General features: G+C 43.2%; 1 protein-coding gene and 1 pseudogene across 4 annotated transcripts; both read left to right on the top strand.

The window, feature by feature from the left end:
• Positions 1 to 22019: 22019 nt before the first annotated feature.
• spsb1 (splA/ryanodine receptor domain and SOCS box containing 1) lies at positions 22020 to 96889 on the top strand. Of its 4 annotated transcripts, none has more exons than XM_059952285.1 (4): positions 22020 to 22153; positions 78279 to 78326; positions 79472 to 80288; positions 96608 to 96889. In XM_059952285.1, the coding sequence occupies exons 3-4, from the start codon at positions 79598 to 79600 to the stop codon at positions 96733 to 96735; spliced, it is 819 nt and encodes a 272-aa protein (XP_059808268.1). In that variant the 5' UTR covers positions 22020 to 22153; positions 78279 to 78326; positions 79472 to 79597; the 3' UTR covers positions 96736 to 96889. The 4 variants fall into 4 exon arrangements, with proteins under 4 accessions (XP_059808268.1, XP_059808270.1, XP_059808269.1 ...); XM_059952287.1 differs by lacking the exon at positions 22020 to 22153 and adding an exon at positions 44840 to 45176; XM_059952286.1 differs by lacking the exon at positions 22020 to 22153 and adding an exon at positions 45408 to 45489.
• A 23646-nt stretch (positions 96890 to 120535) lies between these two features.
• Positions 120536 to 139548, top strand: part of LOC132381913 (uncharacterized) — a 90186-nt pseudogene continuing 71173 nt past the window's right edge.

Below are 139548 nucleotides of genomic sequence, written 5' to 3'. Positions count from 1 at the left end.
TCCCGCCACTGTTTGCAAGGAGTTTATACATTCTCCCCGTGACCCTGTGTGTTTTCTCCAGATGCCCAGGTTTCCTCCCACATTTCAAAGACGTACAGGTGAGGATTAGTAAGCTGTGGGCATGCTATGTTGGCAGAAGAAGCATGGTGACACTTGCCAACATCAGTAAGACAAAGGAGGTGGTGACGGACTTTAGGAAGACTGAGCCCACATTACTCCCTGATGGTGAGGACGTGGATGTGGTGAGGACCTCCAAGAACCTGGGGGTGCACCTGGATGACATACTTGAGTAGAGCACCAACACAGAGGCTGTGTACAAGAAGGGCCAGAGTCACCTCTACTTCCTGAGGAGGCTGAGGTCCTTTGGAGTATGCAGGCCTCTCCTTCACATGATCTACCAGCCTGTTGTCACCAGTCCAACCTTCTACTGAGGTAATGGCATCAACACGGGTGATGCCAGCAGGCTCAATAAACTGATTAGAAAGGCTGGCTCTGTTGTAGGAGTCAAACTGGACACACTGGAGGCTGTGGTAGAACAAAGAACCCTCTGGAAAATCCTGACAATTCTGGACAATGTTTCTCACCTTCTGCATGTCACCTTGGCTGAACAGAGGAGAACTTTTAGTAATAGACTGAGACGACTGTGCTGCTCCAAAGAGCACCATATGAGGTCATCTTACCCTCAGCCATTAGGCTGAATGATGAGTCAACCTATAGCCGGGGAAGTGATAACCCCTTCCTGCTAGACTGTTTGAGGTAACTTTTTTTTTAATTCTTTCTTACTTATAATGTTTGTATATTTTTGTACTTGTAATGTTATTGTGGCACTGTAATTTCCTTTGGGATCAATGAATTATCTATTTAAATCGACTCTCCCTGAAGGTGAAGGGAAACTTTGGTGTCTTTATTTCTGTTTAAATGTCTGCCAGCAGGTGGCAGTATCACTCCAGGAATTGACTGGCCGGCGTTGGCAGGGAGCCCAGGAGACGCTTTTCGGCACCAAGGAGATTAAATGTTTATCCCTATATTTCTGGTTGTCACTGAAACATGAATAATGTAAGCACTCATTTTAGACTTTCCCAGGAGTAAGAATGCTGAGCTCCCCAATTACTTATTCAAATACTGCAGCACCAAAAATAACTGTTAACAAAAGGGGAAGAGTATAAACATATCACTGCCCATGGCTTAACAAATTTCTTTAACAAACAAAATCCACTGGTGGTACTCAGTGGGTTGGGCAGCATCTGTGAGGAGGGAGCGATAGTCAATATTTCAGATGAAGGCCCAGCTTCAGGACTAGTGTGGAAGGCAGGAAGCCTCCGTGATTCAGATTTTTTTTATCACGTGTATATGGAGTGAAATGTATTACAACCAACACAACCTAACAACCTGTTTGTTTCACCACAGATTCTGGTGCCAACATAGAATACCCTCAAAGCTTTACAGAACACCGTAAACAACAAAAGAGACCCTGTTGCCCCCTCCCACTCACCAGCCACCCTGGCACATACACAGTCCTGCGGCACAGGGCAGGGCACCTTCGACCTCCGGAGTCGCAGATGTTGGCCTTTCGATTTTGCCAGTGGACTCGCAGAGATGATCAGACTCAGGGCTCTGGTTGACAGGCCCTCGACCTTCAGACTTCCGTTCGATCTTTGGTATCGACCTCAGGACTCGCCGGTGCGGATGAACGATGAGCCTGAATGACAGACGCGTGCCTGCTCGGCTCGTCTGCTAGACCCTCGCCCCTGCCTTTGTTGTCTTCAGTTGGCAATGCCATTTCTGGCTCGCTCCCCTCCCTCTGCCTCCTCAGTAAGCTCGAGGCCATGCTAATTCTGATGACCGTGTTTCAGCTCTTTCACTGGCCACTGGACAGGCATCCAGGATGGTCACCAGCGAGTCCTGGGGTCGATTGGAAGTCCGTGGAAGGCTGAGTTTGCATGTCCACTGGGGAAGGCAAAGGCCCAAAGTCTGTGAATCCACGGGTCCTCTGGAGGCTGAAGGCCAAATTCGGCCTGCCTCGGGGGTTGGAGGAGTGTGAGTGTGTGTGCGGAAGGGGCTTGTTTTGTTGTTGTTGTTTTGTTGCTTGTTGTGTTGTGCTCTGCCAAGCGCTGTGGGCACAGTACGTTGGCACCAGAATGTGTGGTAACACTTGTGGGCTTCCCCTGAAGCAGGGGTTCCCAACCTTTTTAATGCTATGAACCCTGACCTTTAACCGCAGGGTCCGTGGACCCCAGGTTGGTAGCCCCTGCTCTAGTGCATGGTTAGCTTGTGTTGGTTGTTAACATATTTCACTGCATGTTTGGACGTACTCATGATGAACAAATGAACCTGAACCCCACTGACCTGTGGGTGCCACGGTACCTTAACGCTATTACAGCTCGTGGTGTCGGACTTCTGAGTTCCAATCTGACGTCATCTGTAAAGAGTCTCTGCGTCCTCCTCGTGGCCTGGCCTTGGTTCAAATCCAGCCAGCCTCGTTTAAAAAAAAACAGACAGAATGCTAAAGAAACCGCAAGGATGCTGCCTGATTTGCCACAACGGAGAGGAATAATAATAACAGGACATGGCTTCAAATAAATTAAAACAAAAAACTTTTACCTTTTAGTAGGTGAAGCCTTGAAGTTGTTGGGTTTGGATTTTTCCTGTGGCCCTCCATTCGCAGTCACCAGGAATTCTTCCTCTGGTATCCAGCTTATTCCCGTTCTAGTGTCCGCTGTACCTTTATTCTTAATCTCAGCTGCGTCTCAGAATCAGGTTTACTGTCACTGTCATCACCATATTCAGCATTATGTACCGTGTCGTGTGACCGTGGATTCTCTCACCTGCCCGTGGGGAAGACCCTCTTCACTCGGTTGTTCTTTTTCCTTTCTCTACGACTGTTCCTGGCAAGTTTTTCTACAGAAGTCGTTTGCCACTACCTTCTCTTGGGCAGTGTCTTTACAAATCGGGTGACCACATGGTGGTCACATACCCAGGTCTTGTGATCTGCACCGGCTGCTCATCCCACCGTCCACCACCTGCTCCCGTGGCTTCACGTGACCCTGACTGGGGAGGGCTTGGCAGGTGGTGCACTTGCCCAAGGGTGACCTGCAGGATAGCGGAGGGAAGGAGGGAGAGACGCATCTCCACCCACCATCCACCCCAGCACCCCCACCCCCAAGACTACCATTTAATTTGATTCTGATTCTGATAAATTGTAAAACCTGTTGCTTCCTGACATTGGGATGTTGCAATTCATAAAATATCAATCACGTTTCACAATACTCTAATTGATCAACCATTTATCCCCCATGCCCCCCTCTATCTATTACCTCTGTCACTGCACAGTAAACACTTCAAATGACTTTTTATAAAGCTATTTACGTTGTAAATGCATGCTGGCATTTATATATTTATGCACATTTTATTCCATATCCACACCTTAACTTCTAACTTAATTATTTATATTTTTAAAATTCTTTGCAAGTGTTAAATGTTTTTTTGTTACACGTCGCACCGACCAATACGCCACAGCAAATTCCTAATATTGTACATGTAAAAGGTCAAAAAAGTGGATCGCCGATGTGGAGGACGCCTCAAGGAGGAAGAGAAAAAGGAGGAAGATGAACAGGGAAGGAGAAGTGAGACCCACATTGCTGTCAGGAAGGAAGTTCCAGGCCTTCGAACCAGAGATGATGAGGGAAGAATGATGTACTTGCATGATGTTTGTGACTTAGAGGGGAAGCTGTGGGTGATGGTGTTTCTCTGTGACCCTTGTTCTTAAATAGGGTCATAGAGAAATACGGCACAGAAACAGAGGCCCTTCAGCCCATCTGGTCCATGCTAGCAAATGTCATTCCCCCCCCCCCCGATAATCCCCGTTACTTGCATTCAGCCCATAACCCTCCAATCCCATCTCCCCCATGTACCTATGAAAATGCCTCTCAAGCATTATAATTGTACCCACCTCGGCCATTTCCACCCGCAGCTCATTCCAGGTACTTAGTAACTTCTCTGTGTAAAGAAGTTAACTCTCAAGTCCCTTTTTTAAATCTCTCTCCTCTTGTCTTCTGTCAGTACTCTCTAGATTTGGACTCCCCAACCCTCAGGAAAAGACATAGATATAGCAGCAGAATTAGACCATTCAGCCCATTGTCTGCTCTGCTATTCCATCATGGCTGATTAATTATTCCCCTCAACCCTATTCTCCTGCCTGCCCTCCTTTGATGCCCTGACTAATCAAGAATCTATTGACATCTGCTTTAAATGTACCCAATGAATTAGCCTCCACAGCTGCCGGTGGCAATGAATTCCACAGATTCACCACCCTCTAGCTAAAGAAATTCCTCCTCGTCTCTGTTCAAAATGGATGGCCCATTGTAGCCTCTGGTCTTAGATTCCCCCCACCACAGGAGACATCTTCTCCACATCCACTCTATCAAAGTCTTTCAGCATTCTGTAGGTTTCTAGGAAATGATTATGGTTGACCACCTTATCCAATCCCCTTGTGATTTAATAAATTTCTTTGAGGCCACCCCTCATTCTTTTGTGCTCCAGGGAATAAAGATGCGAGGTGGCCGAACTTTCCTGAAACTCAGGCCCTCTAGTCCAACACAGCATCCTTGTAAATTCCTTCTGCATACACCCCAGGTCCAAGGGAACAATTTAAACACAACCTGCTCTAAGGCGTGAGAATGTCCAACAGCTGGAGATATACACAGTGGCCACTTTATTAGACACTCTACCTCCTGTACCTAATAAAATGGCCACTGAGTGTATGTTCATGGTCTTGTGCTGCTGTAGCCCGTCCACTTCAAAGTTGAACATTGTACATTCAGAGATGTTCTTCTGCACACCACTGTTGTAACGTGTGGTTATTTGAGTCACTGTCACCTTCCTGTCAGCTTGAACCAGTCTGGTCATTCTCCTCTGACCTCTCTCATTAACGGGGCATTTTCATACACAGAACTGTCGCTCAATGGATGTTTTTTGTTATTTGCACTGTTCCCTATAAACTCTAGAGACTGTTGTGTGTGTAAATCCCAGGAGATCAGCAGTTTCTGAGATACTCAAACCACCCCATCTGGCACCAACAATCATTCCATAGTCAAAGTCACCTAGGTCACATTTCTTCCTCGTTCTGATGTTAGTTCTGAACAACAGCTGAACCTCTTGACCATGTCTGCATGCTTTTATGCATTGAGTTGCTGCCACACTACTGGCTGATTAGGTATTTGTGAGAATGTACAGGGGTATGTCATAAAGAGGCCACTGAGGTTAAAGTCTATGTGGAAGGGAAGGGTTAGATTTTTCTCAAAGTAGGGGTAAAAGTGGAAAGAACATTGTTGGCCAAAGGGCCTATTCTGTGCTGTAATGTTCTATGTTCACATATAATGAGGCCATTCAGGCCATCAAGAATATGCAGGCTTGTGGTACATTCCTATCAATCCACTTACTCACCTACAACCTATTCTGTTTCAGGTGCCCTCAACTCCCCTGATGCTCCCTCCACCCACCTGTGTTAGGGGTCTTTTAGAGGAACAAATTAGCCTACTAGCCCAAATGTGGGAGAACCAGACGTAAAATGCGGAGGTCACAGAGAGAACGTGGGGATCTACACAGCGAGCACCAGGGATTGGGATCGAACGTGGAACTCTGGAGCTGTGATGCATCAGCACGAACTGCTGCACTGGCATCTTCAAAGGTCTCCAAATGAATGGAGAAGACTAACTTTCCCCTGACTTAAACTACTAACTGTGGGGTGATTCCTGCAATTATTCATGTAAAAGACGTCAAAGAAAATACTTCAATTTTTTTCAGCTTAAACTCAAAACCTTATGAACAATGAAGAAGTTTGCCCATTGCTTCACAGAAAGTCATCAACAATCCCACCAACGTTGAATGGATCACAAGTGGTGAAAAGTCAACGTTTTCATCTTGGTAACCTCCAGCCTGAGGACATGAATATCGATTTCCCTAACGTACGGTAATTTCTTACCCCCTTTTCCTTCTCTCTTTTTCCATTCCACATTTTGGTTCCCCTCTTACCTCTCTCCTCACTTGCCCATCATCTTCTGGTGCCTCTCTGCCTTCCCTTTCTTCCACGGTCCACTCTCCTCTCCCGTCAGATTCCTCCTTCAGACCATCACCTCCCAGTTTCACATTTCGCCCCCCTTCCCCACCATCTGGACTCACACAGCACCCGCCAGCTTGTCCTTCTCCCCTTCCCCTCACCTTCCTATTTTAGTTCTGCCCCCATTCTTTCCAGTCCTGATGAAGAGTTTTGGCCTGTTTGTCCCTCTTCATGGACGCTGCCTGACCTGCTGAGTTCCTCCAGCATTTTGTACGTTGCTCTGGATTTCCAGCATCTGCAGAATCTCTTGTGTTTAGTGAAATAGGTCACCTGGATGAGTGATAGGGCGACAACAACTTCTCAGTTAAACTTGAGAGCTGATTGTTGTCTCTAGAAAGGGAAAGCAGGGTGAACACATGCCAGCTTACTCTAGTGAATTGATGGACGATTATTATGATGGAGTATGCCCAGAGGAAAATGAGTCTCAATGTTGTATATGGTGAGATATGTGTACTTTGGTTATAAGATTTACTTTGAACTTTGAGAACATCAGCAGCTTTAAGTTCCTGGGGGTTAATATATTGGACATATCTCTCAAAGTCCAACCCTACATCCCCATTGTGAGAGGTGGAAACGGGTAAGGTGGGGCTCTGGTGAAGCTGAAGAGGCAAATCCCCTGTATAGTGGATACAATGGATTACAGAAACATCAATGAACTCCGACCATACCATAGACTTTGCGGATGATAGAGATGGGAGGTCAGCGATGGGAGCTATGGGCCGAAGAAGAAGAGGGACATATTGGAAAACCTGTCCTGGGCCCGGCACTTGGATGCAACCACAAGGAAGGTACATTAGCATCCTTACTTTCTGAGAAGATCAAGGAGGCTCAGCTGGTCACCTGACACTCCAACAAACTTCTACAGATCTACTGTTGAAAGTATCCTGACTGGTTGTATCGGCAACTTGAATGCACAGGAAGTTAAGAAGCTGCAGAGAGCAGTAGACTCGACCCAATACGTCATGGGTATGTCTCTCCCCGCCAATGGTGGTATCACCAGGAGGCGCTGCCCCAAGAAGACAACATCTATTATGAAAGATCCCCACCATCGAGGCTACACCATCTTCTCGCAACTACCATCAGGCAGGAGGTGCAGAAGCCCGGTGTCTATCCTACTATGTTGAAGATCAGCTACTTCCCTTCAGCCATTTGGTTTTTTTTGAACCAACCGGCATAACTGTAGGTTGTTGTGTAGGTGGGGGGGGAGGAGTTTGTTTCTTTTTTATTACTTGTTGCATTCTGTTTCATTCTGCAGAGCATTGCGGATATGCTGTGTTGACAAGGGAATGAGCATTAACACTTGCAGGCGTGTTGGTTGTTAACGCAAGCGACTCATTTCACTGTACGTTTCAACGAACATGTGACAAATAAATGGCTGGGTTGAGTTGTACTCCAATTTTGGCAATCCACCTCATACGAGGAGTTAATCTGTAAACCACAAATTAACAGCGTACTAGTACAAATTAACATGTCTCCTTGCATGGTGTCGAAACGCTTGCAAGTGACTTGCCAAGATCAGACCCAACCATCACTCACCTGAGCTACTCAACTCCCCGTTTATTTCCAAAGAATAAATTAATCTGAACCATCCTATTCACTAACTCGGTGAGATAGCACTATGACCCTTCGATCATTTTCCACTGCAATAGATTTTCTTTTCCTTTGTTCCAATTGTGCTTTCTTGTGAATAACTTGCAATCCATTGATATTTTCCTTGTGAGAGTTATAGACAATAGACAATAGGTGCAGAAGTAGACCATTTGGCCCCTCGAGTCTGCACCGCCATTCTGAGATCATGGCTGATCATTCACTATCAATATCCAGTCCCTGCTTTGTCCCCATATCCCTTGATTCCCCTATCCATCAGATATCTATCCAGCTCCTTCTTGAAAGCATCCAGAGAATTGACCTCCACCGTCTTCCGAGGCAGTGCATTCCACACCTCCACAACTCTCTGGGAGAAGAAGCTCTTCCTCAACTCTGTTTTAAATATCTGACCTCTTATTCTCAATCCATGCCCTCTGGTACTGGACTCTCCCAACATCTGGAACATATTTCCTGCCTCAATCCTGCCTCAATCTTATGTGCCTGTAATGTTGCTGCAGGCAAGATTTCTCTAATTGAAGTTGTGCTTCCATGTTTGCATGCGTCTGACAATAAACTCAGCTTTGACTTTGATGATATTTGCCTGCTGAGAATAGCAGAAGGTCGGTTTTGTTTTGAGCAGGGCGCTGGGGAAATGAAGATCCACTTGGGGAAGTCCCTCTCTAACTTCACCTCCTTCTCCTTTGGTGGGGAAAGTGTGGCTTGCCGTCGTGTAGAACCGACGATTCCTCTCCTGTGCAGCCAAAACTGGGTTCTGCTGGAGGACTATTACACCACCGGAGACTCATAATAATCACTGCCTCGGGACTGAGTCAGAGCAAGACTCGTACTTCAGAAAACCGTCGGGCAGCCTCTGGGGAGCGAATTGGAAGTAAAAGCAAGTCAGAACAGTGAAATCAAGAGCAACGGAGACCCGGCTGATCCAGACAGCATTGTTTCCCACCCTATCTCGTCAGTTTTGTGTTCTCCACAGAACCTAATGGGGCAAACAGCATTCGGTGGGGAACTGGCTCTGTCTTTCTTGATGTAGTGTGGAGTGGTCATATTGGTTGTACACTCACTTTATTAGTGTATGTTAATGGTGTTTTTCCAGCTGCACCCCATCCACTTCAAGGTTTGATGTGTTGTGTGTTCAGAGATACCCTTCTGCACACCACTGTTCTTAACGTGTGGTTATTTGAGTTACTGTCACCTTCCTGTCAGCTTGAACCAGTCTGTCCATTCTCCTCTAACCTCTCTCATTAATGAGGCATTTCACCCACAGAACTGCCGCTCACTGGATGTTTTTATGTTATTTACACCGTTCTCTGTAAGCTGTAGATCAGGGGTTCTCAACCTTTTCCGTGCCATGCACTAATACCATTAAGCAAGAGGTCCGTGGACTCCAGATTGGGAGCTCCTGTTCTAGAGAACATTGTGTGAGAAAATCCCAGGAGATCAGCAGTTGCTGCCACACTCAAACCACCCTGTCTGGCACCAACAATCATTCCACAGTCAAAGTCACGTAGGTCCCATTTCTTCCCCATTCTGATGTTTGGTCTGAACAACAACTGAACCTCTTGACCATGTCTGCATGCTTTTATGCGTTGAGTTGCTGCCACATGATTGGCCGATCAGACGTTTGCATTAACGAGCAGGGGTACAGGTGCACCTGATAAAGTGCCACTGAGGGTAGTATTGCTACAAGGAGGAAGTGGCTCGGGTTGTGCAGCACGCACAGGTGCAAAGAAAAACTTACCTGCAGCAGTGTCAACGGGCACATGGCGTCACAAAAATAACTTATGCACAATATTTAAAACAACACAATTGGATTAAACAAAGAGCAAAGTGATTAAGGTGGTGTCGGTTGGTTCAAGGACCAAACGGTTGAAGGGAAGTACAGTAGCCATTCTTGATTTCAAGATGGTGGTGTGGGATTTCAGGCTCCTGTACCCCCTGCCCTCTGGGAGCTGTGAGAAGATGGCATGGCCCTGATGATGGGGATCTTTGATAACATGTTGTTTTCTTGAGGCAGTTACTCATGAAGATTCTACCGATGGTGGGGAGGGATGCGTTTATGAGCTATCGGGCAGAATCCACTACTCTCTGCAGCTTACCTTCCTGTACATTCTAATTGCTGCATCAGGTAGTGATGTCATTCAGGATGGTTTCAGCAGCATATTTTTGATGACAGATATTGGCCTTCTTGAGGCTTCTACTCATGAAGATATTACTGACAGTGGGGAGGGACAGGCCGGTGTTGTATTGGGCAGAAGCCACTACTTTCTGCGGCTTCGAACACAAGGAACTCTGCAGATGCTGGAAATTCAAGCAACACACACAAAATGCCGGTGGAACACAGCAGGCCAGGCAGCATCTATAGGGAGAAGCACTGTCGACGAACAACAACACACACAAAATGCCGGTGGAACACAGCAGGCCAGGCAGCATCTATAGGGAGAAGCACTGTCGACGAACAACAACACACACAAAATGCTGGTGGAACACAGCAGGCCAGACAGCATCTATAGGGAGAAGCACTGTCGACGAACAACAACACACACAAAATGCTGGTGGAACACAGCAGGCCAGGCAGCATCTATAGGGAGAAGCACTGTCGACGAACAACAACACACACAAAATGCTGGTGGAACACAGCAGGCCAGACAGCATCTATAGGGAGAAGCACTGTCGACGAACAACAACACACACAAAATGCTGGTGGAACACAGCAGAACAGGCAGCATCTATAGGGAGAAGCGCTGTCAACGAACAATAACACACACAAAACGCTGGTGGAACACAGCAGGCCAGGCAGCTTCGATAGGAAGAAGTTGAGTCGTTAGTCCTGATGAAAGGTCTCGGCCCGAAACATCGACTGTACTCCTTCCTAAAGGTACTTTCTGCAGCTCTCTCTGCATTTCTCTCCTCTCTGAATGGATGGAGAATTCATTCAAGTCAGGGGTGGGTAAGACTTCTCAAAATGTTTCTGGCAAATGACACCAAAACAAACTCCAAAGGAAATAGAAAGACTTTAATTTCTTCTTCTTAAATACACATCCTTCCAGAGTGCTTTGCAACCAATGCAGTTTTTGAAGTGTAGTTGTAGGAAAATTGTAACCAAGGTCCCACAAACAGCCATCTGAAGGACTAGTGTTGTCGGGGCACTGGGGACCCCTTCACGGCAAACTTGGCTGAGTGGTGACTGCTCTGGGTCACGTTTCCACCACAGGCTCCCTGCCATTGACCACACCTGCAAAGAGCGCTGCCACAAGAAAGCAGCGTCCTCCCTCGAAGACCTCCACCGTCCAAGCCATGCCCTCTTACCGCTCCTACCGTCGGGCAGGAGGTACAGGAGCCTGAGGTCCCACGCCACCTGATGTACTCAGTGGTGGGGAGGCCTTGCTTGTGATGAAATGTTTGGGAGCTCTGCACGATTCGAGATCGTTTTATGTCATTTCCTGCAAGTAAGTGTAAGGAGACCGGAATAATTGTTACTCTGGATCCCATGCAGCACAAAAAAAACCCCACAAAAGGTAAAGATAACAGTAATAATAATAAACACAATAAATATAAATGCATAAGAAAGCTCATTCATTGATTGTATGTTCAATGATGCTCTAAACAACTTGAAGCATGCAAAGCAATGCAGGTCACGAGCGTCCAAACAAGCTGCATCACTACGTGGTATGAAACCTGCGCTACGGCGACAGGAAGGCCTTGTTTTATAGGCCTTCAGGTGCGCATAGAAGTTCTTTAGAACATAAGAGGGGGAGGTATCACTGGTCCAGTTGATGGTGTTTCTCCTTGCGTACTCAGTAATGTCTTTGATCCCCAGCCCCATTCGCCAGGGTTCCCTACCAGACAGGTGTTCCTGAAACTTTTGGCCTTTGCTCTCCTGACGCCTGAGACGAGGTTTCTTCCAGCTGCTCTGTAACCAGACTTGAAGGCAGGGTCTGGGTCTTTGCTTCTCTCCACCGATGTGGATACACCTTCCGGTTTCAATTTGCCCTTTTTTCCCCTGTTTTCATTTGCTAACATCGAAGATAGTTGTTACCTTAGGTTCCACACCATCAGGTTCAGGGACAGCCATTACACTACCACCATCAGGCTCCTGAACCAGTGTGGATAACTTCACTCACCTCAACACCAAACTGATCCCACAATCTACAGACTCCACAACTTGTGCTCAGTATTGTTTTGATCTGGACAGTTTGTCTTCTTTTGCACATTGGTTGTTTGTCAATCTTTGTTGAGGTATCGTTTTGCAGATTTCTAACAGACGCACCATTCTAACTGGCTGTATCACCATCTGGTACGGGGCGTGGTGGTTTACCATACAGGATCGAAATAAACTGCTGGGAGTTGTGAACTCAGTCAGATCCATCACGGCCACCAGCCTCCGGAGGAACCAGGACGACGCCTCGGAAAGGCAGCCTGCATCCTCGAGGACCCACACCACCCAGGACGTGCCCTCCTCTCACTGTTACCGTCAGGAAAGAGGTGCAGAAATGTGAAGATGCAAACTCAACAATTCAGGAACAGCTTCTTCCTCTCTGCCATCGATTTCTGAAAGAATGTTAAACACATGGACACTACCTCGCTACTTTTTAAATTTCCTATTTTTGGACATTTAATTTAACTATTTAATATCTAGATACTTACTGTAATTCAGTTTTCATTTTTCTCTCTGATATCATGTATTGCATTGTTTTGGTGCTGCTAAGTTAACAATTTTCACGACCTATGCTGATGATGGTAAACCTAATTCTGATTTTTGTAGGTTCCATTGTATTTCTTTATTTTCCTGTAACGACCCGCAAGACAATGAACCTCATGGTGACACCAGGTGATGCACCATCAATAACTCTCTGAGACGTGAGGCGAGATATCGGCTTTTATTGACTGGAAGAAAGAACGAGCAGTAGTTGACCACCGTGCTACATTGTGGAAACTGAGGGCCGGGCTCAGGCCTCGATCGCCTTTATACAGGGGTCTGTGGGAGGAGCCACAGGAGCAGTCAGCGGGGGGGCGTGTCCAGACAGGTCTATGTAGTTCACCACACTAGCCTCCGGAGGAACCAGGACATCTTCAAGGAACAACGCCTCGGAAAGGCAGCCTGCATCCTCGAGGACCCTCCACCCAAGATGTGCCCTCCTCTCACTGTTACCGTCAGGAAAGAGGTGCACAAGGGAAAACAAAAGAGAATGCAGAATAAAGTGTTACACTTACAGAGAGGGTTCCATACAGGTAGACATAGAATGCAAGACAATGAACCTCATGGTGACATACAGTATACGCACTTCGGCAATGAACTTAGATTGACTTTGAGACAGACGATGAAGGGTGGTTCCCTGAGCTTACACTATGTTTTGTTGGAATGATGTAGGAGCCAAAGAGGGTGGGGATTGGAGGTGGGGGAGGTTCACTTTGAGTTTAACTCCTACATTGCTCCAGTGTTGCCCAAAGATCAGCATCTTATCTTCTGTCTGAGCTCATTGCGATGCCAGGAATGTGATGTACAGTAGTTCGACCTCTCTCCCTTACCTCTTCATTCTCAGACCCTAGATGTGGCAGAAACTTCCAGTTGTAATGTTTCTTTCTCCTTTTCAGTCCTCAGCTTCAAATGCTTAGATTATTTCCTTGGGGGGGGGGCAGAAGAAATTTGTCAATTTCCCATTGAACCCCACTCATTTTTTTAATTGAATCTCATAGGAAATATCCCATCTGAAGCTTGTGTTCTGTTGAACACGCTGTGCTAGCGCTAACGCACCCTTATGTGTGTTGGCTGTAGGTAACGCATTTCACTGGATGATCGATAAATCTGAATCCTATCGGGATGCTCAGAGGCTTGGTTTGGCCATTGCTCTGACAGCGTCTGCGAGAAACTGCAGAAGGTTGTGGACACAGCTCAAAACATCATGGAAACCAGCCTCCCGTCCGTGTACACTTCTCTCTGCCTCATAAAGCAGCCAGCATAATCAAAGACCCACCCATCCCTGACATTCTCTCTTCTCCCCCTTTCCCATCGAGCAGAACATACAAAAGCCTGCAAGTACGTTCTACCAGGCTTAAGGTCAGCTTCTACCCCCCCCCCCCCCATTATCAGACTCTCAAATGATTCCCCAGTACAATAAGGCGGACTATTGACCTCAGCCTACCTCGTCATGGCCTTGCACCTTATATCTCTACCTGTGAGGCACTTCCACTGTAAGTGTAACACTTCATCCTGCATTCTCGTTTGTTTTCATGTGTAATAAATCCATCTGTATGTTTGGTGTCGTGGCCAAACTGATCCAAAGCCAAACAATTCACCTGCCTGAAACCCCACAAAGTTATTAAACTCGTGTGACATGAACACAGCTCCAGTGATTGCTCCGAAGAGTCAAATTCCTTATTTCCATCTTGATTGGCAATTAGCAGATTTACAATTAAACACTACTGAATGCTCCCACAGCGGTCAGCAAAGATATGACCTCCGTGGCCCCAAGCTCCAAACTGCCACAAAATAAGCAGGAATACAAATACGTAACTTAATCCCTTCGCTTTTACCTCGCTCCCACTGATGTGACTCGTTGCCATAATAATAAACGCTTAACACAGAGTACAAAGCGGATGCAGAACAAATACATGGCTCCTACAGATGGTGTGCAAGACAAGCTTTCAGTGCACCAAGAAAGATGTGACAATGACAAACCAAGTTGTCAAGTTCAAGTTTATTGTCACTTGACGGTAGATGTACGCATCCAAACAAAACAATATTCTTCCAGACCGTGGCGCATTCATCAAAATCTCATTTTATTCTCTATGCATTCCAGAATCAGAATCACACTTTACATGTCTGCACTGTGGAAGACACCAGCAGTGTGCCAGATGTTGACGAGTGTGAGGGAAGAGGAATGAGTGCAGAAACTAATGGCGTTACAATCACCAGAGCCAAAGTGCTCCCCTACACAAACCTCTTTCACCTTCTCTATCTCATTCCCTAATAAGAGATCTTGTACCACATTTTCTTTAGTTGGGACTTCTATGTAATGATTAAGGAAACTTTCCTGAATACATTTGACAAACCCTATTCCATCCAGTCCTTTGACAGTATGGGAGTTCCAGTCAATAAGTGGAAAGTTAAAATCACTTACTATCACAACCATAAGCTTCTTGCAACAGTTTGCGATCTCTCTACAAATCTCCGCCAAATCCCGCGGACTGTTGGTGGTCTATTATATAATCCCATTAACGTGGCCATACCTTTCTTGGTCCCCCGTTCCACCCATAAAGCCTCACTAGACAAACTCTCCAGTTTGTCCTGACTGAGCGCTGCTGTGACGTTTTTCCTGACGAGTAATGCCACCTCTCCCTCTTTAATCCCTCCTGCTCTGTCAGGTCTAAAGTAACAGAACTCTGGAGCACTGTACTGACAGTCCTGCCCTTCCTGCAGCCACGCTTTCTAATGTCCACAATGTCATAATTCCACGTGCGGATCCACGCCCGAGGCTCATCCACCTTTCCTGCGTTGAAATATGCACATCTGAGAACATTGATCCCATTGTGTCTAACCTTTGGATCCCTGATTTTGTAGGTTTAACAACTTTCTCCACAGCCACTCCACTCTGGCAGTTCAGGCAGTCTGGTTCTCACACCCCACAACTCTAGTTCAAACCCTGCTCCTCCCCCCATTCCCAGTGCAGCACTAGCAAACCTTCCTGCTTAGGGTATTAGACCCCCTCCAGTTCAGGTGCAACCCACCCCTTCTGGTCAGGTCCAAGATTCCCAGGACCTGCCCAGTGATCCAAAAATTCTGAAGCCCTCCCTCTTGCCCCACTCCTTAGCCTCATGTTAAACTGGACGGTCCTCCTATTTCTGGCCTCACCAGCAGGTGGCGTGCAGAGCAATCCTGTCTTTTAAACTTCGCACCTAACTCCCTCAACTCATCCCTTCCTCCCTCCCCGCACCAACGTAGACCACGGCCACTGGTTGCTCACCCTCCCACTTCAGAATGCTGTGGACTCAATCTGAGATATTCCTGACACTTGCACCCAGAAAACAACAACCCATCCGGGAATCTCGTTCTCTTCTACAGAACCTCTTCTCTGTCCCTCTTAGCAATGAGTCCCCTGTCAAGGCAGCTCACCTCTTCTCCCCACTTCCCTTCTGAGCCACAGGGCTAGACTCTGTGTCAGAGACTGTACTTGCTCTGGCTTTCCTCTACTACGCTATTCCATCCAGCTGTGTCTAAAGTGGTATACCTGCTGTTGAGGGGAACAGCCACAGGGGTACTCTGTTGCCTATCCCCTCTCTCTCTTCTGATGGTCCCCAGTTACCCTTGTCCTGCACCTTGGGTGTAACTACCTCCCTGTTCAGTCTGTCCTGTCTGTCAATCCCTCAGTCTCTCAAAAGGTCCGGAGTTCATCCAGTTCCAGCTCCAACTCCTCAACACGGTCTGTTGGTAGCTGCAGCTGGATGCACTTCCTGCAGGTGTAGTCATCAGGGACCCTGGAGATCTCCCTGCCTTCCCGCATCCCACTATCCTGCCTGGCATCCCCACTGCTCTAAATGTGCAATAAGAAATAAAGAAAAAATAAATTTTGGAAAAATAATCTCCTTGCTGAAGCCTCAATGAAGCGAAGTACCAAGTTCACACCCCAACCCTGGTCCCCTCACACAATGCTGTTCCTCGCAGATCGAACCTCGTTCATCAGTGCCGAATTATGCAATGTCTTCCCGGGACTGAGGCACACAATGTGCTGAGGGTTGCTTTGAAACACTCTCCACCTCCCAGCAAACTTAATTATATGTTGTTATTATTTTGTTCTTTTAGCCTTTGCACAATTTGTTGTCTTTTACATGTTACTTGTTAGTCTGTCTTAGCACGCATGTAGTTTTTCATTGATTCTGTTGTGTTCATTTGTATTTATTGTGAATGCCCACAAGAAAATACATCTCGGGGTAGTATATGGTGACATATATGTGTTTTGATAATAAATTTGTGTTGAACTTTGAACTCTCAGGGCGAGTTTACAGTGGTTCTGGATGAAGTGAACACTTTGATCTGGGTTGGAGGGATTCCTTTACTATGAAACCCAGGGGAGCAGGTGCCACAGTTGCTGGTAAAAAAGCTTTGGAATTGAATGCGCACTTTCACATTGTGTAGAACTGAGTGATACAGCAGTGCACCTTTCCTGCAGGTGATCTGGCCGCGGCTTTGGGGTGTGCTTTCACTGGAGGAGGTATGGTCCTGGGAGTGGGGTCCATCTTCACTGGAGGTAATATGCCTTCAATGGGAGTGGTACGGGCATAGATTTGGATTGTGCATTGACTGTGGGCAATACGGCGTTACATTTGGAGTACGCATTGACTGCGGATAGAACAGTGTAAGATTTGGAGTGCGCATTAACTGTGGGTAATACGGTGTTAAAATTGGAGTGCGCATTGACTGTGGGTAATACAGTGTTAGTTTTGGGATGCGCATTCACTGCGGGTAATACGGTGTTAGATTTGGAGTGCACATTGACTGCGGGTGATACGGTGTTAGATTTGGACTGCGCATTGACTGTGGGTAACACGCTGTTAGGTTTGGATTGTGCATTGACTGTGGGTAATACGGCTGAGGATTTGGAGTATGCATTGACTGTAGGCATTATGATGTTAGATTTGGAGTGCACATTGACTGTGGGCAATACGGCGTTACATTTGGAGTGCGCATCGATTGTGGGGAATACGGTGGTAGATTTGGATTGTGCATTGATTGTGGGTAATACAGCCATGGATATTGACTGCGCATTGACTGTGGGTAATACAGTGTTAGATTTGGAGTGCTCATTGACTGTGGGTAATACGGTGTTAGATTTGGAGTGCGCATTAACTGTGGGTAATACGGTGTAAGATTTGGAGTGCCCATTAACTGTGGGTAATCAGGTGTTAGAATTGGAGTGCGCATTGACTGTGGGTAATACAGTGTTAGATTTGGGATGCGCATTGACTGCGGGTGATACGGTGTGAGATTTGGAGTGCGCATTGACTGTGGGTATCACGCTGTTAGGTTTGGATTGTGCATTGACTGTGGGTAATACGGCCGAGGATTTGGAGTATGCATTGACTGTGGGCATTATGATGTTAGATTTGGATTGTGCATTGACTGTGGGCAATACGGCGTTACATTTGGAGTATGCATTGACTGCGGAGAAAACAGTGTTAGATTTGGAGTGCGCATTGACTGTGGGTAATACGGTGTTAGATTTGGAGTGCGCATTGACTGTGGGTGATACGGTGTTAGATTTGGAGTGCGCATTGACTGTGGGTGATACGGTGTGAGATTTGGAGTGCGCATTGACTGTGGGTAATACGGTGTTAGATTTGGAGTGCGCATTGACTGTGGGTAATACGGTGTTAGATTTGGAGTGCGCATTGACTGTGGGTAATACGGTGTTAGATTTGGAGTGCGCATTGACTGTGGGTAATACGGTGTTAGATTTGGAGTGCGCATTGACTGTGGGTAATACGGTGTTAGATTTGGAGTGTGCATTGACTGTGGGTAATACGGTGTAAGATTTGGAGTGTGCATTGACTGTGGGTAATACGGTGTTAGATTTGGAGTGCGCATTGACTGTGGGTAATACGGTGTGAGATTTGGAGTGTGCATTGACTGTGGGTAATACGGTGTAAGATTTGGAGTGTGCATTGACTGTGGGTAATACGGTGTAAGATTTGGAGTGTGCATTGACTGTGGGTAATACGGTGTTAGATTTGGAGTGCGCATTGACTGTGGGTAATACGGTGTAAGATTTGGAGTGCGCATTGACTGTGGGTAATACGGTGTTAGATTTGGAGTGCGCATTGACTGTGGGTAATACGGCGTGAGATTTCGAGTGCGCATTGACTTTGGGTAATACGGTGTGAGATTTGGAGTGCGCATTGACTGTGGGTAATACGGTGTGAGATTTGGAGTGCGCATTGACTGTGGGTAATACGGTGTTAGATTTGGAGTGCGCATTGACTGTGGGTGATACGGTGTGAGATTTGGAGTGCGCATTGACTGTGGGTAATACGGTGTGAGATTTGGAGTGCGCATTGACTGTGGGTAATACGGTGTGAGATTTGGAGTGCGCATTGACTGTGGGTGATACGGTGTCAGATTTGGAGTGCGCATTGACTGTGGGTAATACGGTGTGAGATTTGGAGTGCGCATTGACTGTGGGTGATACGGTGTTAGATTTGGAGTGCGCATTGACTGTGGGTAATACGGTGTGAGATTTGGAGTGCGCATTGACTGTGGATAACACGGTGTTAGATTTGGAGTGCGCATTGACTGTGGGTAATACGGTGTGAGATTTGGATTGTGCATTGACTGTGGGTAATACGGTGTGAGATTTGGAGTGCGCATTGACTGTGGGTAATACGGTGTGAGATTTGGAGTGCGCATTGACTGTGGGTAATACGGTGTGAAATTTGGAGTGCGCAATGACTGTGGGTGATACGGTGTGAGATTTGGAGTGCGCATTGACTGTGGGTAATACGGTGTTAGATTTGGAGTGCGCATTGACTGTGGGTAATACGGTGTGAGATTTGGAGTGCGCATTGACTGTGGGTAATACGGTGTGAGATTTGGAGTGCGCATTGACTGTGGGCAATACGGTGTGAGATTTGGAGTGCGCATTGACTGTGGGTAATACGGTGTTAGATTTGGAGTGCGCATTGACTGTGGGTAATACGGTGTGAGATTTGGAGTGCGCATTGACTGTGGGCAATACGGTGTTAGATTTGGAGTGCGCATTGACTGTGGGTAATACGGTGTTAGATTTGGAGTGCGCATTGACTGTGGGTAATACGGTGTGAGATTTGGAGTGCGCATTGACTGTGGGTGATACGGTGTGAGATTTGGAGTACGCATTGACTGTGGGTGATACGGTGTGAGATTTGGAGTACGCATTGACTGTGGGTAATACGGTGTGAGATTTGGAGTGCGCATTGACTGTGGGTAATACGGTGTAAGATTTGTAGTGCGCATTGACTGTGGGTAATACGGTGTGAGATTTGGAGTGCGCATTGACTGTGGGTGATACGGTGTGAGATTTGGAGTGCGCATTGACTGTGGGTGATACGGTGTGAGATTTGGAGTGCGCATTGACTGTGGGTGATACGGTGTTAGATTTGGAGTGCGCATTGACTGTGGGTGATACGGTGTGAGATTTGGAGTGCGCATTGACTGTGGGTGATACGGTGTGAGATTTGGAGTACGCATTGACTGTGGGTGATACGGTGTGAGATTTGGAGTACGCATTGACTGTGGGTGATACGGTGTGAGATTTGGAGTGCGCATTGACTGTGGGTAATACGGTGTAAGATTTGTAGTGCGCATTGACTGTGGGTAATACGGTGTGAGATTTGGAGTGCGCATTGACTGTGGGTGATACGGTGTGAGATTTGGAGTGCGCATTGACTGTGGGTGATACGGTGTGAGATTTGGAGTGCGCATTGACTGTGGGTGATACGGTGTTAGATTTGGAGTGCGCATTGACTGTGGGTAATACGGTGTTAGATTTGGAGTGCGCATTGACTGTGGGTAATACGGTGTGAGATTTGGAGTGCGCATTGACTGTGGGTAATACGGTGTGAGATTTGGAGTGCGCATTGACTGTGGGTAATACGGTGTGAGATTTGGAGTGCGCATTGACTGTGGGTGATACGGTGTGAGATTTGGAGTGCGCATTGACTGTGGGTGATACGGTGTGAGATTTGGAGTGCGCATTGACTGTGGGTGATACGGTGTGAGATTTGGAGTGCGCATTGACTGTGGGTGATACGGTGTGAGATTTGGAGTGCGCATTGACTGTGGGTGATACGGTGTGAGATTTGGAGTGCGCATTGACTGTGGGTGATACGGTGTGAGATTTGGAGTGCGCATTGACTGTGGGTGATACGGTGTGAGATTTGGAGTGCGCATTGACTGTGGGTGATACGGTGTTAGATTTGGAGTGCGCATTGACTGTGGGTGATACGGTGTGAGATTTGGAGTGCGCATTGACTGTGGGTGATACGGTGTTAGATTTGGAGTGCGCATTGACTGTGGGTAATACGGTGTTAGATTTGGAGTGCGCATTGACTGTGGGTAATACGGTGTTAGATTTGGAGTGCGCATTGACTGTGGGTAATACGGTGTGAGATTTGGAGTGCGCATTGACTGTGGGTAATACGGTGTGAGATTTGGAGTGCGCATTGACTGTGGGTAATACGGTGTTAGATTTGGAGTGCGCATTGACTGTGGGTAATACGGTGTTAGATTTGGAGTGCGCATTGACTGTGGGTAATACGGTGTTAGATTTGGAGTGCGCATTGACTGTGGGTAATACGGTGTAAGATTTGGAGTGCACATTGACTGTGGGTATTACGGTGTGAGATTTCGAGTGCGCATTGACTGTGGGTAATATGGTGTGAGATTTGGAGTGCACATTAACTGTGGGTAATACGGTGTGAGATTTGGAGTGAGCATTGACTGTGGGTGATACGGTGTTAGATTTGGAGTGCGCATTGACTGTGGGTGATACGGTGTGAGATTTGGAGTGCGCATTGACTGTGGGTGATACGGTGTTAGATTTGGAGTGCGCATTGACTGTGGGTGATACGGTGTGAGATTTGGAGTGTGCATTGACTGTGGGTGATACGGTGTGAGATTTGGAGTGCGCATTGACTGTGGGTAATACGGTGTTAGATTTGGAGTGTGCATTGACTGTGGGTAATACGGTGTTAGATTTGGAGTGCGCATTGACTGTGGGTAATACGGTGTGAGATTTGGTGTGCGCATTGACTGTGGGTAATACGGTGTGAGATTTGGAGTGCGCATTGACTGTGGGTAATACGGTGTGAGATTTGGAGTGCGCATTGACTGTGGGTAATACGGTGTGAGATTTGGAGTGCGCATTGACTGTGGGTAATACGGTGTGAGATTTGGAGTGCGCATTGACTGTGGGTAATACGGTGTGAGATTTGGTGTGCGCATTGACTGTGGGTAATACGGTGTGAGATTTGGAGTGCGCATTGACTGTGGGTAATACGGTGTGAGATTTGGAGTGCGCATTGACTGTGGGTAATACGGTGTTAGATTTGGAGTGCGCATTGACTGTGGGTAATACGGTGTGAGATTTGGAGTGCGCATTGACTGTGGGTAATACGGTGTGAGATTTGGAGTGCGCATTGACTGTGGGTAATACGGTGTTAGATTTGGAGTGCGCATTGACTGTGGGTAATACGGTGTGAGATTTGGAGTGCGCATTGACTGTGGGTAATACGGTGTCAGATTTGGAGTGCGCATTGACTGTGGGTAATACGGCGTCGGGCAGAGCTTGGCGGCGGATAAAAGACGGCCAGAGGGGGTGGGAACGAGTTGCCGCCATAAACGATCGTTGTGCATCGATCGAGTTCTCGGCTGTGCGTTGAGGAGCGGCGGTGGGAGCCGGGCAGGTAACGGGGGCGAGGGAGAGCCCCGGGGTTCGGGGACGGGAGGATGGGTTTCGGCCGCACAAAGGGACCGCTCGGATCCTCCCCCCGGGACCGGGCCGTGTGGCGGTGCGGTGCCGCTGTCGGCGGCCCCCCCCCGGGTCTCGGCTGGACCCTCTCCCCGCTCTTGATGCCGCCGCTCGGCCGAGACCCTCCCACCCGGAGCTCGGGGCCGTGACAGCTGCGTGACCCGCAGGCGCCGCTCTGCATTTCTGTGGCGGCCTCCGGGACGCTGCGACCGCCGTTTAGCGGACGAATTTGGGGGGCGGGGGGGGGGGAATGCTGATAATAATTCGGCCTGTCGGGTCTGTACTGACCCTTGTCAGTGATCCAGATGCTTACCATTAACTCAAAACAAAAACTTTGCACCCCCAGGTAACTTTGTAAAGTCCCCCTGTCAGTTCTTTACGGTCCTGCCGTCTCTGTCCACTGATCCTGGATCACTGATACAGAGGACCCTCGATTTACAACCTTCTTTATGCCAAGAACTCCATCCTCCCTGTTTTGTTTTCTATAATTGAAGTGCCTTTTCTATATTATTTTTGCAGATATGTCACACGCTCTCTCCTAACGCCTTGACATGTCCAGAAATGTGACACACGGTGTTGTGCGCGCAACCTTCGTTTCCAAACCAATGTTTTAAAGTCCGTAGTGTTTAAACCTGTTAAGTGATGTTGGCGGAGAGGAAAAACTTTCCCCGGATGATGGGGATTTGAATTTGCCAGCTCTTCGGGATGTTGTGGTAGGGTTTCTTCTGTCCACTTGAGGGCAGCTGCTACTGCGGTTTAATGTGTAGACTGGAAGCTGGTACATGTATTGTACATGTGCAGTATTAAGTTTCATTGGCAATCAACATCCTATCCAGTACCCTCGCCCTAGAATTAACTTTTCAGGTGTCTTGCTCCTACCTGAACACTGCTGGTCCCCACAAGATATTTCCAGCCTATATATTTTTAGTAAGAGAGTGCATTCTCTAAATGGTTCCAAAGCTATCTGTTGGATGGGTTCAGAAGATCAGGCAGCATCTGTGGATGGGGAAAGGGCAGTTGCCATTCAGGTTGAGATCCTTCATCTGAGGAGTGCTTGATCGTATTGGCCTGTATTCACTGGAGTTTAGAAGAACTGGGCTGGAGGAGAGGATCTCATTGAAACCTATTTAATGTTGAAAGGTCTGGATAGAGTGGATGTGCTGAGGATGTTCCCATTGTTGGGGAATCTAAAGCTTGAGTGCACAGCCTCAGGTTAGAAGGATGGCCCTTTTGAACAGATGTTGTCATTGTTTCTTTTTGTGCCTCATGGCGCATCAGGTGGCATTTTTGCCATTTCCGTAGCATTTGACAGCTTTTTTTAAAAACGAGACTGAGTTACTAGTTTGACGCTCAACCCAGCATGGATGGAAACTGTTCCGGAGCCGGCTGGATTCGAACCCGGGACCATTTGCCTCTGAGTCTGGTGCTTATGCCACTGCACCTCTGGCCGGCTTTAAGAGCAGGTATGAGGTGGAATTTCTTTAGCCAGAGGATGGTCAGTCTGGAGTTCATTGCTACAAATGTTCAGGCCACAAATGTGGCTGCATGTTCCAAAGTGGAAGTTGATGGGTTTTTGATTAGTAAAGGCATCAAAGGTTACAGGGAGAAAGCAGGAGGAGGGGGTTGAGAGGGATAATAGATGAGTCATGATTGAATGATGGAGCAGACTTGATGGGCTGAATGGCCTAATTCTGTTCCCATGTGTTATGATCTTATCCAGGCTACTACTAACACTACACTGTTTTTCCTTATTTTTGCGCTGATGACTTTTATAATATATGATCACTTTTTCTTTTGATGCTGCCACATACAAACTTCAGGCCAGTGATAACAAGTTTGATTCTGGAACAATGAGTTCCATATTCCTCTTCAGATGCTGCCTGGTCTGTTGAGTTTCTCCAGTAGTGTTTTTTTCTCCCCCAGCATCAGCCGTTTCTTGTCTGTGATTCAGTCTTGTGTCATGTAACATAGAACAGCACAGCACATGAACAGGCCCTTCGACTCAGTGTTGTGCCATTCAAACCAGACAATTAGTAATCAAATGGCCAACCAATTTCTTCTGCCTACACAATATCTATATCCATCCATTTCCTCCCATACATGTGCCTGTCTAAACGTGTCTTAAACGCCCCTGATGTAATTGCCTTTACTACCCCAGACAGCACATTCCAGGCACTCTGTTGTGTATTTAAAACAAAACACTTGCTGCTCACATCTCCTTTGAAATAACCTCTCTAAAATTAAATGCATGCTCTCGATGTTTTAGATATTTCTACCAAGAGGGGGGAAGATACTGGCTGTTTACTCTGCCTCTCACAATTGTATATACTCTATCAGATCTCCCCTCAGTCTCTGCCACTCCAGAGAAAGCACCCCAAGTTTGTCCTATTGTGCTCATTTGCTGTATTCAATCCTATGTGCAGTACTTTTCCCACACTTCTGCTCGCTTGAGTGTAGCAACACTGCAAATGTGGATCCTTTTAAGACAAACCTCCTCAGATCCATGTTCCCTGCAGTTGTGTTCAGTAGTTTTCACAGCTGGGGAATGTGTACATGCATCTGTAGCTTGGTCGGAGTTTCTTTGTGTATTTTTTCTAAACTGTGCAACTGATGTGTATTTTTGGCTTGGATCTTCCAGTGTTGCTAAAAATAGTAACTGCAGAAGGGTGAGGAAGGGAAAAAATCTTGGAAAGGAATTATAAATTTGTCTCTGGGTTCATTGTGTGAGTGTAAGTTGCAGTAATATTCAAGTAATCTTGAATTATTCAGATTTCTGAATGGACAGTGAACCCATATACCATTTTTTCTCTTTTTGCATTAATTTAGTTTCATATTCTATTTATATATTGCAATAAGTTTTTATTATGTGTTGCTTTGTGCTGCTGGTGTAAGCATATTTCAATGCATATGTCAGTGATATTAAACCTGATTCAGATTCTCCCTTCAATTCTTCATCTGTTCTATGATGAAATTCAAGTGAAGCTCTAATCTTAGAGCTCTGCTAAATTGGCAGATTTTTCAAGATATTGGATATAATTCTTGTAATACTCTAACATGCTTAACTTGCATTTTTTTGATGGTTTTTCCAGTCAAGGGAGTTTAGAAATCTCGCAGTTTCTGCATCTGGCTCATCATTCACCGCTTCCCAAACAATGGGGTATCGTCAGTTAGAATATAGCACAGTTCGGGTCTTTCAGCCATAATTTAATGCTGACCCTTTGACACCAAGGTCAATCTAACCCTTCCCTCCACTTTTCATCCATGTACCAATCCAAGAATCTCAGATGTCTATAATGTATCTGCCTTTACTACCACTCCTGGCAGTGTTCCATGCACGCACCACCCTGTGAAGAACTTGCCTCTTTGTACTTCCCTCCAGGCTCCTTAAATTATGCCCCCCATTATCGCCTCAGGTAGAAAAAGTTACCCGATCTATGCCTTTTAGGGAGTAGGCCAATTTCTAAATGGGATGAGGGGGGGAAGCAAATTCAGAAATGCAAAGTTTATTAGCAAAGTAAGTGCATGTCTCCAAATACTACACCAAGATTCATTTTCTTGCAGGTTTTCGCAGAAAACTAAAGATGTACAATAGATCTGAATAGGCTGCCAATCACTGTTATAAGACTTAACAGATAAATGAGACGTGCTTGTAGCAGTTCAGAGAACAGGGAACATTACAGCACAGTTACAGACCCTTCAGCCTGTGATATTGTGCTGAACTTTTAACTGACTCTTAAGATCAATCTAATCCTGCCCTTCTACATGGCCCTTCATTTTTCTATCCTCTATATCCCTATCCGAGAATTTCAGATCTCTCGAATGCCTTTACTGCCACCTCTGGCAGTGTGGTCCATGTACTATAACTGTTATTTAAAAAAATCTACCTCTGCACCCCCCCCATACCTTCCACCAATCTCCTTAAAATTGTGCCCGTCATCATTTCTGCTTGGGGTGGGTGGGGGGGATGGGGGTAAAGGCGCTGGTTTATGCTTGTCACTTTCTGTCATAGTTTTACAGTATTTCTCTATGGGAATCCAACTGTAGGTTGTGTGTGGTTTAGGGGTGGGTATGCAAATTTTACTAAAGGAGAAGTAGTGGATGATGCTACAAATGTGTTCCGTTTTGAGTACAAGGAATTTGAAATTGGGCATAAGTTTTCTCTGGTAATGGGTAATTTGCAGAATTGGCTGTCCAAGACTAAATGAAGTCTTATTATCATGGACATATATCATAAAGTTTGTAACTCTGTGGCAGCAGTACAGTGTGATTTGTAAAATATGCTATGAATTGCAATAAGAAATGTATATAAAATAGTGAGGTAGTGTTCACAGGTTCACTTGTCTGCTCAGAAATCTGAGGGAAGAGAAGCTGCTTTTAAAATGTGTGTGTATCTGTACCTGTACCTCTCTGACGTTAGTCATGAGAAGAGCCCATATTCTGTGTAGTGGGGATCTTTTATGATGGATGCCACTTCTTTGGGGCAGAAAAGATTCTTGGTGTCATGGGAACCGCTACAGGTTGGACTGCAGATAAGCTTTGAAAGGTTCCTGGAAATTAAGTTGCACCAGGTTTTTTTTGTAATTTATTTTTTATTGAAGTTCGTCATCAAACATTTCCATAAGATGTATTTCAGACATTGTACATATATATCATATAATCATATATGTCACAAATCTCCACAAAGTATTTATCTGAGGTATACACTTATAGAAAAGAGCGGAAAGAAAAAAACAAGCAAAAGGAAAAAAACTATGTACAAACACCAGATTTTTGATAATGCCCCCAAAAAACTGCTTAATGCAACTTCAAGGGGGATGTTTAAATGTAAAGTGTGGGTGGTTTTGTCAACATAATGTTGCTGCTCTGTGGTATTGAGAACGCTAATGTGTTAAGAGTGCTCTGTGATCAGTTGTACTTCAATCATCAGACTTGTCCTGTTTGAGTGGTTTGCACCAGATTTTGTTCATCAGTTCCCAAACCCATCCATCGTAGTCCATAAGCCATAAACATTCTTTGAGGCATGCACAATTCATTATATTAGAAGGAACTTGTCCTAGTGCTTTGTGTTTGCGCATTTTCACAGTAGCGTGACTCTGCATTTCTGGCAACCCATTGTCACCAGTATTCACGTCATTCTCTTTGTTGCTGTTGGTTTAGTTTGTGTTAAGTTAAACCTGTTACTCTGCCTTTCTTAGTGTTGCATTTATAAGGAGCCCAAAGTTTTTTTCCTTCAAACATCTCGGCCATTGCTCTCAATATTAACCCTATTCAGTTGGATTTTTTTTAAAAGTCGATGATCATAAATACCAGACTAGGCAGCATAGTGGCTAGTGCAACACTTTACAGAGTCAGCTGTAAGAATGGGGCTTGATTTTGTAAGGAGCTTGTACACCGTGTCTCCTTGGGTGGTCCAGTCTTTAACCCTAACCATATGTCTTTGCAATGTGGGAAGAAATCCACATTCTGAAGACATATGGTTGGGGTTAAGCTTTGCGGGTATGCTATGTTGGCAGCAGAAGTGTGGTGACACTTGTGGGTTGCACACACCATCCTTACTGCAAAGTGATACGTTTCACTTTCTTTGGTGTACACGTGATAAATAATGCTAATCTTCATAAAGCTAATGTAAAATGCCCCTCTGAGACTATTAACTTGTCTCGGGTGGGATCCTGTACGCTACCACAGTTGCAGCTAGCCTAAATGTTCAGGGTGCCAGGTTTACATCAGGTGGCCTCTTCAGCTTTGCTCAGTCCTTCCTGTTTACCGTTGTGCTCTGCCAAGCTGAACTTGGGCTGGATTTTGAGTCTTGGGAGCTTTGACTGTATTGAATCATTTCTTCTGGAGACTTTTAAAACTGGTTTCTGTATTAGCCCCATTCTACTGGTATGGACCAGTTTCAGAGATGACACACATTTTCGCTGTTCCTCAGTCTGTGATCTACTAATACCTATATTGGTATTAGCTTCTGTAGGTCGGTGAGCCTCTTGGTGCTGTGACTAGAAAGACTCAGCACTGTCTTCAAGTTCAAGTGTATTGCCATTTAAACATGCATCTAAGCAAAACAATGTTCCTCTGGGGCTAAGATGCAAAACGCAGTACGCAGTCATACACAGCGCATGTAGTTACGATCCAGCACATACAGACTCAATATAATTTCCACACAAGTCCCCGAGTATCACGGCCTGAAAATTGATGGCTTGATAGTCTGAAGAGCATGTAAGACCGTACAGTGTGACTGACACTATTATAATAAAACAAGCAGTTGTATAAATGTAAAACAGCAGCCGTAAGATGAAAAGTGGCTTGGGCAGGATGAGTATCTGAGTTGGGGAGTAGTGTGGGGGGGGGGGGGGGAAGAAGATGGCAGGGCATTTCGGCTGTGAGTTAAGAAGTCTAACAGCTTCGGAGAAGAAGCCGTTACCCAGCCTGATAGTTCTAGGTTCTTGTGCTGTGGTACCTTCTGCTAGATGGCAGGAGGTCAAAGATTGTGAGAAGGATGGGAGGGGGTTTTTTGAGTATGCTAGGGGCACTGTGTATGCAGCATTTCTCATGCATTCTGGTGTACTTGGATATCGACTTCTGATTCTTTTTCAGAGGGTGGGTCTACCTCCAGGGACACTTAAGTTGTAAGTGCCACAGGCTTTGAACAATTTATAGTTCATGGCAAGCCTCCAGGGATGTCAATCATAAAAGTTGGCTGCAGTGCAGCAAAGCACTTTTAAAGAAAGAATACCTGAAGTTCAAGATGCAACATTGTGGTCTGTTGGTCACAGTTATACATTCATCTTTTGGTCGGTGATGCAAATAGGACCAGACATTGCTATTACTTCTGCGGTTAAGAATGCAAGAGATGGGTCTTTTGAACCCATTCCACCATTTAGTATGATCATGTCCTGAGCTTGGCCTCAATTCCACTTGCTTTTCTGTCCATTGTAACACAATAGTTCAGTTCTGTTTCTAGCTTGAATATATTTAAAGACTTGGCCCTGTACATCTTCTAAAGGTACAAGACTGGATGAGAAGGAATTCCTGATCTTCTTCCCCCTGCCCCCCCCCCAAATGCCCTTGCATTATTAAAAGTCACCTTTTGGTAGCTATCTGCTAAATCTTCCATGTGAAATCTTGTCGTAGAGAATGTTTCTCTACAGACATTAATGTGCTTTCAGCAATTAACTGCTTAAAGATATTTTCTACTTCTAGTTGGTCCTCTCGAATTTAAGTAGTTCTGAATTGATATTGAAATACCTTTTGCTGGCCAATTAATCTTTTCTGATAAACTTCAATTGCCTTTTAATGGAGCTTGAGTCCTCAACATTTGGCTCCTCATTGGAGGAAACTCATGATTTTCAGCGCTGTTAAGTTATTTAACAAATTAGTGATGCTCTCTACAATGTCTCCACCACTCTCAATGTCCTCTTGTGCAGATTGGTGCACTGTGTGGAGACAATAATAAGCCTCAGCTGTTTTGTAATAATGCTGGAAATGAAACTAATGTTTTGGTTGTAAATTTTAAAGTGTAATTGATGGCAGATCAGCTGGTTTCCTCTTGATCATGGGGCCAGATTATCCAAAGTGAAGTCCAAAAAATCCTGTTTTATAAACACTAGAAAGTCTGCAGATGCTGGAAATCCAAAACAACACACACAAAGTGCTGGAGGAACTCAGCAGATCAGGCAGCATCTATAAAAGTTAACAGATAGTCAATGTTTTGGGCTGAGACACTTCTACAGGACTGAGAAGGAAGGGGGAATATGCCTGAATAAAAAGGTGGGAGGAGGGGGAAGAGGGGAAGGAGGCTAGCTGGAAGGTAATGGGTGAAGCCATGTAGGTAGGAAAGGTCAAGGACTGGAGAGGAAAGAATCTGATAGGAAAGGAGAGTGAACCATAGGAAAAGGGGAAGGAGCGGGGGGACCCAGGGGTAAGTAATAGGCAGGTGAAAAGAGGTAAAGGGTCAGAGTGTGAAATAGAAGAGGGGGGTGGAATTTGTTCACAGGAAGGAGAAATTGATATTCGTGCCATCACGTTAGAGGCTACTCAGGTGGGAAAAGGTGTTGCTCCTCCGCCCTGAGGCTGGGTTCATCTTGACACAATATCCTGTTTTTATTTAGAGATGTAGCATGGAACAGGCCCTTCTGGCACAGGTATATTGGGTTTGTTGACTTAAGTTCTTATCAGATACAAATAGCCACAAGTATTCACTAAAGGGAGATTATACTGTAACTATCCAATCTTCAAAGACTAGTTTACTTCCTTGTTTATTCTCCACGCCAAATTTAGCTGCCGATGCCCAGCGTTTGTTCCCCTGTCCCTACCAAGGAGCAGATGCCTCCAGCTAACAAAATAGTTTAAAATAAAGTTCATTTATTTAGTGATAACATTTAAATGCAAACAGCATTCTTAAAACATGTTTTAAAACTCAGGATTTCCATCATAAACGTTTCCAGATTACAAACCATTTCCAAGACACAAAAACATAAAGGACAAAGCATTTCTAAGGTGCAAAGGGTAAAAGATTTCCAAAACATGGGTACAATTCCTATAACTGAAAAGACATGCCATGATGCAGACGAATACATTGTCCATTGCAGATACTGAAGCTGGAGAAATGGATTCTAGTTTACTGTTTGTTTTCCATGTTTCTTCTTGATGTTCAATTCCCCATTCCAAACAAACAAAGCTGCTGTAAGACTATAAGATATTTGTACTCTTTTTCTACCACTTGGGTGACTTCACACACACACACGATATTTCCTCAGATATCCTTCTAGTGCAAACAGTCTAATTTTTTTTGGGAGCCATACTACTTCAGCTACCTCCATTAATACTGTAAATGTGGGGAAACTAACTTCCTACAGAAACCTTCCAAATATAAATATCAGTTATTGTTATATTAAATGGTATTATCCATCTGTTCTGCAACTTTCCTTGAACTATGCAACTTGAGAGTCAGTTTGTATTTTTGAAACAACTCCAATTAACAGTCCGTTGTTTTATTCTGACCTCTTGAGCAGCGATAAAGCAGGTGTAGTGACTAACATCTGCTTCCACAGACAGTGCTTGTTTGCAAATCTGTGTTTTAACTTCAAGCTGATTACTGCTTTCTGTTTGCATTACGACAGGAAAACTGATTTCCTTTTCTAAATTTAGTTGAAAGTTTACTTACAGCTGCTTGTGATCTTACAAGTGGCAGACGCAGTAATTTAGAAAGCCAGGATTAGTAACCAGTCAAGAACCCACTTTTCAAAGAGTGACTACCCATCATACAACAAGCTGTACTTCCCAACAACCCACCTTTTCACCTAATCACAGGACAATTTACAATGACCAATTTATCTGCTATCTGTGCATCTTTGGACTGAGAGGAAAGTGGAGCACCTGTTTGTCCGTGTTAGGGTGAAATTGGCAAATGTCATTGAATGCAACCTCTGGTTTTCCAGCTCTGTATCGTGTAGTGTCCTGTGACCAGGTGGAAGGGGTGCCATGGTAGTGTAGAGGTCAGCATAACTCTAAACAGTTTGGGGCATTGGAGTTAATTTCCAGTGTTATCTGTAAGGAGTTTGTATGCTCTCCTTTGACTCTGTGGATTTTCTCCTCTGTGTGCTTTGGGCCTGAAACCTATTGAAGTGGCAGAGGTGGGCCAGATTAAAAAGGTCAAGATGTCGGGGCCAGAGGAGAGAGACGAGCTGGAGTTCAGCTTGCTGCTCCACGAGGTTTACTCATCTTTGCACTGAACTGAAGCTGGGAGCTGCAACTAAGGGGCTCCTGAATTGGCTGTGACTGGTGTCATGACTGTGAACTCACTTTCGTGAACTTCAATTCTGACTATTATTTGTTTACTTTCATTGTTTGCGCAATTTGTTTCTTTTCTGTATGTTTGGTGTATAATCTTCTTAACGGGTTCTATTGGGTTTCTTTGTTTTGTGGTTGCCCATAAGGAGATGAATCTCAAGGGTTGTATGTAGTATGCTTTGATAGTAACTGTACTGAACTTTGACACAGAACAATGCATTTCATCATGTTTCAATGTACATGTGACAAAGAAAAGTTATCTCTATCTTTTAAAGTATTGACTTTTCAAACATTATTGTATCAGTCATCTAAAGGCCTTCTATAGATGTACTGTAGAGAATATTCTGACAGTTCTGCATCACTGTCGGGTATGGGGGTGGGGAGGCTACTGCACAGCACTGAAAGAAGCTGCAGAAGGTTGTAAATTTAGTCAGCTCCATCTTGGGTACTAGCCTACAAAGTACCCAGGACATCTTCAAGGAGCGGTGTCTCAGAAAGGGAGCGTCCATTATTAAGGACCCCCATCACCCAGGGCATGCCCCTTTTCTCACTGTTACCATCAGGTAGGAGGTACAGAAGCCTGAAGGCGCACACTCAGCGATTCAGGAACAGCTTCTTCCCCTCTGCCATCTGATTCCTGAATGGACATTGAACTCTTGGATGCTACCTCCACTTTTTTTAGTATTTAGTATTTCTGTTTTTTGCATGATTTTGAATCTATTCAATATATGTATACTGTATTAAGTATCCTGAATAAGATTTAGTTATTTATTATTATTTTCTATATTATGTATTGCATTGAACTGCTGCAACTAAGTTAACAAATTTCGCATCACGTGGCGGTGATAATAAACCAGATTCGGATAGTGCACTGTAGGAAATGTGCTTCTGTCATTGTATGGCCATTGAAAGAAAGCTCTGGAGATTGTGATACATGTTCAATCTTCTCATGGACCTTGTTGGTGTATCTTGTTGAAGAATGTTTAATGACTTTCTGGTAATCTTGCCTTCTACAAACACTGCACAATTGTGATACATTAGCAACTTCAGGGACTTTTGATTATTTTAGAGGTTTAATGGGAAACATACAGCCTCAAATGCTTGTAATTTTTGAAACATGAAACTATTGAACATCAATTTTGCTTTACTGAAAGCTGATTTGATGATGGATGGTGCATTGTTGACACATGGCAGCCTTGGAATTGTTTTGGAATAATGCCTCTTGCTTTACTAGGATTTAAAGTCTGAATCTTTCTCTTAAATCAGTAGGAACGGGAGCCATGTCGTGCTTAAAATTGTAATCTTGCAAAGAATACCTCGTGCTTTGTGTAGCTTGCACTGTCATGGGCAGTACCCTTAACATAACGACAGCAACAAGGAAGCAAGTGTATTAATCTGAATAGAGTAATGTCTTTGTCTTGACCAGTGTGTCTGGGATCCTTCCACCCAATCTGATTTAAACTGCCTGCTGTAGTTTTACCTTGTTTGTGGTAGCCTAAAATTCTCATGTAATCCAGCAACTGATGTCTACAATTGGTGAAGTTCATTCTATAGTTTTATAGAATTTTATAAGCTGCTATAAGAGAAATACTGAAATTGAAGATTGGAAAGCAAAGTGAGAACTGGTGAGCTCAGGCAGCTTCTGTAACAAAATGAGTAACATGATAAATTCGGATTTCTGTCTTGCACTGATCAGCTTCGAAGCTTTGAGCAAATGTGTGTAACCAGTCATCCGAATAAGCTAATGCCAGCAGATCATAAACGAGGGATTCTACAGATGCTGGACATCCCAAGTAACACCCACAATGCTGGAGGAACTCGGCAAGTAAAGCAATGTCTGTGGAGAGAAATAAAGAGCTGACATCTTGGGCCATGACCCTCATCAGACTTAAAATACTTAACGATGAATACAGGTGACCATTTTAAGTCATGGAAACTTAATCTTGTGGAATTTGCAAATTGCTACTTTAAAAAAAATGCTCTATTAAGTTTGTGGGAGAGAATTTTTAAAATGATTTAAAACTCATTTTTTTTGACATGATGATCTAGCTTGTCATTACAGTAAATCAAGATAAGGACAATTTCCTAGGAAAACAACTCTGCTACAACGCAGAGATTGCCTGCCAGCATCTGAAAATTGGCAGCTTTGGTGAAGTATTGGAGCCCAATTCTTGTACAACAATATCCCATTGGGATTAAAATTGTCATGTAAAAAAATGTAGAACATTCATTCTGAAGAGTGGTTGAAATGTCAGATGTCACCAGGACTGATGAAGGGGTCTCAGCCCGAAACATCGACTGTTCTTTTTCCCCTCCGTGGATGTTGTCTAACTGGTTGAGTTAGTTCTTCCAGCATTTGAGCAGCACCCACAAGATGCTGGAGGAATTCAGTATTGGTCAGTTTTATTTATTTAGCAATGCAGTGTGGAGAAGCCCTTTCTGGCCCTTTGAGCCATGCTGCCCCAGCAACCCCACAAATCAGTTGCAATCACGTTCTTTTTCCAGTTGTCTCTCAATATGCTGTAGTTTGTGTTAACATTGATTTCAAAGCTTAACAGGAAAAAGGCATAAAAATTTATTCGTGCTGCTATTAAAACTTTGGATTTGATAGATTTTATCAAAGTATACTAATTTAATTTTTGAAAGGAAGCATAGTCATCTGGACTCAATCTGAAACATTTTTAGAATGGCCTGAGGTGGGATTATGCTTTGTTCTCATTTGAAAGTGCTTTTTTTTATTTGTTCACCATTCCAAAAACACTAAATGTCAGATTGCTTTCTTTGACAACATACTAGTTTCCCTGTACAGAATCCAGTGGTTTAACTTTGTTCAGGATATCACTGGCGCAGCTTTCATTACTCTTGATGCCTATTTATCACCCTGTTAACTCTTCACGGGAGTCTTGCCCAGCAGACACTTTGATACTGAGCTGCAAGGCAAGGGAGCGCTGCCACAAGAAAGCAGCATCCAGGTCATGCTCTCTTCTCATTGCTGCCATCAGGAAGTAGGTACGGAGCTTTGGGTCCCATGCAGATTCATTGCCCAACAGCCACTGCAACAGCAACAGCCATTGCCCAACATGGTTAGCTTTACTCACCTCAGTGCAGGTTTGTTTCCACATCTTACAGACTCTCTTTCGGGGTCTGTACAGCTCGTGGTCTCAGTATTATTCATTTAGTTATTATTTTTTTATTTGCACAGTTTGTCTTTTGCACTTTGTGTGGTCTTGCATTAACTCTGTTATATTTCTTTGATCGACTGTGGATGCCTGCACTGCATCACAATGTGGTATGGAAACACGAAGGCCCTTGAATGGAAAATCCTCCAGAAAATGTCCCAGTTCTCACCATTGAGCACATTTACATGAAATTCCTGCAAGAAAATTAATCTGAGTATTGTATGTGGTATATTTACTTTGATAGAAAATTTAACCATATAACAATTACAGCTCGGAAACAGGCCATCTCGGCCCTTCTAGTCCGTGCTGAACGCTTACTCTCACCTAGTCCCACCGACCTGCACTCGGCCCATAACCCTCCATTCCTTTCCTGTCCATATACTTATCCAATTTTTTTAAAATGACAAAATTGAACCTGCCTCTACCACTTCTACTGGAAGCTCATTCCACATGAAGAAGCTCGTTACTTTGAACTTGGAAAATGAATCTCAAGGTAGTATATGGTGACATAAGTACTTTGATAACGTACTTTGACTTTAAGCAGTTAACAAAAGTTTGACCCAAGAGATGCCATAAAGAAACAGGTGTTATTGGTGGGCATTGTTTGAAGTTGCAGTTTTGATAGTGAGGACATGCTCCCCAGTCGTGGACTATTTAAAATCAGATGAGAAACAAGCCAGAGTTGGAATAGTAAACCTTGAAGGGTTGCATAGCTGGAAGAGATTAGTGGATTATGACTGGAGCAGCAATTTTGACGAATGGGGATTTGAAGGTATAATAAACACTTGCATACCAAAAGTAAAATGGCCCTGAAATAGAGACCAGTCAGGAGAGGCAAGATCTATGGAAAGAGGGGCAATTTGTTTAGGGACAATAATATTGCTGCACGGTTGGAATAAAACCCTTTTTAAGGTCCAGGGAAATGGAAAGGGGCAGCACAGTAGTGTAGCACTGCACAAAGTCACTTTGCAGTTCTCGCCAGTGATTGATGTTCGATTCCTGCAGCTGCCTGTATTCTCCCCTTGATCATGTGGGTTTCCTCCCACATTGCAAAGGCCTACCGTTTTAAGGTCAGTGAGTCGTGGGTACACTACGTTGGTGCCAGAAGCATTGACTGCTCTGTATTTCCTGATTTGATGCAAAAGGATGTACGGTATTGCACTTCTTGATACACATGAGAAATCTGATATTTCTGCAAAGATGTAGACCAGGAGATGAATGATACTGGCTGTAGAAAAGTGTACAACAGTACTGCATGGGGAAAGGAAGGTGAAGAACTAGAGGCTAGGCATCAAGACAATGAAAACTGCTTATCTGGAACTACACATGATATTATCAACAGGCATCTGAATATTTAAGAACTGGCAAGGAATAAATCGGTCTGCAAATCAATTCAAATAGCAATTGCTGAAGTTGAATGCAGCAGAACAGCAATGATTTTAAAGCCACTTTCGGCCTTGTATTTGCATTAAATGTAGGGATGGTGAAGAAGAACATAGAACATAAAACACTGTGGCACAATACAGGACTGCAGGTGTCTTCCCCCCGCCCCCACCACCTCTTTACAAAGGTAGAGTGTTCCTATGAAACCTTTCTTAAGCCGAAATGGCATAAAGTGAAGAACCATTCATTTAAATGGGAAAAAATTACGTAAAAAACAAAAATCCTCTTTGTAATGTGAAAACAGGTTACTAATGTAGGTCTTTTGTAAAAGTGAAGTGGCGTACAGCGGGGGACACCTGTATTTGGCCCACAAGTTATCCTGAACTTTTAACCTATTCAGAGATTCCTTCTCACATTACCCTCCATTTTTCCATTGTCAGTGTGCCTATCTGAGTATTTTAAATGTCTCTAATTTATCTGTCTCTACCACTGCCGCTGGCAGGGCATTTCACACACCCACCGATCTGTTTAAAGCAAAAATTACTTGCTTCTGAAATTTCCCCCTCCCCATGTGCTTTCCTCCAAACCCCTCATATTAGCTATTTCTGCCCAGGGTGGGAGGGGAAGGGGAAAAGTGTCTGACTCTCCATCCATCTGCATCTCTGGCCATCTTTTACACCTCTGTCATCCTCAAATCAGAAATGAGTTCATTGTCCTACAAGTAGGTGATTCATTTGAGCATTGCATATGAGGAAAGGAGTCATTTCCTTGAGAGAATACATCTAGAAACTGAAACCAAGTGTAGTTAATCAAATTTGCAATGCAGTTCAGATTTCCTGCCAGAAATTCGGTTTAAATGCTATTAAATAATCAGTCTTATTTTGTGGTGTGTTATCATGTTGCACAGTCAGATATGGAATATTACTATTACTAGTTCTTAAAACTCAACATGGAAATTTATTAGCAGTTGCTCTCTACACTTCACAATATTTTGGCAGAAAAGTATTTGAGACACCACAACTTGTTCTTAAAATGTATTACTTTTTTGTTCTTGTGTAATTGCACAGTTTGCCGTCTTGTGCACACGGGTTGTTTGTCTGTCTTTCTGTAGTTTTTCATCGATTCTATTGTTTTTCTGTGTTGCTGTGAATACCTGCAAGAAAATGAATCTCGGGGTAGTATATGGTGGCATGTATGTACTTTAACAAATTTCCTTTGAATGTTGATATCCTGTGGGGCATGAAAGGCCTCTGAGCACAAAGACATTTTTGTCTTGCTGCGGCATCTCAAGCTGTGATACTTTAATGTTTTCTGTAAAGGTGCTAAGAGTTGCTCTTGAATAGTATGCAAATTGATGTGCAGGCATGTGTTGTCATGTACACTTGATAATTGTATGATCCAATAAACATTCCCTGAATAGTTTGCAGTGCATTTTGACATGTGCCTTGTTCTAAATGAACTTGTACTCCAGCATGCTGGCAAAAGAGTTTTTAAAGTAACTTTATATTTTAAAGAGCGCTACATCTTGATTTCAGCTGCAGTTGCAAGCTTGAATTACAAATTGCTTCATACCTTTTTGTCTACCTGTGACTAGTCAGCTTCATTTGTAACCCTTCGCCAGACCAGAAAAATCTCATCTTCCTTTTATGGGCTCCATGCAGCAGTACCATGGGTCCCAGTGTTTTGCAGTGGCTGTTCTATTTTAATACTTGCTACCTTCCAGAGGGAATCTGTTCCATGTGCTATAGAAGTCAATATTCCTCATGTGAAATTCCTCAGTGCTTTGTGCAGGGAATGATGGCAGAAGGCCAAAGTAATTTTGCCTCCTTCTGCTGGAATTCAGACTTGGGCATAATCCAGTAAGTGCTGTTTTGTGTCAGACATGGGCTTCACTGTCTCCGTAATTCAAATTGGTCATTAGATTTTTTTTGGATGTATTTTTGAAGTCAGCCAAGTCTTTGGTATAATAACATTGTCTGCATCACTGGAGACTCTTGTCTTAAATTCGCACTATTCAGTTTATCCTTGATAATAGGATTTAGTTGCATGATTTGATCGATGTGGGATGGTTTTGTGACAATGCAAAATTTGGCCTGTGATTACAGTGCTTTTCTTAAGTTTTACTCTTAAAGTCATTTTGTAATGTCTTATCGTTGATCTTTTGGAAGAAGCTCTTCATTTCACAATTCCATCTACTATCCTAGAGGTTTTTTTTATGACCATGGGAGGAACTTTGAGTTGCATCTTTCTGGTTTACCCAAGTCTGCAGTGTCTGTTAACCTTGCTCTGTATACAGTTGGTTTATTTAGCAACACGCCACCCCAGCAACCTCACAACCCCAACCTAATCATGGGACAATTTCCAATGTCTAGTAAGCCTTTGGACTGAGATTAATTGCGTGCTCCCAGGGGAAAACTCGTGTATTCCACGAGGAGGATACACAGTCTCCTTTACAGAATGGCGCTAAAATTGAACTCCCTTCCAGGATACACCCAAGCTGTAATAAAGTCGTGCTAACTACTACATGCCCTCTGCTGAGCTAACCCTTGATGCCTGATGCGTAAGTACAAAATTGGACCATTGGGCTCATTGAGTCTGCTGCATCATTCCATCATGGCCGACTTTTATTATCCCTCTCAGTCCCATTCTCCTGCCTCTCCCCGTACATGTCTGATGCCCTTGCTAATCAAGAACTTATTAACGACTTTAAGTATGTAAGCAAAAACGTATTTGATATATGCACCTGAAGGTGGGTCTTTGCAATTGATAACTGCTCTATAAGATTTTCTGGCCTTTGAATGTATATTGTTATTAAATTATTTTGGAATGGTTTAATGTTTATTTCAAATGCCAGTTCACAAGTTAGACATTTAAATTATAAAACTAATCCTTTCCACAGTACTTATGTACAGTTCAAATAAAAGGTCCTGGTCTCTATCAGCAAAGTGGCCATTTTAAGATTAGGCCATTGAAATGCTGGCATCCAGTTTCTGATTGCCTGCACATGCATGAAGTCCAAGATGAGTTGACTTATTGGTTGTGGAGAGGAGGGTGATCTGGACCATTGTATTTGCATCTTAATAAAGAATCTTGCCAATCTGTTGCTCTCCCATCTGAATCTGTTCATGACATAATTTATTACCTTTCTCCAATGTCATGGGAAAACCCTAGTTTGTAACGGGATCCAGAATAGACCCTATGAACTATGCTGCTATGAAGAGAGAGAGGGTTTTCCCATGACACCAAATAACAGTGAAGTTTTAAGTTCTTCAGCCTAACTGGAGGTCACCATGGGTTGGTCAACATTTTATTAAACAAAATTTCTGAAATATTAATGACAGAAACCTTTTAAGCTATAAATGTTTTTTGTAAAAGCATGAGTTTTAAATGTTGCTTTTAATTTGCATTCACTACCTTGGTCATTTTGTGAATTTTGTGCAAATTATTTATTGATGGCATAAAACAGGCCCTTCCAACCTAACAAATTGCTCTATCCAGCAATCCACCTATTTAACCCTAGCCTAATCACAGGACAATTTTAGTCTTTGCATTGTTGGGGGGGGGGGGGGATCACTGGAGCATACAAATTTTTATGGACATTGTTGGTTTTTAAAATTTTTCAGTCCATTTCAGAATGTGAATAATTGAGTCATTATTGTATGTGTTATTGAGGTGAATTGGATTGTTGAATATCCAGCTCCCCAATGCTGTAGAATTATGGAGACATACAGGATGCATACTAATGTCCTGTGGACTTTGCGCATAGGATTTGGGAAATGTGAGAGGAATATGGGGGTTGATTTTTGAGCAGTTAATATGTCAAGAGTTCACACTGCTCTGGAATCCTTGTGGATTTGCATTTACATCAGAGCAGAGTTGTTTAAAGCAAGGCAAGCCCCATGGTCAGTCTCGACATTCGATGCTATATTTTAAATACCAGCCGGATCTTAATGTGACCTGTTGGCAGGGTTAAGTCCATTGTTCTCCATTGTGTAGTAGGGTCTTTGAATCACCAAGTCTACAGTAACCATCTATTCCTATTTATACAAATCCTTAGCTTTATTCTCCCCCTGCATTGCTGTCAACTCCTTTGACTATATACAAGCTTTTCCTCTTTGGGATATGTATGCACTCTGCAACTGGCTTGAATTACTTTGATTCAATATTTTGCTTTAATAGGGACCCATTAAAAGGGATCATGGTCTCTTCTGTTTTTGCCAACAAACTCACTAACACTAATTGTCATTTCATTTGTCTAGATATTTATATGTTGTACTTCCCTATTTATGGGCATTCATTTTTTTCACTCTATTTAACTAAGAATTAGCGTCAAAGGGAACTTTGCAGATCTCAAAATGCAAATTTACCCAAACTTCATGTCCTTACGAATTTTACAGTTGCAAGAGTGTCAATACTTTACCTGTTAACTAAACTTCCATTTCTAAACCAAGATTTTGCAGATGCTGGAAATCTTGAGTGACATAGCAAGTCAGGCAGTATCTATGGAGGGGAATACATAGTTGACACTCTAAGCTGAGAAGTATTGATTGCCCTTGCGTCTCAGCTCAAGATGTTGACTGTTTATTCATCTCAAAATGCTGCCTGACTGGATTCCTTCAGTATTTGTTTGTTGCTTTCCTTCTACATTTTTTTAATTAGAAGTCAATGTTCAAGCCTTCAGACATGAGTGCAAAATCTGGATAGACATGAGGTTTTAACTTTCAGTTCCTCCCTTTTTGGCCTTGCAAAAGGTGCCCCAGCACTTTGAAAAGCAGATAAATTCTCCTAAATACTACTAAATATTTATTCTTGGCAAACTCAGTCAAATGAGTTTGGGATCATAAGACTTGGGAACAGAATTAGGCCATTTGGTCAGTGCTTCACCATTCCATCATGGCTGATTTCATTATCCCTCTCAGCCTCATTCTCCTGCCTTTTTTCCCTGTATCCTTTGACATCCTGACTAATCAAGGACCTATAAACCTCTGCTTTAAATATGCCCAATCACTTGTACTCCACTGCTATTTGTGGCAATGAATTCCATAGATTCAACGCCCTCTGGCTAAAGAAATTTCTCCCCCTCACTATAGGAAACATCCTTTCCATGTCCACTCTATCTAGCCCTTTCAATATTCAGTAGGTTTTAATGAGATTCCCACACCGCAATTCTTGTAAACTCCAGTGGGTACAGACCCAGCTCCATCAAACACTTGTAAATTAATCCTTTCATTCACAGGATAATTCTCTTGGACCTTGTCCGGACTGTCTCTAACGCTGGCACATAATTTTTTAATTATGGAGCTCCTGGTACCTTCTACAACTCTATAAATGCAAATGACCACAAACCTGTGGATTGCTGCTACACAATGCTGCATTTTATCGGGGGTTCCTGTAACATTTTGTCTAAAGGCCCAAGTGCTTAGCTTTTTTTTCCTGAAATGTAGTGAATGCAGCAGCAATTTCAACAGACCAAATGCTAAAATCGTTGAATGTTCATTAATCCTGACCAGGAAATGCTAATTAGGCACAAGGGATAACTTCCTTGTACTACTTGTCTGCCTGAGGTAGCAGATAAGACTGTCTGAAAGACTGGCTCCACCAATGTTTTTTTCCCCTTCTCTGGGGAAAGCATGATGTATATTGAAACTTCAACAGAAGGCTAAACATTTTTTCCAGTCTCTTAGATGTGCTGTGTCACATGTTTATCTCTTCAGCTATTTTGTAATCAGTGGAAGTGGAGGATCATATTCACGTGTAGCTGAATAGTACAGGAACAGAGTAAACGGATGACTCATTTTCAAACTATTGCTCAATTTGAAGACCTTAAGACACTTAGCAGAATTAGGCCATTCAGACCTTTGAGCATGCTCAGCCAATCTGTCATGGTTAATTTATTATCAGTCTTCAACCCCATTCTTCTGTCTTCTCCCAGAAATCTTTGACACCCTATCAACCTTTGGGTATATTTAAAGCAATGACTTGGCCTTGGGTATTTTGGCCTTGTCTGACTCCAAAGTGAGCTGCTGTGAGAAGTTTTATTTCTGATTTAGATTTGTCATGTGTCCGTCGCAACATACAATTAAATGTGTCAATTGAATTGATTTTGTTTTTTACATCCTTCACATACATGAGTAAAAATTCTTTGTTACGTCTCCATCTAAATGTGCAATCATAGTAATTTATAATAAATAGAACAGTCAATGTAATATAGAGTACACTCAGATCAGTGTGGGTTCATCAGTCTGATGGCCTGGTGGCAGAAGCTGATGGTCCTGATGGTCCTGGCTTTTATTCTGCGGTACCGTTTCCTGGATGGTAGCAGCTGGAATAGATTGCAGTTGGGATGACTTGGGTCCCCAATGATCCTACGGGCCCTTTTTACACACCTGTCCTTGTAAATGTTCTGAATCATGGGAAGTTCACAACTACAGATGTGCTGGGCTGTCCGCATCACTCTGCAGAGTCCTGCAATTGAGGGAGGTACAGTTCCCACACCAGGCAGCAATGCAGCCAGTCAGGATGCTCTCAATTGTGCCCCTGTAGAAAGTTCTTTTGCATTAACAACCAACACAAACTAAGGATGTGCTGGGGGCAGCTCACAAATTTTGCTGCATATTCCAGCATCAACATCGCATGCCTACAACGCTCAGCAGAGCAACAACAGCAAAATGTTCTTCTGCACATTCATTGTTTTCTATCTCTATATCTTTTCCACCCATCTGGGTTCATCTATCACCTAGTTTGTTCTTCTTCCCCTCCCCATCTCTTTATTCTGGTGTCTTCCCCTTCCTTTCCAGTCCTGAGGAAAGAGGTTTTGGACCAAAATGTCAACGTTTTATTAATTCCCATAGATGTTGCCTGACCTGCTGTTTCTCCAGCACCTTCACTTTCAGATTAATTCTTCAGCCCTTTACTATTTCCACCCATCACCTCCCAGCTCCCCTCTCACCTGGTCCCACCTGCCAGCTTCTACTCATACCCCCTCATCCCCCTTCTGGTCTCTACCCCATTCCTTTCCAGTCCTGAAGCATTGACAGACAGACATACTTTATTGATCCTGAGGGAAATTGGGTTTCGTTACAGCCGCACCAACCAAGAATAGTGTAGAAATATAGCAATATAAAACCATAAATAATTAAATAATAATAAGGTAATCATGCCAAGTGGAAATAAGTCCAGTTTATTCCTGTCCATAGATGCTGCCTATCTGCTGAGGTTCTCCAGCATTTTTGTGTGTTACTCAGATTTCCTGCATCTGCAGAATCTCTCCCTCCCATCCATCCACCCACTCACAGTCCCCCCAACACCAGGACAGGCTGTGAATCTAAGCCCTTGATCATCTCTGTTGATGCATAAGTAATCAAGTTTAGTTATCAGCAATCATACACATGTATCCAGCTAAGTGAAACAATGTTCCTCTTGGAAATACAGAATCTACAGCACGTAGCAGAGTTACAATAGCAGATGGTCACAAAAAATATTAGCACAGACCCTGAGAGGCTTGACTTGAATATTGATGGTTCAAAGTAAATTTATTATCCAGGTGGGGGGGGGGGGGTGTGAGTGTGTAAAATATATCACCATGTATAACACTGAGATTCATTTTCTTGTGGGCAGTCACAGTAAGTACAAGAAACACAAGGCCATAACTAATGTGCCAAACAAAACTGTGCAAATAAAAAAAGAAAGGGGGGGGGGAATAAAAGAAATAATTATTGAACATGAGATGGAGTCCTTGAAAGTGAGTCCAGTTCAGTAGGAACAGTTTAATGTTGAGACAAGTGAAGTTAATCCCCTTCGATTCAACAGCCTGATGATTGAGGGATAATAACTGTTCCTGTTGGTAATAACTGGTGCATGGAATATTGTCCTAGAGCCACGTTCCTGCAAGAACAAGCAAACAAGATCCTTTGAACACAGGTCAAAAAGTTGGGTCAACTTAACTTTTCTTTTGTTTAACTGGCACATTGAACCTGAAATTGAATTGCACTTCATTACACTTTATGGAAGAAATTGCTCGAGTTAAGTAATAAACTTCAGAACTCAGATCCAGAATTATGGAGCACCCCACCCTGCACTAAACTCTTTACTGAAGTAAATGATTTCTGGTTCAGTGATGTCACCTCTAATTCACAGTGCCTGTCCAGCCTTCCCTATGCAAGACAACCTGCTTGTTACACATTAGAATGGTAAACTCTGAATTGCTTCCAATGCATTAACTCCCTTAGAGATCAGGACTGCAGACAACGTGGCAGATGTAGTCTAACAATGTCTCAAAACTGAAGCATATATTCTCCTTTTGTACTCAACCAACACCCCTTGAGTCAATAAACATTTTGTTTCGTGGAACAATATCTCAAACTTGTGTGAATCACAGACATGGAGGCTGAAATCTCTATCTTAGCCTAAAAATCTCTTGTTTGGACAATATGCTGAATGTATATTTATTGCTTGGATGATGTATTTTCCCATATTTAGTCGATCTCTGCCTGATCCCTTATCCTGTTTGTCTCTTTGTCGCTGGAGTTTACTGTATTGCTACCGGAATGGCTGGATTGTATTGAAGATGGGTTGGACAGGACAGGCTTGGACCTGCTGCAATTTAGGGTGAGAACTGTCAAACTACACTGACTGAAACAAAGTCTGTGAGGTTGTTCGGAGGGTTGTGGGGGTGGTGGGAATTGGTAGCAGGCGACTGATCTGAGTCACTGGTCTCTAAAGCTGCTTAATATCAAAGTTCAAAGTAAGTTTACTATCAAAGTGTTTGTACATGGCCATGTATTTCTCTGATTTATTTTCTTGCAGTCATTCTCAGTAGAACAAAGAAATACAATCGAATCAATGGAAAAACTACACAATGAAAAACAACCAGTGTGCAAAAGAAGATGACCAATGCAAATAATAAACTAATTTTGGGAACGTAAGTTGTAGGGTCCTTGAAAATGACGGCTTGTAGAGTTTTTTTTCTGAGATAGACTAGGCTGTACTCAACACTGTTGTAGGCTTTTCTGTTCTTGAGCATTGCTGTTTCCATACTAGGCCGATATGAAGATCTTTATTCATCACATCGAACAGCAGTTCTTTTGGAGACCCTCTTAAGACTAGCTGAGCTCAAAGCTGCATTGTTTTGATACTCAACAACAAAGAGCAGCAAGATCATTATTACAATTTGAAAACATTTACTTAAGTACAAAATTAGATTCCATTGAACTGCATGTTTGAAAGCACGTTGTAACTGCCGCAGCAATGTTGGATGTCATGTCAGAGTAATTCACACGGATGGTCTAAAACAGGACATCCCATACTCCCAAGATTAGAGCTAATGATAGACATATCTCAATTACTGGTAAAGCAAATGTTTGATGTGCTAGGTTGATGGTTGTTTCTTTGATCTCCATCACAATGAATCAAAATAACTGACAGTGTCTGGCACAGCATCTGATACAGGTCAATCAATATTGCTTTTGATTGCTGCATAGAGAATACCTCATGGTCATGTCAATTTACAAACCATATCTTTTAAGCAGTCAACTTCCTGCTGTGGATAGTACTGCTTATGAGGTTGTGTTTTTAATTTTAAAATTGATATAGCTTGTAACTATATTTGAAGGCTGGTTCTCTTTTTCTTTTAATGTCTGTTGCCATCTAATCCCTGACAGTATGATGTGAGGATGTGGGAGAACCTACAAGTTGATATCATGGTTTTGGACAGGTTTGCATTTTAGGTGACTTGGGCAATTTTTTTTCTCCCAGGAGTCATTTTAAGCAGCAAAGTAAGTCCTCCAGAGACTTTATCTTCAGTGCAAATGTTAATATTTTTTAAAAGTTGGGTGGGGGAGAAGAGGTAAGAGGTTGTTGTGGGAAACAAATTTGTGGCCTGGTCAGCCATTGATAACAGCACAGAGGGTTTGAATGGTTTGTGTGTAATTAATTGTTAAATGAACAATTGGTTTAAATTCCTTTGGAAGTAATATCTGCTGTGAAACTATAGATTAATTGTTAAGGCTGGCCCTAAAGCAGGTTATCCTTTGTCTACCTGTAATTCCATTAAACTTGGGTTGACTCTCTGTAGTCTCAGGCAGGTATTGGGAAGCAGAAATGGGTATAAAGGTTTGAGGCATGTGCTGCTTTCTGGCTCTCCTCATGCCCTTTCTTCTCATCTGCACATCAGCTTCCTCTGGTGTCCCTCCTCCTTCCCTTCCTCCCATGGTCCACTGTCCTCTACTCAGATTCCTTCAATCCTTTACTATTTCCACCAATCGCTTTACAACTTTTCAATTCATTCACCACCTCCTCCCCCCCCCCCCCCACTACACATAGTCCTTCCACCTCACCTGGTTTCACCTATCACTTACCTCCAGGCTTGTATTCCTTCCCTTCCTCCTCCCCCTCCCCCAAGCCTTAGTCTGGCTTCTTCCCCCTTCTCCTTCAGTCCAAATGAAGGGTCTTGGCCTAAAATATTAACTATTCATTCATTAGATCCTGCCTGACCTGCTGAGTTCCTCCAGCATTTTGTGTGCTGCCTACAGTGAGTGCTCAGAGTTTGTACAATGCTCCCAATTGTGGTCTGTGGTAGTTATAAAGAACACGAGACAACAGATGCTGGAAACTGCAAGAACACAAACTGCTGGAGGAACTCAAGAGGGTCAATCAGCATTGATGGAAGTGGGAAAGAGATTGATGTATTTTGGGCTGAAAGCATACAACAGGACAGTTATAAGGGGCAGCCAGTTTGTGCAGCAAACCTTCAAAACTGTAAGGAGATATTCATGCTTGGATTGCTATGATTAAACATTGGGGAAACTAGCACTAGCCTTCATTTTATGCCATTTAAAATGCCTTCCATCACGTGACATAGCAGACAAGGCCTTGCAAGTGATGTGGATTTTGATGTGTGCACTATTTTCTTGATAGTGCTTTCTGTAAGGAAAGCTTATTTATTGGGATACAATGCAGAATAGGGCCTTCTGGCCCTTTAAGGCATGCTGCCCATCAATCCCCTGATTTCATCTCTGGACTGGGGGGAAACTTAGAACACCTGGAAGAAATGGGTCATGGGAAGAATTTATAAACTCCTTGCAGGCAGCAGTGGGAAATGAACCCAGGTCACCTGAACTGTTAACCACTTCGCTATCACGCTGCCCATTTACTGGAGTGAGAGTAAGTGGGTTCTGTTTTGTTCTGAAAACTGTTGCACAACGCTAGCGTAATGAGTACAGATGGTTGTTCACGAGGGGGATCTCAGTGACACCTATCAAAGCCTGGATAAAATGGACATGGAAAGGATCTTTCCTGTACTGGAGGAGTCTAGGATCAGGGGGCACAGCCTCAGAATAGAAGGATGTCCCTTTATAACAGAGGAGGAGGAATTTCTTTAACCAGAGTGTGGTTAATCTGTGGAATTCACGGCCACAGATGGCTAGGGAAACCAAGTCTTCGGATATATTTAAAGTGGAGGTTGATAGTTTGATTAGTGAGGGTGTCAAAGGTTATGGGGCGAAGGGGTGAGAATGAGGTTGGGTAAGAAAGTTAAGTCAGCTATGATGGAATAGTGGAAGACTTGACAGGCCGAATGGCCTAACTCTGCTCTTGTGTCTTGTGGTCTTACGATGCACCCAAGTTGACGTGCAAGGAACCAAAGAGCAACCAAGAAACATGCAAATAGGAATGTAGTAAATTACACACTAAACATTGTACTTGGTAAACTGCTGAAGGAGCAAGGGTTAAATTCTTGAGGTTTAACAGCTAGTAATTTCTAAAGAGCGTAGTGTTCCACAGGCTCAATTCTAAGAACAGACAGGCAGAAACTGTAAGAAGTGTGGTTTGTATGCACAGGCATAAAGGTGCCACAAGTAGCTAGCTGGAAAGATGAAGGGAAATGAAATCTAGAGGATGTGGTCACAATGATAGACAAGGTCTGAGGAAGTTTCTCAGACTTAAATGTGGTGAGTGGTGTTCCACCGATAGGGGTTAAATCTGCTTGTCAATTGGTTCTAAATACACAAACGCATTCTGCATTGCATTTATTCGAGCATCAAGGCATGTTGATGCATTTAAAGTCTCCATGATTATTTTTGCAACAGAAGCATAATTAAATTTGCACAGGCAAATGGTGCTTTGCTTAACTAAGGATGCATAGCTGTAACTCATCAAATGGCATCTCAGGTGTAAATAGGGTCATAAAAGAGCTTTTAGCATGTTGGTCTTCATAAATCAATGTAATCAATACAGGGGTTGGGATGCTGTGTTGAAGCTGTGCAAGATGTTAAATTGAAGTATTGCATACAATTCTGGTCTTATCCTTCCTATGAGTAGATCAGAAAGATTGAAAGAGTACAGAGTAAATTTACAAGGATGTTGCTGGGACTTGAGGACTGGAGTTCTAGGGAGAAGTTGAATTGGTTAGGACTTTATTCCCTAAAATGTAGAATGAGAGGAAATTTGAGTGAGATAGGTTAAATGCAGGCTTTTTCCACTGGTTGGGCAAGACTAGAACTAGAGGTCATGGGTTAAGGATGAAAGGTGAAATGTTTGTAACCCCCTGGGTCGCCTCAGGCTCGCTCAGCTCATTCTCGTCTAGGGGGAGCAGCCTTCGGCCCCACCAAACTGGGTAATCAGCTGGTGTGGATGCTGTGTGATGTCCCCGCCTCGCCCAGAAACAGACAGTACACCATATGTGATTAAATGAGTACAATTTATAAAGGTTACTATAACTAAGTGATTAATAATGATACAGTATATATGAAGAAAAAAATAAAGAAAAGGTCCAAACCACTTCGTGCACAACCGTTGGAGCTCAATTACTGAAGTCTTCTGGCCACCATTCAATCTCCTCCGAACTCCTCGACTCGCAGCTCAGGACCCTCCGAGTGGTCAACCAAGCACGTCTAGCTTCATCCCCCCCTCCTCGGAGTACCTCCTGGCCTCGGACCCCCGCTTGGGGTCCGTTCCTTGCCCAGTTTACAGCATTGCGTCCTCTCTCTACCCCCCTCGCGCCGATCTGCCCAAAAGCCCGTCAACAAAAGCTTACAGACTCAGAAGAAAGAACATTAATCTCCATTTGGTTTACAAAGGAATACCATTCTCGTTATCAGTAAATTAGCATTCCTGCTTTTAACAAAACAAAGAAGTCCTTTTGATTACATACACAGTAACAAAAAAAGAAGAAACCCCCTTTACATGTTTAAGGGGACCATGATGGAGAATGTCACTCAGAGGGTGCCGAGAGTGTGGAACAAGATGCCAGTGGAAGTGGTTGATGTGGGTTTGATTTCAATATTTAAGACATTTGAGTGGGTACATGGATGGGAGGGTATGGTCCACATGCTGGTCGATGGGACTAGTTAAAATAACAATTTGCCAAGGAATAGATAGGCTAAAAGGCCTGCTTCTGTGCTATTATGATCTGACTCTATTTTGTTCAGCCTCTAATAGGGGTTTGAAGTGCAGTGGGAATTCTCCAAATAATATTGGACTCCTTTATTGGAAGCTAAATTGATTGTCTCAGCAAGTTTTTTCTGGGAGGTAGACAAGTGAGGTGTTTGAGCCTCTACAAGCTTTGTTGCTGATGTTTTTGTGCACATGGGTTTTTTAAAATGTTCTCTGTGCTCTTGAAGTGCCTTTCCTGCCATTTGTTAAATGTTTAACCATTGGTTGACTGGAGATAGCTGAAGGAAACATGACCTTTGGCCCACACTGTTGTGCTGAGCTAATTAATTGTTACTTAAATGTCTGACTACATTAATCCCTTCTGCCTACACAATATCCATATCACTGCATTCCCTGCATATAGTATTCTTGTATTTATCTAAGCCTCTATCATATTTGCCTCTGCCACAGCCCCAGCAGTGTATTCTGGGCACCCACCAACTTTTTAAAAACATTGACCTCCACATTTCCTTTGAGGTTGCACCATTTTGCCTTGAGTGCAAGCCCTCTAGTATTAGATGTTTGACACTGGGGGAAATGGATGCAGACTGTTTATCTTGTATCTTGTATTCTTAAAAACATTTGTCAGCTCTCCCCTTGGCCTCTGCCTCTTTAGAGAACTCATGCAGCCCAAGTGTGTCCAATCTCTCTTTTATAGCTCATTTCATTCATTCCTTGTATGCCTTTTTGAATGACGTGGGCAGTCATGGTCTTTCCAAGACTGCGGTTGTTCATGGCATATTTTTTATACACAAGTTTGCCGTTTCTGCCTTTTGGGGAGTACTTTTACAAGATCAGTGACCCTGTGGCGACCCATTTCCTGGCACATCCGAACCGGCTCACAATTAGCCAGCTTTCCGGCTAAGGGAGATAGCCTATGGGGGTTTGCGAGCACAGAGCTTTGGAGACTCTGCGCCATGGGGGGCAGGTTGAGGGAGGCTTAAAAGTGAGGCTGAGGATTTCAAATACAGTTTTTCCTTCGACTGCAGTTACTGACTCCGTGCCGTAATTTTAGCGCTGCATGTAGCACACTGCTACAATTGGTGACCCCGATGGTCCAAACTATTTTTGGACCAGAAATGACCGACGCCGCCTCTGTTCATGCGGTTTCGTTGAAACTGCCGGGTTTCTGGACACAGCGACCGAACCTATGGTTCCAGCAAGCCGAAGCCCAATTCCACGTTCGCCAGATCACCTCAGAAGACACCCGCTACTACTACGTGGTGAGCTCCCTCGACTAGGACACAGTGGCCCAGGTCGCGGAGTTCGTACAGTCGCCCCCGGCAGACGGCAAGTACACAGAATTCAAAGCCCTGCTCCTCAGGACTTTCGGACTCTCATGGTGCGAGCGGGCTGCCCGTTTACTGCACCTGGATGGCTTGGGCGACAGACCTCCTTCAGCTTTAATGAATGAGATGTTGTCTCTGGCCGACGGACACACACCCTGCCTCATGTTTGAGCAGGCATTCCTGGAGCAGCTGCCCGAGGACATACACCTGCTGCTGTCCGACGCGGATTTCAGTGACCCCCGGAAGGTGGCAGCCCGGGCGGACTTGCTGTGGAACGCCAAGAAGGTGACCGGGGCGTCCATCGCACAGATCTCCCAGCCACGCTCCCAGCAGCAAACCAGTCCAGGCCGGCCGCAGAGCCCGCCAACCCCCGGCCCAATGAACACTGGTGCTTCTACCACCAGCAGTGGGGCGCAGAAGCCCGCCGTTGTCGCCTGCCCTGCAAGTTCCCGGGAAACGCCAGAGCCAGCCGCCACTGATGGCTACGGTGGCTGGCCATCGGGATAGCCTCCTGTATGTGTGGGACAGAAGGTCGGGACGCCGGTTTTTGGTCGACACTGGTGCCGAGATCAGCGTTTTACCTCCGACGAGTTACGACACCTGCAGCAGGGCACCGGGGCCCCCCCTGAGGGCCGTGAACGGCAGCACAGTAAGGACCTATGGCACCCGTCAGGTGCAGCTACAGTTCGGCTCCAGCCAGTTCACGTGGGACTTTACACTGGCCGCCGTAGCCCAACCGCTTCTGGGTGCGGATTTTTTGCGGGCTCACAACCTACTGGTCAACCTGCCCAGGAAGAGACTGGTACACGCCGAGACCTTTCAGACGTTCTCCCTGGGTGCAGCCCAGTTGCCAGCCCCTCACCTCGGCTCCATCACGCTGTCCGACAACGACTTCACCAGGGTCCTGGCGGATTTCCCATCGGTTTTGGCACCGCATGCCCCGACACGGCGTACAGCACCACATCCCCGACCCAGGGACCACCCCTCCACGCCCGCGCTCGGTGGCTTCCCCCGGACAAGCTCCGACTGGCGAAGGAGGAGTTCCAGAGGATGGAGGAATTGGGGATCATCCGGCGGTCCGACAGCCCATGGGCCTCCCCACTGCACATGGTGCCCAAAGCGACGGGAGTCTGGAGACTCCCACAGGTTGAATGAGGCTACCACACCGGACCGCTACCCTGTGCCGCACATTCAGGACTTTGCAGCAAACCTGCACGGCGCACGGATCTTCTCCAAGATAGACCTCATCCGAGGGTACCCTCAAATCCCGATGCATCCTGACGACGTCCGCAAAACGGCTCTCATCACCCCGTTTGGCCTTTTCGAGTTCCTCCGCATGCCATTCGGCCTGAAGAAAGTCGCACAGACGATTCAGTAGTTAATGGACGCAGTGGGACGGGACCTGGACTTCGCGTTCATCTATTTGGACGACATCCTCCTAGCCAGCAGCAGTCGTCAGGAGCATCTATCCCACCTCCGTCAACTCTGCGCCCGACTGAGTGAGTACGGTCTTACAATCAACCCCGCCAAATGCCAGTTCGGACTCGATACCATTGACTTCCTGGGCCACAGGATTACTAAAGACGGGGCAACCCTTCTGCCCGCTAAGGTAGATGCGGTCCGCCACTTCCCCCGACCCACCACGGTCAAAGGCCTTCAGGAATTCGTAGGTATGGTCAAGTTCTACCGCCGCCGCTTTCGTTCAAACGAAGGAAGCTTTGGCGAACACCGTAAGGCTAGTACATCCCAGAATGGACGCCCCTACCGCCCTCACAGTGGACGCATCTAACACAGCAGTCGGTGGGGTGCTGGAGCAACTCATCGCAGGTCGCTGGCAACCCCTGGCATTTTTCAGCAAACACTGCTGCCACCCGAGCTCAAGTACAGTGCTTTCGACCGGGAACTGTTGGCGCTCTACCTGGCAATCCGGCATTTCAGGTACTTCCTAGAAGGTCAGCCCTTCACCGCGTTCACGGACCACAAACCGCTTACCTTTGCGTTTACGAAAGCGTCCGACCCCTGGTCGTCCCGCCAGCAACGCCACCTGTCCTACATCTCTGAATACATGACAGATGTCTGGCACGTCTCGGGTAAGGACAATGTCGTGGCGGATGCGCTCTCTCGCCCTACCGTTCATGCCCTTTCCCAAGGGGTAGACTTTGAGGCACTGGCAGAGGCACAGCAGGCAGATGAGGAGATTCCGAGTAACAGAACCGCAGTCTCCGGTTTGCAGCTCCAGGACCTCCCCATAGGCCCGGGTGAGAGGACCCTACTCTGTGACGTCGCCACCGGCCAGCCCCATCCCGTCGTCCCGACAGCGTGGCGGCGCCGTGTTTTCGACTCCATTCATAACTTGGCGCATCCCTCCATCCGGACGACTGTCCGGATGGTTTCCAGCAGGTTCGTTTGGCACGGACTCCGCAAACAGGTCAGTGAATGGGCCAAAACGTGCATGCACTGCCAGACGGCCACCAAAGCCCCACCGCAGCAGTTCCATCCCGCCCACCGGCGTTTCGACCACATTCATGTGGATATCGTGGGCCCCCTGCCAGTGTCGCACGGAGCGCAGCACCTCCTGACTATCGTGGACCGGTTCACAAGATGGCCAGAGGCGGTCCCGCCCACCGACACCACCTCCGAATCTTGCGCCCGAGCCCTGATCACCACCTGGATATCTCGCTTTGGTGTACCAGCCCACATTACCTCCGACAGAGGCGCCCAGTTCACCTCCAGCCTGTGGTCAGCTATGGCCAGCCTTTTGGGGACTCAGCTGCACCACACAACTGCCTACCACCCACAGTCGAACGGGCTAGTGGAGCGTTTTCACCGTCACCTGATGGCCCGCCTGCGAGGAGCCAACTGGGCGGACGGGCTTCCCTGGGTCCTACTCGGCATCCGCACAGCACCCAAGGACGACCTGCACGCCTCGTCGGCCGAGTTGGTATACGGCGCGCCCCTGGTCATCCCCGGGGAGTTCCTACCAGCCCCACGGGGGCAAGAGGAAGATCTCGCAGCGGTCCTGGGCAGACTACGCGAGAAGCTCGGTAACCTGGCCCCCATACCCACTTCACAGCACGGGCAGAACCCGACCTGCGTACCCAAAGACCTGCAGAACTGTAAGTTTGTGTTTGTACGAAGGGGCGGGCATCGGCCACCGCTGCAGCGGCCATACGAGGGGCCGTTTATGGTGCTCCGGAACAACGGGTCCACGTTCGTGCTGGACGTTGGGGGGAAAGAGGAGGTTTTCACGGTGGACCGACTCAAACCGGCCCATGTGGACCTGGCGCAACCGGTCGAGTTTCCGGCACCTCGGCGCAGAGGCCGACCTCCCAAGCAGGTTCCGGCCCAGACTGTGGACATTGGGGGGTGTATCGCCGGTTCTGGGGGGGGGGGGGGGTTATGTGGCGACCCGTTCCCTGGCACATCCGAACCGGCTCACAATTAGCCAGCTTTCCGGCTAAGGGAGATAGCCTATGGGGGTTTGCGAGCACAGAGCTTTGGAGCCTCTGCGCCACGGGGGGCAGGTTGAGGGAGGCTTAAAAGTGAGGCTGAGGATTTCAAATAAAGTTTTTCCTTCGACTGCAGTTACCGAGTCCCTGCCGTAATTTTAGCGCTGCATGTAGCACACCGCTACAACCCCAGCAATTATGAATAGTCTTCAGAGATTGATGTCAATGATCTCATGAGCAGGACTTGTGATGTACACCAGCTGCTCATATGACCATCCACCACCTGCTCCCAAGGTTTCGTGTGACCTTGATCCTGAGGCTAAGCACCTTGCCCAAGGATGATTTGCAGGCTAGCAAAGGGAAGGAGTGTCTTGCACCTCCTTTGACAGACATCTCCACCTCATAGTTCATATAGGCCCTCTAATCCAGACAGCATCCTAGTAAACCTCTTCTACACCCTCACTAAAGCCTGTTCATCCTCCCTTCAGTAACCAAAACTGAATGCATTCTCCACAGTTCCACAAGCAGTCCACAAGTGCCGGAACTGAGTTCATTAGCTTTAAAACTAGTGACCTTGCAAGGAAACAAAACATCAAGTTGCATCTGGAATTGAAGTTCAGCACCATTCACAAACCAGCACCTTGTTCGATGCTGCCTAATTGCTCCTTCATTCCACACTAACTACAGAATGCATCTACAGTGTGCACTTGAGCAACATGACAAGGCTTCCTTGTTCAAGGTACATTAATTATCAAATTTATTATGGGGATTAGAACTCTGAGATTCATCTTCTTCAGGCAGCCGTGAAACAAGTAAAGCTGTGGAAAAGGTTCAAAAAAACATCAAAACACCCATGTGCCAAAAAAACCAAACAAATCATGCAAGGGGCAACATAAAATTAAAATAGTCCAAATGAACTACAATCAAGTCTATAAATCTCAGACCCAGAATTTCAATACTGCCCTCTGACAGCATCAAGGGAGAGAGATCTCGAACACAGGGGACTTCCCTTGGGAGCAGCAAGCATCATACTAAATATATTATTTATAATATGCTACCATATACTGCCCTGAGCTTCATTTTCTTGCCAACATATACAATGTCAATAAAGAAAGCAATAAAATTTCTGTAAATAAAACTATATATAAACAAAGATTGACAAACAACAATGTGCAAATAAAGATGAGCTTTAAAACTCTGAATCAGAACCCAATGCCCTGCCTTGTAATTGTCTTCCTGAACCTCTACTTGCACAAGGTGTCTCAGGGTTCAGTCTCTTGCCACAGGCTGACAGTGTTCTTGTGCCATGCTCACCCTGACAGTTAAGGTGGGCAGTACAACTAACACTTGTAACAGAATTTTATCACCCTGTGCCAGAATCTAAACTGTTATCCCACTTTACACTCCAAACAGATGGACATGCTTTTTATGCTGTAGTTGCATGCGATCTAAATCTTCAGTCAATATTAATCAACACCAAAACCTGGGGATTCCATAAATGAGATGTTAACTTTGTTGGTCCGATGCTAAATTTGTTTAGTTTGGCAATCTGCCTCATTGGTTTCAGTCAGTAGGAGGGGGAACCCCAAAGCTGGTGATATCTATTTTAATATGTAGTTGGAGAAAGCACTTGCAAGTCTTATCACTCTTTATATTATGTTGCAAAACACTCATACTAAAACATTAGTGTGGTTCCTGTTGCAACATATGAAAAGTTGGCCCTACGATCAAAGTTTGGAGGACAAATATTGATTATGAAGATGGAATACTTTCTGTGCTGGACAGAAATTAGCAGATTTGTATTGACCTTATACAGCAGATTAGAGACAAACACGAGAAAGTCTGCAGATGCTGGAAGTCCAAAGCAACACACGTACACAATGCTGGAGGAGCTCAGCAGATCAGACTGTATCTATGGACCCTGAGGCCCTTCTCAGGACTAAAAAGGAAGGGGAAGATGCCAGAATAAAATGGTGGGGGTGGGAAGAAGGCTAGCTAGAAGGTGATGGGTGAAGTTAGGTGGGTGGGAAAGGTAAAGGGCTGGAGAAGAAATCTGATAGGAGAGGAGAGTAGACCATAGGAGAAAGAGGAGGAGGGGACCCAGGGGAAGGTGATAACAGGTGAAAAGAGGTAAGGGACCACACAGCGGCCTCTTCTCTGTGATATACTAAAATGCAAAAGTAATTTTAGTTGGACTTTGATCTGCATCATGTAATTGTTCTCAAATCTTTTGGAGGTAAAGTTTTTTTTTCTAATCAAATTCCAGAAGTCTGGTATCCTTCCAGCTGATCCTCAAATTTCTGTCGCTGATTAAACAGTTAGTCCTGAGCTAATGAAATTTGATCTTCAGTCTTCTGCAGTCCTTTTTGCCAATTAGGGATTTGTGAAATGACAGGGCACCCTACAGTGGTTGCCTTGATTTAAAAAAAATCCAACTCTTCAAAGCCTCGGATGGCAAGCTGCAAGTGACTGGAGGTACTGTGCTTTGTTTTTTAGTTTTTGGATGCATTTCCTGCCAGCTCCAGCAGCTCTGCAGTTTGTTATTTCAGGATGGCCATGCTGTAAACCACTGCCATGGTGCCGACTCAGCCGTGACTTACTGTCCTCGACTTGAGGTGCTGGTGGATCTGACCTAACAGAAGTTGCAGCCTGGCTGTCTGCGAGTGGAGAACTGCTTTGGTTTTCATTTTGTCTGAGTCTACCTATTTTTGCATCAGCCATTGCCATGTCAACAGCACCCAGCCATTTTTAAAATGCTTTGTGCTATGTTGAAAACATTGTCAGTGCCGTAAGATTCACGAAGAAATCTTGAGTACAGTAAGCACAGGCAAAGCTCTGAAATATGAGTATCTAACACAAGTCAAACTTGGGCCATCTTTGCCTACAAGTATTTGATCATATTGGTTTCCAGTTTTAAACTCATTGTGAAGTTCAGTGTATTTGCTATCAATATTCTTTTTTATTTAGTATAATGGTACAAGGCCAAGAGGCAAAATATACAGTGATTTTTTTTTAAAGTATACCAAATTTTATTCTGTGGTTTAGTATTTTCTAATGCAAGGGTGGTGAACCTGAGGCACATGTCTGAGATGACAATTGCAAAAAAATTCATTAGCACATGGCATTCAGTGCTGTCCCTAGATTCTTTGAACCCCACCCAAAAAAAGATGATGGAAATCTTTTCTGCCAAATGAAGCAGAGAATGATGTGTTTTTTTTCACAACCTGAGAGCAATGAGATGTTTTCACAAGAAATGTATCACCCTGGTTTGGTGCCAGCTAGACAGTTGCACTGACATGTGACAATGCATGCTATGTCTTGAAATCTCGCGAACCTAGTGACCATATCTGTATTTGGACAATAATAGGCCAGTTGGTAATGGCTTTGCTTATATTTTTCTGTCATGAGTGAAGACTGATTATTCAGCAATAATAGTAAATACTGCATGTTGTTTAGCACCTCCGTGAATATAATTGTGAGTCATTATTTTCAGTGAACATGTTCAAGTCTGTGTATAGGAGTAGACTTAATGATGAAACTAGTGCTATGTGCAAAGTTCTCAAAACAAGTAAATACAATTCTGATATAAAATAGTTGTCATCGTTAGTGCCGCAATGAAACTCTTACTGGGAGTAAAATGTTTACTTTTCTTATACGCCTTGTGAATATCCCCAAAGCTTATAATTTCATGTTCACATTTGTTGTGAGGAACAGTAACTATTCAGAAATGATTTTTCAATTGTCTTTTTAAAAGATTAATCATTTTTGAGCAGGTTTTCTAAGTGCTTTATTTGTTTGTCATGCTTTTGTTAATAATAAAAAAATTACACAAGCTACACAGAACTCATCCTTAAAATCTATAATTATTGTTTCAAATGCAATAATCAATGTCAATAAGGCTTGCTACCTCTGTTCTAAAGTGTCTGAAACCCAGAGAAGACACAGTTACATGTACAAAGTACCTGATGGTGGATTTTATGTCTGGTTGATAGTGTTGAATTTAGCTGTTCATCTGTTGATCAAAAGATGTATTGGCACGCTGAAGGTGATTTGTGAATTTGCTCAGTGTCTGTCTTTGTCAGGCTGTGGTCGGAGATGTGGCAGGTAATCCACGATCCTACTGTGAACCATTTGGAGAAGAGTGTACAGCAGGAACAAATGGAAGAGAGGAATTTTGTTTTGCGGCCTTTCATTCAACAATTTAAATATTTGGCTCTCCCTTGTGCATGCAGGTGTGCATTGTATTGTCTGTACTGAAACTCTGAGAACCAAAGTCTATCAAAACATTGATTAAAGGTTGGATAGTTTCCCATTAAGATTGGGTCTGTTGCCATTCAAAATTTGGAAGATCAAAAGTTGGTGTGTTGACAGCTTTGTTGGATGCTGATCTTGGCGTGCACACTAGCATGAGTAACTTGAAGGTAATTGAATCCCTGATAGATGTTCCACTGCCCTGATGTTTAGAGTTGTGGCTTTAAGGAGTTTGGGAGAGTGGCTGTATCTTGCATTAGATGTTGTCATGGTTGGATTGATGATGCGATTGACAAGCAGCTGTAGCTGGACAGGGTTGATGATCTTAGTCAAGACTTCCTTGTGGCAATAAGTAAAGAGACCTCTGTAGTTTGTGGTTGATCCCGTTCAGCTAGAACCTCGTGGAACAATACAGCACAGGAACAGGCCCTTTGGCCCGCAATGTTGTGCTGAACCAATTAAATTAGTAATTAAAGGGCCAACTGAACAAATCTCTTCTGCCTTCATAGTGTCCATGTTCTTTCATTTTCTTCACATTGATGTTCTGATCCAAATGTCTCAAGTCCTAATATAGCTACCTCTACCACCATCCCAAGCAGCACATTCCAGACACCCAGTATTTTGATTTTTTTTTAAATCTTACCCTTTATATCACCTTTGAATACCGTAAATACAAACATTCTTGAAAATGGTCATGATTAGAACACCATTAGCACCAGTAAATCCTTGGGATCTCGTTTGCTCCTGACTTTTGTAGTTGGAATGTGGCCACTGATTTGTCACAAGTGTGACAAGGCTAGACTCAGTAGGTTGCTTGGAGAAGTTGTATTGTTAGCTTTTTGGCTCAGATCTGGGCTATTACCACTTATAGAGTTTATGCAAAAGGTTCTGCAAAGTGCAAGGGGATAAATGTCACACTTGTGAGGTGTTGAAATGTTGGTAAACCTGTAATATCAAACTGCAAGGAAATTTGAATCGGTGGACTAGTTGAGCAAGACAAGTGCAGTAGCCAGTTGAGTTTGTCATATGCATGCTCGGGTGCAATGGGGAATTTGCTGCAACATCACAGTTACATAGCATCAGAGACACAACATTCACAATGAAAATGTAAACATAATTATACAAGGAAGAACATAATTGGAATGAAAGTCTATTGTAGTACAGGTCCTGCCCTGACTACAATAGGATTCCATTCCCACTGACGTGAACTGTTTGCAAGTAAGAAATATGGCTGCCTATCAATACAAAGGCCCACCAAGACAACATATTTAAGATGCAACACATGTAAAAGGCTGGAGGCAGAAGCCCAAATAATGTTCTGTCCCCTTTCCAGTATTGATAAAAGTGTCTTCACCTGAAATGTTGGCTTTTTATTCCCCTCCATGGTTGCTGCCTGACCTGCTGATTTCCTCCAGCTGTGTTAAAGATTTCTAGCATCTGTGGAATCTCTTATCAGTGGGTATCAGAGGGTACAATTTGAGAAAAGAATCCTCAACATACAAGTTTTGTGGGTTAATCAATCACTTGGGTGTAATTGCATAGCACCGCACTGTTTGACCAGAAGATCCTGTTATTGTGGGGGGGGAGGGGGGTGTGTGTGTTGGTGTGTGTGCGTGCGTGTTCATGTTATATTGGAAATGTTACATGCACTGTTTAGTTCTGATGCAAAAATCTGTATACTAGGAATACTGGCTTTCATCCACAGCTGATATAGTTGGAGGATTGAAGCACAGGGAGTTTCCAATAGTAAAGATGGGGGCATTCCAGATCAAACTTCTGTTTTTTTTGGCATTTTCTTTAATTAAGTCTAATGACAGCCTCAGCTCAGCCAAGTTTTATTACTACCAACAGAAATCCAATGAAGTGGGAGTGGTGGGAGGAAGCTTCATAAATCCCCTGTATTCCATGAGTGTAATTGGATGGCACAGGTTTGTTCAAAGTGCATTTATTATCAAGTATATACGCAATATACAACCTTGATATCCGTCTTCCACTGGACAGCCATGAAACAAAGAAGCATGGAACCTGCTCAAAGAAAACAACAAACACCCAACACACAAGAACAAATCATGCAGATGACAAAAAAGAATGATAAAACACATAATATAAACCATCAAACTAGAGTCTTTGAAACAGTCTAGGAATGTTCAGTTCATTTCAATTTGGCATTGTTATTCGTTGATTGTAGGCCACAGAGCCAGTCTGCTCCTATCAAAATAGCCAAAAGGGCTTTTTACTGTGCTGTATCTTTTTTTAAAAAAACTAAGAACATTTTGAAAGTTCATTTATGGATCTCAAAATACTTTGAATTCAGATTAATTCATTTATCACGTGTATATTGAAATATTAAGTCAAATGCCTTGTTTGCAAAAATAGCCACCACACCCAAGGATGTGCTGGGCGCAGCCCACATGTCACCACACATCCCAGCATCAAAATAGCGTACCCGTAATTCTCAACAGAACAATGCACAACAAAACAGCAACAGTGAAACAAGACCAATTTGCTTGCACCTCCAATTCCAGGACAGGCCAGCTTCTGCAGCCAGTCAACTTGCATACTATAGGCCTCTGGCTTTATGTTTTTTTAAGTTTTATGATAAAGTTTGTTGATCAGTTCTTTCAAGTTTTTTTTTTAGTTTTCATACTTTAATAGACTGTTTTTCTGTGCTTTCTATCTTTGAAATGCCTTCCTGAGTGTTAAAAGGTGGGTTGGCGGTATTAAAAATTAAGCAGGAGTCATAACATGAGTAACATGAGTCCTCAACATTCATCAGACATTAGAAGAACAGACAATGGTGTGTTAGCCTTCTATACATGAGTATTTAGGTAGCTGGGAGCCTGGTCAGATTATACCTGGAATGATGTTACTGTATCTGTTCTCCATACCTGATGGATATGCTTGAACAGGAAGAATAAGAGGTTTACTTAGTTGCTTCCGGAGTGGGAAGAATTGGCCTTAAGACACTGAAGAAAAACTGAGCAACAAAGCATTGTCATAAAAGGTGCTACAGAAAGGTCAGTCCACAAATTCTGAAAGGATGTTTCAAGTCAAGTAATATTTTGAAACATTTTTCTGAAACATTAATTTTGGGTTGAATGATTTAATTAAATGTCTCTGGTGAAAACCCCTTCAGCAGAACCAGAAAACACTCCTTAGAAGCTGTAAGCATTCAGCAGGTCAGATGGCTTATTTTTTTTTTGTTGTATAATTTTGGGTTTCTAACTTCTGTAGGTTTTGTCAATTTGAGCTTGTGGTTACAGTCAAGGTGACTCATGCAAACTCTTGAAAAACCTTTGACTGGTAATATCACAGCTGAGCAACTGGAGATGACGAGGTGTGTGGGGGTGTTTTCTTCAAGTTCGTCAATGTGTTTTGGCCTATATAATTAGAAGATAAATGAGCGATGTGAAAAGGAATTATGAGAATTTGGCAAATATGTGAAGTGACTAAGAATTGAGAGACTTGAAGCTCTACACTGGTGTTGGATGAAAGATTAATGTCATGCAGTTGTGGGGCTTGACAGGAAGGCTGTATAAACCAGCCAAAACGGGAGTTGTCATATACTTGATGGGGGTTGAGATAAAATTTACTTCAAATTTTATTATCAAAAGTACATGTATGACACCATATACAACCCTGAGATTAATTTTCCTGTTGGCAGACTCAGCAACTTTATACAGGGTCAATGAAAGATCAACCAGAGTGCAGAAGGCAACAAACTGAGCAAATGCAAATATAAATAAATACCAATAAATTACAAGAACATGAAATAGCAAGATAGGGTCCTTTAAAGTGAGATCATTGGTCATAGAAACATCTTCAGTGGATGGGCAAGTGAGTGTAGTTAACCCTTTTGTTCAAGAGCCTGATGGTTGAGGTGTCGTAACTATTCTTGAACCTGCTGGTGCGATTCCTGAGGCTCTTGTGCCTTCGACTTGATGGCAGCAGCGAGAAGAGAGCATGACCTGGTGGTGAGGATCTCTGATGGATGCTGCTTTCCTGCAACAGTGTTTCATGTAGATGTGCTTAATGGTTGGGAGGGCTATCCGTGATGTATTGGGCCAAGTCCACTACCTTTTGTAGGATTTTCCATTCAAAGGCATCGGTGGTTTCATACCAGGCCATGATGCAGCGAGTCAAATACATTGATAGAAGCTAGGCCTCGAATTGGCAAGGTTTATTGCCTAAACAGGATACTAGAATTGGAAGGTGATGTATTAGTACATGAGTGAATGAACGTGATTACATCTGATAGGGCAAAGTAGTGTTGTCCTAATTATGCAGGCTAACTATGATCTTTCCTGCAGGAGTGAAGCCAGTGCCTGAGGAATGCTGGTAATTCCATTAAGTCAAGGGTAAATGGAATGTTCAAATGTGGAATTCAGGTGACTGAAATGAGGCAGTAGATCCTGGATTGATGGAACAGGGGTGTTGCTCAGGGTGGATTCTACTCACTTGACCCTAGCTCTCAGAATACAACCATCGTGCCTCTTAAATATGTAGTACCTTCTGTATTAATTTTTTTAAATTTAGAGATGGAGTGCAGAACAGGCCGTTCCAGCCCATTAAGCTGCGTAACCCAGCAACCCATGATTTAATCCTAGCCTAATCACGGAACAATTTACAATGACCAATTAGGTTGCTAACTGGTATGTTTTTGAACTGTGGGAGGAAACTGGAGCACCTAGAAGAAACCCATATGCACATGGAAAGGACATTTAAAACTTTGTTACAGTGGACTCTGCTCTGAGCTGTGATAATGTCACATTAACTGCTACATCACTGTGGCTGTAGAAATAAAGATGCTCTCTAATATGAAGTATAAAATTGCTCAAATTGTTTGTGCAGTCACGTTGCAAATTAAGGTTTAAAGTGTGAGCTGTTGCCAATACTAAATTAAATTGACCCGTTGTTCTTTCCTTTGCATTTCCTTAATATTTGAGTTTGTACTTACCAGTAGGTTGGTATCTTAAGAAATTAAACTATAGCCTGACCACTCTTGAATGATTTTTCAGTGTATTTTGTTGTAGAGATGTGTAATTCATACACTCCCTAGGTCTTGCTGAAAGATTTTTAATGTGTCCACTAATTGAATTGGATTATTTAATAACAAACTTGCTACTGTAAGTCTGTGGTGAGGGGAGAAGGAGAAATAGGTAAAGGGAATGAATGTTCTGGCTTCCAATAGAATAGCTCACTCATGGAGTTGCTTGTAGCATCTCGGAATTTTTGGTGGTATCACAGTTACTTTGATACAGCTATCTGTGTTTAATTGGGCAAGCTGTGGCTGAGTCCACTGTCTAGACATTGCAATTCAGTTGTAATAGTTGGCTAAGTGTTGCGTCATTTAGACTACTTGTATGTTAGCACAACATGTAGTCCCAGTGGAGGGTCTTGGCCTGGAACATCAACTATTTATTCTTCTCCATAGGTGCTGCCTGACTTGCTGAGTTCCTCCAACATTTTGTGTGTATTACTTAAGATTAATTGTTTTTCCCCCCCAAAAAAAGCTAATTTCTGCAATGTTCAGATCTGATTCTAGTTTATTTATGATGAAGTGTAAGTAATTACAATGTAAAATTTCAATATCACATGTATATAGGTATGGACAATGTACAGAATATAAATTTGGGTACTGTGGGGGGGGGGGGGATCAAAAAAGCAATGCCTTAGTGCAAAAAAAAATCAAGTCCATGGTGGTGCAAGAGGTGATTTGTGGTGGTGTTTGATTGGTCAGGTAGGGTTAGGGTTGTGCAGGTTGGTTGAAGAACCTGTTGGTTGGAGCAACAGTGGCACTGCAGTGTAGCGGTGTGCATAGTACTTTATAGCACCAGTTCCATTCCTGTTCATAAGGAGTTTGTGTTCACTCCCATGACTGCATGGATTTCTTCCAAGTGCTATTTCAAATTCATTCAGGTTAGGTTTAGTGAGCTCTGAGCATTCTGTTGGTGCTGGAAGCACAGTGACACTCGTGACTTGCCCTCAGCACATCCTTGGACTGTGGTCATTGATGTAAATGACGCATTTCATGCTTTGATTTATTTGTCACAAAGGACAGCTAATCTTAAAGTAGAACTGCTGATAAGCTGCCTTGATTGCTTTGATATCAACGTGCAGAAGGAAAATTCTGTTTCCAAACTCATTCTGAAGTCAACAATTAGCTCCTTGGTTTTGCGTGTGGTTACTGAGGCAGCAGTCAGCCTGATGCACTATCTTTATACTGGCTTGTCACTCCCTGTGATCCAGTGAACTACTTTGTCTAATTACAGGCAGTATTAGAGCTGTGCTTAGCCACAAAGTCATGAGAGTAGAGAGGAGGCTAAGCATGCAGCTTTACTGATGTCATGTGCTTACCCTTTGGAAATGCCAGGGAAATATTCTTGTATCTGAGGATGAGTGTGGGTTTGATTTCAGTATTTAAGAGAAGTGGATGGGAGGGAAATAGAGGGCTGTGGTACAGGTACAGGTCAATGGGACTAGGCAGAATAACAGTTCAGCACCACCTAGATGAGCCGAATGATTGGTGTCTGTGCTCTGACTCTATCTGTCACCTTCTATCATTCATCTAACTGATTATTGTCAGTCTTCTCCCACCATTCAAATTTTGTACCCATCTGCAGAAACTATTAGCTAATTGTTATTAGTGCCATTTATTTATTTTGGAGATACAGTGGGAATAGGCATATCTAGCTCTTTGAGCTGTGCAGCCCAGCAACCACCCCCCTCCCCCAATTTCACTCTAACTTAACCATGGGACAATTTACAATGACCAATTAACCCTCTAATGGACTGAGAGGAAATCAGAGCAGTCAGAGAAAACCCATATATTCCATGGGGAGAATGTATAGACCCCCTCAGAGGACCATAAGACAATAAGATATAGGAGCCTATTGAGTCTGCTGTGCCATTTCATTGTTGGCTGATCCAGTTTCCCTCACCACACCAATCTCTGCCTTTTTCCCCATATCCCTCATTCCTTGACTAATCAAGAATCCACCATCCTCTGCCTTAAATATATCCAAACTCTTGACCTCCACAGCTGCTAGTGACAACAATTTCCAGAGATTCACCACCCTCTGGCTAAAGAAATTCCTCATTTCTGTTCTAAAAGGACACCCCTCTATTCTGAAGCTGTGGCCTCTGGTCTTGGACTCCCCCACCACAGGAAGCACCTTCTCCACAACCACTCTGTCAAGGCCTTTCATTATTCAATAGATTTCAATGAGGTTGCTGCTCGTTCCTCTGAATTCCAGTCAGTAAAAGCCCAGAGTGGGCATTGAGCTCAGAACTCCACTCCGAACTATAATACCGGTATGCTAACCACTACGCCAGGTGGCGGAATTTGTAAACCGAGAATCTTTAGTGTTACCATAAATGACTGGAGCTCACTTTAAAATTGTTGGTTTTTGAGCGTTTAAGAAATTGCTTCTCTTCACTAATTTGCATTACTGGACTTTCTTATTGTCATAATGTTGAAATACTTCAGTGAAAAGGATTGGATGAGCTGCTGCTAGTGAATATTTATGGAAGCCTGCTTCAATTTGTCTATCAGTTTGTGACCCAAATTCACATGTGGTGACATGATACTATATTTGTTAGCACAATGCTTTACAGTGGCAGCTATAAGGACAGGGTTCGAGTCTGCCACTATCTGTAAGGTGTTTGCAAGTATTCTCTGTGACTGCGTGGGTTTCCTTTAGGTGCACATTGCGAACACTAACAATTTGGGGCATAGTGAGTTGTGAGCATGCTATGTTGGTGTTAGACCTATGGGCTACTTGGCACAATACTTACTGATTTGATTTGACATAAGCAATGCATTTCACTGTTTTGATGTATATGCGACAAAGCTAATCTTGGCTTTAATTTTGTAATTTTTAAGATTAACAAAACACTGTTTTTGTTAATTTAGTTACTTCTGCAGAGTGGGCTCATGTTGTTAGAGATTCTGAAGGGGGTTTGTGTTTAAAGCTCCTGTGAGAATTTCTGCATACTGCCCAAGGTTGGCTAATCTTAGCTGAAGCAGTGCTTTGATTTAATTACCACTAGCCATTGGTAAAGGGGGGAAAAAAAGCCCCATTTCTTGTTCATCCCAGTGACTTGCTGGCAAGTTTGCATAAAAGCATGATTGCCTTCTCCCAATTTATTGGTGCCAAACAATTGGTGATGCTTCTTCAGAAGGGAAAGGATTGTTAAAAATAGATGTATCATGCATTTAAAATATATATCTATATATATATATATATATATATATCATACACAAACTCCCATAATAAATTCAAGACCGAGCATGTGTATGCATTAATACCATTCACTGCATTTCTGTGGATGTATGGCTGTCATGGAATGATTTTTGTTATTTTCAGAACTTCTCTGGAGAATGAGTGGAGATTTAATAGATGTATACAAAATTGAGAGGTGTAGATAGGGTAAATGCAAGTGGTCTTTTTCCAGAATTTGGGTGAGATGAGGTCATAGGTTGAGGGTGAAAGGTAAAATATTTAAGGGGAACCTGAACAGGAACTTCACTCACAGGGTTGAGTGAGTGGAACGAGTTGTCAGCAGATGTTGGTTTGATTTCAACCGTTGGGGTAATACATGGATATTGAGGTGCAGGTTGATGGGGCTAGGCAGAACAATAGTTTAGCACAGACTGGAATGGCCATAGGGCCTGCTTCTCTGCTATGACTCTGACAGAATCAACTTGCGGATATCAGTAAAAATGGAGAGATTAACCTGCGAGCAGCCTGCAATTGACTTTTGCATTGGTGGGATGAAATGTTTCCATTCGGTCCTTTTTTTAAAAAAAATTAATACATTTGTAGTTTGTTTTTCCAAGTTGTGTGCAGCTGGCATAGCCAATGAGCCCTTTTTTGAAGTGCTTGTGTGCACTTGGGATTTTACTAACTGGTCTCAGGGTCATTTAACCTGTAAGAAGCTCTTTTGGAAGGGGATGCATTGAACTGAAGAGATTAGCTTTATACGTCACATGTACAGTGAAACATGTCATTTGTGTCAAACCTTTGAAAATTGTGCTGGGCAGCTCACAAGTGCCGCTATAATTCGGGTACCAACATAGCATACTCACAATTTACTAACCTACTATCCCCTGTCTTCGGAATGTGGGAGGAAATCCATACTGTCGGGGAAATGTATAAACTACTTGCAGTGATGGGCATTGAACACCCTTGTCTTGCAGCTGGCACTGTAAAACAATGCACTAACTGCTTCACTATCGTACTGCTACGCTGAATGTAAGTATTCTTGAGTGGCATGAACAAGTTTCTGTCCTTCCTACATGGTTAGTGACCTTCTCAAAAGTGGATCACCATATAAATACACAGGTTACTATTCTTCCACACTTGTCAGAGTATACCTCCTGCTTACGGGTATAATGAAAATTAGAAACAAGTTGTCTCTATTCTAACCTCGTCATAGTGTTAATGCTTGTGAAATTTCCATCAGGGCATTATCTTTGCCGTGTGATGGTTGATTTATTATCCTGTGGTGTAAACCTTGCCCTTGATGTCATGAGTTCTGGGAGAAATGTTACCATTGAGAATTGGCCATCTGATAAAGTTAGGAGACACGGGTTTCAATTTGGTAAGCTGCAATGTTTAGGATGTCACAGAAAGCTGGAGGCCCCAACTAGTTGGTCCATGTGGTAACCTGCATCATGAGGTCAGTTGCATTGTAGCTGAATCAGATTTATTATCACTGACATAAATGGCATGACATTTATTACAAGGCAGTACAATAAAATCACTAAATTATAAAAATAGTTCGAAGAAAGAATAGTGAATAAGTGTGTGTGTGTGTGTGTGTACATTATAGTACATTTTTATATGTTAAAGAACACGAGTAACAGGACAATTTCTACAGTTACAAACCCTTCATAATGCTTTTGAGTTGCATGTAATTTTTCAAATTCCTGGATCTTCCCATAAACGTCCAAAATGAGTGTTAATTACGGTGGTCCTTGAGTCGCATTCATGCAATTCATACATATGCAGACATGTATCAGTTATCAGTTATGTATCAGTTTTGAATTCAATCCGCAACCCATCTTCAGGTCTGAAGATTGGTTGCTGAAGTTAATATTTGCAATATATCCTAACTCGGGATTACGCCGGAATAGTGTTCATGGATCATTCAGAAATCTGGTGGCAAAGAGGAAGAAGCTGCTTCTGAATCATTGTGTGGTCTTCGAGTGTTTGTACCCTCCTTCCCCCCCCACCCCACCCCACCCCACGATGTGATCGTAACATGCGGGCTTTTGCTATGAGGTGTTGGATCCTGATGCTTTTAAGGTCCTTCAGAAGACAAGATTAAGGCATAAAACTTGTTGACTATTTAGTGTTATAAGTGGAAGGAAGGCGAAGTGTTGAGAGACAAAGGGAAACAAAGCAAAAAGAGTAGTGTAAAAAAACACAAAATGCTGGCAGAACTCAGCAGGCCAGACAGCATCTATGTATGAAAAAAGTAGTGAGGTTGTCTTGCACTAGACTGCTGATGATAGACAATTCTGTTGATAACAACACCAAGACAGCTAGATTCAAGTAACATGATGCCAACCACTGAACTAAGTAGAGTAGAACTTTATTGTTATTGCTCAAGATAATGTGATTGCACTGCTATTCCATTCCATTCAGAATAGGTATTTACAATACGTGCAGTACAGCTTAATTTTTAAAAATCCCATATTTACATGCAACAGGTGACCTCAATAGTCCATAACACTCAAAGGCCATTGGCAAGCTGGGGTCTGGCATATCCAGCTGCACAATTGACCTTGGGCCTATTTTGCACTGTATCTCAATAAATAAGATGCTGGAGGAACTCGGCAGGTCAGGCAACATCTATGGAGGGGAATAAACAGTGTATGTTTCAGGCTGAGATCTGATGAAGGGTCTTGGCCGGAAATCTCAACTGCCATTGAAGCTGCCTGGCCTGCTGAGTTCCAGCATTTCTTGTGTGTTGTCTCCTGGGTTTGAAGTTGAAAAAGGTAGTTAGTAAAAATGGGTTAAGCAAGTGGTCGGAATTTTGGCAGAGTATGTGGGGAGACAAGGTCATCAATTCTCTTTGGAATACTAAGTGCTGAGTCTCTTAAAGGGGAAACTGCAGAATGAAAGGATCTGGGCTTTTTGCATGGAGAACAATATTGGCATACACAATTTAATAATTAGGAAGGCACAGTAAATTGGACTCGGTTGCTAAGAGAATGGAATACTTAATACAACTACTTAGAATGTTGGGCTATACTAGATTGCTGGCATGGGAAAATTATTCAGTGTTCTAAGTGTAATTGGGGATTTCTTGCCACATATTCTCAAATACATTCTGTCCAAAATTATTTGGATGCAGACTTGTTCTGCGCAACAACAGACCACTTCTAATGAAAATATTTCTGAGCGTCTGTTTCCTAGTAACCACAGCATTCAACATAAGCTTTGTGGCTTGTATAATATTCCCATATATCATTGTGAAATCTTAAAAATATTCCTTGCTTCTAAAGGCAGAACCCATGTATTTTGAGCGGCAATTGATTATTGGCGATACAGCTCTTTGTAATTGCGATCCTGTTTGCTTGCTTATTCCAATAAGTCATAGAGTAGCATGAAAAATGACCTGCAGAGTTTAATTTTGCAGGTGCTGAAGTTGATTTTTTTTAAACTCTTTTTTGATTTGGTTTAGCAATAGAGAAATTACTCAAACCAGTTAAAGGAAAATGAGCTTGGAGTCTTGTTTACACACACTTCAATACTCAGAACTCCCAGAGCTGTAGCTACATCTGGAGCTTCCAATTTGCATGTCATATTTAATCGTGAGATCTTTTGGTTTTCTGCCTGATGGAGAAAGTTTGTTTGAAATGCTTTCTGTAGACAGAAAGAATGGCTGAATATTGAGGCCCACTTTGTCATGGGGTTGTAAAACTGTGCCTTCAACTAAGGGTTTTGCTGATGCTTGATTCTCAATTCTTTCTTGAAAAATTAATCTACCCATTTTTTTTTTCTTTTTAAGACCTCAATTCAGAGATGCCCCTGGGGAGGGTACAGTAGTGCTATTGCACTTCCAGTAACTTGGGTTCAATTCTGCCACAGTCTGAAAGGAGTTTGTATGTTCTCCCTGTGACCACGTGGGTTTCCTCCATTTCCCTCTCACATTCCAAATGCATACAAGTTAGGGTCAGTGAGTTGTGGCATGCTGTATTGGTACTGGAAACATGGCTGCCAGCTACCCAGCATAATCATCGCTGATTTGATGCAATGACGCATTTTACTGTATGTTTAGAAATTTCAGAGTTAAAGTTTGTCTTCTGACTGTACAAATGAAACAAGGTTCCACCGGACCATGGTGCACCCACAAAACATATCCCACACAAAACAAAATATTAATAAATAATTTAATAAAATGTAATTCAATACATGTGGTGTACAGCACAGGTTAAAAAGTACAGTGAACAGGTCTCTATCCTGGTGACAAGTTCTCTGTGGTGGCAGGATATTCAATAGTCTCACAGCCTGGGGGAAGAAGCTGTTACCCAGACTAGCAATCCTAGTCCTGATGCTGCTGTACTTCCTCCCTGATGATAGTAAGTCAGAGATTGGGTGGTAGGGATCTTCAATGATGCTTCAGGCTACAACACTCCTAGTAAATGTCGTAAGTAGACTATCCTCTGTAGGGTCTTGCAGAACAATGCTTTGCAGCTTCTGTACCATACCACGGTGCAGCCAAACAGTACACTCGATGGTGCGCCTGCAGGAAGTTGTTAGAATAAGCATGTGACAAATAGAGCTATATATTTTGTTTGTGTTGTCCATGGAACATGCCTGGCTTTGTGGCTCATTCCCATAGAAATGCTGTTTTCCAGTTTAATCCAGTGCCTTTTGTATAGAATTTTAGTCTTGTTTACAAACATTGCTGACCATGACCATGTCTTCCTGCAATCTTCTCCACTCATATATGATGACCTCCTCTTAGTTCATTGCTGCAGTTTTCTCAGCTTTAACATGTTCTCTAACTTTAGAAACTCCTTTCGAAAGCTGCCTTTTTGAAGGCTTTGATTCTTTCTATCATCTGTGGCTTGAGATCAAATCATTATTTGACTTGTCCAAAATACCTTGGGCCTTTCTATATATAAGTTGTTTTCTTGCTGTTTGATGATGAAGTGGTTCAACAGGTTTCCTCGTGACGTTCATGACGTGCATGATTTAATGTCCTCTGTAATATGCACACTTGGCAAACAGGCTGGCCAGAATGAGTCAATACTTTTTTTACCACTTCTAGTCAGAATTGTAATAGATTAGTTCTGTTGGGTCCAAGTGCAGAAGTAAGAGTGTGAGTACCTCCTATTGTCTCCAGTCTAAGTCATTCTCCGTATTTTCAAATCAAATGGTATGCAGTTCCATTTTAAATCAGAAGATGTTGCCAAATCTTCTGAACATGTATTTGAAAAACAATTCCAATATTGAGCTTGTGTTCATAGCATGGATTATTACCAACATTATTGCAATGCTTCTAGCTTCAGTAGTATCTAAAGATTAAAGATGAGTTTTATTGGCTGCATATACAATGAAATGTGTTGTTTGCATCAACATCCAGCACAGTCCAAAATGTGCTGGGGTAGCCCACGGGTATGGCCGTGCTTCTGGCACCGACATGGCATGTCCATAACTTACTAACAGTAATCTGTACGCCTTTGAAATGTGAGAAGAAACTGGAGCACTTGGAGGAAACCCATATGGTCACGTGGGGAACATAGAAGAGGGGTGACAATCACTGGCAGTGTAAGCTTAGTGCTTCAGCCGAGTACTTTGAGGCATGGAGTCATAAAGGGCAATCACTCAAATTGTTTATATCTGTATCCCGCTGCTCCAGTAATACTGAGATGACAACACAAATCTGAATCATTGCTATCCCTTAATCCTACCAATTAATAATTTTTGTTCAACATTGGAAGACTTGCAACACAACTTGTATCAATGCATCTGGGGGGGTGGGGGCGGGTGCCAGTGAAGTAGCATAAATGGTTATCACAGTGCTTTACAATATCAGCGACTCGTTCAGTTCCCTCTGCAGCCTGTAAGGAGTTTGTATGTTCTTCCTGTGACCATGTGGGTTTTCTCTGGGTGCTCTGTTTCCTTCCACATTTCAAAGACGTACCAGTTGGTAGGTTAATTGATCATTGTAACTTGTCCTGTGATTAGGCTAGGCTTAAATTGGGGGTTGCTGGGCAACGGGGCTTGACGATCCGGTTGGCCTTTTCCACGCTGTTTCTCAATTTTAAAAAAATAAATAAATTCTGAAAGAACAGTTGATAACAGATGCTGCTGGTGTTAATGCCCATCAGATTAGCTTGATGCATAGTTAATTTCAACAGGTGTATTCATGGCAAAACCAGAGATGTTAAGTTTCTTGTTCACCTTGTCAATTTGGAGGATATTTTTCAGGACCCTTGTGGGACCTTGCAGCCTGTGTTGTAGCAACGGTGGGATCATCTGTTACACTTCATGGTGGATTGATGCAAAAGAAAGATTTCACTGTTCTTTTTTTGCATAGTGTTGGAGACATGGTGGAAAAATGGCTTGAATTGGTCATAAGGTGAGCATTTGACAGGCCATCTTGGAGACTGTGCTTTTTGGCATGGGATGCTCTGGACTCTCTTGTTCCAACTGAAATTGTATGTAGTCGAATTGATCCTGATCCCAAGGCTCTGGAAAAAGCATTGCCCCTCCAAAGATGCTGCCAGTAGTAGCAATTTTTGCCTTTGAATAGATTAGCAACTTGAACATTTCTGTTACTTTTAAAAATAATGCATTTAAATTTAGAGTAGCTGGATAGAGATGTGTCTCTGCCAAAGGTACAAGCTGCTCCTGCCCTTCGTTAGCCCGCAGGCCACCCTTGGGCAAAGTGTAGCACCTGCTTAGTCCCTACCCCGATCAGGGTGACATGAAGCCATGGGAGCAGCTGGTGCATATCACAAGTCCTGGTTATGCGACCACTGAATCCAGGCAGACAATCTCTGAAGAGTATTGATATTGGCTGGGGTTACCTGTCTTCTGAAGACACCGTCCGGAAGAAGGCAATGACAAACCACTTCCTTAGAAAAATTTGCCAGAAACAGTTGTGGATATGGAAAGACCATAATGATACATGCAAATTGTTCGTTAGTGTAAGCTTTTTTTTCCAGTATTTTTCCTGATATTATTTTGCCCTTCAACTCTTCAGATGGCTCTCTGTGTGGAATGCTATAGAGTTACCCTGTCATTCTATAGTAATATTGTAAAGGGTACAGTGGAAAGAAAGGAGGGTAGTGGATCACGGATCAAGTGGGTCATGTTCTCCAAAGGGGTTGTCTTTTGGCGGGTCCTCAGGTGTCTGTAGGGACCGATCCAGATCCACATACTCTGGTACAGGGTGGGCAAGAGTAAGTAGTGGCTGTCGTCAGTGGTTGGTTGGTTTGTCCCTCCTTTCACAGCTGCCCCTTGTTCTCTACAGCACAGTGGTGGCCTGAGGATTTACTGGTGAGAAGTAATCACTGAAAGTATGACAGATGATTTCAATAAACATTGTACATATTGGCTGCATACTTTCTGTTGGCAGATCTGTAGTTCAGAAATTTCATCATAGAACTTTCCAGCTTGAAAATGGGCCCTTTGGCCCAATCTGCCCCTACTGACCAAGGTGCCTGTCTGAGCTGTTCCCATTTGTCTGTGTTTGGCCCATACCCAATTTGCCTGTCCATTTTGCTGTCTCAATATCTTTAACCATTTATAAATCAGAATCTGGTTTATTATCACTGACATTATATTGTGTATTTTGTTGTTTTGCAGCAGCAGTACAGTGCAATAAGTAATCTCTGTAAGTTACAATTTAAAAGTGCAAAAAGTTAACATGGTGTTCCTGGGTACGTGATCTGTTCAGAAATCTAATGGATGAGGGAAAAATAGCAGCTCCTAAAACGCTGTGTATCCCTTCAGGATCCTGTACCATGTCCCTGATAGTGAGGGCCCTGCTTTTACCACTTCTACTAGCAGCTCATTCCACGTGTTCACCAACCCTGTGTGTCCATCACCCCTCATCCTCTTGAAAATTTTCCCCTTGCGCCGTGTGTTCATTGCTTTTACAGCTACAGGCATTTTGGGATCCTGATGTAAATGTTAGGTGTTGCTATAAGCATCTCAATTTTCAAATGGGGAATTCCTCCTGCTTTAAAGCAAGGATTCTTGCCAAGGCTCACAATGGCTTATTTAAAAGAATGTAGTTTTGATTTTTTTAACTGCCACTCAGTTACAATTTGAATTGAGTGTTTTAAGTAAATTTAAGAATGGAAGGGATGGTGGAAATGCACAATAAATTTGGCTAGAGTTGCCAGGAGACAGCATACTGTATTGTTGTCCATTACACCACCAGAGTCCTCCACCTCTGGCAGTGTTCAGGGCTTCCTTCATGTCTGTGCTTCCTCCTGGTTTTCACAACTGGCAGTCATTTAAGTCCCAGGCAGCAACTTAGAAATGCCGTCACACTCAGATGTCAAAGGATTCTAAATTGCTGTGTCCATAGCAATTTTATTTTACCAGACGGGTTTTTAACCCTGAGCTGAACCCCTGAACCTGGAGGCCTGGTGGACCACTCTTAGTCTGGCCTCTCCCCTTTGACCTGTTGATATGGGTGACCCACCACAGCTCAGAGCCTGACTCCAGCCAGCAAGGCTCTCTGGGTCTTTGAGGCATACAAGCCTCCAAACCCTGTAACAAGGTTGTGGTCCTCTTGGAGTAAAATACTGTATGCACAACGTAGAATTCCAAGTTTTTATTTCCTTTTCAGATTGTTGCTTCACTGTCCTCCATGGAGCTTGTACAGAAAAAAAATTACTCTTGGGGTCAGAATTAAATCAAATTGCTGAAGTATATACATTTTGTCCATGGTAATTTTAGTTGATACTGTGGGGCAATAAGATTTTGATTATACTATCACTACCTTGATTTGGGTTGTCAGTGCAGCAGAGTCCCTATCCATACCCTCACTCTCTGAGGACGTGAGAACAGTCATCTCCAGCGTAAAGCACCTCCGTTCGTCATCTGTGAGGCATTTTCTGAGTGGCTACAGTAGCCGTGGTCAGCTTCTTGTGCTAATCCCTTGGCCTTCACTTCCCCTAAGTTAATGCACTTCAACCTGTGACATCCCCCCCACCCCCCAAACTCCACCACCTTTCTTCCATGAACGTTGATTCTCATTCTGTCATCTTCCCTGGTATACCGCTAAACCCTTTCCTAATCTGCCATCCAAATTACTGGGGCAATGCAGTGGCAAAGCAATTGGCATCACTCATTACTGTACCAACTTTTTGAAATTCAGTTACCGCTGGCTGTAAGGAGTTTGTCCAGTTTTCCCGCGACCTTGCGGGTTTACTTCAGGTGTGCTGATGTCCTCCCACATTCGAGAGGTGTATGGGTTAGTTGTGGATATGCTTTATTGGTGGCAGAGGCAAGGTGATAGTTACAGGCTGTCCCTAGCACATCCACAGACTGTTGGTTGCTGATGCTAAAGCAATGCATTGCACTGTTTCAGTGTACATGTGACAAATCTAATCTTTCTTTGTCAGTCCATCCTAGGGTTTAATGTTACCCTTTATGCTTAAACAATGCTAGTGGGGCACTTTGTTGTAGCCATTTAAAATCGGCTTAATGTGAGAGGAGATTGACCCGAATGGTATTTCTCTACACAATTGTATCATGTATGTGCTTGCCTTTTATTCTAATTCAGTCAATTGCACTGGTCTTGTATCTACATTCCAACTTTAACTCTCCAAATGTAAAGTTCTTAGTTGACTGGTGCCTCTATTGGCCTCAGATGCCAGAAAAAAAGTTAGCGGAGTCTCAGGGAATTGTTGTGCCTATGTTTGTCCTTTCTGGAATGCTAGCTATTAAATATAAATGCTTTTGAGTCAAATGCTCTTATTGGTTCTCAATGACTTTTGATGTATTGCTTCTCTAGTAAATGGTTCCCAAACAACTGTATCAAGGAGCTAAGCTATAGAATTCAAAAATCATGTGCCAAGGCTGTATTTGGGGTTGGTGCTGTCATTTTTGGGAGGTGATGTATGGGCTGATTATTTGGATTAACATTATTGTATCCTTTTATGGTTGTCTATATTGAAATGTGTGCATCATAGTTCATAGTGCCTTCTAATATCTTAGATGCTTTGTAACAATGGATCGTGTGAAGTTTAAGTTTCAGATTTACTAGGTGGTTGAGAATGAAGTGTTTAATCTATTAAAATTAGTATTGCCTGTTGGAATAGCATTCCAAGAAAAGCAGCTGGGGAGTTCTTGCTGCACGTACAAGAAGTTGACCACTTGTCAAAACTCATTTTCCAAGCAATCTTTATGTTTCTAGAGATGCAGTGTGGAACAAGCCTCCCAGCCCAATGAGCTGCGGCACCCAGCAACTCACCTATTTAACCCTAGCCTAATCACAGGGCAACTTACAATGACCAATTAATGTTTTAACCCATTTATCTTTGGACTGTAGGAAGAAAACCAGAGCACCCAGAGGAAACCCACAGGGAAAGAATGAATAAACTTCCTTACAAAGGATGCTGGAATTGAACTCCCAACACCCCAAGCTGTAATAGCATTGTGCTAACTCCTGCACTACCATGGTGCCTAAAGAATAGATGATTATTGAACCACAATCTAAGTGGTGCAAGAATGGTGAAAATGTAGGATGTGTATCATACCTGTTTATACCTTTGCCTCAACTGCTTTGGCCACAGTAGTTACTGGAGAATAGTTCACACTACTCTGAAGGATTGGTGTGTCTGTCAAATGCTGACTTGCTCCCAATATATAATATGCATTCACACTGTCATGCCAACTTGATTGCTTCCTTACTAAGAATACTCTTTGCTGGTATTGCAAACAGGGCAAGTCTGTCCTTCTGACTTTCTACAGTGCTGTCTTTGGTAATGCTTTATAGAAACATAGAAAACCTGCAGCACAATACAGGCCCTTCGGCCCACAAAGTTGTGCCAAACATGTTCCTACCTTAGAAATTATTAGGCTTACCCATAGCCCTCTATTTTTCTAAGCTCCATGTAACATTTATTTTGACTTGGAATTGTGAATTTTACAATATTGGCTCCAAGTGTGCATATAAACTATTTTTAAGATAATATTTGGTGTGCAAATTGCATTGGAATGCAGACTATATTAAATTAAACTCCTACTATATAGATTCTCATGTTGCTACTGATTACATAATGTGTGATTTTTTTTCTCTTTCAGAGAATTTGTCAGCATGTTTTGGCATTGTGGTGATTAAAGCAATGTGAGGTATGCTAGTTTATTGCATGATACAAGTTTTTAAAATTGCTGACCATGGAATGTTCTAATTGGGAAACTGTAAACGGAGTGTTTTCTTGGGGTAATCATGATTCTGATTGATACAGTAAAGGTCAAGTGGTCATTCTTTCAATGATTAATAACCAAGGATTGAAATGTCTCATACCAGAAGACCTGCATTTAAAATGAGGGAGGGGATAATTTCAAATGGGGGGGCATTTTTTTTGTTGGGGGGAGAGGGTGATGGGTGCCTGGAACATATTGTCTGGGGTGCTGGTAGAGGCAGAAACATTAGGGACTTTTAAGGAATGTTTCGAGTGAAGAAAATGGAAGGATATGGATATTGGAAGATAGCAATTGGATTACTAATTTAATTACAACATTGTGGGCTGAAGGGCCTGTTTCTGTGTTTTACTGTTCTATGTTCTGAGTCTTGTAGTGCAAAAGAATGGATTAAGATTCAAGTTTAAAGAATTTTTCTAAATAATCTTGTAAATGAATGCATTGTAATCTAACTTCTGAAGACATTCTAGAAGCTACACTTGTTAGGGGTGGCTTTAGGGATAGTAAACACCAGTTATCATTCAAATTCTGAATTCTGCAATTCCTTAGAAGGTTTTAAATGTAAGCTCACTTTGTAAGGGAGAGAACTCCTTGGTATTTTTCTGTTCTAATGTCTGTAATGAGGGATTTAATTACAAAAAAATAAGATTTCAGCAAATACAGCATGGAGTTATGAAATGACTCGTGTTTGAAAAATCCACGGATTTCTTTTGAATATACCCTTACAGCATGTTTAACAGGAACCAGTCAAGGTGCACTTGGGTTTCATAACTTTAAGGTCCTAAGCTGAAGGTTAATCAACAGAGTAGGTGAAGAGTTATTTGACACTGAGAAATGCCTATTGCATAAGTCAGAGTGTAAATAAGTGAGTCTTTCTTAGATGGGCAACCTTTATGAAATGGGATACTGCAGGAGTCTATGCTTGGAGCCCCGGCTATTTGTTATTTTCATCAACAATTTGTCATTTGGTCTCTTTTGCCATATTTCCTAGTTTGACTGAATATTACCTATACAACTTGCCCCACAATCAACATCTGTTTGATACGTCTTTTTAATTTGCTTTTGTACTTCAGGAAGTAAGGATACATATCCACCATCACCTGGTGCTTTGACCAATTTGAGAAAGTTTGAGGTTGAGGAGATCAAAAGTCCTGGTTGAAAAGTTTGGTTGTTTGACTTTTTGCTCTTGACGTTTAACCATGGGGCAAAGAGTTGCCGTTGGACTCAAGACTGTGGATGTGCGGGATCCTTACCGACCTCTTCGGCACGAGCAGCAGGGACTTGACTATTGTAAGCCAGCTCGACTGGACATGTTATTGGACATGCCTCCAGTTTCTTGTGATGTCCAGCTATTGCACTCGTGGAACAATGATGACCGATCACTGAATGTATTTGTAAAAGAAGATGATAAGTTAATATTTCACCGGCACCCTGTGGCGCAGAGTACTGACGGTATCCGAGGCAAAGTTGGATACACCAGAGGACTACATGTGTGGGAGATTACTTGGGCAATGAGACAACGGGGGACACATGCAGTAGTTGGTGTTGCTACAATAGATGCTCCTTTGCATTCTGTAGGTTACACAGCACTTGTTGGAAGTAATTGTGAATCTTGGGGTTGGGACCTTGGACGCAACAAATTATACTTTGACGGCAAAAATCAGCCGAGCCAGACTTATCCAGCGTTCTTGGAGCCCCATGAGACCTTTATTGTGCCTGATGCATTCCTGGTAGTTTTGGACATGGATGAAGGAACCTTGAGTTACATGGTGGATGGACATTATCTGGGAGTAGCATATAGAGGACTTAAAGGAAAAAAACTTTACCCCATTGTAAGTGCCGTCTGGGGTCACTGTGAAATCCGACTGCGCTACATTAACGGACTTGAACGTAAGTAATAATTTATTATTAGACCCTTTTGCTTACAGCTTTCCTCATGAAAGGTAAGTTTTTAAAAATGTTTATAATCTGATTTCCAAATATTCTGCCACATTACAAATGCAAATTTCTCAAATCAAATTACATACATCACCATATCCAGCCCTGATTTATTTTCTCATGGGAATTCACAGCAAATACAAAAAAAACTATAGAATCTATGAAGGACCACACCCAACATGATGGGCAGACAATGTCCAAAAGACGAGAACTTGTGCAAATCCAAAAATAAATGAGCAATAAGTATTGAGAGCATGAGATGAAAAGTCCGTGAAAGTGAGTCTGCAGGTTATAGGAATAGTTCAGTGATTCATTCAGGTAAGTTATCCCTCTGATACAAGAGCCTGATAGTTAATGTTAATATCTGTTCCTGACCCTGGTGGTGTGGGTCTTGAGGCTCCTGTGTTTTCCTGATGGCAGCAGCGAGAGAACAGGGCTCTTTTTAATACAATGTAAATACAATTGCAAATTCTATTTTAAATGTGATTGAGTAGATGTTCAATCAGACATACTTTGAGTGATTACAGTTTTTTTCTAATATGGCCATTTTTACTTGGTCAACAGGCAATGTGGTAAGCCTCCAACACCACTTTATTATTATTAAATCATCTGGGTGGGAGCTGGATGTTAGGTTTGTTTTGATTCTACAGGTTGGGTTTTTAATTACAGCCTGGTTTGAATGAAGTATCTCTATTCTAAGCAACACACATAAAGGAGGAACTCAGCAGATCAGGCAGCTTCTATGGAGAAGGGAGAAAAGGATTTGACATTTTTGAGCTGAGACCCACTATTCTAGGAACTTGTAGGATATAGTACTTTTAATATAGCCTATCCAGAAAATACATATAATAAGTAATCAAAATGTCATCAGCATTCAGAGAGGTGGTGTCCATGTAGATTAAACACAGAAAACAGAATAGTACAGCACAGGAACAGGCCCTTCAGTCCACAAAATTGTGCCGAACCAATTAAATTAGTAATCAAATGGCCAATTAAACTAATCCCTTCTGCCTATGCAGTGTCCATGTCCTTCCATTTTCCTCGTATGCCTGTCTAAACATCTCTTTAAGTCTGTAATGTATCTGCCTCAAGTAATAGTGGACCTTGATTTCATTTTCTTTCTTCTCCCACGAGTTTTGAAGTGCACAATGACCTGATTCTGGAGGCAGCAACATTCTTCCAAAACCTTGCTGAGATAAAGTTTCTTTCCTGCTGTGAGTTTGAAAGTATAGAAAGCAGAATCTATAGATGGCCCCAACCACATGCTTCTGCTTATTTTGATGGTATATTTTGGCAGCTTTTGTTAAAAGCTTAAGCATTTCAAAGATGAAAGTTGCTCACCTGTAGGAAAGTGTCCAAGGTGAAATAGATTCTGCTGCGTGCACACACTCCCTGTGGCCACTTGATTAGGTACAGAGTAGAACCCAGTGTGGTCTTCTGCTGTTGTTGCCCATCCACTTGAAAGTTTGACGTGCATGTTCAGAGTGGCTCCTCTGGACACCACTGTTATAGCATGTGGTTATTTGAGTTACAGTCTCCTTTTCTGTCAGCTTGAACCAGTCTGGCCATTCTCCTCTGACCTTCCTCATTAACAAGGTGATTAGGCACACAGAACTGCCACTCACTGGAAGTTTTTTGTTTTTCACACCATTCTCTAAACTCTAGAGATTGTTGTGCTTGAAAATCCCAGGAAATCAGCAGTTTCTCAGATAATCAAACTACCCCGTGTGGCACCAATAATCATTCAACAGTCCAAGTCACTTAGATCAATTTCTTCCCCATTCTGATGTTTGATCTTGAACGACAGAACCTCTTGACCATGTCTATGTACTTTTATGCATTGCATTGCTGCCACATGATTGGTTGAGATTTCCAGCACGCATGCTCATTGATGCAAATGAAGTGGTCACTGTATAGTTGCTTGAATTGAGCAATGATAAAGTAACTATTCAACACATTTAACAATCAACTGTTTCTCTGGAGTATACTTAAACATAACAAGTTGACATCAGGGATGTAAGAACAGATTGTGGAAAAAGGTTTAATCATTTGTTTTATCATTTCATCAGTTCTGGCCATTTCATTATGGGAGAGATGTGGAAACTTCAGAGGGTGTAGAGGGGATTTACCAGGATGTTGCTTGCATTAGAGAGGATGTCTTATGGCGATGGGTTGAGTGAGAGTTGCTCTCTTTGGAGTGAAGGAGAATGAGGGGTGATTTGATAGAGGTGTACAAGATGAAGGGCATAGGAGAAGTGACAGCCAGAGATTTGTTCCCAGGGTGGAAATGGTTAATACGAGAAGTGATTGGAGGAAAGTATAAGGAGCATGTCAGGGATAGTTTGTTTTTTAAGTGGTGGGTGTATGAAACACCCTGTCAGGACTGGTAGTAGAAGCTGACACATTAGGACCACTTAAGAAATTCTTATGTAGGCACATAGAAAAATGGAGGATATGTAAGAGGGAATTATTAGATTAATCTTCAAGTAGATTTAAAAACCCTGCACAATTTTGTGTGCCTGTACTGTGTTGTACTGCGCTGTTCTGTTTTCTAAACCTTTTCCCTCCATTTCATTTCCTTTTTAAGGGTGTGTCAGAGCACTTGTTTCAGCAGTTGATGATGGTTACCAGTAGCGGAGTAGTGTTAAAATGGGCAGTTAGCAGTCTGGAATTAAAGCTCTGATCAGTTTGTAGAACTGGAGGGGATCTGCCAAGGGGAAGATTTGGTGGGATTTAAATGTCCAGTTTGTGGCTGAGGTATTCCTTTCCTAATTGAGACCAGTGTGTTTCAGGAAGGACAGGATTGTGGAGATTAGGGAAGTAGACTTTCAGCAGACCTTTTCAGCAGACCTTGGGTAGGGGGTCAGCAGACTGGTCTAAATGTGGAGTGTTTGATACATAGATTTGTCCCTGAAACCTGCAACAGTGGACAGTTTGTGGTCTGTACACAAACACTTCAGAACTGTAAATAGGTGATTTATTCAGTTCTACTTTATATCCTGGGTTCAATTATCCTTTGCCCTTGGATCTTGCTGGAGAAAAATCAAAAATGTATTGGTGCATTCAACTGGATGTGGAGAACAGTGTGAAGTTCACCATTTATTGGTAAATTAAAGCTTTTATCTTTTGAGCTTAGTTGCCATTGGGTCTCTGCTGATCCTTGTAGTTGACTATCTGAAAAAGCTTCGTAATCAGATAGAGGAAATTCAAATGCTTTACATGCTGGTCAAAAAATTGCAGTCAAGGTTTCCTCAAATGTCACAAAGCTCTAAAACAAGATGTATGTTTAGACTGTTTAAATTGCCAAAAGGGGCTAGTGTGGTTTATTTTGAACTTTGAATTTTGGGCAATTTTTGAACCCTTGGGCAAGATGTAGTACCAACTTAGCCACTCCCCCTTCCCCATGATGGAATGACAAAAGGCTTGATGGGCTGAATAGTCGAATTCTGCTTCTGTCTAATGGCCTCTTTTCAGTCAGGGATCCCTTGCTGTTCATATGACTGAGGCAAGTGGGTGAAACTGGTGCGAATGATATGAAAATGGTACATCTTTTAACTGCAAGTAAAAGGAAAGTGTTCTCAAGATGCAAGTTTAAAGTCAGGATGGTTGATCAAAGTAGCCCCAGTTGTGACTTCTACATAGAACAGAAATATTTCTAACAAAAAGCCTAAAGGCTCCATACACACTGAAGCCAATGAGGACAATAGGCATGGGCAACACTTACACCAGCAATGGTGGGACAGATAAAGTAAGGTTAAATCAAAGTCAAAGTAAGTTTATTATCAAAGTGCACATAGTATGTCACTATATACTACTTTGATATTAGTTTTCTTGTAGGCATTTACTGGAAAATAAAGAAATGCAATAAAACTTATGAAAAGCCACTAAGACTGACACAACCAAATTGGACACAAAAATTGGACAATTTTTTAAAAAAACAATGAATACTACTAAAAACATACTCTAAACAATACTGAGAACATGACTTGTAGAGTCCTTGAAGTGTGTCTGTAGATCGTGGAAACAGTTCCGTGTTGGAGTGAAGATATCCATGCTGGTTCAGGAGCTTAATGGCTGTAGAGTAACTGGTCATTACATTAACTTTTCCATACAGCAACAAGTTTAATTTCAGATTAAGATTTATTCTGAAAATGCATGAGCATGAAGATTTGGTCAAGGAACTGGACAAGGTTTTGACAGTTTTCAAGCAGAACAACTAGACCATAGGTCGTAGGAGCTGAATTAGGCCATTCAGCCCATAGAGTATGCTTTGCTATTCCATTATGGCTGATTTATTGTCCCTCTCAACCCCATTCTTCTGCCTTCTCCCTGTAATCAAGAACCCATCAACCTCCCTTTTAATGTACCCAATGATTTGTCCTTCACAGCAGTTGTCGCAGCAATTTCCAGATTCACCATCCTCTGAAGAAATAAATTCCTTTTCATCTCTATTCTAAAGGGATGTCCTTGTTTTCCGAGGTTGTGTCCTCTGGTCCTAAACTCTCTCACATCCTCTCTGTTTAGGTCTTTCAATATCCAAAAGATTTCAGTGTGATTCCCTTCTCCCCCACCACCTCCCATTCTTAACTCCAGCGAGTACAGGCCCGGAGACGTCAAATGTCCTCATGTTAATCCTTTCATTCCCAGGATTGTTAACTCCAGTTAATTAATAGTTGCAATTAACTTCACTGATCTACCACTTGCAAAGTTCAGCATTGAAAATTGAACCTAGATTAGGAAGATTTTCAGCCTGGTCACTTAAATTTTGTTAGACATGCTATTGGGAAGTATGTAGAAACTTTCAAAGAGACCAGAAGTATTACAGATTGTCTGTATTCAAGGCAGATTGAAAACTTGTGTACTTTGATGCAAGTGCTTTGAAAAAGAATTAGATTAAGGATAGGCAGTGACTGGAATGGGAACTGTTGTTAAAGTGGACTGTGGTGATAACAATGGTTTGAGCTGTGTGGAATGTATTCTGCATATAACACATTTCAAACAACACCTCCAACATGAAGTATCCTAAAACTCCTCAAAGATTTAATTTAACACCAAGCCACAGAAGAAGCGAAAAATAAAATCCTGAACACGAGATCCTACAGGTGCTAGAAATCTAGAGCTACACATAGAATGTGCTCAAGGAACTCAACAGGTCAGGCAACATCTATAGAAAGAAATGACGATCCAACTGAAATTCTGGGCTGACGTGCTTCATCAGGTCTTGCAATCCTAGGCAAGCAGCTTTCAAAAGCGAACTCTTTTGGTTCAGGGTGGGAGATCCAGACTGTGAGGCAAAGCCGTGAAACGTACAGTTCGATGTGGCCAATGATGGTGTTTCAGTTTTAATTGTTTTGCTGAAGCTAGCAGTGCAGTTATATAGTGTACAAACTGCTAGGTTAAATTTAGAGGATAAGCGGTGTATAGGGTGATAAGAGCCATTGATGGTGGACAGCCAGTGCCTTTTTCCCAGGGTAGAACTGGCTAATACGAGGGGACATAATTTTAAGGTGATTGGAGGAAAGTATAGGGGGATGTTAGAGGTAAGGTTTTTAGAGGTGGGTGCACTGAACATCCTGCCAAGGGTGGTGGTAGAGGCAGATACATTAAGGACATTTAAGAGACTCTGAGGCACGTGGATGATAGAATATTGAAGGGCTGTTTGGGAGGAAAGGGTTAAATTGATCTTGGAGTAGGTTAAAAGCTTCATATGGCATGGTGGGCCAAAGGGCCTGTACTGAACCGTACTACTCTAAGATCCAAGTTTGGTACAGTTAAAATTAAGGTTCTCGTTCACTTTTGGAGCTTGATTTTTTTTAAGTTATTTCTGCTTGAGGTAGGATAGATCATTTATCTTACAGTGACTAAAGCAAGGTTGTTAATACTAATGAGAATTAACCATAATGATGGGGCCAAAGAAAAAAGCTGTTCTCAATTCCTCTTTGAATGGGAGGATGGTTTAATTTCCAGCACTTCTGTATTTTTAATTGTGACATCAACTCTAGATGCAATATTGAGGCATTTGTTAGCAGGCAAACATTCTGACTAGATACAAAGTTCCTAACAGTTTTTATACCATGGACCCTCTACCATTAACAGAGGGGTCTAGAGACCCCAGGTTGGGAACCCCTGATCTAGGTTATATAAACCAATGCAACTTCTCCATGGTGTTCATGATTAATTTCTTTTTGAATGACCTGAAGTTGTTTGAAAGCCTATAGATTTGCTGGGACAATCCTGTTTAGGTGGCAATGGCAAATATTAGATAGACAATAGTAATGTTCCCTGTAAATTATGAAATCTATATACCACTATAATTAGCGTATAGTGATTGTCCTGTAAACAATAGTATGTGATGACATCCAGTGTTGATGGCAAGTTGGAGGAAAAGCAGGGCATGGCATCATCTACTGGCCTGAGCTCCTTCTCTGTCCTCACCACTTTTTTCTGGCTTCTTCTCCCTTCCTTTCCAGTCCTGATGAAGGGTCTCAGCCTGAAACACCTTCAGTTGTTTATTCCCCTCCATAGATGCTGCTTGACCTGAGTTCCTCCAGCATTTGCATGCTGCTCTGGATTTCGAGCACCTGCAGAATCTCTGGTGTTCCTAATGTTTGGTTCATCCAGTACCCCAGTTTGAGTTGGTATCACCACGTTGTCAGGATATAAACCGCTTGGCCCGAAGCATCAACCACTTATTCATTTTCATAGATGCTGTCTGACCTGCTGAGTTCCTCCAGCACTTTGTGTATGTTACTCTCTGGATTTCCAACATCTGCAGAATTCAGTGTTAATGAAAGACTGTTCTGACTGTTCATTAGGATCGGGGTTGCTATCGTACAACGTAGTTGTCTGCAGCAGCACAAAATGTAAGAACAAGAGTAATCTTTACTCTGGTCAGTGTGACAGTTCTCAGTTCTGGATTTGTTGATATCAAACTTTAATGATGAATATGACCAGGTCTTGACTACTGTAACTATTATTCAAATAACAACATACACAAAATGCTGATGGAACACAGCAGGCCAGGCAGCATCTTATAGGGAGAAGCGCTGTCGACGTTTCGGGCCGAGACCCTTCGTCAGGACTAACCGAAAGGAAAGATAGTAAGAGATTTGAAAGTAGTGGGGGGAGGGGGAAATGCGAAATGATAGGAGAAGACCGGAGGGGGTGGGATGAAGCTAAGAGCTGGAAAGGTGATTGGCGAAAGTGATACAGAGCTAGAGAAGGGAAAGGATCATGGGACGGGAGGCCTAGGGAGAAAGAAAGCAGGAGGGGTGGGGGGGAGAGCACCAGAGGGAGATGGAGAACAGGCAAACAACTAAATATGTCAGGGATAGAGTAAGAAGGGGAGGAGGGGCATTAACGGAAGTTAGAGAAGTCAATGTTCATGCCATCAGGTTGGAGGCTACCCAGCCGGTATATAAGGTGTTGTTCTTCCAACCTGAGTTTGGATTCATTTTGACAATAGAGGAGGCCATGGATAGACATATCAGAATGGGAGTGGGTCGTGGAATTAAAATGTGTGGCCACTGGGAGATCCTGCTTTTTCTGGTGGACTGAGCGTAGGTGTTCAGCGGAACGGTCTCCCAGTCTGCCTCCCTCACCACCAGTCTGTGTCGGGTCTCACCAATATATAAAAGGCCACACCGGGAGCACCGGACGCAGTATACCACACCAGCCGACTCACAGGTGAAGTGTCGTCTCACCTGGAAGGACTGTCTGGGGCCCTGAATGGTGGTGAGGGAGGAAGTGTAAGGGCAGGTGTAGCATTTGTTCCGTTTACAAGGATAAGTGCCAGGAGGGAGATTGGTGGGAAGGGATGGGGGGGACGATTGGACAAGGGAGTTGCGTAGGGAGCGATCCCTAATAAAAGCAGAAAGAGTGAGGGAGGGAAAAATGTGTTTGGTAGTGGGATCCTGTTGGAGGTGGCGGAAGTTACGGAGAATTATACGTTGGACCTGAAGGCTGGTGGGGTGGTAGGTAAGGACAAGGGGAACCCTATCCCAAGTGGGGTGGCGGGTGGATGGGGTGAGGGCAGATGTGCGGGAAATGGGAGAGATGAGTTTGAGAGCAGAGTTGATGGTGGATGAAGGGAAGCCCCTTTGTTTAAAAAAGGAAGACATCTTCCTCGTCCAGGAAAGAAAAGCCTCATCCTGAGAGCAGATGCGGCGGAGACGGAGGAATTGTGAGAAGGGGATAGCCTTTTTTCAAGAGACAGGTTGGGAAGAGGAATAGTCCAGGTAGCTGTGAGAGTCTGTAGGCTTATAGTAGATATCAGTAGGTAGGCTGTCTCCAGAGATGGAGACAGAAAGATCAAGAAAGGGGAGGGAGGTGTCGGAATGGACCAGATAAATTTGAGGGCAAGTTGAAAGTTGGAGGCAAGGTTAATGAAGTCGACGAGCTCAGCATGCGTGCAAGAGGCAGCGCCAATGCAGTGGTCTCACTACCAGCCAAGCCAAGCTGTAGTGGCCAATTCTAGGCAAACCAATTGCCACTGCTGGTGAATCCCACAGATTTGTTCTATTTGCATGACGCATCCTCAGCTCCAAAAATGATTGCTTCAGAAGTCAAAGATGTGCATTCGATTTGTTATTAACAATTAGTAAATATACAATCTTGAAGTGATGAAACTTGAGCATACCCAAGTGAAAGTTGAGTATAATTCAGCATTCAACCAAAGATATGGCCTCAGTCAGCCCTCAGCTGCATAATGTACAGAACAAAACACCAATACGTAACTTTTCCCTTCACATTTGCCACTCCCCAACTCGTGTCTTGTTACCGTAATAAATGTGCAACACAGAAATACAGAGCAGATAGAGAACAGATACCTGTCTCCTACACAGGTCTTGGTGTTTGTTGATGAGTTCTGGCAGTGAGACATTCTGCCAGATGGTCTGGACAGTCCACTTGGGTAACCACCCCACTGAGCCCTTCTCCCACAGGGTCTGCTGGATGTTCTGTGCTGGCCACTGCCTGATGGATTTGTCATCAAAGGTGGTGGTTTGGAAGAACTTTTCCACGAATGACAGGTAATGTGGTAGCTGACTGCAGAGCAACTGGGCCGATCTCATCAGTCAACATTGGGGACAGGTAGCTCCTCACACATGGTGGCACTTGGTACCCATGTACTTTGGTTCCACACACAGTCTGATGCAGCCGCACACGACTGGTTGTAAGGATGAGGGGTGACGTTGGGTACAATATTGTCCAAAGGTGTGTGCTTCGTAACTTCCTCCATCATGGATCCCCAGATGAACCTGAATGTGGCCAGATGATTTCTGAGATGGGGTGCAGGGGACAGGCCACATCTGCTCCAGGTACAGCAACCCCGATGAGTTCAAATTCTTCCTAGTTACTGAGAGTGAGCAACTCCCCACAGCCCCAGTTTCTATTCTAATCTTCTGCTGGTGGCGCAGTGACATCACCGCCGGACTCCGGACCGAAGGTTCCCAAGTTCAAATCCAGTCGGGCTGCTCCCGGACATGCTTTACATCCGTGCTGTGTTGAGTGTCGAGCTTTCAACTCGGCCTCGTAAAAATAAAACTGCGCTGTGTGTGGGGGACCATCACAGAATCTTTCCTCCAAGACAACCACTTGAAAAAAATAAGCAGTAGCCAAGGCTCTGGCAGAGTATGGCACACAAAAACAATCTCCTGCCAATTCCTGTTACTTGACTTGGCCCCTCTACGAGATCCCCAGCACCTTCAGTAGGTGGAGGATAATGCGTCTTTTCTAAAACAAAACGTTTTTTATTCAAAAATAAAATTATTTACAATGAACCATTCAATGACTTTCAATCCGTTACAGATGTTTCCTCTACATTCCACACTTTCAGCCACTCACGTGGCACTATGTTGGTTCATCTTTAAACACCATTGTTGAGGGGTAAATTCCCTGCCACCCTACCCCTCCCACTCACGCAGGAGAAGAACCCTAGATTGTGGTCCTTCCGCACCGGGCCCTTGCGGTGGCTGCATCAAGTCTCAGTGCATCCCTCAGCATGTGCTGGTAGACCATCAAGTTTCGGGCCAAACAAAGGCATCTTTCACCGAGTTGATGATCTGCCAGTAGCACCGGATGTTAGTCTCGGTGTGTGTTGGATGGATGATAATGTGGTATGTTCATTTCTTCCTGGGTTTTCTCATACTCCAAATGTAATGCTGTATCCTCTGCATTGTTCCCTTCCCCCTGCCCCCTTTACATTGTCAGGGCTAGGAATTTTCCAAGTCAGCGAGGATGTTATTTAATCTCTACAGAAGACATTGTGCTCTCTCCCAGTGTAAAGATTGAAGGATGCTCAATGTGTTGCTGTGATGGAGCTCAGTCATTTTGTATCGGGTATCAGATATGCAAATTCTGTGGCCAGCCCACTAGAGCCAGCTGATTGTAATTACTGTTACTGGTAATGTTGCGCTGGGAGAGTTCCTGTAAAATGATTCGGCTATTTCTTTTGGATTTCCATACTGAATCACTCTGGATTTGCTGTTTTATTTATACTTTGCATTGTTTGTAAGAGTTACAATCGTGATTAAGCTTTGATCGAACATGTCTGGTTTGGAACAGAGGGCAGTACAGTCCACAATTTTCTATCAAACCAATTAATAGGTAATCGAATGGTCAACTGTACTAATCACTTCTGCATACACAATGTTCTTATCCTTCCATTTTCCTCACATTCATGTTCCTATCTAACATTTCTTAAAAGTCCCAAATGTACCTACCTCAACCACTACCCCAGGCAGAGCACCTATCATTCCGTGTGTTTTTTTTAAACTTAGCTCTCATCTTCTTTAAAATTGTCTCTCTCACCTTAAGTGTATGGCTTCTGGTATTAGATATTTCAACCCTTGAAAAAAGATCATCTCTACCTCTCATACTCTTAACCCTTTCTCAGATCTCTCCTCAGCCTCACCAGAGAAAACAACCCAACTTTGTCCAACTTCCCATTATAGCACTTGCCTCTACTCCAGGCAGCATCTGGTAAATCTCCTCTGCACCCTCTCCAAAACCTTCACATTTTTCCATTATGGGGTGACCTGCACTGTCTACTCTAGATCCAGCCAGACCTTTTGTACCGTGCTGCCCAGCAACCCATAGACGAATCGCGGTTGTGGAAAGACCATGCAAACTCCTCACAGACAGCAGTGGAAATTGAACCCAGGTCCCTGCTACTCTTGGGTGTTGTGCTAACTAGTACACTACTGTGCTGCTCACAAGAATGCCCACAAGAAAATGAATGTTGGGGCTTTTATGGTGACATGTATGGACTTTGCACTGCCCAAAATAAATTTATTATCAAAGTACAAAAATCCACAAATTGACAGTGATTCAGACAGGAATTCAGAAGAAATTATTGAATCATTTTATAGGACCTCACCCCGTTTATCATTTTTCCTGTTTAATTTTATTTCTGGTGGCATAAAGTATTAGATGCTTTATTTGAGATAATCTCTAGTCAGCAAGAATGCTTCGAGAGTCTGGTTTACGAAAGGACAAGGGATACCTTGGTGCACGAGTTTTTGTACAATGTACAGTAAACTTAGAATGAGGAAGTTGGCAATATTTGCCATGGAGCAATCTGGCAGAAGGATTTATTTTGCAACATTTCCTGCTGCTGTATCGGATGTTTATATAATTGCAGCTGTTGTCACTCCTCATGTCTGCATATGGGTCTTGTGCAAGCCTGATTACTATAAAGGCTTGCAGAAATTGAAAACCTTCCTCCAGTTTTGAGGGCTGTTATGGTAATAATTGGACGTTTTAAGTGATTTTAAAGCTTTGTGATGAGAATGGATTCTGGAAATGAAAAGGTTAATGTATGAGGAATGTTTAGTGGCTCTGGGCCTTTACTTGCTGGAGTTTAGAAGAATGGTGGGGGAAGGGGGTGGAGAAGAGATCTTATTGAAACCTACTGAATACTGTTAAGGCCTAGATAGAGTAGACATGGAGAAGGATGTTCCCAATTTTGGAGCATCTTTCAGAATAGAACTTTTTCTGTTGAGGCTGAGTGTTCTGGTCCAAGACTCCCACTATAGGAAATATCCTCTCCACATCCAGCCTATCTAGACTTTCAATATTCGTGTGTTTTTTTTCAGTGATACCCCCACCCTCATTCTTCTGTATTGAGTACAGGTTCAGAGCCATCAAACACTCCTCAGATGAAGGATCTCAACCCAAAAGTCAACTGTAACACTAATATAGTAACTGGCTGGGAAATGTTGCAGTTTTAAATATTGAAGTTATCTTTCCAGTAAATTTAATCAGAATTGGGTGCAACATAGCATTTGAAATAGCAGCAAATGTTGCTGATGTTTTAATGATTGGTGTTTATTGGATTAAATAAAACTATTCAAAACAAAAAGCTCTAAGATTTATAGCATGTGATTCAGAATTCCTGATGTCCAGCATCTGTCTTCCTCATTTCTCTGGGGCTGCACTACAGCATAGCAGTTAGCGCCTCACTAGTAACAGCACCAGTAACCAGGTTCGATTCCCGGCACTGTCTGTAAAGAATTTGTACCTTCTCCCCCATGACCGTGTGGGTTTCCTCCCACATTCCAAAGGTGTACAGGTTAGTATGTTAATTGGTCACGTGAGCGTAATTGGCTGGTGTGCTGTCTCTCGAAATAAATGTCTGAAGGTGAGCCAGGGATTCAGAGTGCGAATGGGATGTACAGGCCGAGCCAGAATCCAGACTGGGTGTGTTGTGCAGCTGAGACTGGGTTTGTATACTCATGGTCAGGAATGTGGGATGGGATTTGTGGTCAAAGCCAGGATCTGGAATTCTTTTATAGTTCCAGTTCACTATAAACTGGAGTTCAACATTATGCAACTGTGTAATATGTAGATTTTGCACTGAAGTGTTAGACAAACATCCAGTAGTCCAGAAAATCTGCTAGTCCAGCATTTCAAAGGAGTTTATTGGAGTTTCTGTCCACTACTTGTCAATTGGTCACACTACGGGATCAAAATCAGGTTTAATATCAGTGATATACATCACAAAAGTTCTTGTTTTGAGTGAGCAATGCAGTGCAATGCTTAAAACTACTATAAATTGCTGTGTACTAAATTAAATGGAGTTCTTTATGGTTTTGGTGTTTAAAGCAACAAAAACAGTTTTGTTATTGCCCTTTGAGGCAAAGGTTTGTCTGAGAATGTCAGTCAGCTTTTCTTGGCAGGATATAATGTCCTTGAGAAAAGTGACTGGACTTCAGCTGTGGAACAGTCAATTTCTCCAAGGAGTACCATTGTCAGATTGGCTGCTGCACTAAAACAGCAACCTAGTCCTTGGAGGGCAATTGTAGTGGTGGGCCAAAATACACAGGTTTATATTATTCTATGAACACTGCTTGCACGTTTTCAGATTGTGTAAACTTGCCTTTGCATTCACGGGGGAAAAAAATGGTAGAATCTGTCACAAGTAATCTTGAAATGCCCTAGGAACAAATTGTGGTTGGCCCTATTTGTTGGTTTGAAAGGGTAATTATACTCTCATATGATAAGTGTGCTGTCAATTGTTATGCTTCTGACTGTTGTAAAAACCAACCATGTCGGATTTCCAGTGCTGATGAAGATCTGAGCCACACAGCACCCCCAACAAGCTACTGGTGGTGCTGTACTGCTCCTTTCCAGTTTTGTAAAACATTGTTATATGTGCAAGTTAATGGCTGATTTATTATCCCTCTCAACCCCAAGCTCCTGCCTTCTCATATCCTTTGATGCCCTGACTAATCAAGAACCTGTCAACCTCTACTCAATGACTTGGCCTCCACAGCCGTCTGTGGCAGTGAATTCCACAGATTCACCACCCTCTGGCTAAAGAAATTCCTCCTCGTCTCTGTTCTAAAGGGACAATTGTCTATTGACACTGTGCCCTCTGGTCCTAGACTTCCCCCACAATTGGAAACATCCTCCCCACTTCCACTCTATTCATGCCTTTCAATATTTGATAGGTTTTAATGAGATTTCTCCTCATTCTTGTGTCTACCAAACTTTTAGTGACTCTGCAGTTGTATTGTTATGATTAAATTATAATGTTTACTATGTGTGCAGGTGAGGTATGAGCTGGTCACTATACACCATCTTCCCTACAGCAGTTAAGTGAGGACCTAAAGCTTTCATGAAAGATTAAAGATTGGTTTTATTTGTCATCTGTGCATCCAAACATCAAAACACACAGTGAAATGTGTCGTATATCTCAAGTCATATCAGTGAGAGTTGTGCTGGGAGCCACACTTCCAGTGCCAACGTTACAAGCTAACAACTCTCTAACTGAAGCACTGGAGGAAACCTACACAATCAAAGGGAGGCCATGCAAAACTTACAAACAGTAGCAGGGATCTATACCCAGGGCTGTGAGGTGTTGCTCTAACAGCTATGCTACCGTCTTGCCCTTGTTGTCTGAGTAACATCGGGCAAAATGCTTTCAGGTGCAGCATCACTGTCAGCTATTTGGGGTGAGGTTTCATTTGAAGTTCTCAAAACTGATACATTTCCATTGGCGAGCTATCATACACTGATGGGTAACTGTATCGCAACCTGTAGAATTGAGGGTGCTACATATAAGTGGATGGGGATTTGATACAATTGAATCTCTAAGTTCATGTCTGAGATGTGATCTGAAATGCAGTTTCCAATTTTATGGAAATTTGGACATTCCCATAAAAGCAGGCTACGCGGCATGTACTCACCAGTTCAGAATGTCTGTGGTGGGAATTGGTGACTATTTCAAGCCCATGATCTTGCATAACATTACTTTCCTGCATTGATGAATTTGGCATGTATCCCCAATCCCCAAAAGTAGGCACAAACCAAGTTTGAAACACTGCAAAACTCACACCATTATTGGGAGCCAGAGAAGCCTGTGTCTCTAAGCACCACCATTTTAGAACAAGTATGAGATTTAACTGAGGTGCATAAAGTTGAAGTCCAGAAAAGAATGTGGAGGATTCCATTTGCTAGATCCATAATGAGGGTGCATGGATGAAGTACTTAGTAGAATGTCAGACTAGCTGATCATACTCAGTGTCCACTTTATTAGGTATCTTCTGTATGTAATAAAGTGGCCACTGAGTGTATGCTTGTAGTGTTCTTCTGCTGTAGCCCATCTACTTCAAGGTTCAATCTGTTGTACTTTCAGAGATGCTTTTTTCATATCACTCTTGTAGAGAGTGAGTGTGTGTGTTTTTTTTTGGTACTGCCACCTTCCTGTCAGCTTGAACCAGTCTGGCCATTTCCCTCTGACCTCTCATTAACAAGGCATTTACACCCACAGAATTCCTGTTCACTGAATTTTTTTGTTTTCTTTCTCGTACTATTCTCTAAAGTCTAGAAACTGAAAATCCAAGAAGATCAGCAGTTTCTAAGATACTCAAACCAACCCATCTGGCACCACAATCATTCCACAGTCACTTGGATCACATTTCTCTCTCCCATTCTAATGCTTGGTCTGAACAAAAATTAAACCTTATTACCACTCTTATGTATTGAGTTGCTGCTGCATGATTGGCAGATTAGTTGTGCAGTACTGTGCAAAAGTCTTAGGCACCCTAGATTTTTTTAATGGTTGCAGATGGTACAGCCTCCAAGAACCCTGATCCCAACATCATCCAGGCTGTCTGGGATTATGTGGCGAGACAAGCAAGTGAGATGGCCAAAATCTGCAGAAGAACTGTGGCAAGTTCTCCAAGACATTGAAATAACCTACTAGCCAATAATAATTTTTTTCTCTACTGTAAAACTGCATGACAAAGTACCAAAGAGAATTGATGCAGTTTTAAAGGAAAGAGAAGCTGCACCAAATATTAATTTGATTTTGTTTTACCGTTTACTGCTGTTCATAGTAATTTTTTGATATTTAGAAACTTCTTATTTCATTATTTTTGAAAGCATCTTCGCTTTACAGAATTATTTTTACATGCCTAGAACTTTTGTACAGTACTATACTCAATGGAGTGGCCACTTTAATACTTTGGAATAATGGTTTTGAGTATCATAAGAATATAATTATAAAACTGTCTGGAAAGTTATTGGGAATAGAAGTGTTTGTGAAGTGTCCTTGAAGAGCAGTGATCTTTAAGGTTTAAACAGCTGGGATGTGATTGGGACCTCCAGTCACTTGGTGGTATTGAAAAGGACTAAAGATGGCTTTTTGTGCTTCAAACTTTTTGTTCTTTGCCGTACTTTCACATATAGATATTTTGCATTGAGTTGGATGTCGTTAATGTACAATACCCTTTGAATGTAACACCCCCCTTTCTGTTTCTTTTCAGCTGAGCCGTTGCCTTTGATGGATCTTTGCCGGCGTTCAGTCCGGGTTGCACTTGGCAAGGACCGCTTGAATGAAATCCAGTCACTACCACTACCAGCATCCTTGAAGAAGTACCTAATGTACCAATGACAGCAGAAGAAAAGGGCTAAAACCCTAAGAGACATTATACACGGGCAGTTAATCCATTTATCTTCCATCCATTATGAGATGGGCATTATTTCTACACTCTGGTCTTGCTTTTTCAAAACTTGAACATTTTCACCCAGTCGTTTTTGGGGCCCAGAGATTTTACAAGTTGGGAGATTTTTCTATTGGTGAAAACCTTTGCATTGGAAACTAAATGATATATCAACCAAATCCCAAAGATGTTTTTATTTTTCAATTTCAAAGGCAGCTTTCTCTTAAAAATAGTTATACTCAATATATTTCAATCTGTTAAAATAGAAAATTATTCTAGTCTTTCTGCCGTGTATTCTACTTTACAAAAAAATGCTGGGCATAAAATACTCTTTAAAAGCTGCTATTGAAGTCTTTAAGGATAAGTGTTGGGATAGTTTGAGATGGGTTGATGGTGGCAGCCGGTGTGGGGAGATTTGCATTGGAATTTTGACAGTAGGGAAAGTTTTGAAGATGGTTGGAATTCAGTGCATTGAAAAGGTGGATTTAGTCCATCAAAGGAAATTGTTAACATCTAATTCTGAATTCCTTACTCATCATAGTAATCAAATATTAATATTAAATTTGTCCTAGTCAGTCTTTGCAGTTGGACTGGTTTCATTGCTATGTCGTTTGAGTGGATCCATTGCCCCTTTAATGCCAGAGTGCACAAAATATCGAAGTTGTGATTTAAAGGAGTGCTGTTTCTGAATGCCAAAATCTTAATCACAAAGTCTTTTACTAGCTGCGCTGGTAGAAAACTCTACTAATTGCTACATTTTGCAAATAACTACATAAGCAGTTTATGGGGACATACCTGCCTGGTCCAAAGGTGATTCAGCACCTAATTTGTTTTAAATGTGCAATATGTAGATACAATGGTTGTTTTTAAAACTATGGTTCAATAAAATTTAAATTCCAAGTTGGCTTCTGCTTTTTTTTAAAAAAATTTGGTTTGCAATAAGGTTTACTCCTTCCCCTTGCCCTTGTCTTCTTACCCGCAGACTCTTTCTTTCTTTCCAGCCCTAGTGAAGCGTCTCGGGCTGAATAGTCGACTCTTCATTCCTCTCCCTGAATGCTGCCTGACCTGCTGAGTTCCTCCAGCATTTTGTTGCGTTACTTAGAACTGAATCCTACAAAATGCTGTAAGATACTGACAGTGCCAGTGAAATATCACTGCTCTTGACCTAGGTGGTTTTGCACTTTCATACTGTCAGTGTAGTTCAGTGTGGCAATACTAACCATTACCACCTTACCATTGCACTTGATGTCATAAACATTGACTTTTTAAGGCACTAATGGGTTTGTGCAGTTTCCTTATCGCTTCAGTGGCTCGATAGAGACCTGACCAGGAATGCAACTGACATTTTCAGAGAGTCTTGCGTTTCCAATGGGCCAGGTATATTCTGTGGAGCGTCAGAGTCACAGAGCACTACAGCACAGAAACATCCTTCATTCCACATACTCCATGCTGTATTATTATTCTGTTAATTCCCATCAACTTTCACCTCCATACTCCTTGGATCCATGTGCTTATCCAAGCTTCTCTTAAGTGTTGAAATCAAACCCACATTCAGCACTTCTGCTGACAGTTATCCAACATTCTTGCCATCCTCTGAGCGAAGAAGTTACCCTTAAATATTTTATCTTTCACCTTTAACCTATGACCACTAATTCTAGTTTCTCCTAACCTCAGTGGAAAACACCTGCTTGCATTTACCCTATCTATACCCCTCAATGTTATATACCTCTTAACTTGTAATTTTATATAGTAGTAAGCAAATGGCCTCTTATTATCCCCTGGATCTTAGGAGAATTCGACCTTTTCCTATAACTCCGATCCTGGCAACATCCTTGTAAATTTCCTCTGTACTATTTCAGTCTTAATTGATGTTTTTCCTATAGGTTGGTGACCAGCTTTGCATTAAGCCACAAGCTATTTTATGCAACACACAAAAAATGCTGGAGAACTCAGTGCGTCAGGCAGCATCAGTGAACATGCTGAGTTCCTCCAGCACTCCCATGTTTTTACTCTGGATTTCTAGCATCTGCAGAGTTGCTTAAATTTGTTATTGCATGTTCCTTTGGAAGAGGAAATCCAATGCATCCATGTAGTTGATAGGACAGTTTTTAAAATAAGCTTTTCAACTGGCATCTGTATTTTGAATCTTTCTCCAATAGGTAAAGGCCAGAGGGTAACCCGCAAAAGTTAGCTGATAGTTACTGGCAGTTAGTAAGTTAATCTGTATGGTTGGTGATGTATCTACATAGTCCATTTGCTTTTTGACCGAAGCCTCCATTCCTGGGTTAAGGTATCATGGCTGTACTTTGATTCTAACTTTCTAAAGCTCAGTTTAGATTTGTGGAAACTTGTAGATTTGACAGTTTGCTCTGCACCTGCTAACTTATTTATCCAGTGTTTCATCTGTATGGAAGTATCTTCTTATGATTTGGAGGGAACATTGAATAGTTGGCTTTGTCACTCTCTTATCTCTGTACAAGTAACGTACCAACCAAAACAGCTCTCTGGCTTCCTCTGAAGTTTGAGTTTCTCCAAAAGGAGTAGTAGTTTTTACTGTGGCAAATGTCGTTGGCAGATTGGCTATTCTACAAGAAAAATCAGTGTATTCAAGATTGTTTGTTATCATTTCCAGTACACAAGTGTACTGAATCCAACGCAGCACAAAAGAGATAAAGAACATAATATAATAAGAAACACAAATATAAATACATAAGCTAACTAATATACATTAACTATATGTCCATAAATGCCTGTCCATAAGGTGACTGACAGGAGGTGATATTAGTGGGTGGAGGTGTTGGTCAGCCTTACTGCTTAGGGAAAGTGCCTGTTTTTGAGTCTGGTGGTCCTGGCATGGATGCTACGTAGCCTCCTCCCTGATGGGAAGAATGCACATGATTGGTAACTGAGTTTGACTATGTCAAAACTTTGTAATCCTTTAATTTTTGTTTAATTGCACCTTAAGCAGTTTTCCAGAAAAAGTTTCTTGCGCATTCTGGATTACTACAATTGAGTTCTTTTTTCAATCTTGGGTTAGATGTCTGATTTCAGGCAAGTGGTAAGCAATTTGTTTATGCTGATGCGAGTTGTTTAATGCTTCTAATTCTTCTAACTTATTGTACTTTGACTGACATGGTTTGAATCCTGTGCCAGGCTTGGCCTATTGTACAGACTGAAGGAATACCTCAGTTCGGTCACCAAGCAGTCCTTGTTGGCAGAACGTGCCTTAATCTTAGGACAGTACGTACAAAACATGAACTTAAAACCTGTTCAGCTGACCTCAATATTTTCATTACTGCAATTTGAAAATAGCATATTTGTCCTTTATGCTGTAGATACTGTATAAACATTTAATAAAGTTTATTTAAAATGGAAAAATGTTGTATTCATTGATGCAAGTGTATGACCATTTGAGTTTGAAGAAGTGACATCGAGGAAGTGGGCTGTTTTCAGTTAAAACCTACGCGGCCGTTGCATGATTCAATTTTTGTAATTCTTCAGTACATAAGCATAAAGGAAAATGAAATGATTGTTATTGTGGATCCGATGTAATCTAAAAAAACACAATAAGCACACAAAAAAAAGCAATCCTATAAAACAATGTACAAGTAGCTGTAAAGTGTAAAGGAAGTGGCAGTACGTGGGGGTGGTTATCACTATCTGAATGCTCCTTGTATTGTTGATTTCCTCAGAAGTATATCATTACTTCTAAGAAATGAATTCAATCTCAAAACAGTTTTGTATTAAAATTTACTAAGAAATTTCCTGTTAGGATTGACTCCAAACATTTTTTTAAACTCAAAGGATGATATTAACAGTAGTTGCATGCAGGTGTTACTTATTAGATAATATCTATGAAGATATTTTAACTCGCCCTGGCCATAAGAGTTCAGAGGTTGGATGCTAAAGTGAACAAAAGTAAACAAGGATTTATTACTTTCCATTAGAAATGCGAAATTTCTGCTTGTCTCAAGGGCTGTCGTTAATGTTTATTACCCCCTCGTCTAATAAATAAACTGGGAATAATGTGTGACATGGAAATTGAAATCGAAAATACGCCGACCTTCACAGTAATTAAGCAAGCGGAACTAACTGGGTAAAGTCAGATATTAAATAGGTTGTTTCTCACAGTAATGAGATAAAATGAAATTGAAGTGGGAAGTGGTGGCTAATGAGGAACTCTTTCAAATTATTAACTCCTAACAACTGTTTATAACACTTTCAAATGGTAGTAGGTTATTCCTAGATAGAACCAAAATCATCATCCAGGAGGAGAACATAACTGTTAAAATGGATGGAAAAGACAACACTGGAGAGGGTTCATAAGAATAATCTTGGAATTGAGAAGGTTAGCACAAGAGGAACTTTTGATGGCTCTGGACCCGTATCTGCTTGAGTTGAGGAGAATGAGGGGGAAGGAGGAAGAATTATGCACTGTGTCACAGATGGGAAATTAACCCAAATGACTTCATGGACAACAATCTCACAACCTCCAGCAGCTTGGTAGAGTCACCAATGAAAGAATTGTTTGCTGTGAGCTGCCACCATGGTTAGATAGAGCAGCCCATTACTGAGTGCTGTATCAAATGAGATTCAGGTTTACTATCTCTCGACATATGTCATTAAGTTTGTTGTTTTGCAGAGTAGTGCAATACCTAAGAGGAGGTTCTTAAGAATGATCCCAGGAGTGAAGGGTTAATGCATGAGAAGCATTTGATGACTCTGGACCTGTACTCACTGGAGTTTCAAAGAATGGGGGGGGGGGCGGGTTGATTTCATTGAAGCCTATCAAATATTGAAAAGCCTGGATAGAGTGGATGCGAAGAGGATGTTTCCTATAGCAGGGGAGACTCAGAATAGAAGCACATCCATTTAGAACAGAGATGAGGAAGAATTTCTTTAGCCAGAGGGTGGTGAATCTGTGGAATTCATTGCCACAGGCGACTGGGTCTATTTAAAGTGGAGGTTGATTGATTCTGGATTAGTCAGTGTGTCAAAGGTTACAGGGAGAAGGCAGGATAATGGGGTTGAGATGGAAAATAAGTCCGCCATGATCAAATGGTGCAAGAGACTTGATGGGCTGAATTGCCTAATTCTACTCCTACATCTTATGGTCCATGCGGAGTTTGTTCTTCTGTAGCTTCAGTTTTCCTTGGATTGTCCATGTGTTGTAGATGTTAATTAGGCTAATTAGCCATTGAGGGTTAATCAGGCATTTTAAATGGCCCCCAGTGCAGTCATATGGGGAGAGAAATGGTGCTATTCAGAGAGGTTGTAGAAGGATGAGTGTGATGAGGAGGGGGGAGTGAGTTCAAGGGGACAATGGAATCTGCAAATAGATACCTGGAGGGTGTTGAGGCCCTGGGTCAAAAGGTCTATCCTGCAGTGTGACTTTTCAAAAAGTAATTTAAAGGGAGGCACTGTAGTATAACATTATTACAGCACCAGTAACATGGGTTCAATTCTCCCACTGTCCCGTAGGGAGTTTGTGCAATCTCCCCTGACCATATGAGTTTCATCCAGGTGCTCTCACATTCCAAAGAGGTATGAGTTATTAGGCTAATGGGCAACATGGGTGTAATTGGGTGCTACAGGCTCATTAGGCCAAAGAGGTCTGTTACCATGCTGTATATATAGATAAATAAATGAAAGTTACTGTGTAGATTCCTCCAAGAACATCACAACCTTATCGTGGTTTGGAGACTAGCATGCCTCAATGACCTGGAGAGCTATGCAGGCTACAGTCAGGGCCTTGTGTTTTGGCTTTTGGTAGGGTCACTTATGCCGAACAGTTCAAAGGGCAGAGGCTGAATTAACTATGGTCCACCAGTCCTCCAAATTGGGGGGGTTCAGCTCAAGGCTAGCAAACCTGATTGATCAAACAAAATTGTTACGGAAACAGCAATGAAGAATTCTTCTACTTCTGATTGTGAGGGGTATTCCTGAGTCTCCACCCAGGACTTGCATGGCTGACAGTAGTGAAAACCGAGAGGTAGCTACTGACACAACAAAGGAAGCCCTGAACATTGCCAGAGATGGGGGACGTCCATTGCTGCCCTAAACACCAGCAGTGTAACTGGCAGTAAGTGAGTACAGTGTGGATTGATGTTCAACTGGATCCTGATGTTTCTACACTGCCACCAAGCTTCTGTAGTGTAGCCATAAAGAAACTCAAATTCAGATTGAGATTTTTGTCTAGGCTTTGTACAATTAGCCATGGAATTTTAAATATGCTATAATTAATCCTAATAAAAGAAAAGACTTCTGTGGTTACTTATCAAAGAGTAGGTATGATTTGTTTGTCTGTTAAGTGTCCCATGGCTAAACCAAACGTTTGTACTTAACCACTTGGGAAAATTCCATTACCACTTGAGGTTTCCTTGCAGAGATCTCCAATGGGCAGACAAGCTTAAATACTTGTTCCATTGTGAGTTTTAGCTGTTTCCTGCCCTTCTAAATGCATTTAAAGTAGCTGATGAGAAATTGAAGAGCTGTAATGTGCAGACCCGCAGATCAACCTGGAATGAAAATCTGACTGATATGAGCAACTTGGCTGAGCCTTGCATTGGTTTAGACTGGAAAAACATGCCTGATTTCTATATCCAAATCTGAATCAAGAACCTATTATAAACCGCTTGGTTGAGCACCTTCACTCCATCCACAAAAAAAGCATTATTTCCCCTTGGCCAGCCATTTTAATTCCAATCCCCATTCCCATTCCGGCATGTCACTCCATGGCCTTCTTCTCTGCCATGATGAGGTTGGAGGAGCAACACCTTATATTCCATCCAGGTAGCCTCAAACTTGATGGAATGAACATCCATTTCTCCAATTTCTGGTAAATTTTCCCCCTTTCTATTCCCTCTTCTTTAAGTCCCCCTCTTACCTCTTCTCCTCACCTATCACCTCCTCCAGTGTCTTTCCTCCTTCCCTTTCTCCCATGATCTACTCCCCTCCCACATTAGTTTCCCTCTTATCCAGCCCTTTACTTTTTCCACTTATCACCTCTCAACTTACTTCAACCCCTCCCCATCTGCCGGCTTTCAACTATCACCTCCTAGCTTGTACTCCTTCCACTCTCCCACCTTATTCTAGCATCTTCCCTCTCAATCCTGATGAAGGGTCTCAGTCCAAAATGTCAACTGTTGATTCATTTCCAATGATGACCTACTGAGTTCCTCCAGCGTTTTGTATGTGTTATAAGACATAAGTCATAGGAGCAGAATTAGGCTATTCACCCTATCGAGTCTGCTCTGCCATTCCATCATGGCTGATTTATTATCCCTCTCAACCTCATTCTCCCACTTTCTCCTCATAACCTTGATGCCCTGATCAAGAGTATTAAATATCCCCAATGACTTGTCCTGCACAGTCATCTGTGGCAATGAATTCCACTGATTCACCAGCCCCAGTCTAAAGAAACTTTTTTCTCATCTCTGTTCTAAATGGATGTCCCTCTATTCTGAGGCTGTGGCCTCTGGTCCTAGACTCCCCCATTGTAGGGAACAAACTCTCCACATCAACTCTTCAATAGGTTTTAATGAGAACCCCCTCAATTCTAAACTCCGGTGAGTACAGTCCCAGAGCCATCAAACTTGCCTCATATGTTAACTCTTTCATTCCTGGGATCATTCTCATGAACTTACTCTGCACCCTCTCCAACCCCAGCACACTTGTTCTTAGATAAGGGGCCCAAAACTGCTCACAATACTCCAGGTACATTCTAACCCATTGTTCCCTCTAAGCTGTGCGGGTGACTGAAATGCTTCCACACACATAACCTTTGTTGCCGCACAGCTGGAATTTTCTGTTATACTCTGTATTGTTAATATAGTTTTGAAATCTCTGACAATTTTCTTGTGAAATGCCCTCTAATTAATTATGTTAATAAATATAATCCATCAAGTTTCTAAAATGTACAGCAACCTTTACTTTGAAACATTTTGAGAGAATTAGAATACAAAAGCAAGGATGTAATGCTGAAGTTCTTTAATATCTTTATACAGCTCTGTGAACCAGTTATTGCTCTGAGCAGGAAATTTTTGCATGGCCTGAAAACTACACGGAAGTTTAAATGTTTCTTTTTCTATAACATACACAAACACAAGACACAGCTCACAACACAAGTAAACAATGTTAGGCAGTCAAGACATCTGACAGGCTCAATAGCAAAAGTAAAATGTAGTCAACATTTTAGAGCTTCAACATACTTACATTGTCATTGTTTCAAGTTGCAACACAGTTACATATTGTAAAAATAAATACAGAATGGAAGTCGTTAGCTTATAGTTAATTGGTGTTGACCCACTGAACGCTAATGCAGTCTAGTCAAAATATTTTATTTTTGCCATTGTGCTTGTTTGTTGTTTTGCCTTCATCAGAGTAACAATAAGGAAATGGCACAAGTCATCCATTATTTTGAATCCAAGTGTAGGTCATGGTTCATGAGTTTATGTTCCTGAAGCATAAATCAAAACCCCCATGCTTTTGTAATTTTTGTTTCACAGGGTGTGCAGTTTGCTCACAATGATGATGTTTACTGTCCATTTCTGATACTCCCTTGAATGGAAGAAGTAATCACACCAATGGGTCTTCTGTCACTTGAACCACACTACACTCCGTGGCCACCTCCTGTACCTGATAAAGGTGAATTACCTATTAAAAAGGTAAGGTGAAGTACCACTGAGTGCATGTTTGTGGTCTTCTGCTGTTGTAGCCAATCCACCTCAAGGTTCAACAGGTTGTGCATTCAGAGATGCTCTTCTGCACAGTTATCTGAGTTACTGTCAGCTTGAACCAGTCTGGCCATTCTCCTTTGACCTCCCTCATTAACAAGACATTTTTACCCACAGAACTGCTGCTCACTGGGTGTTCTTTGCTTTTGCACCATTCTCTCTAATCTTCAGAGCATTCTCTCTAATCTTTTTATGCTATGGACCCCTACCATTAACCAAGGAGTCAGTGGATGACAGATTGGGAACACCTACTCTGGAGACTTTTGTGTGTGAAGATCCCGGGAGATCAGCAGTTTCTGAGATGCTCAAACCGTTCTGTCCAGCACCAACAATCATTCCACAGTCAGTCACTTAGACTACATTTCTTTCCCCTTCTAATGTTTGGTCTGAACAACAACTGAACCTCTTGACCATGTCTGCATGCTTTTATGCATTGAGTTGCTGCCATATGACTGGCTGATTAGATATTTGTATTAACAAGCAGGTGTACCAAAACCTGGGTGTAGGTAAAGCTGAGTTTATAATACTGGATGCAGATGGCAGATTTTCCCCTGAATTCAGCAATTCCATATTTCCTGTTGGAGATAAATCATTCTAACTTGATTCTGTCTACAGTTGAGGAATTAAATTAGTCTTTGGATCAATAGCCTCAGAATTTATTTCCTACCATCAACTCAACTCTAAATGATTCCACAACCTATGGATTCACTTTCAAGGACCTCTACAACTCATGTTCTCAGTGTTATTTCTCCATAGTAGCGTAGCGTTTAGCATGTCGCAATTACAGTTCTGGTTGTCAGAGTCTGGAGTTCAATTCCGGTGCCGTCTATAAGGAGTTTGTACGTTCTCCCCATGACTGCGTGGGTTTCCTCTCAGTGCTCCAGATTCCTCCCAAAGTCCAAAGATGTATCGGTTAGTAGGTTAATTGGTCATTGTAAATTGTCCTCTGATTAAGCTAGGGTTAAATTGGTGGGTTGCTGGGTGATGAAGCTCATTTCGCTTGAAGGGCCTGTCCTGCGCTGTATTTCTAAAGCAATAAATAAAATCTTACTACCTCTCTCACAATTTGTCTTCTTTTGCACATTGGTTGTCTGTCAATCTTTGTGTGTATTCTTTCAATAGGTTTCAATTGGTACAAGGGGTGGTTGATAAGTTCGTGGCCTAAGATAGGAATTTTAGAAAACCTAGCACATTTATTTTTCAACATCGTCCCCTCCTACATTTACGCACTTAGTCCAGTGGTCGTGAAACATATGGATCTTGGACCTCCAGAAAGTGTCCACAGATGGATAAGTTGTGGCCTAAGGTAGAAGGAGATAAGTTATACAGCAAACACGAGGAAATCTGCAGATGCTGGAAATTCAAATATCACTCACAAAATGCTGGTGGAACACAGCAAGCCAGGCAGCATCTATAAGGAGAAGCACTGTCGACGTTTCGGGCTGAGATCCTTCGTTAGGACTCGTCAGGGTCTCGGCCCGCAACGTCGACAGTGCTTCTCCTTATAGATGCTGCCTGGCCAGCTGTGTTCCACCAGTGTTTTGTGTGTGTTATTTGAGTTGCACAGCTCTCGTTACATGCACATGCAGGTGAGTGACAATGCAGAAGTTAATAACTCATCTCATTCTACCTTAGGCCACAAACTTATCAATCACCCGGATGATTTATTAACTGATGAGTATGCTCCACGACCGCTAGCCCCAGTGTATAAATGTAGAAGGGGACTATGTTGAAAAATAAATGTGCTAGATTTTCTAAAATTGACTCCTACCTTAAGCCACGAACTTAACAGTCACCCCTTGTACATTTAATGTCAGAGAAATATATACAATGCACATCCTGAAATTCTTTTTCTTTGCAACCATCCACAAAAACAGAGGAGTGCCTCCAAAGAATGAATGACAGTTAAATGTCAGAACCCCATTTCACAGCAAGAGGGGGGACATAACAAAACAACTCGCTAATTTATGGTGTTAAAAGTCTGCTGCATCGCTCTTTCTGAGCTCTATGCCCAAAGAACACGGGGACCTGGGCACACAGTCAGCTCACTGCTTTCAATCTTCCGTCTCCTGCGATGCATCACCCGGCGGCACCAGCCTTGAATCAGCCCACTTCCAGAGCCACAAAAATCCGGCACCCTGAAGGTGCACTAAATCTTCCAGGCCACAGCCTTGGCATATCGAAAAGTGGCTGATCGTGAGGCCCCAAGAACGGGTCCCTGTTCTGCAAAGAACCGAAGTCAGCATGTAACCCCAGGTCAGGATCTTCAAATGAACCTTGAAAAGGGAAAAAAGAGATATCAAAGATAGAAATGGAGCTGTTTCCGAAGATGCGAGCAAAGGAGTCGCCATTCGGCGCCAACATCCTCTTAAGCTTCTTTGATTCTATTGTATTTCTTTGTTCTACTGTAAACGCCTGCAAGGAAATTAATCTTTTGGTGGTATGTGGTAACATATGCAGTGCTGTGCAAAAGTCTTAGGCACATATATATAGCTAAGGTGCCCAGACTTTTGCACTGTACTGTAGTAATTTCAAATATTGCACTGTACTGCTGCCACAAAAGAAAATCTGTGAGTGATGATAAACCTGATTCTGATATGGGTCTCTATTGTGGATTCAGAGTGGGATGGAGTCAGGGACATGGTTCGGAAAAGAGGAATGGAGGGGGCAGGGAGCAGGAAGCACCAGAGGGACATTCTGTAATCATTAATAAACTGATTGTTTACAATCAAATAACCTTGACTAGTGTCTCAGGGCTGGGTGTGTCTGAGCCCACACCACCCGCTGCCCCTGGCACTCCTTCTCTGCCACCTGTCCCACGCCCCTCCACCCTCAACATTCCCAATGTCATTTGCTCCTGCTAGATTTACAAACTTGCTCTCCGCTCCACATTGACAAATACAGTACACTGATATTAAATTTACTTTGAAATTGACATTCCGACCATTGATGTTGGGTTCACAGGTCTGCATTTATCAAACTGGTCTGTTATGAAAGAAGTCTGAATTAACTGGCAATTGTTGGTGACTAAAAGAGTGAAAAAAAACAAAATGGCTTGAAATTCCTTTGAATCTTGCTGCTGGTAAGATTTTAAAATTAAATCCAATTATCAATAGTTCCCATTTTACCTTATGTGGTAAAACAGGTTCTAAATGACTGTTTCCTAAAGCATTTTCTTTGGAATGTCTGCTTTAAAATCTGAAAACTGCCTCACAACAAAAAATTTCTCAGTAGAATCCAGACACCCAAACAGGATTTAGTTCCAGCTATGCTGAATATTTGTAATAAATGACCTCTCCTCCGAGTTTGATGTGCTCACTGTTTAAACAGGACAATTTAGTAACAAAATATTCCCATCTCAGTGCTTAGGCACTTACGGTACGGAAACTGCACTGTGGTGGACAGGAAGGGTCTTTGATGGATCGTCAAGACTGTCCAACGCATTACCAGCACCAGCCTACCTGCCACCAAGGATATATATACAGAAAGGTGCTGGAAAAAGGCCAGCCACATCATGGAGGTTCCCACCCACCCTGCTCAGGGACTGCTTGTCCCACTCCCATCGGGGGGGAAGACTATGTAGCATCGATGCCAGGACCACCAGACTCAAAAACAGTTATTTTCCCCAAGCACTGAGGCTGTTTAACATCTCCACCCAATAACCTACCCTCCACACCATCAACCACCACTACTTTATCATTTCCTGTCAGTCACCTTACGTACACACACACTCCTGTACCTACCGTCACTTTATGGACACACATTCAATCTAAGTACAGAGGTTACCTTATGTATTTATATTTATTGTGTTCTTTATCTTATTGTGTTTTTCTGTGATGCATCAGATTCAGAGTAACAATTATTTCATCCTCCTTTACACTTGTGTATTGGAAATGACATTAAACAATCTTGAATCTTATAATTGGCAACTGCTGTTGAAGACTTCAGTAAAAATAAATTTTTAAAAAAGAAATCACAGGGGCTTATCTGAAATGCTGACTCATTAAACAAAAATAATTAGAACTTGTCAGAAACTTTGACTGTGTTCACTCAGGTCTTGGCTATTTGTTCAGTTGGGTATTAACATTATTCCTCGCATGTTGGATTGAACAGAGCTTCAATTATTCAGCTTTCTGTGAGTCTTCAGCAGTTTTTCAGAGCATGAAGACGATTTGCTTCTGAGGTTTTGAAGATTTCCTTTTAACCCCCAAAGATGTGTGGGTTGATGGGTTTATTGGTGATTCAATTAACCCACAAGCTTCTCCCCACTATTGAGGACACCTTCAAAAGGCAATGCCCCAGGAAGGCATTAGAAGCGAAAGATGGGTCAATTTGGCTCGCTGCTCTGTGGGGTGCTCGACCGAATCAGTTGCAGTGGCACCAGGCATGTGAACTTAAAGTTCTGTGTGCTGCTTGCTTGCCTTATTATTTACGATTTCCTTTGTTGTGTTCTTTCTCTCAGCACATTGGGTGTTTGACAGTCTTTTTTTTTAATGGGTTTTATCGGGGTTCTTTGTTTCGTGGGTGCCCTCAAGGAGATGAATCTCAAGGTTGCATAAATTATGCATACTTTGAACACTGAACTTGGATCCATCTTTAAGGACCCTCATTGTCCAGAACCTGCCCTCTTCTCATTACTGCCATCAGGAATGAGGTACATGAGCCTGAAGACACACACTCAATGTCTTAGGAATGGCTTCTTCCCCTCCACCATCAGATTTCTGAATGGTTAATGAACACTACCTCGCTAGTTTCTGATTGGTCTCACTAGATTTGCTCTCTTGATTACCTTCCTTCTCCTGCTTTCTCCCCGTAACCTTCGACACACTTACTAATCAAGAACCTATCAACCTCAGCTTAAAATATAGTCAATGATTTGGCCTCCACAGCCATCTCTGGCAATGAATTTCACAGATTCACCACATCCTGGTTAAATAAATTCCTCCTAATCTCTGTTCTAAAAAGATAACCTTGTATTCCGAGGCTGTGCCCTTTGGTCCTTGATATTCTCACTGTTGGAAACATCCTCTCCACATCCTCTATGTCTTTGCCTTTCAATATTTGATAAGTTTCAATTAGATCCCACCCCTTGTTCTTCCAAACTCCAACATGTACAGGTTCCAGAGCTGTCAAGCACTTCTCGTATGTTAAAATATTAACTCCATTTGTCACATGTACATTGAAACACTGGAACAAACACTGAAATGTATCATTTGCGTCAACGACCAATGCAGTGTGGGGATGTGATGGTGGCAGTCTGCAAATGTTGCCATGTTTCTGGCGCCAACATATCATGCTCGTAACATATGACCCGTGCTTCATAGGACTGTATGTGGGAGGAAATAGAAGCACATGGAGGAAACCCACATGGTCACGGACAGAATATACAAGCTCCTTACAGGTAGCGGGGGAATTGAACCCGAATTGCTCACACAGTATAGCACTGCGCTAACCACTACACTACCACGACACCCACCTTCTAGTCCTGGGATCATTCTCAGCAACCTCCTCTGGACCCTCTCCAATACCAGCACATCCTTTCTTAGATAAGCAGCCTAAAACTGTTCACAATACTCTGTGGAGTCTGACCAATAACATAAAGTCTCAGTTTTAAAAAGTTTGAAATTAATTAAATAAGTAATTAAAAGTTATCAGTAATAGAAAACAGGAAGTGGCCTGACACAACACTCATTGTGTTAACCATGTGACACCATGTGCAAATTGTGCATAACAAGATTCCTGAAATGGAGAAGTAATCAGGAAGAATAAATCTCTTCAAAGGGAGTGGACAACTAATAGCATTTTTGTGAGTGAGTTTGCAGTGTATGCTGCATTATTTCCAGTGATTATGAGCCCAGTAATTAAGTTAATACCCTGAAATATTTCATCAGGCCTCTTTAGATTTACTTCTATTGCATACATGATCGCGGTGGGAGGACTGTCAAGACCTACTGCATATGTAAGTCACATTGGCAATTCTTTCTAGCAATTGATTTGTGGATTTTTTATCGTTTTAATGTTGAAGCTGCATGGGTTTCTTTCAAGAGTTATACCTTTTGCTTTTAGTTTGGATCATCAGGAAACATGAAAGATCTACTCATGTGTAGAAGACTCCTCCAATAATCTGCTATCTGATCAGAAATAGCAGTTAGAATGGAAGCATTGAAGTTTGGAGTTCCATTTCGGAGAAGTTTGAATGTTCTCCCCGCGAGTGTATGGGTTTCCTCTGGGAACTCTAGTTTCCTCCCATAGTCCAAAGACCTACCGATTAGTAGGTTAATTGACCCATGATTAGACTAGGGTTAAATCGGTGGGTTACTGAACTGCGTGGCGTAGTGGGACAGAAAGGCTCCCACTCCATGATGTATCTCTAAATAAATAAGATTACTGGTTTGGCACTGGGCTTCCCAGGGTTCCTGTTTACACAGTGCCTTGAAACTCTCTGGAATGCTTAAACCACTTATTAGGTAGCATCTTAACAGTGAGGTCTAAATGTGTTGGAATAATATTGAAGCCTGGTAACTGCCAATCTTGCATCCAAGTCCTGAGAATGCTGCGTTAATGGTGCGTCACTGTGTTCAACTCAAAGCAAGAGAAAGAACATAGAACACTACAACACAGTACAGGCCCTTCAGCCCACAATGTTAAGCTAACCTTTTCCCTCCTACATCACCCTCTGTATTTCTATTGTCTATACACCTACCAAGAAATGTCTTAAATGTCTCTAATCTATCCTCCCTTACCATCTCCCCTGGCAGGGCATTCCATTACCCACCATGCTCTGTGTGAAAAAACCTCCCCCCCTATCCTTTTCACAAAATCACCGTAAAATGATACCTCATTGAATTGGTAATTACTGTTCTGAAAAAAAGTCTCTGGCTATCCACTCGATCTATGCCTCTTATCATCTTGTACATTTTAATCAAGTTACCTCTCCTCCTCCTTCACTCGAGAGAGAAAAACCCTAGCTCTCTCAACCCATTCTCATAAGATATGATCTCTGATCCAGGCAGAATCCTTGTAAGTATCCTTGTACCCTCTCTAAAGCTTCCACATCCTTCCTATAATGAGGTGACCAGAACTGAACACAATATTCCAAATGTAGCCTAACCAAAGTTTTAAAGAGTTGCAATTTTACCTTGTGGCTCTTGTACTCAATCTCCCGATTAATGAAGGCCAACACATCTTATGTCTTCTTAACAACCCAATTGCCATTCCAAACCAGGTCTTCAGATCTGATCTCTTGTGTTCACAGGAATTACGTTGAACTGCAAAAAAAGCTTGGGTCATTCTGAAAAGGTCACATACAATGCAACAGAAATGCAAGCTGTTTAAAGTTTTAAACTTTTCAACTTGCCCATCCTGAACTACCTCTGCAAAGCTTGGTGGTTAGATCAGTTTGAAATGCTGTGAATGTTATCAGTAAGAAGAGAGACCTAGATTACCTGTTCATTCAATACGCTCTGTATTAAATTGTGTGGTCACCAGGCTGGAGACAAGAATCGCGATGACTGTGAGTGTGAGTGTCCGGGATCAAGGCCTAGAGGCGCCAAGGTGGTCTGTCCTAGGATGGAAGGCCTGTGTGTGTGGGGATGAGAGGATGGAAAGTGGGCTTGCTTTACTGTTGTTTTGTTTTGTGTTGTGTAGTGTTGCTGTTCTGCGGAACATTGGGCATACATTTATGTGGCAACCTTTTTATATTATTTTATTACAGACACAGCATGGTGACAGGCCCTTCCAGCCCAATGAGCCCACTCAGCCCAAATACACCCACGTGACCAATTAGCCTAATGGACTGTACGTCTTTGGACTGTGCGAAGAAACCGACATGGTTGAGGGAAGAACATACAAACTCCCCACATGCAGTGGCGGGATTTGAACCTGGGTTGCTGGTGCTGTAATAGTGTTCCACTAACCACTACACTACTGTACTGCCCCTAACATTGAATACTCACAGCTTACTAATCCTCACCTGTACATCTTTGGAATGTGGGAGGAAGCCGGAGCACTCGGAGAAAACTCCATGTGGTCATAGGACGAATGAACTAACTCCAGAAAGAAAAGACCTAGCTCGCTCAGTCTATTCTCAAAAGCCATGTTCTTTCGCAAAAGACGGAGAATCCAGCGGTAAATCTCCGCGGCAGGAGTTAAACCCCGATCACTGGCGCTGAAAGTGATTGCTCTAACCCTGCTGCCCCTCAGCACATCCTTGGGAGTGTTGGTTGTTAATGTAAATTTATTTATTTAGCAATAAAGCACGGAATAGGCCCCTCTGGCCACACCACAACCCCCATTAACCTTAACCTAATCACGGGACAATTTACAATGACCAATTAACCTACCCGGTACATCTTTGGACGGTGGGAGGGAACTGGAGCACTTGAGGAAAACCCAAGCATTCCATGGGAAGAACATAAACTCCTTATAGAATGGCACTAGAATTGAACTCCAAACCCTGGAATGCCTCAAGATGGAATAATGTCGCACAAACAATGCATTTCTCTGTATGTTTTGATGTACATGTGATAAATTAATCTGAATCTGAATCTGAGCTTGTTTTTTTTGCTTCCAGGATTTCAAAGTCCAGTTCCCTGGTTGCTTTGTTGAGACCCACCGCAGTTGCAGGAGTATTTGAAGCTGATGCCAATGAGAACCTTTCAGTTCTGACTATTAAAAGAACCACATCATTCTGGCAGCTTTCCATGTAATTTTCATTAAATCAATCCATGTGGTTTAAGAGTTGAATCGAGCATTAACTCAGAATTTTAATGCATACCTTGTTCCATTAAAGTTATTTTTACACACTTGCTCCCATGTGGTTGTTCTGTGATTTAAAAATCAACTTCAATCTGACAAATTCTTTGAGAAAACTAAAAAGCTCAGAGATTCCTCCCAGCATTGGCACGTTAAGAATTAAAAACACCATTTTGTGTTAGTGCAGCACAGCTTTACTGTGGTGAATCAGCCTTGGATAGAAGATTTAACAAAGTAAATGTAACCATTAAGTAATGCATGGAACCCATTTGAGCAATGACACAGTGAAGCAATGAGTGACATAGTAGCGTAACGCTTTACAGCCCTTCCATCTGCCGTAGTACAGTTTCCATGCCTCTGTAGACCCTATAAGACCCTAAGACATGGGAACAGAGTTGGGCCATTTGGTCCATTAGGTTCGCTCCACTATTCCACCGTGGCTGATTTAATTTCTCTCTCCCCATTCTCCTCCACATATCCTTTAACGCTGTTACTAATCAGGGACTTATCAACCTTTGCTTTAAGTATACCAGTGGCTTAGCCTCCACAGCCATCTGTGGCAGTGAATTACACAGATTCACCACCCTTTGGCTGAAGAAATTCTGCCAAATCTCTGTTCTAAAGGGATGTCTTCCATTTGGAGGCTGTGCCCTCTGGTCCTGCACACCCTCATTACCAGAAAAATCCTCTATAGGTTCACTCTATCTAGACCTTACAGTATTCAAAAGGTTTCAATGAGATCACCCCTCATTCTTCTAAACACTGGAGTAATGGGGTCACCTTGAGGCATTGCCCCTTGAAGAGGCTCTCAGTGTTAGGCAGGGTATTGGCTGTGTTAAAGCTGGCTGGGTTGATAAAAATCTCTGCAGTTTCTTGTGATCCTTTGCATTGGAGCTAGTTGTGGGTGCTGCTGGTAATGCCAGCATTTATTGACCATCCTTAATTGCCTCCGAACTGACATAGCAGATGAGAGTCAACTGCACAGGTGGGTTTAGCCAAACTGGTTAAGAACAGCAGGCAACCCTCCTTGAAAGGGCCTTTGTGAACCATGGGTTTTAAACTACTTGGTAGCTTCATGGACATAAGCACAAAAGATTCTGCAGTTGCTGGAAATCTAGAATAACACATACAAAATACTGGAGGATCTCAGAAAGACAGGCAGCAAATATAGAGATGAATAAACAGTTGATGCTTTGGATCTCAGCCCAAGACGTCAACTGTTTATTCCTTTCCATAGACGCTGTCTGACCTTCTGAGTTCCTCCGGCATTTCATGTGTGTTATTCTGGTAGCTTCATAGTTGCTTTTACTAAGACCAGCCTATTAAAATTCCAGATTTAGTTAATTATTTTCAATTTCCTGGCCTCTGTGGTTTGAATTGAATGAGTGTCTGTCTTCATAATACCAGTGATTGGTCCTGTATTTTTAACCGCTATGCTACATTACCTCCTTATTCCTGTCTAGACTCCCTCAGTGGACAAGGGTTGACACTGCTTTACAGTGATTGGGGAATGAGGAGTGTCATAACCCAAAGGGAACTGGTTTTAGTGCATCACTGTCTGGTATAGGGGGGCCAATGCACAGGATTGAAAAAAGCTGCAGAGGTTGTAAACTCAACCAGACAGCACACACAGAGTGCTGGAGGAACTCAGCAGGTCAGGAAGCATCTATGGAGGGGAACAAACAATTAAGAAGCTGGGAGGTGACAGGTCTGGAAAAGGGCTGAAGAGGAATGAATCTGATAGGAGGAGAACCAGAGGGTAGTGATAGGCAGTTAAGGAGAAGCGAAAAGCTGAGAGGGGTGCAAGAACGAGTAATAGAAAAAGATAGAAGGGAAGAGGACAGAAATTATTGGAAGTTAGAGAAATCGATGTTCATTCTGTCAGGTTGAAGGCATCTCACCAGTAAGGACATCTTCGAAAAGCTGGCATTCATCATTATGGACTCCCCCAACCCCACCTAGGGCATGGCGTCTTCTCATTACTGCCATTAGGGAGGAATTTCAGGAGCCTGAGGGAACACACTCAACATTTTAGGAACAGTTTTATTTATTGAGATACAGCATGGCGCAGACCCTTTTGGCCCTTTGAGCTACTCTGCCCAGATACCCCTGATTTAATCCTAGCCTAACTGTGGGACAACTTACAATGGCCAAGTGACTGACCAACCGGTACATCTTCAGACTGTGAGAGGAAACCAGAGCACCCGGGGGGAAACCCACGCGGTCATGGGGAGAGCATACAAACTCCTTGAAGGCAGCGGTGGGAATTGAATCTGAGTCACTGGTACTATGAAGCATTGTGATAACCACGATGCTGTCGCGCTGCCCTTCCTCCCCTCCGCCATCAGGTACTAAACTCTGAAACCTCATCAACCCCGGAACACGACCTCATTACCCTGCCCTGTTTTTGCACCACACAGTTTTATATTTCTTACTGTATTGTATTGTTTGTTGCCGCAAAACAACAAACTTTGTGAATATATCAGTGTTAATAAACCCGATCCTGATTCTGTTGCTTATTTACTACAGGGCCCAGTAGACCCTCAGTAATGTTCTGCGGTGCCCGACCTGGTTGGTGCCAACTCGCCTCACGTGATCCTTTCCTTGGTGACTCTACCAAGCATGCTGGTGTAGAGTGCTGACTATGTGGTCACTTGGGTTAATTCTCTGTCTGTGACTCAGTGAGTAATACTTTCACTTCTGTGGGTTCAATGCCTTCGCCCAAGGAGGACCCAACACTGCTGATGGGCTGAGAAGGGATAACATTTTATCAGCGGGTTTCTTTGGAATTTTTTTCCTGAAGCACTATGAGGTGCCAGGAAGGAATCAATTCAAAAGAGATCAAAAGATTTCTGATTGTTCAGGTAATCAAATAATATGGGAATAGTGCACGAAAATGAGGTCAGTGGCCATGATCTTGCCTAACAAAAGGACAGGCTCAAAGGGCCATATGGCCTACACTGACTTCTCAGTTCCTGAATTATTGAAACAAAGTCTGTTGTAATCGGTTTATTGCAAAAGAATAGTGTGAGCCCATCAAAATCTTATTAATCTTTTGATTTACAAATGTAAGTTGAGTCAGATATCAGAACTTAAATATTTACAGTATATGTAATTTAAGTTTGTTTAAGATTCCAGATTCAATATTGTTTAATGTCATTTCTATGATACAAGTGTAAAGGGAACAAATTAATTGTTACTCTGGACAAACTTAATGACTGCCCATTCCACCATGGTGTTTAGGGCAGCAATGAAGGTCCTTCATCTCTGTCTGTCCATACCGTCGTACACAGACATAGAAGGATCCTTCATTGCTGTTTCTGTAACAACTTTATTTTACCAGTCACGGATGTTGGTCCTGAGCTGAACCCCACAACCTGGAGGACTGGTGGACCACTTTTAGTCTGGCATCTACCCTTTAACCTGTTTGGCATGGGTGACCCTACCAAGAGCCCGAGCACGATGTCCAGCCAGTGGAGCTCTCTTGATCATTGAGGTATTTAGACCTCCAAACCCTACGATAAGGTTGTAGTCCATTTGGATCTGATGTAGCACCAAAAAGAACACAATAAGATACGGATCACAATAATAATATAAAAAACACAATAAATATAAATACCTAAGGTAGCTTCTAAACATAGATTGATTGTATGCCCATAAAGTGACGTAGGCACAGGAGTATCTGTACATAAGGTGATTCTGAAAGGAAATGAAAAAAGTGGTGTTTGGGGGTGTTGGGGGGTGGGTTAGAGGGTGGAGGTGTTGATCAGCCTTCCTGCTTGAGGAAAGTAACTGTTTTTGTCTCTGGTGGTCCTGGCATGGAACCAATGTAGCCTCCTCCCTGATGGGAGTGGGACAAACAGTTTGTGAACCTCCTCACCTTCATGATGTTAATGGTCCTGTTCCGGCACCTTTTTCTATGTATGTCCTTGATGGTGGGTAGGCTGGTGCCACTGAAGCATTGGGCAGTTGTAGAGCAGTTGTTTGACAGGAGTCCTTGACGAGGATGGCTTGGACCCAAGTGCTGGAATATCCGAGGCTGGGATCGAGTCACGGTTTCAAATTGGTTTGAGAATCTGAGCACAAAACAAACACTATATGAGATCACGAGTAGGCTTACGAATGAGAACCAAACCTCAATTTAGGTGCTCCTTGAATGCTCAGACTTTGGCACCCAAAACATGATTGCCAATTAGTGGGACTGTCCTGAATCCTTAAAGGGGTCACACCTGCTATCCATACACCAGGGAGTTCAAGCATCTAAACCCTGGAAACTGGCGCAGATGTATACGTGTCATAAAAGGACACCCTCCTGACGCCCCTGGCTGCTCAGAGCCCTTGAGGTTGGGTGCCGGGCTTCTTGTTCCAGACGAACACCTCGCATGCCAGCACACATTTGTAGACCTCCCTCGCCGTTCCAGCCCACTGATATCTTCTCTTAATAAACTCAAGGGTCCTGACAGTCCCTGGGTGAGCAGTCATTCTTGATGCGTCTCCCCATTGAAGAACTTGAGACCAGACTGGACTAGGAATGACCAGCCAACATGGAGGTCCGTTCTGAGGACCCCCCCCCCCCCCCACCCCTTTGCGTCTGGGCCTTGCAAACAAGTGTGTACATCCCCCAATGAACTGACACTATCACCTTGGCTTGGAGCAAAACTGTGGCAGGCTGCTTTTCTTGTTCGGGACAAGGCATCTGGCTTCTGGTTCTTAGATAGGTCAGGATGAAATTAAAACAGTTAAAGATGAATTCAGTATTAAGTGTTTTTGGGACCTGTTTATCTCAGGATCTCTTGCTTCATTTGACCAATTGTCAACTAAATTTGCACTCCCAAAAACACATTTTTACAGATACCTTCAAATTAGAGATTTCTTACGTTTCTAATTAACTGCTTTTCTTATAGGTCCTGATAAAAATTTACTGGACGATCTTTTAAATTTAAAACCTTTTGTTAATGATTCTATTACTGGTATCTATAACTTGTTGATTGATTCTAGACAACACTTTTTAGATAAAATAAAAAAAGTTTGGGAGGATGACCTAACTTGTCAGATTTCTGATGATAGATGGAATAAAATTCTTAAACGGGTTAATAAATCAACTTTCTGTGCTCGTCATTCTCTTCTACAATTTAAAGTGGTTCATAGAGCTTACATTTTGAAACAGAAGCTATCCAGTTTTTATCTGAAAGTTTCTCCACTTTGTAATAAATGCAACTCTGCTGATGCCTCTTTAATTCATATGTTTTGGTTTTGCCCTAAAATTGAAAAGTTTTGGCGGGAAGTATTTCATACCTTCTCACAACTTTTTAGGGTCCAATTTGACCCAAATCCCCTTACTGCCTTGTTTGGTATTATTGCAAATGAAGATATAACTTTAAATACTCCTAACCTACAGGTTTTAGTTTTTACCTTTCTTTTAGCAAGAGGAGCAATTTTGCTTAAATGGAAGGAGTCTACCCCTCCTACACATCTTCAATGGCTACGTGATATTATGTCTTATTTAAATTTAGAAAAGATCCGCTGCTCAGTTTTAAATTCGAAACAATCTTTTTATGATATCTGGGGACCTTTCCTAAATTACTTTTCCAATTTATAAAGTTTAACAGTGCACAGACTTTTCTGTATATTTTTATCTTCTCTTCTTAAGCGAATATGGTTTTTTTTTCTAATTATCCATTATCATCCATCAGCTTTTTTCTTTGGTAGTTGGTAGTTGGTATAAAAAGTAGTTTATATAAAAAATTTCTTTTATGATGTATGACCTATCTTTAAATTTTTGATTACAGAGTGGTATACCTTTATGTGTTATGCTATAACATTTTGATCAATTTTATTACAAAATATGAATGTACACAAGTTACGTTGAGATGTATCTATGTGTTGCACTCAGTAAATCTTGCTTTTTTTCTTCTGAATAAAAATATTGTAAAGAGAAAAAAGTTAAAAAAAAGAGACCACCTGGCTGCCTAGAATTCAGTCTCTTGGCCTCCTGAATGTAAGCCAGGCTCTTGTGGTCTGTCCATATGAGAAAAGGTTTTTGGTCCCCTCGAGCTATTTCTCCAGAGACAACTTGACCGCAAGTAGCTGTCTATTCCCAATGTTGTAATTCACCTCTGCCAGGGATTGTCACCTAGAAAAGAATGCACACAGGTGAAGGTTATTGTCTGAAGGTTTCCATTGAGCCAACAGCACCCACTCTGACATCTGAGGCAATATCACTTCCACAATGAAGGGAAGGTCCAGATTCGGCGCAACCAAAATGGGAGCTGTCATGAACCACTGTTTGAGCTCTGAAAAAGCAGCCTCCACCCTCTTAGTCCAAACGAAAGGGCCCCTGGATCTTTTGGTTAGTGCCGTCAGTGGAGCCACTGATAAACTTTCGATAAAATTTAGCAAATCCCAAGAATCATTGGCCCTGCTTCACACTGGATAGTGAGGGCCAATCTCTGACTGCTTGTGTCTTACTAGGGTCCATCTTGAGATTGCCATTAGAGATGATGAAGCCCAAAAAATATTGATTATGTGAAATTCAGACTTCTGCAGCTTGAAGTGAAGTCCATGATCAAGAAGCCTCTTTATGATATCCCTGATGTGAGCAGTGTGCTCCTCTATGGACTTCGAGAAAATCAGGATGCCATCCCAGCAGACGAAGGCGTACTTATGGAGAATATCCTGAAGCACATCATTTATAGAAGCCCGGAACACTGCTGGCATGTTCACAAGGCTGAAGGGCATTACCAGGTATTCACAGTGTCCTGTCGGTGTGTTGAATGCCATCTTCTACTCATCACCTTCCTTTATGCGAACCATATTGTATGCACTCTGCAAGTCCGGCTTTGAGAATTCTCTTTCCACTTGGAGAATCTCAAAAGCAGTGTTGATGATTGGAAGAGGGTAACAATTCTTGACCATCATGTGACTCAGCCCTCTCTAGTCAATGCTAGGCCACAGACTCTTGAAGCCAGCACCAGCTGTAGAGGTGGAATGAATGAATCCCAGGGCAAGAGTGTCCTTAATATACTCCTCCATAGTGCTTCTCTCTGGGCCTGAGCATGTGTAATTGACTCCGCAGAGGACATGTACCTGGCAATAGATCTATTGCACAGTCATAAGGTTGGTGAGGTGAAGAGTTGAGGCTTTTCCCTTACTTTTCCAAATCCTTGTAGATGGAAGGGATTTCTGTCAGCTTGGGTGCTGCAATTACCCCCGAACCTTCCTTCGAGGATGATTTCTGAGACTCTGTTGGCAGCAGAGGTGCTTCAGCAGATCCCAGAGTCTCCCCGATAGGCCCACAAGAGTCTTTTGTGAAAACCAAAGCAAAAATCATTGTTCTAATCCTCATCTGTCTCCTCAGACATTGACAGCAAGATGCAACAAATAGTTCTGGGCTCCTGGATCTCCGTCTTGGAACCTTTCTCCTTAGGCAGGACCTGGCAACTGGAGCCCCTTGGCTTAGCTGCTCGAGTTCCAGACTGCTTGGGCACCTCCTTGGTTTGCTCCTGACTGGAGATCTCATTTCAGTGCACCCCTGAAAGGATCGGGTTGGGACTCGCACAGGCCTACTGGATATAGCTGGCTTATCCTCTTTTATAGGTAGGACTGGATTTCCTGAAGTCTCCAGGTTACCCTGAGGAGAAATCTGTACCCTTGCTGGTCTTGGGAGAGTCTGGGGGCTGGAACGCCAAGCCAAAAACAAACCCTCTTGCAATGGCTGGGCCAAGCAGTGATACTCCCGTCCCTCCAGTCCACGGATGGGTTAGGCTGAGCTAAAGGTACCCAAGGATCATGGGTATGAGTGGAGAGTCAATTATGTAGAAACTAATGTCTTCCACATGAACCCCTATCCTCACCTGCAACATCACAATTTGTTGCTGGTTCTTCCCAGAACCTATCAGGCAGCCATCCAAGGCAGTTGCAGGCAAGGACTGACTCAACACTCACCACGGTATGTCAAACTGACGGGTGGTTCTCCTATCCAGAAAATTATCCGCTGCCCCAAAGTCTACAAAAGCCTTTACCTGCCTTATGTAAACTCCACCTTCAGCATGAAACTGGAATTCGAGAGGTTGGGTGTAGTGGCTGCCACCGTCACAGTCCTCCTGATGTTTGGCAGTCTCAGCAGACACCCTGGTAGCTGCAGCGTCAGTCATTCTTCCTCACAGTAAAAGCAGCAACCTTGACTCTGGTGCCGGGGTACCCCACTGCAGAGAGCCCAGTGCAACCCATCTGCATAGGTTCAACTGCATCTTGGGTTGGCGACAGGCTGGTCAAGGTCTGAGGTTGAGGAGTGGAACATGATGTAGTCTTGCTTACGCTCTGCCAGACGATTATCGAGATGGATGGACTGGTCAATGAGAACTTCTAAGTTCTCTGCTGGCACTCCCGAGGCAAGGGCACCTTTCAGTTTATTTCGGAGTCTGTGGCGGTATAGCGTGGCCAAAGCCTCCCCGTTCCAACAATTCTCCTGGACCAAGGTTCGAAATTCGATCACGAAGTCGATTAACAAATTTCACGACACATGCCGGTGATAATAAATCTGATTCTAATTCTGACCACTGACCACTCACCTATTGAAACTTCATCAGGCGGTCTGAGCTTTGGCTGGCTCCAGCAGGGTGATGCAACACCCCTTCATGGCGGCCATGAGTTCCTCCGAGTTGAGCAAATCTCCAACCTGTGTTCCCAATGCGCAGTGGCCCGGTGTAGGGCTCTTCCAGTCAGAAGAGAGAGAATGAAGGCTATCTTTACACACTGCGAAGGGAACCAGGACAGCTGGAGCTCAAACACTGACAAGCCTGTATGAGGAAGCCATGGCAAAAATCAGAGACCCTGTCGAATGTCTCTGGGGTTGGAAGATGTACTGGCTCTGGAGTGGGGCTGATTGGTTCTCCCAAGTGACTCTGGCCTCCTCCTTTGCAAAAGTTGACCAATGGCTACCTGGAGATCGTGTATCTCCAGGCTCTGTTGGGAAATACCTTCACTGTGGCTAGTCACAGCAGACAAAAGTCTCTGACACCCTGCTGGGTCATACTGGCTCAATCATACTGTGATGAAAGTCTTTGATGAGGATGGCTTGGTCCCAAATGCTGGAGTATCCGAGGCAAAGATCGAGACACTGTTTTAAACTAGATTGAGAATCTGAGCACAAAACAAACACTAGATGAAATCACGAGTAGGCTTACGATTGAGCTCTGAACCTCAGTTTAGGTTCTCCTAAAATAGTCAATCCTTGCTGCCCAAAACATAATTGCCAATTATTATTATTATTATTACTTTATTGTCACCAAATAATTGATACTAGAGCGTACAATCATCACTGCAATATTTGACTCTGCACTTCACGCTCCCTGGAATATAAATCAATAGTAAATATAATAAAAATTTAAATTTCAATAATAAATAAAACCGAGAGACAGCTCCGGCTATTTGGAAGGTACGGCCCAGATCCGGGTCAGGATCCGTTCAGCAGTCTTATCAAAGATGGAAAGAAGAAATTAGCAGGACTGTCCTGAATCTTTAAAAGGGTTGTGCCAACTATCCATACTCTGGGGCATTAGAGTGTCTAAACCTCGGAAGCTGCTGCAGATGGGTGCATATTGTAACAATTTGCCAACTGGCTGTAGAGTCTGCAGTGCAGTTTCCATATCATTCAGTGTTAGTGTTTCAGCTTGTTAGGATGCTCTTTACTGCACACCTGTAGAATGATGTCAGTATAGGTGTGCATAGTCCAATCATCAACAAGAGAAAATTTGCAGATCCTTGAAATCCAAGCAACACACACAAAATGCTGGAGGAACTCAGCAGGCCAGGCGGCACCTACGGAAATAGTAGTCAACATTTTGGGCCGAGACCCTTGGGCAGGGCTTGGACCAAAGAGTCTCGGCCCAAAATGTCAACTGTACTTTTTTCCATAGTTACCGCCTTGCCTGCTGAGTTCCTCCAGTATTTTGTGTGTGTTGTGCACAGTCCAGCTCTCTCAGCCTCTCAAGAAAGTAGAACCTCTCAATAAATTAGAAAATATCTGTTCACGATAAGGGTTGTATTTGTTCTTTATTTGTGACCTGCAGATTGCAGACATAATGTGTTTTTGGAATCAATGCGCTGCTTTCATATGTACATCTGAGACCCATTCTGAGTTTGCTCTACTTCTCAGAGCGATGTTCAACTTCCTTTGCATGGGAGCTTTTCAATTGACTGCCTTCTTTGCCAAAATGAAACTGAACACCAAGCCCTTTATTATCTAAACTTTACCTTGAGGTTTCTCTGCAGTATTTGATTTTCCTCTTTCTCATCCTCTGCACTTTCTTGCTGAACTTGGTTGTTTGAACTGGTAAGATGGTGAATCATGAGTCAATAGTAGTGATGATTCAAGTTTTTGTTCAATATCTTTTGACACTGGGTGGGTTCAAATGATTCAATTTAATATCAGAGTACGTATACAATACACAACCTGAAATTCCTACTCTTCATAGACACCCATGAAACAAGAAACCCTGCAGAATGAATAATAGAAACAACAGAACTCCAAAGCCCCCTTCACCCCCCCATCGCACAAGCAGCTGCAGAAGCTTCAACCCTCCTCCTCCTCCCACTATTCAAGCAATAGGAAACTCTTCCAATATCTTGATCTAGGGTCTATCAAAAACTACAGTCCATAAGCCAGCACTTCAGTATCTCAGACAGGCTCTCTCCCAACAGTAAGGGCGAGAGTGGTTACTTCTGCAACAATGAGAGCAGAAAACAGCAACTCACTGTTCTGATGTTACAGTCTCTCGCTTCGCTTCTCCAAGTTTCACCCCAATCTTGGGGATCGGCAGTCCCTCACTCTCCATCGAAAGAGAGGGAATGTGATTGCTCAAGTACAGGGGTACAGGGGCCCTCTTCCAACAGCAGCACACACTGACTGCTAGCTCAATGTTTCAGTCTCCCGCGATGCTTCAGTCAGTGAAATTGACGAGGAACTGGGCCATCTATGGGACCACTCCCCGAAGGCGCTTGTCTGCCAGGCTGTTTCTGGAGATAACGAAGCACCAGGCTGCACTGCTGGTCTGAAAACCCACTGCTTGCGAAAAATCCTAGTTTGGACTGTAGTTCACAGACTCCAACAGAACCCCAACCACCTTGAAAAGAAAAGAAACACATAAGAGAAGCAGAATAAGCTGTTTCGTGGATGAACTGGATGAAGTCACCTGGGTCTGCAAAAACCGCCGGTGCCATCTTTCCTCACTTCTCCTCACCCTGCCTATGTTCAACATGAAGACAACAGAGCAAATCTTACTGAAGTCTGTGGCAAATAAAGCTGTGTTAAGATTGAAATTTATTTATCACAACATACAGTGAAATGCCCCTACTTGGGGCAGGCCACGTGTTGCTACATGGCCACAAGCCTCGGCAAAACCACGTAGAACACAACAAAAACAATAACAGCAAAGTAAATCCTGTTCCTCACTTCCAACAGTGCACATACACAGACTTCTAACCCCAGGAAAGGCCATCTTCAGCCTCCAGCCTGGACTCGGGCTTGGACTTGCAGACATTGGGCCTTCAAGTACCCCAGTGGACTTGCAGAGATTGCTCTGGCCAACAGTCCTCAACCTTTGGACTCCAATTCAACCCTTAGGCCTTGATCCTTGGCATCTACCTCAGGACCCAATGATCACTGAACAATCAAGCCTCGAACTCCAAACTTGCCAATGACTATTCCAGCCAATAGGTCTTGACCTTTGGCCTCCATTCTCAGCATTGACCCCTAGACCAATCAGTTGCTGAACACTATGCCTTGACCTCTGGACCAGCAGATTATGGGACCCCTGATTACTTTGGCCAAAGGGCCTTGACTTCCAGACTTCCAATTCAGCTCTCAGCTGTAAATCTTTAGCACAGACCCCAGGACACACCAATAATTTTTTTTTTTTTTTGGAGCATTGTGAGCAGTTTTGGGCCTGTTATTTAAGGAAGGATGTGCAGGCATTGGAAAAGGTCCAGAGGAGTTCACAAGAATGATTCTGGGCATGCAAGGGCTAATAAATGAGGTGTGTTTGATGACTCTGGGCCTGTACTTACTGGAGTTTAGAAGAATGAGGGAAGATCTCATTGAAACCTATTGACTATTAAAAGGCCCAGATAGAGTGGGCTTGAATAGGATATTTTCTATAGTGGGAGAGATTAGAAAGAGAGGCACAGCCTCAGAACAGAGGGATGTCCATTTAGAACAGAGAAGAGAAGAAATTTCCTTAGGCAGAGGGTGGTGGATCTGCAGTACTCGTAATTGAGAATATTTAAAGCTGTGACTAACAGATCTTGGTTAGTCTGAACGTCAATGGTTGGGGGAGAAGGCAGGAGAATTATCCCCCTGAAACACTCAGTCAAGCTGTCATGAACACTTGATGCTTCAGCCTGATCCAAACTCCAAGACCTCATTTCCTTCACCAAAGGAGATGAGATGGGGACCTTGGTCAGCATGGACTAATTGGGCCAAAGGGCCTGTTTCCATTTTATATGACTCTGACTCTATAAATCTACGAGTATGAGCCTTGTACTTTAAATTCCAGAGCCACAAAGACAAAATGCTGGATGAACTCAGCAGGTCAGGTAGCATCTATGGAGGAGAATAAGTAGTCAAAGTTTTGGGCCAAGACCCTTCCCTGGACTGGGAACAAAGGGTAATTTGAGATTCCAAAAGGTACAGTCAACCCGGCTGGGCACATGAAGGCACTGCCGCAAACTCCACATGATAGGTGACACCAGGTGAGGAGGATGACGGGTGGCTGGGGGAAAGGGGAGGTGACGGGACTGGAAAAGGGTTCTCATAATTCTATAAACCTCAGCTTGCAACACTTCAGTGCAAACTACCCAAATTTGTTGAACCTCTCCACATATGCTCTCTAATCCAGGCAGTATCCAGATGAATCACTTGTGCAGGACCTCTCCCATTGTTTCAGGTATTTGCATTGAGGGTGGCTGTGTCAGGTAACCACAGATGCATTTCGCAGGTGTTTTCATTTTGAGATGTTATGTATTCATTATTTAAGTAATAGACGACTTTGTTTGGACACCTGTCCATTTGAGAATGAAATGTACATTGGCCAGAGGCTACATTCTCTCAGCTTGAGTGAGGAGGGACACAGCTGTAGTCATCTGTTGTGAATTTATTTGGGAGTGCACATTTATGTTTACATTAATGGGATTAGAGTCTCTGGATGCTTAGCAAACATGTTTCCATGTTATATCACTGACTATACTGATTGAAAGTCTTCAAACCCATCTCAGGGCACCACGGTTAGTGCGACACTATTGCAGCTCAGGGCTTTGGAGTTGGGAGTTCAATTCCTAGTTCATCTGTAGGAGATTGTACATTCCTCCTTATGAACACGTGGCTTCCTCCACGTGCTCTGGTTTCCTCCCACGGTCCAAAGATCTGTGGGTTAGTAGCTTAATTGTTAATTGTCCTGTGACTAGGCTAGGGTTAAATAGGTTGCTGGGTGGCGTGGAACATTGGGCTGAAAGAACTTGATCAGTGCAAAGGACGTGGAGATACTATCATCTGAGGAAAGACTGAGTTGACTGGGTGTAGTGGCCAAGTCACTGGGCATATTTAAAGCAGAGGTTAATAGGTACCTAATCAGTAAGAATGTCAAAGGTTATGGGGAGAAGGCAGGAGAATGGGTTTGAGAGTGATAATAACTCAGAATGGCAGAGCAGACTCGAGGGGCCAAATGGCCTATTTCTGCTCCTCAGTCTCATGGTCTGATTGAACGATGGAATGGTGGAGCAGACTTCAAAGGCCAGACTTGCTCTTAGCTTCTTTGTTTTGTATCAATAGCATCAACTTTATTGCTAGCAAGGTATTTGCAACAGGGATCACTGCAACATCCAGCAACCAATATGGTTTGAATAATAATCTTTTGTACCAATGATATAATCAGACACTGCACACTGAGCAACCTGTCACGGGTCACTCCCAATCATGCATTGTTTCAGCATTTCTGCTGGTTGGCCAGGGTCTTGTTTATATTTCAGTTTGGTTGCTGCCTAGTAACAGCAGAACCAGTTCTTTTAGTTCGGAGCAATTGAAATCTAATTAATTGAACAGCTGCCTGCATCTCTTTCCCACAGCACTTATGATCAGCGGCCACTTTATTAGGCATGCCTATAAACTACTCGTTAGTGCAAATAGCAAATATCCAATCACGTGGCAGCAACTCAATGCATAGAAGCATGCAGACACGGTCAAGATGTTCAGTTGTTGTCCAGACCAAACATCAGAATGAGGAAGAAATGTGATCTAAGTGACTTTGAATGATGGTTGGTGCCTGACGGGGTGGTTTGAGTATCTCAGAAACTGCTGATCTCCTGGGATTTTCACACACAACAGTCTCTAGAGTTTACAGAGAATGATGCGATAAACAAAAAAAAAATCCAGCAAGTGGCATTTCTGTGGGCACCAACGCCTTGTTAATAAGGGAAGTCAGAGGGGAACGGCCAGACTGGTTCAAGCTGACAGGATGGTGACAGTACCTCAAATAACCACATGTTACAACCTTGGTGTACAGAAGAGCATCTCTGTATGTGCAACACTTCGAACCTTAAAGTGGATGGTCTACAGCAGCAGAAAAGCATGAACATACATTCAGTAGCCACTTTATAAATACAGGAGGTACCTAATAAAGTGGCCACTGAGTGTAACTTGCTTTGTTCACTGCAGAAGTTCACAAAGAAGTTAGAGTGGGGGATTACTTCAGATAAACAGAGATGATAACTATTACCTCCAGAGGAATAAACCCAAGGTGAGGCTAACAGTTTACAGCGAGGTGCTAAATAAGACCATAAGACATAGAAATAGACTTGGTCTGTTTGTCCCATCAAGTCTGCTCTGCCATTTCATCATGGCTGATCTATTATCCCCCTCATCCCATTTCTCCTGCCTTCTTATAACCTTTGAGACCCTTACTAATCAAGAACCTACCAGACTCTGCTGTTTAAAATGCCCAGTGACCTGGCCTCCACAGCCATCTGTAGCAATGACTAACATAATCAACTTTTATCTATAACTCAGGTAACCAGTCCCAGCACCATCCTTGTAAATTTTCTCTGTACTCTTTCAGTCTTAATGATATCTTTCCTTTAGGGAGGTAACCAAAATCAGAACCAGAATTAATATCACCAGCATATGTTGTCAAATTTGTTGTCTTTGCAGCAGCAGTACAATGAAATGTATAATAATAGAGAAAAAACAAAAACACAATGAAAAACTGCACACATTACTTCAAATTTGGCCTCATCAACATCAAAGTTCAAAGTTCAAACTAAATTTAATACCAAGGTACGTATATGTCACCATACATCATCCTGAGGTTCATTTTCTTGCAGGCATTCATAGAACATAGAACAGTACAGCACAGGAACAGGCCATTCAGTCCACAATGTTGTGCCAAATCATTAAAAAGTAAATCAAAAACACCCAAACACTAATCCTTCCTACCTACATCATGTCCATATCCCTCCATCTTCCTTACATCTGTATGCCTATCTAAATGTCTCTTAAAAGCCTTTAATGTATTTGCCTCTACCTCCATACCAGACATCATATTCCAGGCATTCACCATTCTCTAAGTAAAAAGTTTACCCCTCTCATTCCCTTTGAACATATCCCCTCTTACCTTCAATGCAAGCCCTCTGGAGTCAAGACATTTCAACCCTAGGAAACAGATATTCTCTGTTTACTCTATCTATGCCTCTCATAATCTTGTAAGCCTCTATCAGATCTCCCCTCAGCTTCCACTGCTCCAGAGCAAACAATCCAAGCTTATCTCATGATGGGACATGTTCTCCAAACCAGGCAGCGTCTTGGTAAACCTTTTCTGTACTCTCTTCAAAGCCTCAAAATCCTTTTTATAGTAGGGTGACCAGAACTGTATACAATGCTCCAGATGTGGTCTAACCAGAGTTTTATAAAGTTGCAACATAACTTCCTCACTTTTGAACTCAATGCCTTGACTAATAAAAGCAAACATTTCATAAGACTTCCTCACCACCTTATCAACATATACAGCCACTTTCAAGGAGTTATGAACTTGGATCTTTCTGCTCAAGGTCCCTGGATCTTATCTTTAACAATGTACTGTCCCCTTGCATTTGCCTACCTAGGTGCAACACCACATACTTATCAGGGTTAAAATTCACAGTACAACAAAATACAATGGAATCAAACTGACAACCAGCCAATATGCAAAGACAAAATAAACCTGATACTGAGAGCATGAGCTGTAGAATCCTCAAGAGTGAGTCTACAGGTTGTGGTATCAGGAGTCTGATAGTTGAAGGTTAATAACTGTTTCTGAATCTGGTGGTGTGGGACCTAAGGTTTCTGCACTTCCTTCCTGATGGCAGCAATGAGAAGAGAGCACTATTTATTTTTATCTATTGCAATGTAGTGCTGCCACAGAACAACAAATTCCATGACAATATGCCAGTGAACCATCAGGCCCTTGAACAAAAGAGGATAACTTCACACCTATTGAGATGTTTCCACAACCAATTTTCTCAGTGGTCCCGGCGAGGAAGCGCTGGGAGTCAGCTGCACCTTTCCTCATTCCCCGTCATGGCGACTGTTGAACGCACGCGAGGACATCCGTGGCCCAAACGCGGAGAGACCCTCGCGCCGGGGATCACTGGGCGCCTCGCGCGGCCGGCGGGAAGGGCCGTCGCTACCGGCCCGATGGGCGCCGCCTCCAAACCCGTTCACCACACCGACTGTTCGCAGGGAACCTGGTGCTAAAATATTCGCAGACGACCTGATTCGGGTAAGTAGCAGAGCAGCTACCTCGCTGCCATCTACTGAAAGTCATCCCTCGAGTCCGATAGACGACGCGGGGGCACACGCCCTGTCGCTCTCCGGACTGCGACCGCTGCGGCTCCGGCCCTCAGCTTGTCCTCTCACCCCACCCACGACCTGGCCAAGGCGGGAGGCTGTCTAGTGAGGCAACGAAACCCTCAAAACTGCTTCGGTACTTTGAGTCCAAGCACTCTGCACAAACGTTTGAGTTTTCTGAGTGGAAAAAAACGTGAGCAAGCGGGACAGAAGCGAGTGCTGATAGCCACGTAAACTAAATTGCGGGATAGACTGGACATAAGGAACTCCCTTCAAGTATCGCTGTATTCCGGTCATGATTAACCCCCACCCCCTCCCCGTCGGCCGGTCCGCAAGAATATTGTCAATATTGAACCGGTCCCCGGTGCAAAAAAGGTTGGTGACCACTGAATCATCTCACTTATGGACCCTTTATCTTTTATTTCATGCTGTCTTTATTTATATTTACATTTGCACTGTTTGTTGTCCTCTATGCTCTTGCTCTTTCATTGATCCTCTTTGCTGTTACTGTTCTATAGATTTGCTGAGTATGCCTGCAGGGAAAGGAATCTCAGGGTCGTAAGAGGTGACATGTATGTATTCCGATAATAAATTTTACTTTGAACTTCAATATTAGACCTGATTCTGATCTTCCACAACTTAATGTCCCAACTTCTGTACTAATTACTCTGATTTATGAAGGCCAATGTGCCAAAAGCTCTCTTTATGACCCTATCTACCTGTGATGTCACTTTCAAGACCAAGCACTGGTCCTGGATTACTAACACTGAGTGTAACTCTCTCTCCAGGCAATTTGCTATGTAGGAAAGAAACTTTGAAAGCTTCCTTAGTGACTACTGGCGTGTATTTCAAGTTTCTACCTGTCTAGACAAACCTGACCCCTGCAAGAAGTGGTGGGTGTGTGAACACACAGCATTACTTGTACTTAAAGTTCGAATTGTTGTGCGATGATGTCACGTATTTGCATTTAGGTGGGTCATTTCAGTAAATGGAAGCTGGGTGGGTTACTCTGATTAACATAAGGACTCCCTTCACCTTTGCCTTCACTTTAGGCTGTGATTGAAATACCGCTAAGATTGGAGCATGTGACAGTTGCGGTGGTACAGTAGTGTAGAGGTCAGTATAAGACTTTGCAGAGCCAACTGTACGATTGGGGTTTAATTGCTGCCTCTATCTGTAAGGAGGGACATCTCTACCAAAGGAGGTGTAAGGTGCTCCTTCCCTCCGCTAGCCTGCTGGTCACCCTTGGGCAGGAAGTAGCACCTGCTTAGACCCCCCAGTCAGGATCATGTGAAGCCATGGGAGCATGTGGTGCGTATCACAAGTCCTGGTTGTGAGACCACTGACGCCAGGCAGACAGTTTCTGAAGATGGCTGGGGTAACCTGTCTTGTGAAGACGCTGCCCAGAAGAAAGCAATGGCAAACCACTTCTGTAGAAAAATTTGCCGGGGACAATCATGGTCAAAGACTATTGTTATGTTTTGCAACTTCAAAACATTAAACTAATTCAAAGACACGGCATCCAAAATGCAGGTTTGCTTTAAGCAAGGCACACACGTATCACGTGGTAATGTGATGGCATATGCAATTAATGTATTTATAACCTGTAATTATATGAAACAATATAAGATTACTTAAATATTATCGAAATGCCTACATCATATGGCATGGCACCTAATGATGATGATAACAATCTGTAAAGGGTTTGTACGTTATCCCAGCAACTGCGTGGATTTCCTCTGAGTGCTCCGGTCTCCTCCCGTATTCCAAAGATGTACCAGGTAGGGGTAGTAAGTTGGCGCTGGAAGTGCGACGACACTCGTGGGCTGTCCCAGTACATCCTCAGACTGAGTTAGTCACTGAAAGATAGGACGCCTCTCACTGTATGTTTCCATGTTCTGTTGTACATGTGACAAATAAAGCAAACATTTAAAAATAATACTGCCTTTAATCTATGGACTTTGGATAAATGAGAGGTAAGTGAATCAGAGTAGGAGAGGTTTGGATACAGTAGATGATGTGTAGATGTTGGGAGAGGGGTCTAGAACTGGGGGATATTGTATAAGGGTGAAGAGATGCCCACAAATCTAAGGTGAGGGGCAGGTTGAGACAGTATCTGTGGGATGGGCTTTGAAGCCAGGGTCAAAATCTCACCTGTCATCTGCCAACTTGTACTCTTACCCCTCCACCATCTTTTAATTGACTTTACCCCATCCTTTTCAGACCCGATGAAAGATTTCAGCCTGAAACATGGACTGCTCATTCCTTTCCACAAATGCTGCCTGACTTCAAAGTCCAATGTAAATTTATTAACAAAGTACATATATGTCACCATACACAAACATGAGATTCATTTTCTTGTGAGTATTCTCAGTAAATAACTAGAAACACGATAGAATCAATGAACAACTACACACAAAGATGGACAAATAACCAGTGTGCAAAAGACAACAAGTTGTGCAAATACAAAAAGTAAAAAAACAAAATATTGTTAATCAATAAATGAGCACTAAATATGGAGAACATGAATTGCAGAGGCCTTGAAAGTGAGACTCAAGGTTGTGGAGTCAGTTCAGTGTTGAGGTGAGTGAAGTTATCCACGTTGGTTCAGGAGCTTGATGGTTGTAGGTTAATAACTGTTCCAGAACCTGGTGGCGCCTCAATAACTCAGAGGGCTCTGTTGGCTGGAGTCAGGGCTTTATACTTTAGCTCTTTGGTAGTGTCACCCATGCAAATATGAACCTGGAGGTGTGGGGCCTAAGGCTCCTGTCCCTCCTTCCCAATGGCAGCAGCGAGCAGAGACCATTGTCTGGATGGAGGGGGTCCTTGATGATGGATGCTGACGTTTTATGGAAGCGCTCCTTGTCGATGTGCTCAATGATGGGGACGGCTTTTCCTGTGAAGGCAGAATCCACTACTTTTTGTTGGCTTTTCTATGCTTGGGCATTGGCAGTTTAAGTCGTTTTGGCATAGACTAGATGGGCTGAAGGGCCTGTTTCCATGCTGTCCTTCTCTAAAAGAGCATGGCCTAGATGGCGGGGGTCCTTGAAGATGGTTTAGGGGTAATAACAGTTCTTGAGTTTGGTGGTGTGGGTCCTGAGGCTCCTTTCCCAATGGCAGCAGCGATACAAGAGCATGGCATGGATGGTGGGGATCCTTGATGAGTTCTGCCAGCATTGTGCGTGTGTTATTACCTGAGACAGTCGTTTGCTAAAATATCCTCTACAAAGAAGGATCTGGACAACATTACCTAGCCTCAGACTTGCTGTCATTTCATGAACTGTTCTATCTCACACTCTGTTACCATAAAAGCTGTCTTCAAGAATTCAGTGTGGCTTCATATAGTAATACCAGTCGTCTAGACTGGGCCAGACACGTTGACACCATAATAAATTTAAACACACTCTATTTTCTTCGGTGTTAGAAGTCAGACAACTCTGCTTGATGCCTTGCTTGCTGTGAGGATAAGGCTGCCTTTCTCTTGTTGATAGCTCGTTTAGTTTGGATCAGACTACGCAGTAAAACGGAGTACAGGTCCCAAATGGATTTAACTTACAGTATCAGGTTGTAGTGTCCTATTGTGATGAGAGTTAATGAGTCCACATTTAGTTGAATTTTACAGCACATGCATTCTTTCATGAGTATGTCTGGATGGTTAAGGGAAGCGGTGTTAGATTTAAAGACAGGTTTTACTGATCATTGTCCAGTTATGACTGTGTTTTTATTCTCAGCCCATAACAGATAGTATCTTTCTTTTTCCTTCTCCTGCCTTTTTCTCAGTGTGGCTGCAAGCAGAGCAGGTCATAGCAGGGCCACAAACTCACTCCTACCATTCAATAAACCCTGCTTTGTCTGCCTGCTGTTTCCCGGTTTAGCAAGCTAATTAAAAACCGCACCCTTGTTTTGCAATTCCTCTGCGGTCTTCCTACCCGCTCCCCTGTTTCAGTCTTTCCCAATTCACTTGCCTATCCCCTCCCCCTGTGGCCCATCTCTCTTCGTCAACTATCAAGAGCCTCAACCATCAGGCATTTGAACCAGAGGGGATAATTTCACTCAACTTCACTTATCCCAACACTGAACTGTTCTCATGATTTACGTGATCACTTACAAAGACGTATTTACTGCTTATTATGTCTTTCATATTTCCACAGTTCACTTTCTTTTGCACATTGGTGGTTTGTCTTGTTGTGTGTGGTTTTTCATTGATTCTATCGTGTTTCTTAGTATTTACTGTGAATACCTGGAAGAAAATGAATCTCAGGGTTGTATATGGTGACAATAAATTTACTTTGAACTTGTTTTCCTCCCATGGCCCTCAGTCCTCTCTTTCTTCTTCAGCCCCTTACCTCTCTCACCTATCACCTCCCAGCTTCTCACTTCATCTCTCCCTCTCCCAGCAACCTGCCTTCCCCCCCACCTGGGTTCATCTATCATCCGCCAGCTTGTACTCTTCCCCTCTCCCCCAACTTTCTTATTGTGACTTCCTTCCCCTTTCTTTCCAGTCCTGATGAAGGGTCTTAATCTGAAATGTTGACTTCATTCGTCCCCATAGAAACTGCCTGACCTGCTGAGGTCCTCCAGCATTTTGTGTGTGTTAATCTGCCAGAGGTCTGTATCTCACTCATTTTGTACTCTCACCTATCTCAAAGTTCAAAGTAAATTTATTATCAAAGTTCATATACGTCACCATATACAATCTTGAGATTCATTTTCTTTCAGGCATTCACAGAAGATACAAAAACACAGTAGAATCAGTGACAAACCATACACAGATGAATAGCCAGTGTGCAAAAGAAGACAAACTGTACAAATACAAAAATAATAAGTAACAAATAATATTGAGAACAAAAGCCAAAGACTCCTTGAAAGTGTGTCCACAGATCAAAGTTCAAAGTAAATTTATTATCAAAGAAAATAAATGTCATATACAGCCCTCTGCATCTCTTGGCTTCTTGCCTCCTTTTAGATGCCCTTCATCCATTGGATCTTTTGCTCAGCTGCCCTAATATCTCCTTTCATGGATTAGCTTTAACGCTCCTGTCACATGTTCTGGGAAGGTAAAAGCCTCTTGCTGAACTTAACATAGAGCAGAGTGCCAACCTTTTAACCTACTTTAATAAAAATCGAATCCTTTTCTCCTACATAGTCCTCCATTTCTCTATCACCAATGTACCTATCTCAGATCTGCTCTGGATCTTTTCATTGTCATTGATGTCAACAGGACATCAATCATCTCAACTTCACCACTCCTCTCTCCAATTCCAACCTCGCTCCTTCCGAGCGCTCTGCTCTCAACTCCCTCTGCACTAATCCTAACCCCACCATCAAAGGAGGTCTGGCAGACTGACCTCTACCTAACCGAGGCCCAGCAACAACTGTCAGACACCTCCTCTTACTTACCCCTCGAAGAGGTTCCCAGTGAGGAACACCAAGCCATTGTCTCCCATACCACTAATCTTATTAACTCTGGGAATCTCCACAAACCTGTTTGTCCAGGTAGACCGATTGTTTCAGCTTGTTCCTGCCCCACTGAACTCATATCTGCATATCTTGTCTCAGTTTTATCCCCCCCCCCCCCCCCGGTTCAGTCCCATCCTACCTATATTCATGACACTTCACACGCTCTTGATCTTTTCAATGATTTCAAGTTCCTGGCTCCCATCATTTCATTTTCACTATGGATGTCCAACCCCTATACACCTCCATCCCGCACCAGGAAGGCCTTAAAGCTCTCAGTTTCTTTCTGGACACCAGACCCAACCAGTTCCCCTCCACCATCACTCTCCTCTGTCTGGTGGAACTTGTCTTCACTATCAATAATTTCTCCTTTGGCTCCTCCCATTTCCTTCAAACTAAGGGTGTAGCCCTGGGCACTCGCATGGGTCCCAGCTATGCCTGTCTTTTTGTGGGCTGTGTGGAACAGTCTATGTTCCAAGTCTATACTGGTACCTGCCCCCCACTTTTACTATGCTACATCGATGACTGCTTTGGAGCTGCTTCCTGCACCCATGTGGAGCTGGTCGACTTAATCAACTTTGGCTCCAACTTCAACCCTATACCTCAAATTTATCTATTTCTAACACCTCCTTCCCCTTTCTCAATCTCTCTCTCTGTATCTCTGGAGACAGCTTATCTACTGATGTCTATTATAAGTCCTCTGACTCTTATAGCTGCCTGGACTATACCTCTTCCCACCCTATTTCTTGTAAAAATGCCATCCCCTCTCAGTTCTTCTGTCTCCACCACATCTGCTCTGAGGATGAAGTTTTTCATTTCAGAATGAAGGTTTATCCTCCTTCAAAGAAATGGGCTTCCCTTCCTTCACCATCAATGCTGCCCTCAATCGCATCTCTTCCATTTCATGCACATCTACCCTTACCCCATCCTCCTGCCACCCTACCAGGGATAGGGTTCCTCTTGTCTTCACTGACACTGCACCAGCCTCCATGCCCAGCACATAATGCTGCATAGCTTCCACCATCTCCAATGGGATCCCACCGCCAAGCACATCTACCCCCCCCCCACTTCCTGCTTTCCACAGGGATCACTCCCTAGGCGTTTGTTTCTCCCCACTGATCTCCCTCCTGGCACTTATCCTTGCAAGTGGAACAAGTGGCAATCTCCTCCCTCACTACCATTCAGGGACCCAAACAGTCCTTCCAGGTGAGGTGACACTTCACCTGTGAGTCTGTTGGGGTCAGCTACTGCATCCAATGCTCCAGGTGTTGCCTCCTGTATATCAGTGAGACCTGGCGTAGATTGGGAGACCGTTTTGTCGAGCATCTACGTTCCATCCGCCAGAACAAGCGGGATCTCCCAGTGGCCACCCATTTTAATTCCACTTCCCATTCCCATTCTGACATGTCAGTCCATGGCCTCCTTACTGTTGCAATAAGGCCATACTCAGGTTGGAGGAGCAACACCTTATGTTCCATTTGGGTAGCCACCAACCTGATGGCATTAACATCAAGCAAACTTCCAGTAATGACCCTCTCCTTCACCATTCCCTTTTCCCATCTTTCACCTTATCTCCTTACCTGCCTATCACCTTTCTCTGGTGCTCCAAGTGCTTTCTTCCATGACCACCTGTCCTCTCCCATCAGACTTCCCCCTTCTCCAGCCCTGTATCCCTTTCAACATCCCAGCTCTTTACTTCACCTCTCCCCTCACTCCCAGTTTCACCCATCACCTTGTGTTTCTCCCTCCCCTCCCCCGCCTTCTAACTCTAACTCCTCATCTTTTTTCTCCAGTCCTGAAGTCTGCCCAAAATATTGACTGTGCTCTCTTCCATAGATGCTGCCTGGCCTGCCGAGTTCCTCCAGCATTTTGTGAGTGTTGCTCAGATTTCCAGCATCTATGGATTTTCTCTTGAAAATTGTTGAGATTCCACTTTCTTTCTGATTAGCTTCAGCTTTCTGCTTTCAAGGTATCCTGTTGTAAAGCTACCCTGTCCATGCCTGGATGTTTTCACTGAAGGACTTGGAGAGAATTTAGAAACACGTTTACTTTTTGATCCCAGCACATTCTCTCCCTCTCCCTCTCCCTCATACCTACACAACACACAGTCACATACACACACACACAACTCTCTCAGACACACACACATTCTCACGTACACACACACAACACACACTCACATACACACATACAACTTTCTCAGACACACATTCTCATCTACACACACAACCCACACTCAGACACGCACACTCTCACACACACATTCTCACGTACAGAACACACACTCAGCTACACACACACACACACACGAAAAACTAAAGCTTTGCTTATATCACAGGGCTTCTTTTTAACTGTGCTGGTTGCAGTTTTGGTTCCTGTTTATGGTTCACTTTGGATAAAACCTCTCCAATTTAAAGTGGCATCAGCAGTTTACAGCGTGATGTGGTTCTGCGACTCACGTCAGCATGACTCCAACATACTCCACACTCCAGCTGCTGCCCAATCGTCGAAAGGAATGGAAGCAGTCTACTTCATCATTCAACAAAGTCATGTCTGAGCCACAAATCCAGTTCCATCATCTACCTGATCCCAAAATCCACAGGGTCTCCTGGCTTCAGCCACGCACTTTAAATTTTCACAGAGCTCTGGAGCAGATTTCAAAGATACTTCACCACCGGAGTGAAAGACATTTCTCCTCATCTCTGCCTGACTTAGCTCTATCATGGGTACTGGTCTCGCCTTCTTTGAAGGCATCTTTAATAGATGATGCCTCAAGAAGGTGACATAAGGACCCTTGCCCTTTAGGACATGTCCTCTTCTCATTGCTACCATCAGCAAGGAAGTACAGGAGTCTGAAGGTACACAGTCAACGTTTTAGGATTAGGTTCTTCCCCTCCGCCATCAGATTTCTGAACAGACAATGAACCCATGAACACTACCTCACA

Source organism: Hypanus sabinus, chromosome 27 (assembly GCF_030144855.1).
Source record: "Hypanus sabinus isolate sHypSab1 chromosome 27, sHypSab1.hap1, whole genome shotgun sequence".
Taxonomy (NCBI): Eukaryota; Metazoa; Chordata; class Chondrichthyes; order Myliobatiformes; family Dasyatidae; genus Hypanus; species Hypanus sabinus.
This window is presented reverse-complemented; position numbering and strand designations above follow the sequence as displayed.

Coding starts and splice junctions, on each gene's coding strand:
- spsb1 (XM_059952285.1), top strand. CDS start 79,598: ATGGGGCAAAGAGTTGCCGTTGGACTCAAGACTGTGGATGTGCGGGAT. Junction 80,289..96,607: donor CTACATTAACGGACTTGAAC/GTAAGTAATAAT, acceptor GTTTCTTTTCAG/CTGAGCCGTTGCCTTTGATG.